The sequence below is a fragment of the Sparus aurata genome, chromosome 13 (assembly GCF_900880675.1).
Source record: "Sparus aurata chromosome 13, fSpaAur1.1, whole genome shotgun sequence".
Lineage (NCBI taxonomy): Eukaryota > Metazoa > Chordata > Actinopteri > Spariformes > Sparidae > Sparus > Sparus aurata.
Window position 1 is genome coordinate 25,434,952 of NC_044199.1, and position 121,051 is coordinate 25,556,002.

Consider the following 121,051-nt stretch of genomic DNA (forward strand, 5'->3'; position numbering starts at 1 on the left):
GCAGCCATGTGGAAACTCTCAGGTCAGTCTGATCCTGATCCGCAGAGATATTTGAGGCACACATATACACACAGACAGACACAGACAGACAGAGATTCCTTGCTTTTCTAGAGAGATTCTCATGTACTATGTGAAGCTTATTTTAACCTGTACTTAATGTGAAGCACTTCGTAACCTTGTTTAGATAAGTGCTGTATACATAAAGTTGCATTATTATTATTATTATTATTATTATTAATAATAATATTTTATATATATATATTTCTTTTATATATAATATCTTTTTTAAATATATTTTATAGCACCTTTAGGCCACCATACTGAAAGAATTACTGACTGGCTTAACGCTTCTCCGATTTCAGATTTTTTTGTACAACAAAACTATAATATGATAGCAAACGACCAGAATAGATCCCAAGCACGAGCCAGAGGAAATACATTAGGAAATGATCATCACAGAAAGTCACACAATCTTTTATTTTTTTCCAGACCTTTGTGTATTCCTGTTATTTTTTTAGGAATTATGTTATTAGAAATAGTTGTTACAGTTGAAAAATTGTTATTTTTGCACCTTGGGGCCACCATATGTTGTACAACCTGCTTTCACAACACTGAGCAATAAAGTAAATTTCCATGTGAAATTCAGAGAGAGCTAGAGAGAGAGAGCGAGAGAGAGTGTGTGTGAGAGAGAGAGAGAGAGAGAGAATCAGTGTCTCTCTACCACCATGACAGGAGGATGCAGCAGTTTGTGTCTCTGTTTCTTTTTTTTCTCTCTCTCTCTTCAGTAGAAACTTTCCCACATTAAACACTTGCTCCATAAAAGGACACAGGGATCTGTGACCTGCTACTGAATCAGCAGCCGAGCCCGAGGAGGAGCTCCATCGGTCGGCAGGAGGTCGTCTGACCGCCCGGAGAGACCGAGCTGACCCCAGACCTCCACCTGCTGCCTCCCGCGTAAACCGAACCCGGCACCAGCGCTCCTGTCAGCCATGGGATTTAATCAGAGACACGGTCGCTTTTTAAGGATTTACACTGAAAAATACTCGGTTCTTTAAACATGAAGGAGCCGTGAAGCACGCTAAACTTACACTGAAGGAGACAGAAGAGAAACATTTAGAGAAAACGCCAAGTAGTGGCTGTTTTTGCGTCAGAATTCTGTAGAAAAGTAACGATTAAAGTCCTGTTGGAGGAAAAAACGTTTTTTTCTGTGCACTGGAGCTAGAACAGCCCTCCTCACCATGAGTCTGTGGACTAACGGCTCCTCCACGGATCTTTTCGCCGGGACGCAGCCTCCCCTGCTGGGCTCCAACTCCTCCAACAACGGCACCAACGGCTCGAAGCACCACGACGCCGCCGCCCCGCTGGACCTGAGCCGGGCGGTGCCGGTGGGCATGGTGCTCGCCTTCTTCATCATGTTCGCCATCGTGGGGAACATCATGGTCATCCTGTCGGTGGTTTGTAACCGACACCTGCGGATCCCGACCAACTACTTCATCATCAACCTGGCCATAGCAGACCTGCTGCTGGGGACCACTGTGCTGCCAGTGTCCGCCACGCTGGAGGTCAGTAATCGATCTTTATTTAAGTTTATTCACCAAAGGTCAACAATGAAACTCAAATTTGACATTGTAAATTTGGCACATAAGGAATGATTATTGAGGCCAAAGATATCACAGTTAAATTAAGGAAACTGGTATTAACTGGATCCATCTCTCCAACGTGGTGATTTTATGTTTAGTTATTTTCACTATAAATTTGATTTATTTGGGTTTTGGACTCTTGATAACACAAAACAAAACATTTGTCAATTTGAAAGACTGACATTTTGCAGCTTTGGGACACATTCTAGACTTAATCATTAATAATTAACCTGATAATTTATAATGTAAATAATTGGAAGTTGAGACCATAGAAAAAAACCCAGGAGTGGAAAAGTAAAATGAGTGAGAAGTGAGGAAATGCATGCAGGCATGCAAGAAATGTGTCACTTTGGATGATGGACATTTTCTTGACAAAATGATTAATAACTACCCTGGTAAGGTAATTTATAATGTAAGTAATTAAAAGAGACCAGAGAAACAGTCTAGGCATGGGAAAGTAAAAAATAAAAAAAAGGTGGGTGAGGTGTGAGGAAATTAGCTAGGACAGTGATTGGGTGTTTGTCAAGAACAAGTAATTACTGACAAGTAAGTAAAAAAGATAACCATTAAATCTTGATTTAATCCTTTAAAAGTATATAACAGTTCTTGCAGTGTTAATCTATATTACAGTTTTCAAAATATTTTTTTAATGATTGTCTAATCATCTGTTGATTATCAATCAATTACCTCAAAGTTTATTCACCAGAAGTGCGACAATAAAAAAAATCACGATATAATCACATGTAATATGTATAGTTGAAGGAGCACAGCTTGCTTATTCAGTTATTGAAAATTAAGTTTGTTTGTGTAATATCATTATAATATGCATTAGTAGCAGTGTGCTGTTTTCGATTAACATATTGGTGCATAGAGTCATGATCAACCCGAGGTAAAAAGAGAGACATCAGTGTTAGCTTGCTGTATGGCCAGGGTCACACAACAGGAGTTTCGTGCGGATTCAAGGCCAACTTCACAATCAAAAACCACACAATCATGTAGCATAAAAGTAGTTTTATTTATATTGATAAATGATAAACTTAAACTTAATAAACTTGGGTCGCACCAGGTGGTGGAGTTGCTGAACCATCTATGAGGGTGCAGGTTCATTATCGCCCAGGGCTCTTGTTATTATAGGATAGAGTTACTGAGATGGGAGTATTAAGCCTGATGTATATTGATAGTGTGAATAAATTAGGAGCACCAGGCAGCCTTGGTTGATTTAATGAGACTCGGGTGGTAAATTAGTGAGGCAGCGTGGCGTGGTCTTGTTCCTGAACTTAAGTTACAGTAACTTCATAATTATAGGGTAAGTCTGAAAGATCTCAGTCGGTTCTGATGTTCTGCCCAGATTATCTGGTAATGTGACGGTTATCGAAATGTTCACAGACTCATTAGGGCCGGCTGAGAAATATAAAGAATGTTTGATATGTAGGATTAAAAATATGTCAGACTGTGATTTTAATTATGTCTGCCCTTTTACAAAAAACGAGAGAGGTGTCCCAGATCCGCTGATGGTGCTGCCAAGCAATGGTATATGTTCTAGGCCTTGAGGCTAACATTAGCTAGCTTACTATTGCTGACACATTAAAACGTACCTCACCACCAGTTCTTGCTGAAGAATAGCCTGCCCATACTGACCACATCTCCCCTACTATTTTCTCACCCAGACTCGTTTCCTCTGTTTTTTTTTCTCACTGCAAAGCATTAATGTTCCTACAGCAAGTTTAAAAAAATAGTTAAAAAAAAGGTAGGATTTTAAAACTACTAAGTTTTCCAACTGGACAGAAAATAAAGAAAAGTAAAGGTTAAAAAGAAAGGTGATTAGTCATTCTTATGTTGGTGACTCACTTTGTGTTAGACCAGAGTTTGAAATGTTTCCTGTATAACTGAAGTCTGTAGAGTTGGCAAAGTTATGATGATCAGTGGTCAGAGTGAGCACAGGCTGATGCTTACTTACCTGAAAACAGCCTCATTTGTCTCCTGTCGAATGTAAAAATTAAATCCATCCTTCCCAAAATCTAAAAATAAAGGTAATGCAGTAGTGAAAGTTAAGATTTTCCTCTGAGATATATTAAAAGTAAAAGTAAAAAGTCTGACAATAAAGATCCTCAACTAAAGAGGACATTTGAACATTTGAACTGAAGATGAGGTGGACTCAGGTTCTTTCTGTGTCTGCAGGTTTTGGATTACTGGGTGTTTGGTCGGATCTTCTGTGACATCTGGGCAGCGGTAGACGTCCTATGCTGCACGGCATCCATCATGTCTCTGTGCGTCATCTCCATCGACCGCTACATAGGGGTGCGCTACCCGCTGCAGTACCCGATGATCGTCACAGAGAAGCGGGCACTGCTCGCCATGTTGGGTGTCTGGATCCTCGCCATCGTCATCTCCATTGGCCCGCTGCTAGGCTGGAAGCAGCCACCTTCACAGGTTCTAAAACTAAGCATCATTATACACCACTGAACCAGAAACAATTACAATAGATTTTGTGAGTTATTAATGTGAGGATATTACATAACCCCTGACTAGTGCCTTCAGGAAATAACGATTCAATCAGCTGATAAAGTAGATTTAGTTAATTAAACTTCCTCTTTTCTTCTTATTAAACCTTCAAAAGAGGAAGTCAGGGCTTCCGAACTCAATTTAGTTTCAGAGGATAGTTTGTTTAAATGAAATGTTCAAATTTCTAAATTAAATTAATTAAATTCAAATCCAGAAATAATCCCAGAGGCATATTTTTATGTTCAACAGACGGTAAACTTTTATGTTTGTTAAGCGTTTGTTCAGGATAGATTTAAAGAGATTCAGCTGTTTGTAATCAAACATTAGAAACATCAGCACAATGTGACTGATGACCAAAAGACATCCCAAGTTTCCAAAAATCAACAAAAGTTTTCAGCAAAAGATTTGGCAACTATTAAGGTAATCAAATTGTTTCATTGTCATTTTTGATTTAAAGAAAAAATGCTATCTATGCTAATCAATCCCATGTTTCAGCCTCTCAGTTTCACTTTCAGGATTTGGTGTTAGGTCGGAAAAAACAGATATTTCTAGAAAAACTGAATGACCATTTTCATTATTTGTCGGAAATCCTGTAGGCCAAACAATTAGCAGAGATAATATTTGGCTTAGGGTTGGTTGATGTCTGCCGAATTAGCATATGACGATGTCTACAGTGACACATCGTGATGAACGATGACATTGTTTACAAATCTCAGGCAGTGTGTCCCCTCATTGTTGTAGGGCAGCAGTTGTGTTTCCCACCATTGTTCTGATATGAATCCCCAACTGTCTCAACATGCAGAGGAAACTATATCCCGTTACCACTGACATACTTCCCTATGTCAGGTTTAAAAGTGCCCTCGTCTCTGCACCACGGCCCTCATTTATCAATCTTGCGTGAAAACTGGTGCAGATATGAGCGCAGAATTGGTCTTACGACAGGACACACGTGTGATTTATGAAACATTCATATCTGACCAATCCCAGCGTATGAATGATCGGGTCTTGATAAATGCAGCGGCTAAATTTCGATCGTCATTAACATGTTACGCCCTTAAATATTCCTGGTTCGGAGGCCTCGCCCACTGAGGTCAAACATGGAGAGAAGAAACACTGGCAAGAAGATAAACTTTTCCAAGATGGAGATCGGCATCCTGGCAGCGCCGGCACATCAAAAGCACTCCGTTCACTAATGCAATGTTGTGCAAAACTGGACAGGCCAAAATAATATTGCACGCTTTCTCTGGGGTATACAGCAGCGTTCCCCCTGCTGGTCCGAGACGGAACCACCTGCCCTTCAGCAACCTGAAGCAGCTCCACTGTGACCCGTGTGCGTGTGTGCGCACTATTGAATCTGCGTTCCTGCTCTGTAGCAGGGTTTGCCAGCAGGGTTATTAGGTATTCCGTTAATTAGTTGTCATGTTAGGCTATTTAGCCTATCATATGTTATTTTACAAAAAATTGGTATCAGTAAAAATGTGGGCTTTTTTTAAAATTAAAATGTTTTTATTTTGTTTTATTCGTTTTAAGAATCCGTTTTCATCTGTTCTAAATATGTGACTGCTTATGCTTAATGACAGCTGAGGTTTGTTTAATAATTTTTTTCAGACTCAGCCAGATTTTGCTGTGCTGCACCGCAAATCCACAGACTCAGATTTGCGTACACGAGCTCAGACGTGACGTGAGATCTGATCGTAGCTTCCGCTCACGTCCAAATTGATAAATGCCGAAGCTTACGTGGAAATGGTCATATGCACGGTTTTCTGCCATACGTTCGTTTGATAAATGAGGGCCCACATGTTCAGAACTTAGCTTTGTTCAGCCTAATTTGCATAAAACAATGCTGGCTGACGGGCCACGTTGAAGCTAAAAAAATCTGTGTACAAAACAGCATGACTGAGAGAAACAGCGGCCTGCGGGAAAAGAAACACTGCTGCCACAAATGTGACTGAGTGTCGTTTCTTCTCCCACGTATCAGAAACAACAACAACAACAACTGTTATCCTACGGCAACTCTCAGCGGACACGCCTCTTCATCATAAGGTCCAATTTGGCCAGTAAATCAGAGAATTTGGAATTTATTTTCTTAAAGAATGACTCAAGCCTATTAATCGATTACCAAAATAGTTGGTGAATGATTTAATAGCTGACAGTAAAAGCTCCAGAGCAACCATTACTATTTTTTCTGTTTGATGAAACTAAAGATAATCTTGTCTTTAACTTCCTGTCCATCCTGCAGGATGACACAGTTTGTCTCATCACAGAGGAACCATTCTACGCCCTCTTCTCTTCACTCGGCTCCTTCTACATCCCTCTGGCCGTCATCCTCGCCATGTACTGTCGCGTCTACATCGTGGCCAAACGAACCACCAAGAACCTGGAGGCTGGCGTGATGAAGGAGCGTCAGGAGGACTCCAACGAGCTCACTCTGAGGATCCACTGCAGGAACCAGCAGGTGCAGGACATATGCCCCGCCTCCAAGAACGGAGGGGGCGGGGCCTCTGCGGCACGCAGCACGCTCACCGTCAAACTACTCAAGTTCTCCAGAGAGAAGAAAGCTGCCAAGACGCTGGGTGTGGTGGTGGGCATGTTCATCCTCTGCTGGCTGCCGTTCTTCCTCGCTCTGCCAATCGGTACGTTAACAACCTAAAATCTTTAAATCTCCAATACCAATCATTATTTTAGATATTGACCAATTTTGATTTAGGGCTCTGTTAATGAACTTTCATCATCATTCTGCTAAGTATTCGATCAGTTTAATAACTCCAAACATGGTCTGAAGTCAGAATCAGATCGTGTCAGTTGGAGTACCTGAATTTTATCTCCCACAGATCATTAAAGCTTCACTTTAGGTTCAAGTGTTCATTACATTATATAAGTTGGGTTATATAACACGATGTTCCTCTCTATTTCTAGTTACTCATTTCACTCTAAGATGGTATATGTGAGTGGGAGCAGTGATCCACACATCTGGTTTTGATACAGTACCTAATGCAGCACTTTTACCTTCAGATAAGAGTCCTCTCTCAACCACTGAAGAGCCTCTTCAGACATCTGATAATATTACAAACCCGTCTGACTGCCAGATGCTTCATTATATCAGAAACACAGTCAATAAACTGAAAGAGAAATCTGATGAAAAGTCACACAGTGGAGAATAATCCAACAAAAACATAATTTTGTTAAGAAAAACTTCGTTAGCTCAGCCCATGTTTGCACTTCTGACCAGAAGCCCAGTGATAAGCTCAAGATTAATTGTGATTCCAAGAAAAAAGAAAACATTTGAGCTTAAATCTGATTTCGTTATTTTAGGATCAGTGAATGAAAAGAGCACTTATTGTCAGACATCTAGATGGTGGTATTCAGTGGTATTTTAATGACTTCAATGAGCAGAGTCACAATCACATTCATTCAAAAGGAAATACACCTTATATGTTTATAGGCATGGGTGGCTGTAGCTCCGCGGGCTGAGCAGGTCGGCTAGTGATTGGAAGGTCGCTGGTTCAAATCCCAGATCTGGGCTGAGCTGAGCTGATACTGAACCCCAAATTGTGCCTGATGTGTGGTTGACACCTTGCATGGCTGCCTCTGCCATCAGTGAGGGCCCTGCGGTGAGCTGGAGACTTGACGAGGGTGTACCCTGCCCTCGCCAAGAGACAGCTGGGATTGGCTTCAGCAAAACCGCCGCGACCCCATAAAAGGGATAAAAGAGTTACAGACAATGGATGTTAATATGTGCCACTCAGTTTCACCACTGACTGGTGTCACAAAATTGTCTGAATGGTAAGCCTCACTGGAAGGTGATTAAATAACCAGAGAAGTGGGTTAGATGTGGAAAACCCTTTTTTTTTCACCTTGAACTGCAACTCAGTATCAGCTGACTTTGTCGTCAACATCACACGAATGCTCCTTCTGCTCTGTAATCCTCGCCAGGATTTTTTGAATAACTTTGTACAAATTAATCACAAACGTCTAAAAATCAGAATAGTCCATTTCATTTACAAGATGGACCATCCATGAAAGAAGCATTCCAGTGCGGTTGATGCTGAGAAACCATTTCCAGAAAACCTTCAGAAACAAAACATTATTTTTGTTTTCTTCATATTTTAAATATTTGGGCTGTGATCTTTCAGGTCCTCCGCCACTGAGTTTCAAAGAGTTAAGGAAGTCAAACACACTTGTCATTTCTTTATTTTCTGTGATGGGTTTCCCACAACATGAATGGTGGAGCGACGCCAGACATTCCCCCCGGTTGATAACACAGATTAGAGCTGAGCCTGCTCGGATTAGTCGAGTTGGACGGGAAGCTGTTTATGTTCGTAAATACTGACTGTGTCAAAGCCAATGAATCCCAGCAAAGATGGATCTGAGACCTAACTTGACCTAATGTCTGACTACCATGAGGTCTGACTGCTCTGAGATGTGAGCAGATCACCAAAGTTATTATAGTTCATCCTGAGGGAAACAAGAACGCCTGAGCATTTCATCACAATCCATTCAATAGTTGTTGAGATTTATGAGTGTGCACCACAGTGGATGATAAACTGACAGGAAAAGCTGAGGCCACAAGTACATGAAAATTAAAAAAAACCCCAACTACCCAAAAACTCAAATATATGTCTTGAAATGGAAATTCAGGATGCTCTAAAACGGTGGTACTGGACCTCCAGCAGGAGACTGGGCCCTGCCAAGCTAGAAAAACTAATCAGGAACGACCTGAGGAAGTTGCATGTTGCAACTTTATGTGTCAATTTAGGGTTAGATACAAAATCCACTTGATTAGGGTGAGGAAAATGTCATAGTTTATCTTGAAATACCTGTTTCGGATGCCAAGATCATGGATGGAGATGGTCTGACTTCCTATGACACAAAGCCAGTTTTGATCGGCACAAAATCCGCTGGAAATGTCCACTGGTCTCCTTCAAAAAACACAATAGAACAACAATGCAATGGAATTCACCAGAAATATCCCCAGGTGTCTTTACAAATATCCAGTGTGACTGAAACTGCTATAGGCCATTTGGCAGCCTTGTTGGCACATGAACATATTATGCCACGTTTGGTACAAATGTCACCTTGCACGTATCTGTTATTTGCATAAATGTTAACTGTGAACATTTTATCCTGGTGACTGAACTGCGAGCATTCACAGGGTGGCCGCTAGTCCTCAAAAAGTATTAAATTGGGCGTGCAGGTGGTTGAGTGGTTGGGGCGCATGCCATAAACGCAGCCGACCCCGGTTCGATTCCGGCCGGAGGTCCTTTGCTGCATGTCACATCCCCCTCTCTTTCCCGTATTTCCTCTCTGTCTACTGCTTAATAAAGGAGTCTATGCCAAAAATCTTTTAAAAAAAAAGTATTAAATTGTCTTACATTCAGATTTTACACATTTTGGTGATATTACCACAATAATTTCTCTAGTCTGACAGACTGAAGACGAAGAATGTTTTTCCTGTATACGCCGCGTCATCAGAGAGGATTGAGACAAATTATAAGTCAAACTATAGGTAGCTGGCCAGCCTACTACAGGGCTCCAGACTGTGACCAAATGGTCTATTATATCTATTATAGCCAATATAATTGATTTACAGTGTGCGCCTCTAAATTTTGGGTTTGTGTTTTTCAGTAAGGGGCCATTATGCTCCTAGTAAAAAAAGTTAGTCTGGAGCCCTGCTACTAGCAAAATGTTACTGAAGATGTTCAGTAACTGCTCTATGCCAACACATAATTAAGAGTCTGCAGCTTTTGTTGATTGTCCGGCTGAGGCCAGACAATCAAGTTACATTGCAATGTTGCTCCCATGCTTTGAATTGGGGCGGACATTAGGCTAACCTTATTTCTGTACGAGCTATGTCGGAGGCAGGCAGTGAGTCAACAGAGAGACATCTAGTATTTTATGAACTTGCTGAGAAGCACAAACTGGACGAGACTTCTGCCTCACAACAATTACAAATCAGATTATTCATTTTCACCCTGAAGTTAACATCTGCATCCATAAATATTAACTGTTACAGCAGGTGTAGTTAATCAGCCAAGATCTGAGGAGGCACTGTCAACTTTGCTGTCCAACTCTGAGAAAGGTGTGTCCGGCAGAGTCAATAAATGCCGTATCTTAAAGCTGCTATGTGAAAATAATATTACAACAAACATGTAAGGCACTGCATATGGATAACTGTTTTGTTTTTGTAATGTTTATTTATTGAAAAGATACAGCTTTTACTCTGTAGAATGCAGTATTCTGAGTATTGGAATAACTTTCATAATAAAATTGGAATTTAAATGATGGTCACATGAAGTAATATAGATCACTGAGGATGCCATCCACTGATGCCAAACGAGAATCATTTTGCATTTGATTTGTTGACAGCTGAATCTTATTTGAAACGAATCATGAGGCCAGTGAAGAGTCCAACCTCTAGTAATATCCAGTCAACCATTTTTTGTTCTCTTCCTTACCTTCCATATGCGCTCCCTGGATCTGACTTGTTCTGATGCATCCCATGGGTACATGATCAGATTGGGATTTGGAGATTTGTCGACCCCTTGAACTATTTGTCAAGTTCCTTGCGCCATCCCAGAAGTGTTGAATAGAACATTGTCCTGCTGGGGGGCCACCGCCATCAGGCAGTGCCGTTGCATTTAGGGCATTTAGCAGACTCTTTTGTCCAAGGTGACTTACAATAAGTACATTGGTCACAAGAGAGAAACCCTGACATATCGCACATCATCGATAAGAGTAGGAGTCATGCTATGCAAGGTCGAGGTGAAGTCTGAACAAATGAGTCTTGAGTCTTTTGCAGAATATGGAGAGTAATTCCGCTGTCCTGACATTGGTCGGGAGGTCATTCCACCACTGAGGTGCCAAAATGGAGAAGAACGGGGTGTTACTTGGTCTACAACAGTGTTTGGGTGGATGGTGTATTTCAGGTGGCATCTACATGAATACCAGAACCTAAGGCAATTGTAATGAGATAATCAATGTTTATCACTTCACCTGTAAGTGAGACCAAAATTGTTGTTCTTTATCGTTTACAACAGTGCGACTGTGCTCAGGAATTCGACTTCACAGTCTGTCTAAGTTTGTGTTTGAGTGATTGTTCAGCAGGCATTCTGCTAATCAAAAAATCCAACCTAAGGAACTGAGGTAGTTCCTGATTTCCTAAAAAGGTTTCTAGAAAGGCTCCTGCGTCTCGAACCTTCAAACAGGAACCATTTTAACACTTGTTGAAATTTGCAGAGTCTGAATGAAAAGCTACCCACAATCCTTCTGGCCACAGTCTACCTCTGGACCACAGCAGATTTCATAAGAGAGAGAATAAACTGGGTTATTATTAGCTGTGAGCAGACCGATCCTTTGATGCTTAGAGAAACAGTCCTGTGATCAGAGGATTCATCGGGTTGATTGTGAAGAGAAATTTCTCCACAAACATTCAACAAGTTCAAACGCACCGAGCCTAAACATGGTTATGCTGAAGGCTTTGGTCCGGAAACAAAAATCTTGGCCTGAGTTCATCAAACGCCTATGAGATCCGGACTGGCCACAGTGAGGCATTTTTTGTCCTTCAAGGATGTAAAAGGGGAGCAAGAATGCTTGATCACCGTTTTAACATAGAAAATGACTCATATCTATGTTTATGTTGATTTGATCTGTTTCAAATTAAAAGCCCTCTAGCGTTTCAGTGGACAAAAATCCTTAAATTTCTTAACAAGACTTTTATTTTAAAACATTTGCAAGATTCAGGTGTGTGGGTTATTTAAAATGTTGCTTCGGTCATCTTTTCTCCAGTTTCACTCAGCTGAAGTCTCTGATGTTTAACCTCAGAGTTGCATTATTGTTGTGAGAAATACACAACTTTTAACAGCTCATTTGATGGATTGTAGTGCTGCTACACTCTCATTCATAGACTTTCATGTTCCTTTTGGGAGTGACTGAGTCACGTACAACAGCTAACTGTGAAATTCGGTATTACCAGTCCGATCAGGTATCATATCAAACCGGCTTGAAAATGTTTACATCCGCCAAACCCCAGACATGAAGCTCTGGTGGAAATACTTTAGACATGAAGTCTAAAGCTTTTGGCTTTTTTTTAATGCCAGTTTTTGGAATGATGCTTAATCAGCTATTAGTTTCTGTTTGTAGTTTATCCACTGAAATACTTTCTGCTGAAGAAAACTTTAAATTATTCATGAATGTTCCCTTTCTCTGATTTCTTAACGAACATTTGTGGTCGATTGACATGAGATAATGATATCGTCAGAAAGTCAAGCTGAGTAATGTCAATGTGTTTTATTCCTCTGTGTTTATATTTCACCCAGTTATTAGTCTGAGAAGGATTGAGATTTTTGACTCAAATTGCATCTATTCATCCCCTTAAGTTGCTGAATAAGCTCTTTGAGCTTTGTCAGATCTTGAAAACCTCTACTCTGAGCTTATTACTTCTGCCAAGGAGGTTATGTTTTCACTTGTGTCCATTGGTTTGTCAGCAGGATGACACTAAAATGACTGAATAAATTTCTACGAAACTTAGAAGTGTCACGCCAAGGTTAAAGGTAGAAAAACTAAAAGGATAGGAGTTGGACCCAAATGCAGTTATTCACGGGACAAGGATATGTGGGAAACAAAAAGCGAGCTTTATTCTCAAGCTGAACCAGGTACCAAAAACAGACAAAAAGGGGACGAAAGACAAAGTAGCAACAAAAAAGCAATTCAACAAAGTGCTAAGAAAAAGGGCAAAATACAAATCAAAACCAAAGTTCAAATCAAAACGCAAAAATCCAAAACATACCAAACAGGAGACGAGGCACAGGGAGAACATCAGTTAGGACCATGAGCAGACGTAGAAAGTGGCATGCGCAGACGCAACATAAGCAATGAACAGACAAGGAGTGCAGGGAAGACAGACTAAATAAACAGACACTAATGACAAGACGAGGAACAGGTGAGAAGAGAGAGGAAGGAGGAGGCCAGGTGAGGTAACGAGGGGGAGGAGCACAGAGGAGAAAACATGGAGGAGACAATACTACAAACAGAGGGAGACCAAGGGAAGAACATAAGAGACATTTAAAGGACACAGTGGGACATGGAAAATTAAAACATAAGACACAACAAGACATGATACAAAGACATGGAAATCAAATACAAGAAACCATAAGAGAAAAGCAAACACAAGAACATGACACAAAGAACAAGAATCAAGAGTCATGACAAGAAGGAGGAAGGGTCCCAGCCCAGAATAGACCCCATTAACTTTTGGCACGGATCCAAGATTCTTGGATCAGGCTTTTTTTCTTTTTACATTTTGGTTAATTTCCCAGGAAAAAAAACATGGATCTTGTTGAAAATAATCAAAACTGGCTTTAGTTTTAATTTGACATTCTTGTAAAAAAAAAAAAAACTTCCTTCCTGCTTTTCAAATGATGAATCTTTTATATTTTAGTGACTCTTATTGTTTCTCACCAACGTCAGACAAACTGTAGTCTTTAACTCCTCTACGAGTCAAAGAAGAGACGTTAATGTGGTGGCTTTGATGAGCTCTGATTGTGAGTTCACTTTATAGTTTTATGAAGTGCTGAGTGTCCCGGTGATGCAGTGTTTGCTTTTTGCTGAGTCATGATCTGCACTGCGTCCTCAGTAGATCAGCAGTGAGGACAGACTGAAGCTCCTCCACCTGTTAAAGAAGGACTTGTTTTCATTTAAAGCTGTGTGTCTGCATGACTGCTTTTATCTCTTAAGCTCGATTAAAGCTGCAGACGCTCAGTCAGACAGTTAATGATGCAGAAAATCTAGATGATAAGAAAAGGACTGGGCTTGTGGTGAATTTGTTACGGGAAGGAAAGAAAAAAATATTTTAGCTTTGCACACTTACCTCCAGATCTTTTCCATTTGTTAGGGTGCTGAGATTGAGAAGACCACCAGAGCGAGATGTCTTTTTCTATTTACTGTCCCCTAACCTGATATATTCTTGATGTCAGAATATGTCATGACAAGAATACATTTCAGTTAGATACAGTTAATTTAGGGAAAACTCTGGTCCGCATTTCATGAGAGCTAGCTCAAAGCTCACTTCTCAAAAATTAAAAGGAACTAGTTCATGTTAATTTCTTCTATATTCTTCTATATTTATTAAATATTAGCCTCAGCAGTAACAAATAGATAACTTGTCAGGGCTGGATCCCGACAAAAAATGATTCCTGGCATTCGTGGCTCAGAACACCACCCACCAGCGCATCCTTGAATCCCCCTTTAATGTGTGCACTTTACTCTCAAACCTCTGCATGCACCATCCACCTCAAACTGTGCAGCTCATGCACCGATCACGTGAACCTGCATGCTTACTGGACAGCAGCATCAAACACTTTCACTCAGGTCGATTTCATTTATTTAGCTCCAGTTACAAAAGTTATCTCATGACTCTTTCAGTCTGGGCAGGTCTACTCCAAACTGTTTAATCAAGAGTGACATGTTGGCCTACATCACGTCACAGATACGTGGCATGGTAACGCATCAATACTATTGATTCATTGATTCATTGATTGATTGATTGACAGGACTGGGCTGCTAGTATTTGCAGCTAATATCCGGGAGCTCTTGGGAGGATCCACCATCTGCCATTGCTTTAAGGAAAATGGAGTAAACAGAGATGACAGGCATCTCTCTACTTGAGTCCTCGCAATATGCAGCCTGATTTGGGCTGGGTATCATTTTTCAAAGATTTCAACACCGGTATCGATAGCTTGACTTTAAAAGAGGTTCCCTGAACAGAACTTCTTTCAATATCAATTTTATGAAATCTGTTTTAATAGAAGATTACATCACAAATACAGATGAGCCCCGTCTCTGGGAATAACCCAGTGTTTTTCCTGCATGACTCAGGACAGCCGCGTCAGCAGCACTATTAGATCTTGGCACAAGACATTTTTCCATACTGGCCATTTTTCCCTGGCTCAGCTGGCGCCATAAAAGTATCCAAGTTTGGTAGCCAGCTAACTAAGTTGATTAAAATGGTAAAGATTATACCTGCTAAACCTTAGCATGTTAGCATTGTCATTTAAAGCCGTTAGCATGCTGATTTTAGTAATAAAATTTATAAAAGAAACAATTATTTATTTTTTTTTTTTAAACTTTAACATCAGTGCTGTTGTGACTGAAACAACCCTGAAGTTAAATTAGATAAAACAACCACAGAAGAAGAGTGAAGATTTGGACCAAGACGTCCTAAAGCTGCTGTGAGTTTTGGACTCTGTGGACAGAAACAACTCCTGGGAACTGCGATTATATTTACATGAAGAACGTGGCAGAAACCCAAAACACTATTAAACTTGAAACCAAAATAGCGTCTTCCTGTGTTTAGAAGGAGAATCACCAAACTTGGAGATACGTGTTTTTCACAGGACAGTGATTCATTGTGGTCAGGTGTCACATGTTTTTCTCATGGTGGAGGTCAGGTTAACAGTCAGATTCTTCATATATAGTCAGAGAGCGAAGCCTGAGGCACAGGATGGCCTTACAAGTCCATGTTCAGGGAGAAATAATCCATGGCCTCAGGAGTCTATGTTATCATCAAAAACCTGATCCACCAAAATCCTTTGAAATCCTTTAAAATCCTCTAAAAGACCTCTGACATGCTGCAGATCACCTGCCTCGAATACAAGTCAGCATCTCTGTGATCCGGAGGAGAGAGGAGACGAGGGCACAAGGAGAGGAGAGGAGAGAAGGGGAGGAGGCAAGGAGAGGAAGACAGAAAACAAAAAGAGAAGCAGAGGACACAATGAGATTAGAAGAAAAAAGAAAACAAGGGTAGGAGGAAAGATGAACCAAGGAAATAAGGAGAGGAGGGAAGGAAGAGGCAAGAAGAGGATGAGGGAAGACAAACTAAGAAGGAAAAGGGGCAAGGACACAACAAATTGAGGATATAATGAGACAAAAGGAGAAACAATGAGAGGAAGCAAGGGTGGAAAGAAAGAAATCAAGGAAACAAGGAGATGAAACGAGAGGAGGTGAGATGAGTCAAGGAAAATAATGAAAGGAAACGAGTATAGAGGGAGAGATTAATGAAGGAAACAAGGATAGGATGAGAGATGAATCAAGGAAACACAAAGAGGAGACAAGGATAGGAAGAGCAATGAATCATGAAAACAAGGAGAGATGAATCAAGGAAACCAGATGCGTGTGATGACAGGGGTTGTCGGTGTGACGGTAGTCACGGGTAATGTCAGTGTTACAGGTGCCACATGTGTAACAGGTGCCACACGTGTTACAGGTGCTACATGTGTTACAGGTGCTACATGTGTTACAGGTGCTACATGTATTACAGGTGCTACATGTGTTACAGGTGCTACATGTGTTACAGGTGCTACATGTGTTACAGGTGCTACATGTATTACAGGTGCTACATGTGTTACAGGTGCCACACGTGTTACAGGTGCTTCAGGTGTTACAGGTGCTACATGTATTACAGGTGCTACATGTGTTACAGGTGCTTCAGGTGTTATATGTGTTACGGGGTTACGGGGGTTACGGGTGCTACAGGTGCTGCAGGTGTTTTTTCAGTATCTTTCCTGTTTGTATTTAATTCTGGTTACATGCCGTTGTCTTTATTTTGCTTCACTGCTCGTCAAAATTTTTTTTCTTCACACTTCAGAACAGAGAAATTATGTTTTATCACTTCAGTTGTTGAGAAAGTATTTATAAACCGACTGCTCTCTTATTTTCTCCTTATACGCTCTTGCAAAATATGACCTTGTTATTATTCTCGCAGCAGTGAAATCAGAGACAGATGGAGCGTTTCTAACTGCTCCTTCTGTGGATTTCACAAGTGAGGAGAGGAGGATGAGGACAGAAAATGTTCAGTTTGTAGTTAAAACATAAATAAATCATCTTGAATTAAAAGGGAATACATGTAACTGATATTCATCACATGTTTTACAAATAGTCAAGATTACATAATGATTTAAGGGCCAGCAGGCAAAATCTGATGAGATACAGGGAGTCTGGGGGTTTTTTTGCCGTCCATCCCATTCTTGTGAACCTGATATCTCAAGACGCCTCGAGGGAATTTTCATCAAATTTGGCGCAAACATCGATTTGGACTAGGAATTAAATTATTAGAATTTGGTTGACACCTGTAAGGTCATTATTTAACGATTCATATGATAATTACAGTCAATAACATTTTATCCCCAAAATGTCAATGTTCATTTTTATTGTGAGGCTGTGATGTCAGAGCTCAGGAAGTGAAGCTTGACAGGTGCTCAGAGGCAAACAACTGCAAGGTGGTTTTGTTGAATTTGTACTATCATTTTTACCACAAAAAAAAAAATACTGATGTCCGCCTGATGAAAAACTGCTGCCCCCACAACTCTACACAACTACTGAGATCAGTTTAGTTTCTTTATATTTTGAGTCTGAAGCTCTTTAAATATATAAATGGCTGGTTCTGTTCAGTGTGTGTTGCAATTATTTGTGGTTTTCAGTTTGACAGTTCATAAGATTTCTGCACTGATGAGATCACTGATTCAGTCAGCCAATCAGAATAAAGTGTTATATGTGTAAACAAACTTTAAAGCTGCAGCAGAAGCTCCTGATGATGATGATTATGATGATGATGATGATGATGATGATGGTAAGGCCTCCTCAGCTGTTTGGCAGCTCTACACATTAATATGTAACTGCACTTAGCTCCCGTATTGTTGTAGTAAATGCTGTCACCTGGTGGTGAAACATGCTCTGTATCTGCACATGTAAACCAACCAAACGTGTGTTTGTACATTCAATCAAAAAATCGTATATTGCTGCTTCTGCAACAGTAACACTGCTGTTAAAATGTTCTCTGTTGTTTCAGCTGCTAAACTGAATATTTAATTCACTATCCAACTCACAATTTTGATTATTTCATTGGTTCGTGTTCTGGCTCATATATGAACCTAAAAGACCAGAGTTCCCCTCTAAATTTCAGTGTGAAGGACTGACACCACCTTTTTATTTGAGTGTTTAGTGTTGCTGTAATGAGGCGTTTAAAAAATACTATAATTAATAACTATTTTGATAATAGTTTCCAGCTTCCAGCTTCTTAAATGTGAGGATGTCCTGCTTTTCTTTGGATGCTGGATTGTTCGTTGAACAAAGGACGCAATTTTGTAGACATCATTTTGGGCCCTTTTAATTTCTTGACATTTTATAGACTAATCGATTCATCCTTAAAAATAGTCCATAATGTAAAATTCCATGATGGAACAAAATCATCTGTTTGTGTGTCTGTAGGCTCGTTCAACAGCAGCCTGCGTCCTCCTGAAACTTTCTTCAAAGTCATTTTCTGGTTGGGATACTTCAACAGCTGTCTGAACCCCATCATCTACCCCTGCTACAGCCGAGAGTTCAAACAGGTAACACACATAATGCAGGCGATACTAATACTGGCGTTACTGCCTGACAGCTCCAACAGGTCATACAAGTGATTAATGCTTGTTAATAATACACGTCAATCAATGTTAAAGTAAAAGTTCACCTCTTGCTGGTGGAAAGCATGGTGAAATTTTGTAGTCCACAAAAAAGAACTTGAACAAGTAAATTATTTTGTGTTTTTGTGTCGTTGTGTCTTCAGGCGTTCATCCGGATCCTTCGCTGTCAGTGGAAGAAAAAGCGTCAGGGTTGGCAGGCGTATTACAACTACCGCTCCAATCAGGGCTCCAACACCTCCTCCTTCTTGAACGGCAGCCAGCAGACGCTGTCCTCCATCAGCCCCAGCCCGCGATGTGTTGCCTCCAGACTCCACCCTCCACCATGGTCCTCCACCTCGGACAAAGAGCTCCTCCCAGGGTCATTGGGAAAAGGACAGCCAGGCCCGGTGTCCCCGCTCGCTAAGAACGCTGGGAAGGTGTTGAACGGGCGGAGCATTAATGAGAAGAAGTAGCATGGAGCCTCAGAGAGAACGTTATGGAGGAAAGTGGAGCACTAACTGGCACACTGCTGCCTCAAGTGGCCACGCCCCTACCCTGCCACTGACAGGAAGTGACTTTAAAAACACACGCAGGTCTCACTGCTGACGTCACAAGACACTGCTCACTCACTGAAGTGTTGTTCAGGTGTGACGATAGCACCTGTCAGGTGGTTGTGACTATTCCCGCCTCCTCTTCAGCCTTAATAACTCACCTGTAGAACAAGACGGAGATCCTCACGTGGGCCAAATGTCCGCTGTAGAGAACCTGACATCTTAATGGGTCATTTTTCCCCACCAGATAGTTCCTACCTGATCAGGAGCATCCACTGCACTTAATGATTGTTTTACCTCGACAGCACATGTGCAATAGATCACACAGCATTTACTCGAATTAAATTATAACACAAAACTACAAACTTTTTAAAGCAGCAACACATCGGCCATCTTTCTTTTCTGAATTTGCAAAATAAATCTATCCAAATTCCCTGAAATGAAAAACTGTCAAAATAAAAAGTTTGAATAAAAACAAACAAACAATAAAAATCTAACTAAATTTAACTTTAAAGACAGTATGTACAATTAAATTGATCTGAAATCTAGTATAAGCATATTTTATATATTTACTTATTGCTGTGTTATTTGTCGTTTTTATTGTATTTAAACTATCCTGAAATAAGTTCCTAAAATAAATGTTAATTCAAGTCAGGTAGAACATAGAACAGTAAATCCAATGAAAATTTTAAATGATCACTTTTATACACTTAAATGCTCAAAAAGTCCAGTAAAGTAAAAGAGCAGAAAATTCACTTAGTTACCCTCATGAACCCTAAACTAATGTATATACATCAGGAATAAGACAAAAAAAAGTTTTCAACACTAGACTATATCCAATGTACCAATAAATGTAATTCAAAATGAAATGCAAAATGATCCCCAAAGTGAATAACATATTTTATGACATTATTTATTGTAATTTTGGTTGGTTTTAAAAATTGTGTAAACCTAATACAGTCAAGAGGAAACTTACGTAAAATAAAGGATTGAGGTAAACCTCGTTTTGAAACAAGTACAGTTTATCTGTGGGCATGATTTTGTTAAACACTGAATTATTGTTGTGCTATTTTTAATTGTTTTTTTTTGTTGCTAAAGTTCCTTAGAAAATTGAGCAGATCTTTCCTTAAACAATATTTTTTTATTATACTAAAGTCTGTAAAATCCTGGCTGAAAGTTCACATAAATGTTTTTAAAATAAGTTGGAAATCCAACTTAAACTATTTAAACTGAACAGAAAAATTACCTGAAATTTTATGTTTACTTCAATTTTAAACATTATTCTATTTGTTTATTTATTGTCATGTAAAAATTGTATTTTGGTGTTTTTGCTGTTTCAAAATTAATTTCTTGTTAGCGGGTAACTTATCTTACTTCAAACAGCAGCATCAGCTAATGTATATTAGCATGCTGGCTAAAATTAGCTGAACAGCATTGAATGCCTGGATACGATTTGAACATGATGAGTGGACTGGCTTAAATTAGCTTGCTGGCTCATGTTGCATCTGTAATTTAGACTTGGCTGTTTGAAGCCAAGTGCACCCGTAAAGACCTCTACCTTGTTAAAGCCTTAGTATCTTCTAGACAGAAGATTTATTGTGAAAATCCTCTCTCAGACTCTTCAAAAACGAACAAATACTTCGTATTCATTGAGAGAAGTTGGAGGTTTCCTATTCACTTCAATTCAGAGTTTGATCCCTGCAGCATCTAGCGGACGTTAGAGGTCCTGCAGCCACAGGTTGGCGTGAACAGTGTTTTTATACTCTGTATTTATTGTGGAAATGCATCAATCTTCACAGAGAATGATAATGTTTCACTTGTGTCATCCTGCAGTTGTTGTAACATCTGGTGTGTTTGTGTGTGTGATACTTATTTAATGGATATATTGTACTGTGTTTTATTGATGACTCTGTCAACAGGTTAGATCAATACTTAAAAACATGTAAATCACACAGACTTGGAGTTAATGGAGTTAATGAAGTTTTTCTCCTTTGATTGACGCTAACAGTTTCAATCTTCTTCCAGTCTTAATGCTAAGCCATGCTTAACATGCTTTGGAATGATCACTGCACTAGAGATGAACTGAATCATTTGAGTGTGGAGAAGACAGAGTTTCCACTTAATGTTAGAGTCCCTTCAACAGGTGACCAAATGGTGTCAAATGTAAATTACATATGATAATTTAAGTTAATTAATTAAATTAAATAAAACTTTGTTTCATCAGTGCTTTTGAATATGGCTGTAACACTGAGGAAAAATCTGATCTTTTTACGGACAAGGTCATTTTTTAAAGATTTATTATGTTCAGTCCATTTCACCAGCTTCCTTTCTCACTCTCTGATGACCAAATGAAACCCATCGTTACTTTGAATTAAATTACAGATTTCTCTGTGTTTGAACATTATGGGAAACATTGAGGATACTGTCAGTACACAATTCACCAAAAGTCTTGTTTTTGACACTTTAAAGGTGCATTTCTTATTCCTCTTATGAAATTCCTGCTAACTGTAGCTGCCGTTAGCCAGTTAGCTCAGTAAGTCATGTAGCTAGCAGTCCAGACTAGGAGCTCTATGGCTGGGGGAGCATATTACCAGCAGTGGTGTGGCGTGGGGAAAATTTCCAAGGAAGCCAAGTGAGACATAATCTCTAAGCTGTTTATGTTTTACGGGGGTGGGGACAGAAAATCGTATGTGCATTATTATGTGTTTGCAGAACCTGAAAAAGTGGCTCTGTGAGGCTGAAAATAGACCGAAAGACCCCGAGCAGGAAGGAGAAATCAAAATCCTCCAGTATTTATTTCAAGGCCGCACTTTGTGCAATAGTGTCCTTGTCCCATCCCGGTTCTGTCATGATCCTGTCAAAAGCCACACAGAGCGATGCATGTCCCTCATGGATGGCATGTACCGCACGGCTTTTAAAGTTCCACCTGCAGCCCGGTCCGCCTCACACAACAATGCTGATCTTTTACATAATCATGAGACAAAATTGTGAACGGCATCAAGACCAGCAACTTGGGAGAAGTAACTAGTAACTATAACTAATTACTTTTTAAAAGTAACATGCCCAACACTGCCTAGCAGTCCGGACTAAGAGCTCAGAGCACCGGGGGATTGTTGGCATTTATACCACTTGCACAAGAGCTTTGGAGCAGGACAGGACAGGTCAGCTGGTTAGCAGAATAGCTTTTGTAGATGTCTAACAACAGATAGATGTCTTAACATAAAAATAACTTATTTCTTCACATTCTGTTGATAATTTGGGGAAATTTCAGAATGTTTTCCTCTGAAGTTCTTACATATTGCATATTTAGTGCAGAAAAAACATTTAATAGGAAAAATACAATGTTATTTACCAGGTGGGATGTGGTCCACTCAAACAGTACAACTGCATTATCAATCTGTAAGGGCCTCTTTTGTGTTTCATGCAGCAGCAACACCTGCTGGACAACAAGTTGTACCACAATTAACACAACATAAGAATGAAGTTTTATTACTGCTGTGTCTGACTAAATCACCGCAAATATCAGCTTACAATGGCGATGCCATTTCAGTGTTTTATTAATGGCTAACTTTATCAAGCAAGACATAACCAAGAACAAGAAGATCCATACAGAATTCATGAAATCTGCATGGCACAAAAAAGGACATGTGAGATATTTACGATATAAAAACTATACATTCCCTGTTTTTAAATGGTAAGATGCAATTTCCTTATATTAAGGCATATTTTTGAATTCAGGTTTACTTCTCCATTATAAAAGTATTTTATCTTTTACATGGTACACACTACGTACCAGTTTATAGTAAGCTGTATATCATTTTATTGTAAATTTTGAACATCACAAAAAAAAAATCGCAACAATGTAGAAAAACGGGTGTGTTTGGCTCCGCCCAGCATGATGAGCGAGGCACTTTTCAATTACGTCCGCATGTCTGGTTTAAGTCAGGAGGACTGGAAGTGCTCAGTAGCTTTTGAGCAACACTCTGATCAACAACAGCTGAACAATGAGCGGAAGAGGCAAAGGAGGCAAGGGGCTTGGTAAAGGAGGCGCCAAGCGTCATCGCAAAGTTCTTCGTGATAACATCCAGGGAATCACCAAACCCGCCATCCGCCGTCTGGCTCGCCGTGGCGGTGTGAAGCGTATCTCTGGTCTAATCTATGAGGAGACTCGCGGTGTGCTGAAGGTGTTCTTGGAGAACGTGATCCGCGATGCCGTTACTTACACCGAGCACGCCAAGAGGAAGACGGTCACCGCCATGGACGTGGTGTACGCTCTGAAGAGGCAGGGCCGCACCCTGTACGGCTTCGGCGGTTAAACCTAATCTTTACCCTTCTGATGATGAACACAAAGGCTCTTTTAAGAGCCACCCACTGCAACTAAAGAAAGTTGTTCCGTATTTGCTTCAGAATCATGTGTTAGGTCGTCCTGCCTTCTACAGTGCGATGTAACGTAACCCGGAAATCTGACAGCTTTGTTGCACAGCTTGATACTTCGTCTCTTGGCCGATGAGCATCGTAACTTAATGTTGGTCTGGTTATAACAGATGAGGTACTCTTTTATGCTACGACAACGTTATGTCCCCGAAGGTTTTATTAAATATCGTGTCTTGCGAACACAAGGATAAAGGTTGCCGCAGAACTCAAACGTCACTTGGAAATTCACTAAAGAGGTGTTAATTTGAAGATTACTTCCAGCAAAACGGCAAGTATCAAGCTTGTTTGCCACAGTTGGTTTCTGTGATGGTCCATATATTATGTGTTTCAGTGACACTACAAGTGACCACAATACACACCAAGAAAACACATCCCAACAGTGATATGATGGGGAAATAAGTGATACGCCTTTTTCACATTAGGTGGTTTAATCCTGGAATGGTTTCTTATTTTTTATATATATATATATATATATATATATATATATATATATATATATATATATATATATATATTAAAAAAATAAGACAAACCAAACCTGTGCATATATATATATATATATATATATATACGCACAGGCATGTAAGTACGTTGAACTCTAAATGTTATAAACTAAATAGGAAATATTCAAATGATGCATTACTGTAATCATTCCTACTGAAGTGTTCATAACATTTTTCAAAGTATGCTATTCGGTTTCATAGGTAACACAATCAGCAAACGTATGTACTAAAAATAACGACTGCAGGTTTCTTTTTATAACGTTTATCTCCGATAAACCTTTTACTCTAGTCCTATTTCCAACAATCTGTCTCTGTTATTATAGAATAACACAGAATATTAATACAGTTTTTCTCAATTGCTGTGGTCTGTTGTCAATACCTTAAACCATTTCACATGATAAAACACAATTTGCAGATCTCACTTAGACTTTTCAGCAGAACTCTGAACACATTCTCATTCTCAAAACACATTCTGCACTCTAATGCACATGTCATCCATACTGGTAAACACAAGTGGCAACAATCAAATACAAATAGAGAACACATATCATTGATTAAACACAACCACTCAAAATTGATTTCATTTATTTCAAATCATGTGACACAACCACTATAAGCCAGTTCAGAGCCCCGTTGCCTCAGGGGGGAAAATATTGCTTGTGATATCAACAAAGTGCTATGGCCTGACCCAGCCCAAAGACAAGAAGAAGCACGTTGATCACATGTTTACTCCTTTGATGTTTGTATTGTATACTGTAATGCAGTGCGTTGTAGGCTGTATACTGTACAATAAAGAAACTGCCTGGCCCTGAACATTGTGCTTTCCATTTGTTTACAGTACTGACTGCTCAATAGATTTTGACTGGTTAAAGGTTCATATCAACAAAGAACAAGAATTACAGTATCACAGAAACAAAGGACAAGTGAGATTCAGGGTACAGTACTGTAAAAATAGGGGTACAAGGAGGAGGAGGAACAAAAGAAATTGCAAAGAGCAAAGCATAATTTCTGATCAATTTTGAGCTACTATGATACAACATGTTTGCATTTATCAAAAGACAATGACAGAAAAATATGAAATTTGTTTTGAGATTAAAAATGTACTTCTCCCTGAGAACTATTTGTTTTGAACAACATGTTTTCTATTTTCTGGTCTATTGTTTACTGACTGCTTGATAGTGTTTATCATTTTGATCGCTTTGTTTATGATTTGAGAGCAGTGTTTGGTTTAGAGCACTGGTAAATCTGTTTTGAGGTGAAAGTTTCATTTTGCACGAGGAGTCAGAGGTTTTGTATATAGTGCTTGAAGCTGAGGTTTGTTGTTTAATGTTTTCAGAAAATGGAGCAAGGTTTCAGAAATTGTGTTTTAGCGACTGAGAAAAACTGTAAATGACCAACATCTTATTTTTTTTTAGTGGCTGTGGGTTGACGCATGCTCAGTCGACATTACAACAACAGCCAGTCATGTGCGAGCAGCAGCACACTTACATTTGCATGAGGAAAATATAAAGCCGCGTCAGGGTTACTCGTGCCATTTCTGATTTTGGACGTTAAGTTCGGTTGGAACATGCCTGGAGAACCTGGAAAGGCGCCCAAAAAGGGCTCTAAGAAGGCCGTGACGAAAGCCACCAAGTCCGGCAAGAAGAGGAGGAGAACCAGAAAGGAGAGCTATGCGATCTACGTGTATAAGGTGCTGAAGCAGGTCCATCCTGATACCGGCATTTCATCTAAGGCAATGGGCATCATGAACTCCTTTGTGAGCGACATCTTCGAGCGTATTGCCGGTGAGTCCTCTCGTCTGGCTCATTACAACAAGCGCTCCACCATCACCTCCAGGGAGATCCAGACCGCTGTCCGCCTGCTGTTGCCCGGTGAGCTGGCCAAGCACGCTGTGTCTGAGGGCACCAAGGCTGTGACCAAGTACACCAGCTCCAAGTAAAGCCGCTGATAAACGGCACAAAGGTCCTTCTCAGGGCCACCCACCTCTTCTAAAACGGCAACTATTCATAATTTGTAGTAATTTATTCATTGTAGTGTTTATGAGCTGAAAGCGATCAATTAACTGATTGTGTTGTTCCAAAAATGAGCTTATGTAATAAAAAAAAAAAAAAATGCTTGAAACACATGTCATTATTCATTATGTGAGTTTGCTTGACAGTCAATTAAGTGTCAATTTAACTCTTGCCAAAATGCAACCTAGGTAGATGTTTTGCAGCCACAACATGTCTTTAATAAACAGCTCGTTTTATACACAAATGATACCAGTACACTTCTTAGAACAGTTTTTTATTGTCATTGTTTTAGGAAAAAAACCATCAAAACAGATAGCAGCTCTTGTTTGTCAAATACAGGATGGACACGTGTGGATATAGATAAAAAAATAATATTTACAACAATAATATATATACGACAAATAGACAGACACAGGATTCATGTAAGTATGTGAACAAGGTTTGTGAGGGATGGTAGTGGGGGGGTTTTATTGCACTGGTGTGAAAGCATTTATAATCAAAGTTTTTATTAATTTTAGTTTTTCACAGGAAACACAACATGCACATCATATAACACTTTGTGCTATACACGCACTTAACATCCATTCGGGCAATACAAACAGAAAACCAGTAATACACTTACATCACCTTAAGAAAATAACAATGGGTAACATAATACAACCTCAATAAAGTAAAATAAAATGCAAAAAAAAAAAAAAGTGTGGGTGGAAGTTCGCATGATAATACTTTACTTATGGGGCACTAGTTAGTTGAAATTGGATAAAATGTAAGAAGTGGGACCAGACTTGGTCAAATTTACCCCTACCATCATTCAATCTTGCAAGTGTGAAAGTATTTAGAGGGTGAGGGGGGGGGGGTTGTGCTTTTCACTGCCTGTGGGAAGAAACTGTTCTTCAGTCTGTTTGTTTCAGATCTAATAGATCTATAAGTCTCTTCGATCTATGTCTCTTCCCAGAGGGCAGGGGGGAGAGCAGGTAATGTCCGGGGTGAGTGCGGTCCGTGATGATACAGCTGGCCTTCTTTTGAAGTCGGCCAGTGTAAATGTCCTTGAGAGGGGGAAGTGTCGTCCCGGTGACATGCTTTGTTGCCCTCACCACCTGCTGCAGGTCCTTCCTGTCCTGTGCTGTGCAGCTGGAGAACCACACCGTGCAGCAGTAGGTCAGGAGGCTTTCCGTCATTGACAGATAGAAGTTGGTCAGCAGGTGTTGAGAGAGGTGAGCGTGTTTTGGCTTCCTGAGGAAGTATAGTCTCTGTTGGGCCTTCCCTACCTGATGAGAGATGTGAGTGCTCCCGGTGAACCCCAAGGAACTTAAAGCTCTTTACCCTCTCCACCTCCTCTGCATGTAGAGGGCAGAGAGCTCTGTGCAAGGGCGGACTGGCGTACGGGGACACTGGGGACCGGGCTATGTGATTGGCTCAGCCGCTCAGTCAGTCATTAAAAGAAAGAGGAGCGGGATAAATTCAAATTAGTAAACATGCTAAAAAGAAAGAAGCCGGAGAAAGAGATGTGTGGAGCAGAAACATTAAAGGTAGCCTATCAGCAATGTTACACCATACCTGCGTAAATCCTTAATCTGCTTTATTAATTAAAAATCAAATCCATACTGGCTGACCAGAAAAATGCACAAATTTCCATGTTGCAAAGAAAACATATTTCAGAAGATAGTCTGTGTTCAAAGTTAAAAAGATATTATTTGAATATATAGGCTATACATCATGTTTTTCTGTTCTGTTTCTACATTAATATATAGCAATTTTTACCAGCTCAAGAAAAATACATTAAAGTGAGTAATTCATTTACAGTTTGTGTGTGTGTGTGTGTGTGTGTGTGTGTGGCACTTTTGTTGATTTTTATATTGTGTTTGTGAATTCTTTGCAAAAGTGCCATAACGTTTATCTTTGTTGATGTTATTATTATTATAAGCTGACAAGGCCAGTGTCAGTCATGGAGTTGATGCAGAGGGACAGGATGATGCCAGTCATAAGAGTGAGGAGGAGGAAGAGACAGATGAGGAGGGACAGGAGAAGGAGGAGCAAGAGGAGCAGGAGGAGAAGGAGGAGCAAGAGGAGGAGGAGGAAAGTAGAGCAGGAACCACCAAAAAAAACAGTGCCAGGTACAGGTGCAGTGTGCAGGACTGGGTTGGCAATAGGTGTTTGCATAGAATTATATTAAGATGTCATATGTTGATGTTCCACTTCCCGTCACACAGAAACAATAAGCCCATCCACTCCTGCAGTTATTATATTGCAAATAAAGTATTCATGTTAAAATTACGGTTCCACTTGCATCTGTCATGCAATCGGATAAAAGGCCTCTCCAAACCAAGCTCCCGGGCTGAATTTCAACCCCAGTCCGCCCCTGGCTCTGTGCGTTTGGATTTCCTGAAATCCACAATCAGTTCCTTGGTTTTCGAGGTGTTTAAGTCAAGGTTATTATTTTAACACCACTCTGTCAGATGCTGAATCTCACCCCTGTAAGCTGACTCGTTATTATTTGTTATCAGTCCCACGATGGTCGTGTCATCAGCAAATTTGACGATAGTGTTGGTGGGGTGGATGGAGGAGCAGTCATGGGTGAAGAGGGAGTAGAGGAGGGGGCTGAGGACACACCCCTGTTGTGTGCATGTGTTCAGGATGAGGGTGGATGATGTGCGGCCTCCCATCCTGACGCATGGTCGATCCAGTATCCAGGTTCACAGTGAACTGCCTAAGCCCAGGTTGCTCAGTTTGTGGATTAGTTTATGGGGGGGTGACCATGTTGAATGCTGAGCTGAAGTCCACAAACAGCACTCTTACCTACGTGTTGTGCTGATCCAGGTGTGTAAGGGCTGTGTGGAGTGCTGTGTTGACAGCATCCTCTGTCGACCTGTTCGTTCGATAGACAAATTGGTGTTGGTCCAGGCCAGCAGGGATGGCAGACATAATGTCAGAGAGGATGAGTCTCTCAAAACATTTGGTGGTTATGGGGGTGAAAGCAACTGGGCGTTAATAATCAAGACAGTTAACTGTACCTTTATTTACTTACTTATTTTCCTTACTTGTTTTCTATTTTCTTTGTTGGAAACCACAACTGTTTTAAGACCTGTATGTAGTGTATATGTTTGATAAAAGACATCTGACTCTGGGGTTCTGACCTGACACTGATTTTGAGCAGCCTTAGTTCAGAGGCATTTCTTTCTTACCAACTGTGAAACATCAAATGCTGTTACCAAGTCATTACAAATGATTCTTAAAGGAAAAGTTCACCTGAAAATGAAATGAAGAAAATCAACTGAATTTTGGCATTCCACAAAACATTCCGGAGCTTAACGGTAGAACAGTGCAAGAACATTCTCCAGAGCAACTTAAGAAGCTGCTACAAAATATGATTTGGGACATCAAAGAAAAAAAAAAAGTGAGTTATGATTTTATTTCTCAGGCTTTAAGAATACTGAGGGAAAAGTCAGAACTTTATTATTATTATTATTATTATTATTATTATTATTATTATTATGTTTATTAACATTCAGTACATCAAGCCGACCAAAGCCTCAGCACACAGCACAAAGATCCCATATTGATAAGAAAATGTTATTTAGGCTCTGCCCCTTTTAAAGCCAAAATACTCACTACAGTGTTTAAAGCGTTAGCGTGCACTAGACCTTCATTGCGGGTTTGAGTTATGTGTTGTACATCAGTGTGATCTGGGATCGTAGAGATTCAAATTATGCTAGACAAGTTGGATGGAGACTTTTATTTCATTTTTAAAATGGTTATTTATTTTATTTTACATAATCATGTTTGCATCAGATTTGTAGCAACTGTTTCATGAAGTCACAAACTCAGGAAAGGCTGCAAGCATGATTTTGAAATTAAAATCATAATCAATTTCGAACCAAAAAATAACTATAATCTTATATTGGGCGATGTTATCTTTGTCTGGTTGCATATATCATTAGTAAATTCCATAATCCAGTTGAATATATTTTGTAATGTTGGAATATTTTCTGTATATGAGAGGAATTTCAAGTCAAGCATGATGATCACATCAGCTGATGCACTGCTATTGTCAGTGGGAATAAAAGTTCAATAACAAGGATGATTTCAATCATTTCTGGTTGTGTGACAAATCATTATTTCTCGAATACTACTGCTGTGACGCTACAGTGCTGTCCATGCCTTATCATCACTATGGGACGCTAATCACAGGATGCAGGCTGATTTCATCCAGGGTCATCCATAAATCCCAATACCTCACTCACTCACTCAACACGACATAATATTTATTATTGGTCTGTGGCAGTGTTTATCCAAAAGTCTCCAAAAGTCATTCATAAAGATTGTGTTAAAAAATCACTTAAAGTTACCCATTTGCAGAGCTTTTAGAGTCTTTAAGCATCTGATAATGCGTTCCAAAAATACAAAATGAGGTAAATTATGTTTTTTGATATGCTCTATAGATTGACTATGTAAGGTTACGAATAAAATAGCATACAGTGGTACAACCACATCAAAATTGTACTATTGTACTGTGCCTGAGTATATGTACTCATTAACATCCGATCATTGGTCTATCTATGGGAATGTGAGATAATTGTTTTGTTCTAAATAATTGCTTACAAGTCTTCATATGTGTTTATGACTTTAAAATGTAAATGATAATTAATCTTAAACCAAAAATTAACTAATCTTATTCCTTACGTTATTTGTCCCCATTTAGCCTCATTACCAGATCTCTTTAGCAGAAGACAAAACATATTGCTTTAATGGATTATCACAGATTTAACCTTGAAAGTGCTGTTGTCAATCCCCTCGTGTTAAATCTAAAGTTTGGCGGAAAGGGGAAGTCTCTTTTCCAGCGGATCAGTCGGTGACAGCTCGTCTGACCGCCTGAGGCATCGGCATCATTCGTGTGTTTACAAGCACAGAAAACTTCTCTTACTGCAGCGAAATAAATCACACCACTGCGGTCATTTCAGTTTTACGATATCCTCAGATGTTTCATCTCACTAGTACAGCACTGTCATGTCTAATACAAAACTCTTTAAGCCATTTTTAGAGACGAAATGTGAAGAAAAGTCGCTGCGAGCTGCACAAAACGACTGTGTATTAGAGAGGTTCGAAGCCTGCTGCAGATACATAAACGAGTCCTCGTCTCCAAACTCCAAGTCGATATGAAGTAATGAACGTTTCCTTACTGGAACAGGAACGATTGCGATCTGAAACGTTTGTATTGTGTGAATTTTAGCCCCAAAATGTGGGAGAGAAAACACAAGTGTGTCCGGATGTGAGAATCACGGCGGAGCGGCTGGGTGTGTTGACTCTCCACGGTTCTCATGTGCTTTATAAGTTCCGCCTCCTGCCGTTAGTTGAGACAAACTCAGCAAACGACAGCAGAGGCAAACATGGCAGAAGAAGCTCCAGCTCCAGCAGCGGCCCCGGCCCCGGCTAAAGCCCCGAAAAAGAAGGCACCGGCTGCCCGCAAGCCGAAGGATGGACCCTCCCTTCCGAAAGAGATCAGCGCAGTCCTGGCTGAGTCCAATGAGCGCAAGGGAATGTCGTCGTCGGCCATCAAGAAGGTACTCGCTGGTAAAGGCGTTGATGTTGTGAAATGCAACAAACGCATCAACAGCTGTTTGGCCAGAATGGTGACTCAAGGATCCGTGATTCAGGTCAAAGGCACCGGTGCGTCTGGCTCCTTCAAAGCAAAGGCAAAGAAGACTGAGGAGAAGAAGAAGCCTAAAGCGAAGCCAGCGGTCAAGAAATCTCCCGCTAAAGCCAAACCCGCCGCCAAAAAAGCTGCACCGAAGAAGGCAGCGGCCAAGAAGCCCGCAGCCAAGAAACCAGCGGCTAAGAAACCAGCGGCTAAAAAAGCAGCAGTAAAGAAGGCTTCCCCTAAAAAGGCTGTTAAGAAAGCTGCACCGAAGAAGGTTACACCCAAAAAGACCGCCCCTAAAAAGGCAAAGCCTGCGAAGAAGACCCCTGTGAAGAAGACTGTAACCAAGAAGGCCAAAAAGTAAAGTCCTGAACCTCCCCTGCACCCAGTGCTCCAAAGGCTCTTTTAAGAGCCACCACAACTTCTACTGAAGAGTGTTCTGTTCCAACACAGCAGTGCAGATACATGATTTACAGATTCACATAGTCACATATTTAGCAATAAGTTAACCAGGTAAGTTCTTAGTAAACTCTCTCACTTACAATCCAGCTGCTGAAAGTGAGAACAGACGACAATCATTTAGGCTATTAATATAATATTTTTGAATGTCAAACAATTACCGACATTACATTTCATTTGACTTGATCATGTAATGCACCCATATCCCTCTCTACTTTCTGAGTGGCGTATATTTGAGTATGTACAACTGCGTTCCTTCTAGCCATTTCCAGTTGCAGATATACGAAGCTTTGCTTTTACTGGTCATTATCCCAACACAGTGAGTGGTGACATTTTGACCACGCTAACTGTATTTTGGACATGCAAAGGTATGATAAATTATGGGAATTCCTTTTCATTTACAATATTTGATTACGATCAAATCACAATCACATTGCCTCAGTGGGCTTTACAGTGTGTACAGTAAACAACATCCTGCCCTAAAACCCTTGATTCAAGTGAGGGAAAACCTCCCAAAACAAAACGAAAACCTTGTAACAGGCGTAAAAAATGAAAGGAACCCCAGAGAGAGGAATGAAAACTTGTGATACCGATACTTGTGAATCTGACTGAACTATGATCCAGTTGTCCATACTCATATGTGAAAGAATAGAGTGTACGAAGCCTTTATTATTATTTCTACTTTACTGTTCTATTTTCTTCTATTGTTTTGTTTCAGTGTTTCATTTATGACTCTTAAGCTGCTGCAACAAGTGAATATCTCCAGCGAGGGATCATTAGATTTTTACCTCTTCTTATCTTATGTAACATAATCTCATTTATTTTCATCTTTTGATACATTTTTATGTACTTTATGTAATTTTATTTACTGTATTTATTCTGACGTTTCTTTTTGTGCTGGTTAATCCTATAAGCGTCACCAGGAAATGACTGACTACATAAATGAGAATTATGTGTCGGATTATGTGAGTAACAGAATAAATAATGTATTTAGATAGTTTGTTTCTCTCCGATGAGACCAAATCGGCCACAGAACTTTTTATTTACTGTCTTCAGACGGTTAGACAGCCGATGTGGATGAGCGGTTTATTGGTTAGTTTGAATTTATTTTCTCCAATAGTCGATGAGCTAGAGCGCGCGCCCAGCTCGGGCTCGACCAATCAGCACCGACATCGCTCCAGCGGGTTCTTTATAAAGTCGCTGTTCGCGTCGTGCCAGTATTCATTCTTTAACTGCTCTCACAGAGAAGACTGAGAAACTACAATGGCCAGGACCAAGCAGACTGCCCGTAAATCCACCGGAGGAAAGGCTCCCAGGAAGCAGCTGGCCACAAAAGCTGCCCGTAAGAGCGCCCCGGCTACCGGCGGAGTGAAGAAGCCCCATCGTTACAGGCCCGGTACCGTGGCTCTCAGAGAGATCCGTCGCTACCAGAAATCCACCGAGTTGCTCATCCGCAAGCTGCCTTTCCAGCGCCTGGTCAGGGAGATCGCTCAGGACTTCAAGACCGACCTGCGATTCCAGAGCTCCGCCGTCATGGCCCTGCAGGAGTCCAGCGAGGCTTACCTGGTTGGTCTCTTTGAGGACACCAACCTGTGCGCCATCCACGCGAAGAGGGTCACCATCATGCCCAAAGACATCCAGCTGGCCCGCCGCATCCGTGGAGAGAGAGCTTAAACTGCCCTGAGACTCGAATAACACAACGGCTCTTTTAAGAGCCACATACTTACTCTTTGAGAGCAATTTCCATTTACACTGGTGAATAAGTGCTGCGCACTAGTTACAAAGCTTTGTCATTTTGTTGCACCAATAAAGTAATACAAAAATGAGATTACATTTCTTCAGTATCAACAAATGCGCAATAAAAATATCCTGCAAGTATGATTTAAAACTAAGGGCTCGTATTATCCAGATCAGAAGCTTGTCAGTCTTCCTGAATGGCATGTAAGATGTCACTTGTGATATTACATCATGTGCACCTCATTTCAAAGGCGCACATCATGAAACCGTCGCGTGCAGCCGCAAGTGATGCAGTTGGCGTCACGTTCTAAACATGTGTAACTTGTGATATGACTTAGTTTGCATTACAGCGACAGATTAAGAGTCTGTTCCAGAATCTCCCTAAATTAAGTAGGAACAGAGATTTTAATGCACCTTATGTGCGGTGAACAGATCAGAGGAACGTCTCCTTTAGGTGGTTGTGGTTGGCTCTTAAAAGAGCCGTTGTAGGAGTAGGTTCTTTACTTCTTGGCTTTCTCGACCTTCTTGGGCAGCAGGACGGCCTGGATGTTAGGCAGAACACCACCCTGAGCGATGGTCACTCCGCCCAGCAGTTTGTTGAGCTCTTCGTCATTACGGACAGCCAGCTGCAGATGACGAGGAATGATCCTGGTCTTCTTGTTGTCGCGGGCAGCGTTTCCAGCCAGCTCCAGGATCTCAGCGGTCAGATATTCCAGCACAGCCGCCAGATAGACCGGAGCGCCGGCACCGACACGCTGGGCGTAGTTACCCTTCCTAAGCAGCCTGTGCACACGACCGACCGGGAACTGGAGTCCAGCTCGGGAAGAACGAGTCTTCGCCTTAGCTCTAGTCTTGCTGCCTTTTCCACGTCCAGACATTCTGAGTCTATGTTAATCTGAAATAGCCAAAATACAACTGAGGAGCTGGAGAAACCCGGCTATATATACATAACCCGGCTGCTCATTCATTGGCTGGACTGAACGTAACTGCAATCGTCCAATCAGTGAAGAGCTCGCTCTGAGTTCCTGTGTGCTCCTGCTTCGTGAGAATTTTACAATTCAACCTTTCCCAACCATCACAAATTGAATGTAAGATAGAGTATGTATGTATTCCTTATGGATGACACTTTACACAAGTTAAAACGATAGTTGTAACTCTAGATTCTATGCGTATAGGCTTCGCCCTTTAAGGCTATCGCTAGTGGGTTAAAGGCGAAGCAGGATATAGTCCATGCCTCACTGGGTCCGTTCGGTACCACAAGCACGAACACACCTGCTCCAATAACGAATCCATAACGCTCCACACCCAGCCATGCGTCATGCGTAAAGACGCATCACAAAAACCCCATATGTGCCTGAGTGGCACAGCATAGTAGAATATCATGTAACATTCTCTATGATGGGATCGAGGCTGGGGACAATAAAGGTCACTGCTGTGAGGAAGTGGAGACGAAGGTTACGCACTGTAACAGTCGAACGAGGAACAGAGTGGGAGAAACAGGCAGCTCTCCATGCGCCGACAGGCAGGAGGGAGAGCGCACACAATATCATCCATCACTCTCAAATCATCATCCATCACTCTGACAAAACACTCAGAACAGAGTGAGTCATAGAGAAAGTGGAGACATCTCGTAGATAAAAACGGATGAAAGAACAGGGGGAAGACCAGGAAGCTGCAGTGCAAATGTCTTCCACCGTCATTCCTCCATGCAAAGCCGTGGAGGACGCGATTCCTCTGATAGAGTGTGCTCTGATGCTCTCCACCCCAGAGGAGAGATATGCCTGTGACACAGCCTCACACAGCCAGTGTGACAGGCGCTGAGCAGACAGGGGGAGTCCCAGAGACTGTTCCCTGTAGTGCACAAACAGACGCTGGGTGCGTCGCGAGGCAGCGGTGCGCGCCACGTAGCAGGACAGCGCACGCACGGGGCAGAGCAGATGAGACGTGGCTTCCTCCTCAGAGTTGTGAGGGGGAGGAAAAAACCCATCCAGAGTTATCACCCTGGATCTGAAGGAGCTCGTGATGCTTTTAGGCGTAAAGGCTGGATTAGGCCGTAATACAGCCGAGCTGCCGTCTCCTTGGATCCTGAGACACAAGGGAGCCACAGAGAGAGCAGATATATCACTGACTCTCTTCGCAGATGTCAGAGCCAACAGCAGAGCAGTTTTGGCTGACAAAAACTTAAGTGGCACCTTATCCAAAGGTTCAAAAGGTGCTTTAACCAGCGCGCGTAAAACCAGCGCCAAATCCCACTGAGGGGCTAAGGAGCGTGACACCGGTCTGTGTCTTCGTACGCCTCTCAGAAAACGTTTCATCAGAGGGTGGCTGAACACCGATCTGTCACCGAAACCTTCATGACAGGACGAAATAGCAGCAGCATAAGTCTTAACTGTGCTGAAAGCCAAATCCCTGTCCACCAACAGTTGGAGGAATGAAAGCACGTGAGGCAGGGGACACGCAGTGGGATCCAGGCTCTTTTCTACACACCAACGCTGAAAAGCTGTCCATTTGGCTGTGTAAGAAGCTCTGGTAGAAGCGGCTCTCGCGCTCTGGATAGTGCGCACCACATCCTGAGAGAGACCCAGCCTCTCTAAGCGTTCCCGTTCAGCGGCCAGGCCCACAGACGCTGACCTATCACCGGGTAACTCCTGATCGCTCCCTCTGCCTGAGAGAGAGCGTCCCCCCGCCACGGGAGTTCCCACTGGCGGCCTGATATCAGCCGCTGCAGGCATGGAAACCATGACGCGCCCGTGCGCTCCGGAGCTATCAGAATCGCTGACAGCTGCTCTTTCTGCACTTGGTCCAGGAACCGAGGGATTAACGGAACAGGAGGGAATGCGTAAAGGAGCATCCTGGGCCATGGCCGATGCGCAAACGCGTCCACTCCCAGCGGAGGATTGTCTCGTGTGCTCAGTGAGAACCAGAGAGCGCACTGCGCGTTTTCGCGTGCGGCAAACAGATCCACCTCTGCTTTGCCGAACCTGTTCCAGATCTGGGTGACCAGGTCGGGATGGAGGCTCCAATCCTCCTGTCGAGGGCCTCCTCTCGACATAATTTCCGCCCCTCTGTTCAATACACCGGGAATATACACTGCTCTGATGGAGAGTAAGTGTGTGTGCGCCCAGCGCAGCAGCCGTCTGGCTGTGTTCAGCAGCTGAGCGGAGCGGACTCCGCCCTGCCGGTTTATGTAGGCTGCCGTCGCTTTGTTGTCTGTGCGAATCAGAACATGTTGATTCTGCAGCAGCGGAGCGAAATGTTGGATCACCTTCCACGCAGTGAGAAGCTCCAGCACGTTTATGTGGAGAGACATGTGAGTCTCTGACCACTGTCCTCCCACCACCTGTGACAGACACGTTCCTCCCCACTCTGAGAGAGATGCGTCTGTGAACACTGAGATGTGTGACGCGGCTCTGCCCAGCGGCACCCCCGCTGACAGGGTGTGAGGGTTTCTCCAGTGGGCTAAATCTGGGCCCACTGAGGGAGGAATCGACATTTTTCATCAGGAGTTCCTGCAGCTCTGACTGGAGAGCGAGACGGAGTTCTTGGGATGACAGGAGTGTTTCCAGAATCCCGTTGAACTGCGGGGGAGGAGAGGCGAACTGCAGTGCACCTCTGCTGATCAGCCTGTCCATCCAGCTGTCCATCAAACAGACGCGCCGGCACTCTGAGTAATGCTCTGAAAGCGGGCGTACATTTAGCTGATGCGCTGTGGTTGTCAAGGAGACGAGCCAAGCCAAAGCCCTCGCCGCTGTGGCTCGTGCCGGAGCGTTTCCGGGAGCAACCCATGGGGGCCTCGGACCGAAAGGGCTGAGAGGAAGTCTCTCTGGAGAGCGCATTACGCACGGGCTCGCGGCCGGACGCTGCAGGGGAGACGGTGCGTAATGAGCGGACACATCAGCATCAAGAAGTCGCCGTTTAGGAGGAGAAGGCTCGTAAACGTGACACTGAGGAGCGTTCAAACTCCCACACACCGGAGGATGAGGAGAGGAGGCACTGCACACAGACAGAGGTGTGTGCGCGCTGTCCACACGAGGCGCAGTGACGGCGCTCGTGGGCTCATAATCACACACATGTGTTACAACATGTGTGGAGGAAACCTCTGAGTGTGACACAGAGGAGATATGCTGCTTTAATGACGTGAGTCCGTGCTGCCTGTTAACCGAGAGGTTACAGGCCGCCGGCTCACACAGTGTGGGGAGTGTGTGATCTGCAGCTGCAGCTGAGTCAGCAGACTCGAGGGCAGACTGAGTTTCAACAGGAAGATTGCTCTTAATAAGATGTTTACGTTTTATTCCAAAACGGTTTGACAAACTCTCAAACATTTCCCCAACACACACACAGGCACATTAGAACTGTACATCCATCAGTGCAGTTGGAAGAAAAAGACAACCAAGTGAACCTGCTGCTAATGAAAGTGTCAGTTTGTCTGCTGCAACTCTACAGTACACCACCACAACCACCTCCAACTAATCCAGAGCTCTATGACACAGTTTGTGCAAAAGGCTATGTACTTTAAATTTATTTTTTGTAGCGCTCTGTTCTATGTTGACTATACTATGCCATATAAATAAACATTTGATATAATATATGTTTTGTACAATAGTAATTCATTTTACACACCATGTTTCATTATTTTTGGCAATAAATTAATTAAAGCACCAAATATTCTGAGGAGCCAGTTGGGAGCCGAAAGAGCCGGCTCTCTTTAGTGAGCCGAGCCATAAGAACCGGCTCTCTTAAAAGAGCCCATCACTAGAGACAGGTGCAGCCAGATATTATGATGAATTAGCTGCTGCCACGCTGCGGTCCGGGCGGTGGACACCACTATAGAAGCGGAGAGATGCAGAGCGGCGCTGGCGGCCTTGCCGAGCTCCGGCTCGACAGCCATCTTGTTAATGGAATACGCCACAATGTTGTTGGCAGCTGCGGAGGTTTGGAAGGCGCACTGGTGCGACCTGTCAGCGAACCTCGCCGTCACCTGGTCCGTGGTGGAGGGCGGCGTCGGCCGTAAGTGCCACGCCGGCGTGCTCCGGGCCAAGGCACGACGCGTAGCGGGCGTGCAAGTCGAAGCTCATAATGTACCCGGTCTAGCAGACCGGGCACACTCTGATGCCGCTGGACGAGGTCGTTCCTTTCTTCGCTGGATGCTCTTCGTGCTGCATGCTGGCTAAAGAAAAATGGAGGCCGATTGCTCGGTCTCACCTCAATTTATACACAAGGTGAGACCGGAGGTGAGGCCCACACAGTAGGTGGGCGTGGACTAAAATGCTTTCAGTTCTGCGTATGCGCGCGAGGGATAAACCCCACTAGCGATAGCCTTAAAGGGCTGCGCCTATACGATATAGAACAACATCTTCACCTAAAACGAATATAGAGATTGTTGTGTGCCTATGTAGGAAGAGGATATAAGGGCCACTGTGATTTGCGTTCCGACTTGTTTCTTAATATACAGTACTTGTGTGTATGAATGCAAACATGATTGTGCTTATATTACGTATATGATATTCATTCATGAGAGACCACCTGCCTCCATCACAGCTTGTAGAAGTTCCTTTGGATGCACAAGGATGCAGATGGTCGTATGACTTATAGGGACCATAAATAAATTACCCTGTTGGTTGTTTGATTTACACAAGAACAATGTGTCTTCATGCTGACTTGATAATATTAGTGAAACAACTTGGTAATTTAAAAAATGATACTCAACGGATTGTTTAGTGTAGCACAGTTATTTTGATTGCTAATGTGTTATGTATTTATTTTGCAAAAATATTTTTATACGGCAAAGGTTTTTTTTTATTCTACAGCTTCCAGGTCATTTGACCCATTTTCTCAAGCTCACTGCAGAAAGCTCTTCCTATACTAGTTGAATAAGACACACCTCTTTTCATTGGATTTATGAGTGTCTATTTTTCATGAATATTTTAAAGATGATGAAAAAGATGTAAAAACGCTTTGTCATCTAAATGAAGATTTTTATTTTATTTTATTGACATCATCAAATCAATGAAGAAATCAAGGACACATTTCCATAAGAAAAATATGAACCAGGCAAGATTTCCATGTTTATACTTCATCTGCACATGCTCCAACCAGAAAGCTGAGCCATTAAAGACTCTCCACAAGGATTATAAAGCATTTTAAAACATTAATGATTAATTATTGTTGTCTAAATCCAGTAATTCATTTCACCAGCAGAGGTTGGTGACATAATTACTGCCCCATTGCATGATGGGAACAAAGAGAGTCTTGGTGAAGGTCAGAGGTCAGCAGAAGTTGTGGGTCAGCAGGTCCCAGAGGCAGCAGCAGCACAGAGCAGCCGAACACGCTGCCAGGCACGATTTTTCAGCGCCACCGCCACCACTGTCGCTGCCTCGATTCTGATCGACCAAGAACACTGACAGAGAGAGAGATGGAGCCAACATCTTACATCAACGTTTGATTATTAACTCTGGACAGAATTAACATCTATTTGTTAGTATTTTCAAATGCAGACTTGTATGAATAAGGGCGTTTTCACACCTATAGTTCGTTTGCTCTGGTCCGAATCAGGGACCAACTTGTTACGATGTTGCATATTGCCTCGAGTTTGGTTTGTGTTCACACAGCAGCATTTACAGGTGGACCAAAATGTGTGATGCGTGAGGAAACTGCTCTCTAATTGGTCTAAATTTCGAAAACGAGGCAGTAATTCAGCTGAATTTAGCACCGAGCAGACAGGAAGTCAAGCACTGAAACAACAACAATTTGACATCCGGTTACTTTTCAAAATAAAACACTCCGTGTTTACACCAGCACACAAATCTCAAAAAAGAGACAAACACAAGCTCTTCTTCTGATCCTTCGGTCAGGAACACTTTGTGTTGTTGTTTTTATGACAAAGACCTATAACTGCGGTCGCGAGTGATCTTGTGATTATCGCGGGAACTCCTTGGCCTCGCGACGCCAGCTGCCTACCATACTGCACCGTGTCCGACTCAAAACGCAACCGGGGGTTACCGGACGGCGGAGCAAAACACCTGATCGGGCCGTAACGCAGCGGACACGTATCCAGTGGAAATACGGGGTTAAGCACTGATGCTTCCTGCAGTTGGGTCGGATCGAGTTTGGATCATGTTCTCACCACAAACGAACTGTACCAGAGTTTGTTTGGAACCGGACCGAGACCACCTCTTCAACAAGGTCTCGGTCCGGTTGTTTTGGTCCGCACCTGAATGCGATTGATGTGTTCACACCTTCCCAAACGAAGTGCACCAAGGGGGTAAACGCTCCAGGGTTCGATTCAACCGAACTAAACAAGGCAGGTGTGAAAACGCCTCTAGTATCAGCAAAAAAGTTACAGTCTGATTGACCTCTTGTAACGTCACCATAACTCTGTTTACTCCATGTCATATTTGCTCTGCAATAGCAAATACCAGCAGAATGTCTCAGCCCTGATTTAAAACAGTCTGCTGTGCATTTTATTAAACTTGTGAACACATGTCCACATTTATAGGCATATACATGTGACTTTATATCCATCCATCAGAGTTACTTCCAGACTTAAGAAGAACACAACTATTATACAACTCTAAACTAGCTTTCAACTAGCTCAGCTTGCTTTCAACTAGTTTACAACTGGCTCAACTAGCTTACAATAAGCTTTCAACAATCTGAACTAGCTTTCAACTACCTTACAATACCTTTCAACTAGATCAACTAGCTTACAACTAGCTCAACTAGCTTACAAATGGCTCAACTAGCTTACAACTGGTTCAACTAGCTTACACCAAGGTCGGCTAGCTTAAAATCGCTTTCAACTGACTCAACTAAATTACAGCTAGCTCAAATGGCTTTCAACTGGCTCATCTAGCTAACATCTTGCTCAACGAGATTAAGACTTCCATACAACCAGCTGAGCTAGCTTCCTGTGTGTGTGAAGTGAATACCAAACAAACAGACATCGATGTTGTGTCTTGACAATTCACCCACTTGTGTTTTTTGCCGGCTCTCGATACGCCTTGGGGGTGTCCCAGGTGTGGCAGGGCCCAGGAGGCCCGCACTGGTACCCTTGGAACCCTGGCTGAACCATGTAGGGCCCTGGGGTCGCCATCTGCCCCGGCCCCATCTGCCCCATTGGTCCCTGATAGTAGGAAGGATCTCCTCCAGATGTCTGAGGGAAGGTCTATAGAGGACACAGATATCATATGTGTCATAGTGACATAGTGTGCAGACATTCAATACCAACTTTCTGTTTATTTGGTTATTATTTATTCATTTATTGGAGGTTTGCTCTGGCTGTAGCAATGCATGTGGGGTACCTGGTAAGGCGAAACAGGGAAGGCTGAAGGCTGAGGGTTGAAGGCTGCAGTCAGAGAGAGAGAGAACAACAGGTCATGTGGTCAGATCAACACAATGGTTCAACAGAGTAAAACTGACTGTTTCCATGGTAACAGCCCTTCACTGACTTCTAATTTCTGAACATTTGGGCAAATAAAAGCCCCATTCACGCTGCCCCTTCAAGGCGGGTATGATGTGCTGATACTACGTGAAAGTTAGAGGCCGAATGAAGGGACGGTTTCATGCCACCTCTGATCCGCTACCGAGGTAGAAACAAAGCCGCGGCAGAGGCGAGATTCAGCTGTGTGAATGGAACAGCCTGCAGTGGGGAACAGGACTGTGTCCGTCCGATGGTGTTCATAGTCTGACAACTAAATGGATCCTTCACTCATCAAATGAAAGAGAAACGTCTAACCCAGGACGCAAGGTTACAGGTCCTGACAACAATAATGTGATAGCGGGCCTTGTCTTCAGCATCTTATATGAAGGAAAAAATACTGCATTTATCTGTGGAAAAGCCTCTGTCATCCTGTCTGTCCTGCCAACTCCTCGTCACATTTCTGCCTGAAAAACAGGGTCTGTCCTCGCCGCAGAGCCAAGCAGCTCCCACAGCTGAATGGTGGTGACTGTGTGTCATGATTCAGAGCAAAAACCTTTAACTCACTATGGCTTTGTCTCCTTCCACTATTGTATTGTTGTAGTCTCTGGCAACTTGTATCTAAAAAGTAACCGCGACAGTCAGCCCTCCTGACCAAGACCTCAGTGAACTTTCCTCCAGAAAACCACATTGCATTGCACGAGTGAGAGCCAGACAGTTTTTACTGATGCCTATTATATGATGTCATTTAGAGCGAAAAATTGAACTTGAAATTCCAAACAGTCCAAACAGTCAGCAGATACATATTTAGATTAACAGTTGGAAACCGGGAAACAGCTTACAAAAAAACCTTGTGATGTGTACCCCACACCTCTTTTGGTTCTGCAATGATGGCATGCTGTATCATATGACACAATGGTTTTATGCCGCCGCTGCTTGGTTCAGTGTGAACAAACAAAATTCAAATTCACACAAATTCAAATTAAAAATACTTTATTTGTCCCCAAGGGGCATTTAAAGGTTGCGTAAAGGTGAGCCTTCATTGCGGCGATAATGCGGAGTCTCTGCATTAAAAGGACTCAAGTCGCCAAGACGCTTTACTTAATTATCGCGATGGAAATTAAACCTTCTAAAAAGATGATAGTGAAAATATAGACATCCAACATCAGGCAATTTTTAAGGTAAAACAATGTGGTCTATAACCTATTAACTAACGTTAGCATTCCACCACTTCCTAGCTAACATTCCAGTTTATAACATCTAGTCTAGTTTGACTTCCAGTTTGAAAAAAAACTGTCCAAGACGTGTGTTGATATTTTAGAATTAATGTACGTCTTTCCTATCGTATTATGTAAGGTGTATCAAATGTTAATGTTAGCTAGGAAGTGGTTGAATGCTAATGTTTGCTGTTGTCTAAAACAGGTTTTCAGATATGTTGTTTTACATTGAAACACAGCCCCATGTCCCTCTGAATTGTCAATATCCATTATCTTTTAAGCTGCTGATCATTCAGGAGTTGGTTCAATGACAATTTGTCAGATTCCTACATTTATACAACTTGCAGTATGACATTTGAGTGTCCCACCCTGAGCTTGATGCCTGAGGAAAATGGTCATCATGTGAATATGGTCCGTCTGACATCTCAAGAACAAGTGGAGAAATTATGAGAGGAAAGTTATTCTAAGAATTCAGTATTTTAGTCTATTAGAATAAAGTCAGGATATTTTAAGAATAAAGTCATAACATTAAAAGTCTAAAGATGTTACAATTGAGAAGGAGAGTCATAATTTAGCAAGTATTATCATAATATTTGCATTATTTCAGTAAGTTGAAGCATTTTAATGTAAACTTAATATATTTTCGAGAATAAAGTAATATTGTGAGGAGGAGAAAAATACTCAGAAATATAAAAATATTTTGAGAGTTAAGTTCTAATATTAATACATTTTTTAACTGAATTGTCGTGAAGAGATGAGTCCGTCAGCCTAAATACGCCACCCAAAGGATGTGAAGAACCTAAAGTTTCGTGTTTCACACAGAAACATGTTATTATTTAATTTTTATCACTACTAACGATTGAAGGAACAAACCTGAAGGGAAGCCGGGAGCTGAGGGGCCAATGGGGGGGTGAGGAATGTATGGAGGAGGCTGGTCACTCATCTGGATGGATGGAGAGATGGATCTGAGAGAGGGTAGGAGAAAAATATTTTTTAAATTATATCTAGCTGTCTAAATCATACAAGTAGAGGTAAAGTCAGTAAGGTGTGTGTCATATCTGAGTGTAGCTCAGGTGCAGCAGCTATCAGCCAATCAGGTGAAGCCACACAGTAATAAGTAGGCTGAAGGACAGCAGGTGTAGAGGCTGCACTTTTGGCTCTAGTAAACCAAACCTCTGTTTTTTTTCCACAGTGCTTTATATTAATATATTTTGTAACTGTTGGGTATGTTAGAGGTGCAAGCACCCTGAGGTGTTGTATATTTTCATCATTAATAAGCTGATCTGCTATGTTTGTTATTGTAGGTAGAAAAGACGAGATGAAAAGAGATTACTGTCATATTATGTAGAGGATTTAATCCAACATTGTAAATTACTTTTTGTTTTCCAGGAAAGCAACGACTGCTGTTTTAGCGTTATTCTAATTTTAGGTATTTTTAGTCCTAGAAATCATTTAGTTTTTCTTGTTTAGTCAAGATTGGTTGTCCATCTCTTTGAGTTTCTGGACCAGTCATCGATGTGGTCGGGGTGATGAGACTTCACTCACTTCTGATGGTGAAATTGTTTGTGGCTGCACATTTTTATCAGTGTGGTGTTTCATGGTTTTTAATTCATGTTATATTTTTCACGGGTAGATTACTCCCAGCACTCCATCCATGGGTGGTTTGCTTTCTAGCCGTGGTACGACCGTCTGTCTCCTTACCCTTCCTTTCTACTTGTTTTTAGAATCGTATTATATTATTTAATGAATAGTCAGTTATGGAAAGCACCCGCACTGACTGCTATGGCTTCTTTACTGAAGCCCCTGTGTCTCTATCCACCTACAGTATGTGTCATCAGTAAACTGAAGATCTTGAAGAAAACAAACATAATTTGTCAATAATCGGTCACCATTTTCTGCTATTTTATAAAATAAACACTAGATTGATTGATTGACTGATTGATTGATTAGCCTGATAAAGAGAACCATCTGCAGGTTAATCATAACTAAAATTATGTTTGGGTCAGTTCTGTTTAAGTGACAGAAATGTCCAGTCAGGTGACTATTTAAAGTCACGTTGAGGGTTTCCATATGACAAATCCTCACTCAGGGATCCCTCTAAACTGCCAACATACCAACTGTAATCTAATCCACTGGTTTCCATGACAGCCAGTATAGACACAGACAGCTCACTCTCTGTTTTTTTCTGTTTAACACACATTTGGCTTGTTCTGAGCAAATAACCCAACATGTTTCCAGTTAAACCAGTATGCTGCTTTAACTGTCTGCACTCCCAGCTGTTAACTGCAAGTTAGCACGAAAAAAAAAAAAGAAGAAAAAAAGTGTTTATATTTTTATAATGTTAGTCATGTTAATTTTAGGACTGAAGCTCCAACGCACCTTACAGCAGAATTAGGCTACAGTTTGGATTCGAGAAATGAGGCTGTATGTTCCTGATGAACTGTTCAGTAGGTAAATGATAATCAAACATAAAAATGGACTCATATATCCATAAACTAGCTTCAAATTGTTTTTCCATTAGAGTTTGGTATATGTGACCTCTTGAACACACACACACACATAGAATATTCTCAAAATCATCTCATCATCTAAACACACACAAACCCATTTATAAACTCATATTTAACATTGTATTTATATTACCAGATTGAAGCTGAAATCTCTCCGTAATCTGCATGATTAAAGGAACAGTTTACTTAAATACACCTAGGACTGAGACATTCAAACGTGTGACACTAGAAGCATTATTTAAGCCTTTATTTTAACCAGTTAAAGCTCAAATTCAGCTTTTTAAAGTTAGGCTGACCATTATTAGTTATTACGAAAGGAACTTGATTTCTACAATGCTGAAATGTGCAGTGAGTGGGTGTTTCGTCGCCAGCATAACGCCAGACTCCGTTCATAACTCGTACAGTTTAATGTTGTCAGGCACACCAGTAAACAGTTTCATACGGAATATTAATATTCATGACGTTTTACGAATCCAAAGTTTCTATTCTTTAATTCGGCTAACATCAGATGCTTCAAGTCGTGGTAATTTCAAAGATTTGAACACTTTTACAAGTTTCTTCCAGAAATCATCAACGTGAGAATTCAGCGCATAGACACGACATCACGGAGTTTTTAGAGGGTTGCTAAGTAAAATGTCGTTTTGTTCTGTGGAGTCTGGAATGTGTGAAATAATCTTATCTTACCTTCCAGTTCAAGACGAAATTCAAAACTGTCACGATGTAAATTCGTCTCCGCTCGGTCCTCTCTCTCTCTGGTTAATTCACTTGTTGACCGATTGACTGATGCATCAATTGAGCGCGAGGACAAAGCTGTCAACAGCACGAGGACAGGGTGAGGTCAGAGGGACACATCCCAACACTTTTGCTGAACCTCCTCACTCCTTTTCACCTCCTCCTTCCTTCTTTTCTTTGTCATCCTCACCTCCCTCTCCCTTTCTTTTTGGTTCTTTTGACAACTTGTCTAACAATGAAACGTGTTTTCTATCAACTGTTGTTGTTGCATTATTTAGAAGAGAATGTATTTACACTAGTCACTTTAATAATTGTATTTTTATAATCAATTATTTGGTTATTAATAACCTAGCCAGCCTCCATGGTGAATTCCCCCCCTGCTCCTGACCTCCCATCTGAGCCCTGCAGGTGCTTTCCTGTTAACTTAAAAAGAAAATCAAGCAGCCTCCAGAGTTCAGACTGAAACCAGACAACAACAACAACAACAACAACAACTACAACAACAACAACACAATGTAAACGCATCTGTTGACAAAAAGCAAAATTTTGTGTAACCAGTGACTTGATTAATTTGAAGAATATCAATTTAGTTACAACTAATGATTATTTTCATTTTGGATTAACTCAATACATTTTTTTATTATTATTTTGTGTTTATCGATTCATTTGTACGGTCAATGTGCTCACAATCACCTTCAACCAACAGTCCAAACCTCAACGCTAATACAATTATATTAACATTTTTAAAAGAAAAGCAGCAAATCTTTGTGAAACATTTGTGAAGCTGAAACCATGAAATGTTTTTACATGAAAATAAAAGCTTATCAAAATATTTTCCAGTAAATTGTCCATCGATCGACTGCTTAAATTATCAAGTATTATTCGATCAATACTTGTATAAACTTTGGTAGAGTGATTTCTGACAAGACATTCTATTTGTAAACTTTTCATATATTTTGTGTGTAAAAATCTTAATTTGTGACATAACTAAAGCTGTACGTAAAAGCTGCAACTGCTTTTTATTCTCTTTAATTGTATTGCTTTTATGTGATTTCACTTGTATTTATTCAAATATACATTTTCTGTTTCGCTTTCTTGCTCTAACTTCTCTTGTCTGGGTTTCTGTCTGTTTGCCTTAACTGTAGCGTTTATTCCTGAGTTTCCTGCTTTTGCTTTATCTGTCAAAATGCCTTGTAAACAGGAGCATGCAGTTAACTAAAGCCTCCTCAGGTGGGCGCTGGAGAGTTAAAGGGAGGCAAAGATAATGCAGAATAGGACATCCACTTCCTGAGGTTATCATTATGTGTGATATCCAACCAGAATAATTGTCCATAAATGCACTTAGACATCATAGAAAAAGGACAGTTCAGAACTTACCTTAGAATTTTCATGTTCCTAAGTTTTCTTCAATGTCAAAGTAATCCAGTGACAGTTATCTGTGCATCCATGAGTAGACTGCAAACTTGAAACTGTAGATGGTTCGGCATACTCTGAAGGACAATTTGATTAAATATAAACAAACAGCGGCCAAAAAACAGGGCTGTAAAGTAAAGGTAGCTGGGGCCTTTAATTTCTTTCCATCTTCATATTTGTTCCTAAATAGGCCTGTAAGTTGGTGTTAGCATGTATCAGATTAGTTTTTGTCTTCGTCAATTTTCACAATTGTATTTAGCAGATGCTTTTGTCCAAAACGACTAACAGTAATTCATCAATATACTGATGGCTGTGGCTGCCATGGAAGGTGCCAACCAGAACATCAGGAGCAGTTTGGGGTTGTCTGGGGTTGACATGCAGACCAGGGGAGCTGAACGAGCGACCTACCGATAACAAGAAGCTGGCTCTACCCCTGAGCCACAGCCACCACACTTAAGTCAAACTTCACACTAAACTGATAAAATGCAGCAGAAGGGAAAAAAACTCTTGAGGTGTTAAAATCCCCTCAGCTCCTCTACAGACAACCGCAGAGTCAATGAAACTTTAGCTTAACAGAGATAAGAAAAGACACAACGCTGATGTGGCATTCACTAAACTCCCAACACATTCCATCAGGACGTTATGTTCTTCACATGAAACTGCACCAGCAGCAGACCAAGAATATTTCATTTGTTTATTACATTTTTTGGTTAATTTATACATGACATCATTGGTTTCTCTTGTGCCAAAGTTTTTACTGAAGATAACCAGACATGTTTTCATCACACGGAGCGGCAAACTGACTGTTTCTCTACGACGTCTGGGACAGTTTGGACTCTGAAATATATTTCTGTTGTTGTATTAACACATTCAAACCTCTCACTGATTTTTCCTACTGACATGAAACATACTAAAGCTTCTATCTACAGGTGCTTCAGCCGATCAGGAGGCAGCTGGACCGTCACTGTCTGTTTATATTATATATGTTTATAGTAAGTTATATATATTTGTGAACATCTCCACCGTCTGTACATTCAATAACATAAAGCTATCAGACAATGATGAGAACTTTAAAGTTCCTCAAGAAATCATTCCAGGATATTTTCAATGACCTTCCATGCTGTCATTTGTGCCTGACATGCAAAATGCAAGTCAAAGTGTCAAACTGTTGTTGACTTTTTTAATTAAAATTAAATGTAAATAAATGTTTATTTCTTTGCAGTGTGTTTACCCACCAGTTCAGGAGGCGTTTAAGAGCTCTCACTGTTTGCAGGTCAGATACTGTTGGACTGTTCCTTTAATGCTGCTTGGATCATGAACGCTTTTATCCTTCAAATTTTTCCTGCTTACTTGTCTGTCTATCTTTTTACAGTGTCTAATTTTTGTATTCCTCTGCGTTCATATCTCTTATTTTATGATTTTTGATCTAGAACACTTTGAATTGCTTCATGTATGATGCAGTATCAGGCCACTTTTAAACGACCAGCTCATCCAAAAATCCAAATTCAGTTTTGTAGTTTCGTAGTCCACAAAACATTTCTGGGGTCTCACAGCAAAACACTGTTGCAGCATTCTCCTACACAACTGAAGTAGCTGGAGAGTTATTTCAAAATATAAAAAAAGACCTTAAAGGAGTTATTGATAATATTCAGCAACTAACTGGGTCATTCCATCGCCCCCTTTTATCGCATTTACTTGTTCATATCATCTGCCCGCTCATGTGGTTGCAGTTAGTGTTGCACTAGCTAATGTTGCTGATGCTAGCTTGCGAACGCTAACATTGCTAATGCTGACAAGCAAATGTGAACTTTGTGTTACCATTGCTAACATTACTCATGCTAACGTTACCATTGCTAACACTTGCTAGCTAACATTAACATTTCTTACACTAGGAAAAGCTAATGTTCCGAAAGCTAGCTAATGTTAACATTCCTGATGTTAGTTTGCTAAAATTAGGGGAGTATAGTATGCAGGGTGCTTCCTGTAGAAATCAACCATTTTTACGTGTTTTTTCCCCACAAACTCACAAAACTACCAAGACCACGTGATACCAACAATGTTTTGCTATTGACTGACAAACCTTGTGAAAGCTGGAACCAAGTGTTAGAATTCTTACACAGACATAAACAAAACAATCATTTGGTCAAACATTTCTATATTATTGATGACATTTTAACGTAGACATGTGGTTTTTTTTTTATCTACGGAGCTTGTAGAAAGGTGCAGAGGAAATCGAATAAATCTCTATTCCTTAATAACATTATTATGATTGTGTATTTACATGATCTGCAAAATGGCTCCATACGACATTATCCAAGTCTCTGAGAGGCCTGAGATCCCAAATTGTTTCGAAAAAATGCAATTTACACCCTTTCCAAGCCGAAATTGTCAAAACCTCAGATGGAGTGCGAGCTAACGCTTTAAGCTTAGCAGCAAAAGTGAAGATTCTGACTTTAAAAAAGGGTATAAATTATGTATTTTCAAGACAATACGGCTTCAGGATATTTGGATTATGCTGGATGAGCTGTATGGAGCCATTTCATGTTTTTTTGGTTGTTTTAAAACAAATCCCCGTCTACTTATTCCTTTGAGAATGCCTCAACACTGTTTTGCTGTGAAACTTTGGAAACATTTTGTGGACTACAAAACTTCCCCTGACTTCATCTAGGGTGAGTAGATAATGACTGAATTTTCATTTTTTGAGTGGACTGTTCCTTTAAGAAATTATTTATAATTTTCAGGGGAAAAAGATGAGAATATCCACAAGTTTTCCAATAGTGAAATTTCAACAAAAAAATGTGATTCCATTTAAGCTGGAAACCTTATTTGTGGTTCATACCATACCTCACTTTCTTGTTACCTGCCTGCTTCTGTTGCCTATTAAAGGTTAGAAATGCCAAATATAAAATTCTTATCAAAAGAAATTGTTTTAATCCAAATCTCAGATATATTTTCCAGTGGCCCTCACACACTCGTCTGTGAATGAAATGTTCTCTTTGAATAAACATGCTAACTGTTAAAGATTCTGTCTCTCTGGCAGGCGCCATCTTGACTTGTTAAGGAGATGAGAACAGCAGTAACCATGGTAACCTGCCGACATGACATGAACATGGTAGAAGAAACAAGTAGGTTGATAAACATTACATCAGTTTTTTCAGACTCACTTCTGTGTGTTTGTGTCTCTCCCCTCTGCTGGACAGAAACTCTTACTGCAGCTTGAAAAATCTCACACTGTAATATTTCTCTAAACATGAAGCTTGAAGCGAATACATACAGGATACATATCTGACACTGACATCCAGTGTGGAAAGATGCTTTTCTTCTCTATCTTATCTCTAAGTTTCAGTCATTGTAAGGAGAAATTTAAGGAGAAATCGGACACAAATTCAACTGAGTTTGTGTTTTATGACAGTGAAGGGTTGGGAAAGTATAATGACACAAGGTTGATTAATTATTTATAAGCTATTTGCTGATAAGAGGGATAGTTCACCCTAAAATCATTTTTTGTCTGCCTTCTCTCAATTATAATGGAACATGATGGCACTCGGCTTGTGGTGCTCTAAGCGGCAAAAAAACAACAACAAAAAAAACGTCTGAATAAAAAATAGCAGTGATGTATCTCTTTCCAGAAATTATGACCGGGTTACTCTAGATGCCCACAGATCATGTTGTGAGCAGTTTCACGTGGGATTCCTTTTTTCCCATAAACCTGCACAGGAGGAAACGGTCATCTTCTGACGGAGAGGGGCTCATGCTCATGAAGGTGCCTCAGGAACATTACCGCTCAGCTGGTGTCCCCCTCAGCCGAGCGGTAAACTTGGCTAGTTTAGTAGCTTCCTTCTGCGTAGTGAAACAGAACTAGACCATCCGCTCATATGCTTTTCAGTACATTTTGCAGGTTTTCACAACTCGAAGATCTCTTTAACTGGAAAAATAATTGGATTTCAAGTGGATGCTCAACAAAGTAATGAATTAATTGTAATATATGTTATGGTTTTTTAAATGGATTAGCTAAATATCGGTGTGCAGTATCTCCTGTTAGAAGACCTGCTTTTAACATCAAATTAGAATTTATCCTTGGTGTTTTATGGTTTTAATCATCCATTGTTATGTTAAGTTTTAAGTTTCATACTCCTTTACTCCTAATTAAATTAACTTTCCTAACCCAAACCAGGCAGCTTTGGTACCAAACTGCGACTCTTTGACAACATGTTCCATTCCAGAAGTCTAACTGGATGTTGCTAATTAGGTATTATTGCTAACTTGCCCATGGAGCCATTTAAGTGCTGACCTGGCACTAACTAACGTGGAGTGACATAGTTTTGTCTTGGATTATCATGAAAAACCAGGTCATGATTTCTTGAAAGACACATAGCTGTTAATTTATTCAAATTCTTTTTTGTTAGTTTGTCTGCTTTGTGGCACCACAAGCTAAGTGATATCTAGTTCAATATCAATAGCTCAACAACTCACATCAAAACACTCTAGACTGATAAATATCCCTACAGGTGAGAGGACAGATGTAGATTTTTGATTTGTAGGTTAACTGTCCCTTTAAAGTGGATTCTTATGTCCTCAAAGGAGTCAAGACGTTTTTCTTTTTATCATTTCCCCAAAATTATTTTTGTCCTTCAATATTCTATTTCTTCTTTTAATATTTAACTCTGACCCAATCACCTGAGTAATATTATCTAATTATTGTCCTCACACCAGCCAGTTTGTCTTTTATGATTCAGTTTTCTCTTTTAGTCTTGAGCACAGCTCTGTTGATCTGAACAGGTAGCTAAGGAGGTGTTGGAGGACGAGTGACTGATCAGCGTCTTCACTCTGCTCTAGTGCGACTCGTTTGTAGGTCCAGTTCATTGATACTGGTCTGGTCCTTCACAGCCACTTCTCTTCATTCATGTCGTTCAGCCTGCAGTGAGGTAGCTAGCAACACCATTGCAAAGCTAAGCTAACCAATGGTGTCGCAGCAACAGGTGATACGAACATCACGACAATATGTTCAAACGGGTATATTTCTGGTCTGATAAACAGAAGGCCAGGCGTCGCTGGTGATGTGAAGACGGCAGAATTAGCCGGTCGGACCACCAGAACCACGTGCACGCAGAGTTCAGCCGATCACATGATGGTCTGGAGACACCGTCACGGCCTTGGTGAAAACATTTTTTTGTCCTGGAGGATCGGTGGTCTCTGCTGTCTCTGATGGTCCCGCCCCCGTCATTAGGAGGTTGCGGCCTGTTTGTTCCGGAAAGTTTCGAAGAACGCCAACATCCCCTTCCTCACGTTGCTGCTGCTGCCATTGCCCTTGGTTATCCTCGGCATCATTATGGAGCTACTGCTGCCGCCGTGGTGACGGGATGAAAGAGGAGGGAAGGTGGCGCCGTCCATGGAGTTGGCCCGTTTGACCTTTGATGGGTTAACACGCCATGACTTAGACCTCGGTGGAGGAGTCTGAGCCACGAGACACTTCTGATACTGGACCTGACGGAGAGGAACGGACTGTCAGAGGAAGTTAATTCATCGGTGTGAGGTGCTTGCCGTGTTTGGACCACTAAGGGCCAGAAGAACAACAATCCCTTCATTTTCTACTTTAAACCACCTGAGATTCATATCAACGTAATCAATGTAATGTCAATAGAATTATTAATGGGATTTTTTATGGGTAATGGAGGAGAGCTTTGTAATGGGTAAAAAACACACAGAATGCAATTTCCACCACTAGGGGTCTCTCAATCAATTTATCCAGAAATTGTCTTCAGGATCTAGATGATGTTCAGGTGTTGTCACTCACCATACATGCAGCCTGGACGGCCTCAGACAGGTTCCCTGCGTCCGGTTCACACCAGAACACGTGACACTCGAATTGCTGCGTGCCACCGTCCACGATCACAGCAAAGGTGTGGCTGTCGTGTCCGACGCCCAGGAAGGTGAGGAAACGTACCTGACAATCCCAGAAAGGCTCCTCCCCTTCCTGTCAGGATCCAATCAGAAGGAAGAAACCGAGTGAAGACCTCTAACTTTATTCACAAAGTTTAATACAGATTAAGAATGATGTTACCTGTCCCTTCCACAGAGACAGGATGTTATCAGTGACGTGGACGACGATCGGCTCCCACTCGTCTCTGTCTGTTGAGTTCATGATGCACTCTATCGCACGGTTCAGCACCTCCATACCTGCACAAACACAGTAGACTGGAAAAATGATTTTTTTTCTGTCTTTGTCATTCGTATTTATAGAAGCAATTATGATAGTTGGAGCATTACCCAACATAAAGTGTAATGTATTGTTGTGTGGTATTACAGAGAGCTGTGGATAAGACAGACAGTCGTTTCGTCGATGCTCAGACATTAATGGTAAGTGGATTTCTATAGCATTTTTTCCAGCCTACTGACCGCTCATTGATCAATAACAAACCACAAGAAGCCTAATTACATCTATAGTGTGCCTGACATAATGTTAGCTTGTTTTCTGTTAGCATGCTAAAGTATTAGTTTGTTGAAAGGAAAGACTTTTCTTTCCTGATTGACTTAATGCAGGACAACCAACCATTTCATTACATGAGTTAATTTACTACAGCACTTCAACAATCTATAAGTTAATAACAATTTACAAAGAGTTTAGTAATATCTGAATTAATCAGAATGATAAAATAAAGAATATTTCATGTCAAAATCAAAATCTAAGCTAGTTGAAGCTAAAACTCTAAATCAGTAGAAATCATATCCTTACGGTCTAAATTTGTTTAACCACATCCTAGTGGGCTAGTCTGAGATCAGCAATAACTATCGAAGTCTAAACATGAATTAGGCAGGATTTTAACTGATTTCGAGTTTTGACTTAAACTGGTTTGGACTGCCAGGACCGGGTTTAAATTGGTTAAGAGACTGTGAGAATTAATGTTAAAACTGTTAAAAATGGTTTAAACTGGTTTGGAGAACCATCAGGATCTGGTTTTAGACTTCAAACCAGTTTTAACCAGACCCTGATGGTTTCAGCTGAATATATTAATTATGAGGAAAATGTAAGGTTTTTGTAAAAGCCTCCTGCTTTAAACCTTTAATGGTTTTATGTTTACCTGTAGTCAAATTTCATGTTTTTTGCAAGTAACCCTTTTGCATCTCTATACTGACTAAAATACGATCAAATTAACTTGAACTTATGCATTAAAGCCTAACAACTAATCAATGGGCCTTCTTATCACTAACTCGTTCCATCACTCTCTACAGAAGGTTTTTATTGGGAAACTTTCACAAATTAGACTACAGACCCATAAAATAAAGGGTAACCAGCTGAACAACTAAAGAATCAACCATTCAGTTTATGCAGAGCGAGGTAACCAATCACAGTGCTGAATGTTGATGTGTTCAGGTCTAACACGTGTGACTCTGTCCTACCCATCGCTCTGGACACCGGTAGGTTACCGATGTACTGGACCTGGAACTTCTGGACCTGCTGCCGGACCGCCTCCAGAAACTCGACTGAAACACAACGAAAAGGAGACGGAATCAGCAAAGAAACCAATCAGAGAGCAGCGAGGTGATGTCAGAGAGCAGGTGAGTCACCTTGTCTGGGCAGATCTTCAGGTGAGATGCTCTCCATCGTCAGAGAGCGAGATGGCCTCATCAGCGACTTCTCCGACATCATCTATGGACACGGAAAAATGTAATGTTTTTGTTTTCAGCGGAATATATATTTTCTGCCACAAGGGGTCGCTCAATCAAAACAATTTAACAAAAGATGTCATCGTATGATATTTTGAAGTAGCGTGGGATTATGGGAGTACTACTACTACTACTAAGGTGTATACTGCTAATTAGCTCATGTTACCATGCTAACGCACTAAATGAACATGTGAGTGTATTTGAGGACTGAGCAGGAGACCCACTGACCTTGGAGCACATCTCATGCAGCGCCGTGGCGATGGTTTTGGCCGGAGCGTTGCAGCGAAACACGTGACACTTCAACACACAGCTATCTTTATCACCCGCCACAAAAGCAAAATCCCTGAAAGGATGACACACACACAGTGGATTGGCTGATGGGCAAATGATCATGTGACCAGCAGGTAAAACAAAAATGACCCTGACATATAAAAGGAGGGTGTGAGGATGAGTCTAACTGTGTCTGTGGCTCTGGATGTGAACACGTAAAAGGGAGAGAGTTTTACCTGTCCCTGCCCAGGTGAAGGGGTAAAAGGGGGCGTGTTAAAGAAAAAGAGAGAGACAGTGTTAGTGCAAACAGACAGAGAGACGAAATGAAAGGTGAGGTTGAGTTTAACATGCTAAAAGGTTAGAGGTTAGCCTAGCTTAGTGCAAAGACTGGAAGCATGGGGGAGTTTTAGCATAGCCAACAAGAGAGAAAAAAGAGAACACCCATCCTCTTTCCAACAATTCCATATGCTATCATACTATGATTTTGAAATCTAAGTTATTCTATGTGACGTTGTGTTTTTTATCTGGACGTGAGTCTGGAGAAGTTTGAATTTCTAAATTATATTGTTGTGTTTGCTGGGGTCATCTAAGAACATATTCTACTCCTAAACGTTTTGTCCATCCTCTGTAATTGCACAGAAATTGTGTAAATGTATTGTTTAATTCTTATGAATGAATAAGTGGCTGCACCAATTTTGTTGTGATAAATGTCCTAATATGTTTTCTGATGATTAATGACATTTGAATAAATCCTGCTACTATCCAGATGCTCTTTGATTGGCTCACCTGCCATTGTTGCAGCCCACCCCCCAGACACGGATGTTGATGATTGGCTGACAGTGCAGAGGGGTGTGGTCTAAAGGGTCCAACAGGGTCAGGGTGTCTTTCTTCAGAACCAGCATCATCTCCCGACCCTGCAGACAGAAATGCAGGCAGTGAAATGGACAGATTAGTATAGAAAATGCAGTAGACAACAAACAAATGAGTCTAAACCAGATCCAGACAGTCAAGCAATTCAAACCAGATTCTGATCATCTGAACCAGTTTAAATTCATTGCTGATTTTCTAAAGAAGTTCATACCACAACCTGATAGTCTCAACAAGGTTAAACCAGATTCTGACAGCCTGAACCTGTCACCAGTCTGAATCACAGTCTGACAGTTTAAACCAATTTAAACCAAATCCTGATCGTCTAAATCAATCAAAATCAGACCCCAATACTCTTAATCAGTTCAAACCACACTGTGATAATCTAAACCAGTTTAAACTAGATTTTGACTATCTGAACCTGTCTAAACCAGATCCTGATAGTCTAAAAAAGCTTAAGCCACATTGTAATAACCTAAACCAGTTTAACCTGATTCTGATAGACCAAACTAGTTTAAACCTATAATGATAGTCTAAACACACTAAAACCTGCTCCTGACAGTCCAAACAGGCTGAAGTGAACGTTTTAAACTTTGTTAAAAACATTCGACAGTTTAACTCATTTGAGATTTATTCAGATCACGGACAGACAGACAGACAGGTACAGACTCAGTAGGTGTCTCACCTCTCCCCAGGCCCCTGGCCTCTCTCTGTGCTCGGGACTGTTGCACTGAGACAGCTGCTGGATGACATTACTGACAGCAAGACTGCTGCGACCGGGAGACAGGTCCTCCTCCTCCACCTCCAACCAGCCCAGAGACCGCACAGCAAAACACTGACAGACAGACAGTTGGAAAGAGAGAAACAGCATTACAGACCGACAGAGAGTTAGGTAGACCGACAGACAGACAGACAGACAGACAGACAGACAGACAGACAGACAGATGATGGGATTAAGTGGTCAGTGAGTTGTTTGGTGACAAATAGAAAACCAGGACACAGGCAGAGAGACAGGCAGAGAGAGAGAGAGACAGATTAAATCAGATTAATGCCGCATAAAACTGTGGTAGAGAGAGGTAGACACAAACAAGAAGAGAGAGAGATTAGAGTAGATTAGACCACTAGAGACGAGAGAACTAACCTCGGCCTTCGTTTCATATTAAAACCCAAACACTTAGATTGTAAATATGCTTTCTGTTTATTCAACTGCCCATTTTGAATTTTGCTCAAATACTTTGGAGAACTTTCCATGGCTGAGATGAGCATCCATGGTCTTCATCGTGTGGAGACCAGTGTGACATCAGCAGCTGTTTGGCTGTGATCTCTCTGTACAGTTTTTATATTTCACATAATTCCTCTCGGAAGATTAAGTTTAGTGTCAGAGTGTGAACAGTTTAACAGCAGCTGCTCAGTGGAGATTTGAGCTGCATAAGTGGATATTAATAAATGAACATAGCCGATGTTAATACTTTTACACACAAATCTACAAATATATATACATGACAACTAACAGAGGTAGATCTAGTTTAACCTTTAATAGACATCACATATCAGATGACAGATTTTTCATTCGAAAGCATATCATTTAATAGGTTTATTCTTCAGAATTAGTCAAAGGATGTCACAATGTTTTTTTTAAAAATGTAACAATAGTTAACAATACAACAGAGTATTGTTAAAGTAAAAGCCATGAGATGTGGAAGAAATCACGAGACAAATCTAGTAAGTGGACCATGATTATACATATTTTGTCGGTGAAGAACAAATGGGTTTATCATTATATTTATTATTACCTTGGAGTTGGGGTCATGGTTGGTGAGATAATCTTCATGCCACGAAGACCTGAAAAGAAAAACATAATTTATATGACCATTATAGACACTGTGTGTGTGTGTGTGTGTGTGTGTGTGTGTGTGTGTGTTACCTGGCCTCAGGAGGTCCATCTGTCTCACTGTTGGAGTTCTGCTGTCCTGCCTCCTCCTGCTGTAATGCAACACCACAGAAGAAGAAAATACATCAAATGAGCCGGAGCTAACAGCGTTAGCTTGGCTATTTAAAGACGGTCTAACCTGAGTGTCGAGCAGTTGTGGCGGCCCATTGAGGCTGGGGTGTTGCCACTGGGTGGCGCCAGTGGGAACATGCCAGTAGTAGGTTCCTGTTGAATCTTTGATGGTTCTCCAGCCGGAGGGAAGGTCAGGGTCCAGCAAGAGGTTCTGGTCTGTCCAGATGTTGTCTGCACACACATGGAAAAAAAACATGATATGATAATATTACTTTGGAGCCCCCTGCAGGACAGAGTGTTCATGACTGGTAAAATGTAGAAGAACAATGTCCCAATTAAATAAAAAATAGATGTTTGCTAATTATGACCTGGACATTTTCACAGTTGACCAATTCATAGTTTTCCTGTGACGCTGCCCACCAGCATAGGAAACAAGTGATACATTTTGATTGGATCCAGTTTTGTTTTGCCAAATTGTCGGATAGTTGTTGTGCTATCAGATCCACTAAGGAGACAAGCCCGGGCTCTGCTGCTACCGAATTCCGTCAGAAGGAGATAACCCAAAGAGGAGGAGATTGTGTCCAAATTAGTCCAAATACACACGTACTTGCAGCAAACACTTAATCAAAGTTAAGCTGAAGTAATCACAAGTATATACTTTTATTTATTAACATATTTTAAGCTGTAAGTCACATCTGTTTGTAGTGGTTTTGACGTGGTTTGTTGTCGTGTATGGAGGCGACCAACTGCAATGGGCTCAATGAATTAAAGTTAGCTAGTTAGCTGAGGAGCAGGGATGCTACGTTAGCCACAAATAAACTCAAAATGAAATAGAAATAAGATCAGAAAGATGTTCAAACTGAGTAGCACTAGCTTGTTTCGTGATGGCTAGAATGTCTGTGGTTAGCTCAACAGCTGCAGTAAAACACCACCTAGTTTTGAGGTACACAAACAAAAAAAACAAGTAGAGGCACAGAATAATTTCTCTGTGACACTTTTTGGTGTGACTGTGACAAAAAAAAACATTTAATTTGTTTTCAACACTAACACTTAAACCGACAACATCTGACAATCATCAGACTCGTACTCTTCAACTCAAAGCTCGAATAGTGCAACCGATACTTCCACTTCCTCTAGCACTCCAGCTGCAACTTAAACGTACAAGATGTCATTTTTTGCCACTAGGGGTCGCTATGAAAACAGCTAAAGCCAATTGCTGGGCAGAGCTGCTGATCACTCCTGTTTATCAGCCTGACTACAGCAGCAATCAAAGGTTGTTGTTTGTTTATGCACTACTTTGTTGACTGCGGACTGGAGCTGGAGGGGAAATGTACATTACTTCATGAACATAACCTTACAGCAAGGAGAGGGGGAAAGACGAGAGAGACATGGAGTTTCTGGTGAGTGCTGAGCTTAGTGAGAGCTGACTTGAATTCAAACACACAGACACTTGCTTGCGGCTGATTTAAATTAAAGTAATACGGCTGTTTGGTGCAAATTTGGTGTTTTGTTAACACACCTTTAAACAACCACCATTGTTGATGAAAATCTATCTGTATGATTAAAAAATGTTTACAGACCAGGTTTTATTAATGTGATGTAAGTCTTAGTTACTGTCTTTCCTATCTCGGGAGTAGCAAGAGGGGATCAAACAAAACACCATAACGAGACATCAGTCATTCAGCTAAATTTAGCACAACAGACACTGACTTTTGATATGACTGAAAGTCAGATGTCAGCACTGTCAGATAATCAATCCTCCTGCTCTACTCTCTTTGATGCCTGTGTTTGTTTACATTTAGTCATATCGCCAATAGCAGCTCCTGTTTGCAGTGTGCTCATGGATGTACAGATAACTGTCAGTGGATTACTTTGAAACAGATGAAAACTTAAAAACACACTGATTCTAAGGCAAGTTCTTGACTTTTAGAAGCATCCTTTCTTCTATGGTTTAAAGCAGCGGTCCTCAATAGGCGGCCCCCAGGTTATTCCTTCACCATGTGTTTTGTTTGGGTCAGCACGTGTACACCGGGACTTGTCTCCGTGCCAACGTTACAAAGACAGCTGGGTCACTCACCGCTGCGATCGCAACTTTTAATGTTCACTTTCGTTTTCGGAGCAGTTCGCGTATTCACATTTTGCCGGTGGCAAGAGATTGAAATGGCGTGTTCCAAGTGAACTGCTATAATAAAGTGGACAGTGAGAATCGGCAACTCATAGAAGTAGGAACTTAAAATTTCTATTCATTCTCCCTCCGACCAGGACAGAACCCACGGATCTGACAGTGCAGCAGTGACACACACTTATGTTGTTTAACATTTTTTAGCAAGTCTCATCATACAGCTGTCAATGCTAACTCTCCGTTCAAGGAGCCCTGTAAGGCTTGGACCAAAAATGTTCGTGTCTTCGGTACTGGCAAGTCAAGGGTAGCTTGAGCAATATAGCTGCATGTTGAAATCGACCGAAGTTATCCTTTAAGTGGACCTACGGACGTTTATTCTGAGTGGACATCGGAGATAAAAATATCCTCAGGAAGTGTAAGTCACAATGCATAATTTCAATCTGTTTCGTGTGTGTGATCAAATTTCAGTTTTGAAGAAGTTAGGAGAATGCAAACCGAAGTTAGGATAGCATCTGCTGCATAAAGACACCTGAACATATCAGCTTCCAGCCTCACTATCTCTAAAGCAAAACTGAGCAGAAGTATTTGATTGGTGTTGCTGAAAAACAGCCAAACAGACGGTAAATCTATGTATAACCTTGTACCGAGGAAGGAGCAAATCTCTTTACAGTTTTAACATCAGTCTTGCATCATGTTGTCTGTGTTCCTGATATCGTCCACCTGGTACAAGATGTGCAAGAGAGGGTGGATGACAAAGTGATCAGAGGTCATGCTGCTGTAAAGGAAGAAGATTTGAATAATTAATAAAGCTTCAGAGACACAAAAGGCTGAATCGGCTGATCAAGAGACAACGATATGACCGGAAGAGGGGTGGGGGAGGGGAGCGCTGGTCAATACAACAGAATAAAGTACAGTCAGCAGTTAAAATAAAACCAATGCACAGTTTGTTCTGGTATTCAAATGATTTCACACATTTACCTAAATGGAAAAAGGGTTCAAGAGGTTAGAAAGTAACAAGACAGTCAATTGAGACATTTTCTCTTAAGTCTATAAGACATTTAAATGATGAAACAGTTTTTATTTGGTCAGTAAGAACACGTAGACAGACATGATTACATGACACATGCAGTTCTGTGGACTGTGTTGACCAAAACCTGTAACTTAAACTTTGTGGAGCTTTTTTAATACTTTTTACACCAGCTGATTGCCATGGTGCCGCTGGTGGCGTATAATGAGCAAGGCGATGTAGTTTGTTTACAACACACTGCAACTTTCTTAACTTGAAAGCTTATCTTTTAAATTGACAAACGTCATATGTGTGATTCATGGTGGAGTTCAAACAGTATCAGAGCATGATTTTGTCTCTCTACATTCACTACTGTACAACTTTTCCAAAACACAGTCGCATGGAACACACTGGGGGGAGCGTGACTCTGCCTGATGTTTCCCTCCAAAAATATTAAAGGTCACTGTTAGTTCAACACAATCAGGGGTCGTACTGAGGTATTCTTTTCATTTTTATCCTTTGCTTTGACGGTTGGCTGCTGGTTGGTTGGAGCTATCTGACCAGTACATGACATGTATGGACTGTGGCTTGATGATACATGGTACAACTACAAACATTTCAATGCCAACTACAGAGTCGGAGTAAGATTCAAGAAACCAGCCGGTGAGCAAAGTTCAAGACTGCATTTCAACACTTGTAAGTGAGAAACAACTGGATATTTTTTTTTTTAGGAAACCTTGGGAAAATGTCCAACTGTTTTTGTTGGGGCCAAAGCTGATATTTTAAGCAAAAACACAATCTCTTTTTTTTTTTTTTTTACTCTTTTACCCAAGAGCTTTTATGCCTAAACATAACCAAAGCATATGCACAGTATTGTGAAACATAAAATTCCAAACTGAACAAAAATAAATGTAAAGGTTCAACATATCTGATGTGAGCAGAAAAACACATTGCCATCATTTATTTTTGTGATCACACTAATGGAGATCTTGGGCGAGTTTTGAGTTTCTCAGAAGTTGCACTCAGAAGTTATAGTAGAAAGACACTACTTACAAGTGCAGAACTTGCCTGAAAATCATCCTGTTTTTTTAAAAAAAAAATTCTTGGCATAGACACCTTTATTAGCAGTAGACAGAGAGAAAACACGGGAGAGAGAGGGGGATGTGACATGCAGCAAAGGACCTCTGGCCGCAATCAAACCGGGGTCGGTTGCGTTTATGGCATGGGCTTTAACCACTCGACCACCTTTCGCGCCGAAGAATCATCATGTTTTTAAGTTTTCATGAGTTTCAAAGTAATCAAGTGATAGTTGTCTGTACATCCATGGGTAGACTGCAAACAGGAACAGCTAATGGCTAATTCAGCATACTTTCAATGCCAATTCATGTGCTATTTTTAACACTAGCACAGTATCAGTCGAAAGATGTGAATAAAAACGTGTATTCTCAACAAAGGATGTCAAAACAAATCAACATCATTACATTGCCTGAAGATTAAACAAAATATCAACAACACAGAAGCAGGATCGTGTGTGACAGAAGTATTTTTGTGAGATTGTGACGAGACTGGGGTGAAAATCTGCTCTCGTTTCACCCTCTAATTCTAACAAGCAGCTGATTCTGCTGTTATTCATGGGAGGACAGTTTCCATCTGTTTACGCTCCACCAGCCTCCCATAAACATGAGTAGTGTATGAACACACTGACACACTATTGGTGTATGGTGTCATTATGACCTCACACACACAATTTGTCCCAGAATTCCTCATGACACAGCACTGCCATGTTCAAGTGTGTGACCGTGTGTGTCTCTATTTTTCTATCTCAGTGAGGTCCTGTCTGACCTTTTTTTTACAGAGTGAGGTCATGTGACTGATGGAGGATATACAGCGACCTATCATAAGGTCAGACAACTGGAACTGATAATTCTCTAAGCCACGCCCTACTTAGTTACTATTGCTAACCTGTCACTTATTCTCTTATCACACGGCACACAGTTTACAGTGTAAGTGTAAATCATAGTGATTTGTGAAACAATTAATCCTTGATGTCCTTAACGACTCTGTAAGGGCACACCCACACAAAGTTTATATGTCTTCAAAAAACTGAAGTCCAGTTGCCTGCGATAGAGCATTTACTGATGCACCTATGACACTTTAAGGCTTTGAGATGGTAAATTGAATTCCAGTCTACTGACCACTCAAAGCGCTGCATAACACTGGTCACATTTACCCATTACCACCCACACACACATATTCATATACTGATGGCAGAGGTACCGACCTGCTCTTTAGGAGCAATTTTTTAGGTTCAGTATCAACCAGGAGATCCGGGAAATCAACCAGCAACCTTCCCATGAATGTATAACCCGCTCTGCCTCCTGAGCTACAGCTGCCTTCGTGCCAGCTAAGTGGGCTAAGCAATTTAGTCTTCGTAGTATTCAAATGATAAAGTCCCTAACCTAGATCTAGATACACTGTACAAAGAGGATTAGCGACCTGTTACCAAGGAAAACTCTGGTTCTGGTTTTCTTACCGATTGCACGGGGATTGTTTAGGGTTAGGGTTGTCACCTATAATGTCGCTGAGGGTTAGGGTTAACCCTAACCCTATGAAAATGGGCAATTATCATAATGTCTACATTTGGTTGTCTAAGGTATTGAATTCAACTGTTTCAGTGATTTTGAGTGAGTCTGAAAAAATATATTTTCATGCCTATCACAACATAATATTTTGTGGAAATAATAACCATTTGTTCAACCAAAAAAACCCTCTGTTTTTATCCTGTTAAAGTTCACTGCAATTTTCAATAATAATAAAAAAAAGGAATTGTGTAATACGGACTCATTTCATAGCATTGCGACCCTACCAGCCAGACACAACAATGATGTTGCCAGGCGACTGCGGCTTTGGCAACCACTAAGAATCTGTCCGCACCTTTTCTAGTTTCCATTGTAGGTAATAAGCTAGTTAGCCCGGCATGCTAACATCAGTTTAAATTAGAGCATGTGAACACATTGTTTAATCCATTCTGTATACTTTTAGACATGTGAAGAAATACAAACAATGACCAACTGGACACGCACTGCTTGGGGTCTGCCCAGAGAGGTGAGAGGTGACAGGTGGGGAAGATCACGATCACAGCAGGTAAATCTGCTCCAGCCACATTGTTCCAACTTAACATGTTTGTGTCTGCAGCTGTTTATTAAACCAGACATGTAAACAACACAGTGATGCAGAAGAGTCCTCGTAAACAGGAGAGATTACACAGACATGTGTGTGTGTGTGTGTGTGTGTGTGTGTGTGTGTGTCTCACCATCATAGTTGACTATGAGGATGGCCAGCATGTAATCCTTGCCCATCATGGCTCCACCCTCCAACGTGTGTGGTCCAATCAGCTGATCACCCTCCAACACACACACATACACACACACACACACACACACACACACACACACACACACACACACACACACACACACACACAGGCCCAGATAGCAGATGTTAAAGCCTCCTCCTGCCTGTCTCTCTCTCTCTTACTGTCTGTTTGTCTGTCTTTGTGTCTTTCGTCCCTCCGTCTGTCCTTTTCTCAGACAACACTATTAGTCCTCTTCTTCTTCTTCTTTATTTTATTTCCGTCCCGGCGTTTTCTTTCCCTCTCTCTCTCTCTCTCTCTCTCTCTCCCTCTCTCTCTCCTCTCGTGTCCCTCCTCTCTCGCTCGTCTCTCTCTCTCCTCTCTGTCTGATGAAGGATGCTGTTTTCCTCATCCTCTCCCTCTCTCTCTCCTCTCTCTCCTCCCTCTTGCTGATGTCATCACTCCCCTCCCCTCGCTGACTCTGCCTCACTCGACCTTCACTGTAAAAAAAATGACATCAAAATACATTTCCAGATCACAAACACACATTAAAAAACAGTCAACATTTTTTTAAAAAGGAATGTAAATATAAGTAGGCTGCCATATTGAACTATACCGAAGATCACTGTTTGTGTTTTCTCTGCCCTGTTTCACCTCTGACCAGAGATGACATCACTGATGACTGTGGTTGGTGATGTCACAGTGTACCAGAGTACCTCTGTTTATCTCTGCAGCAAGGTGAGACAGTAAAGGGGAGAAAGACTGTTTATTGTTCAGTCTCATTCCAAGGTCATCTGTATTTGACGACCTCTAAAAACAGTGGAGGGTAATGGGTCAGTAATGGGTACCACAGTAAGCCCTAAAACCCAAACTTTGGTTCCCTCGTCTAGAAGTCAAAGGGTTTTCGGTTGGATGCTTCAAATCAGGCATGTGAAGGAAGCTTAAGAGATTTTCACATGTTGGTGTAAGACATGGCAAAATGACACTACAGAAGCTTAATGTCATCGTCCCTGAGACTCATTTACTCGCAAGTCCGCTCATGTCCTGTCGAATTATCTGAAGAAAAATGTTTTTCCTACTTGGAAAATTAACGTGAGAGCAACAATTCGGAAAGTCTGAGAAAATTTGGATGCACGAGTTGCAGAGTTGACATCATATGATGGTGAGAGAGGGCTCACAAAATCATACATCAGGTTGATGATAAGAAACATTTACCAAAGTCATGTATTGTGTAGTCATTGCATTGTTTCCTTTGCACTTCTCTGTCATTGAAAAAGCTCTGAGCGATAAAATGCAGAACAACTTCTTTTTGACATTTATGTTGCTCCCACATTTAGACACATTCTGTCAGAGGAATAACTTCCAAACTCGGGAAATGGGACCATCTGAGTAGCGTGTGAATGTAGAATGAGTTGCAGACTATTCTTACTCTAACTGTGCGTTCATATGGTGTCAGAATAATCAGAGGAAACTTTATTCTGACTGAAAATTCACATGAAGGCCCCCTCAAAACAGAGCAGCTCGGAAAGTTGAAGGAAATTATGGCACAGGAGCTGCCAGGTTGACATCATATGACGTCGAATCGCCAACTCGTGCACCGAAGTTTTCTCCGACTTTCCGAGTTGTTACACCAACTTGAGAAGGCATTCATGTAAATCTTCCTGATCAGTAAAATGTTTTTTTTTCAGTAATTCTGACAGCACATGAACACACAGAAATTTTAGTACAGGAGTAAATGTCGCTGAAACATGGCGCACAAAACTAAACATTAGGTTGATGATAAGAAACTCAAAGGCACGTATTGCATATCTAGATTTTGCACGCATGCAATCTGTAATATGATATTTAAGTGTAAATAACTTATTTTTGACATCCATGTTGATCCCACATTCAGACTTGACGCACATTAACACACCAAAGTTGGAAGAACAATTTTCCCGAGGAGCTGGACATAGTTGGACATTTTATGTTTATTTCATGTGACTGTGATGTAGTCTGTTTATAACCAAACATTAGCTAACTACTTCTAGTGATTTAATTTACACTTCAGAAATCACAGTGGTGTTCATCAGTGAGGATTATCTTGCTGAACAAAACATGTAAGTATCCTAAACTTGTGTTTGCCACAGAGCTTATTTTCAGCAATAATCCAAACTCCAATTCAAAATTCTCATAAACATTTGGCCAAGGGAACAAGAGCGGTGCTAACTTCTGGGTTTGCCTACAAAAAGTAGATCATCCCTGCAGTGCTCAAAATGTTAAATTTGATGTTGTGCATGTGTGTGTTCTGCAAACACACCTTTCCCTCCTGCTCCTGCAACCTGATTGGCTGCAGTCATATTGATTCAAAGTATAGTTGTTAACAGGGAAATAAAAAGATGACTCTCTGCTGCTCTTTGTTAAAAATACTTCTTTAGTTCCTCAAAATCAAACAAAGGATTTCATCATCCCATCATGTTTTACCTGATGCTCTCCAGAGGTCGAATTACTGCTGGATGACGTCAGAGTCGGTGTGACAGAGTGGCCACGTGTCCCGGAAAAGTTTTGCAAGCAGGAAGCTGTGAAGTTGAAGAACATTACAAGAAGTCATGCCAGTTCCCCTGCAAATTAAAAGCCTCATGTTTACTGTAACTGTAAAGAATTACATTTAACTGATTACAATACAAAATACCTGCATCCAAACGTTAAATATCATTATCATTATTATTATTATTATTTTTTATTTATTTTTTTATTATCATTATCATTATTATTATTATTATTATTATTATTATTATTATTAACAGAATACTCTATGCTCCCACCTCACATGTATATATGGTGTTGCTGCTTTTACTTACATACTTGTTTATACTTGATAATATATACATACAGTATACAGTATAACCTTGTAATCGCTCTGTAATAATGTCATAAACTAGTCATGAGCTTTAACAGTAGACCTATATTTATTTGGGCCCACTTGAAATTGGACCCTTAATTTCCTGAGAATCAGATCCCATGTCTTGTGGATAGGTACCAGGATATCCACCACCCTCGATCTTAAAACCAGCCCCCCTCAGGACTGCATGTTCAGCCTTCTACTGTTCTCCCTGATCACCTGCCACTTTGAGCCGGAACAATAACCTCCATCTAAACCTCAACAAAACTTAAAACTACGACTGAAATGATACGTGAAAATTATGAAAGTACAGAAACTTCAGTTGTACTTTATTTAACAAAATTAACATGTCTAAATTGAATTCTTAAAAACAATGTTATATTGTTAGGTTCAATCAAATATTCTAAAGTGTTCTCAGATGTCTAGATTTTATTAGAAAAAAACAGTAATGGTTCATTACTATTGAGCCATAAGCAAAATGTTCACAGAGAATGGAGAATGTTTAGGAATAATCACAGGGAGAAATAAACGCCAGAAAGGAGAGATATATTGCACTTGAAACATTTTCGACATGTATAATATGTACAAAAACAAGGTTGACGTGCATTAGGCCATAGTCTTATTTTGAAATTCAAAGCGGAAGTTGAAGTATTTGGTGCTGCGTGCTTCACACAGACACCGCTCATTTAAACGAAACATAGCACGTAATATCCACCGAAGGAGTTTTGTGCCTGTATAATTACATACAAGTTCAAACCCAGAGTTAGTTTACATCTTAAATGTTATTTTAACTTTTCAAGTTCACCGTTAGCTTAGCTTCCTAAAGAAGAGTCTCTTGTTGTTTAACACAGTGGAGTCCAATATGGAGGACATGTACATCAAACCAGGTAAGAGTCAGCATAACTGACCAGCTCCTGACAGTGATACTTAAAGTTGATATTGCTACTAACGTCTTGAATTAGCTTGTGTCATGTAGGGCTAACAGTATTTTGTTACCGGGAATATGAAGAGTTACGTTTTGTTCACAGAGTTGGTCAACGAACCTCATGCAAAAAATCTGGCGAATTCATATTCCCTTCAAACTCTAGGCCACATTTACTCGCTTAATAAAGCAAACATGGCACTTAAGAATTCAATTAGATGTTGTAATCAGTTCGGTGTACAGATAATCTTCCTTTCGGTAATTTTGGGTGTGAAAACTGAAGGTTTGTTCATGGTTGTCCTGTCCGTTTACAATCTCGATGTACTCAACGAGAAATAGCCTTTTAGCAGATCACTGAGTGTTCAGGGGCAGTATAACTAAATTCTAACGTTGGATCAGAAGATGTTGCTGATCTGAAGTAATGTCAACTCCTAAATGTGTCAAGTCATGTTGTTCCGTCTGCAAAGACAGCCAAATGTTCTATAGAGATTGGTGGAAATCACTTTATTTTTAAAAGGCTGACGATGGAGCTCATAACACTATTACTGACCCACTTATTGATAATAGGTATGGATGAGGCCATGTAAGTGCAATTCAAAGGGCTGGAATGTGACTTATCCATTTACTCATTTACTGTACCCAAGACCAAATATGAGGTACTTGTATTTTCCTTGAATATGGTTTTGTCATGCTGCTTCATACTTCTACTCCTCTCCATCTTTTAGCCAAATGTGCTTTTTACTTAACTACTTTTGTCTGTTACTGTCTGTATTTTACATGATCAATATGAGATAAGTGAGGTCTGTCAACAAACTGATGTAATGGCTTCAGGCTGAAGCACTTCACAATATGTCATGTCTCATTAAAAAGCTTTAAGATGTGTTTAATGAGATGCTAATAAAGACTGTCAGTCACTAGACCAGATTAGAGGTGAAATGATAGTTGATCTGCTAATGAAACTATTTTATGACTCTCACCAAACCTACAAAAATGGCAGCAAATCATCCTGGGGCTGCCAGATCCAGTGGACTAGTGGCTAAGATGATCTTTTGTGTTGCCAGGTAACCAGGAGCGAGGTTGGAACGATCCCCCTCAGTTCTCGTACGGCCTCCAGATGGCCCGCGGACCACAGAAGAACCTCCTGAACAAGAGAGCAGCTCCACCTTCAGGTCAGAAAACACTGCTGATTAATACAACCATCTGACATCAATACCACAGTCATGTACTGCTGACCACTAATTTTGATTATGAATAATCAATCATCTTGTCTCTGATTGGTCCTCAGGTGCAGGAGCCCCACCCTTGACCCCTCCTTCCTCCAATCCCCTGGCTCCACCTCCAAGTGGTGTAGGCCCACCCCCTCGACACCCAGGTAAGAAGCAGAAGAAGAAGAAGAAGAAGGGTTTTGCAGGAAAGCCATGCGGAACCAAACTTCATGTTGTGTTTTATTTGGACTCCTTGTCTCTTTCTTACAGCTCGTCCTCCTCCTGGCTCTATGGTCATGCCCCCTCCTCCTCTAGGACCAGGTAGTCAAAAAGAGGCCGACAGCAGCCAGTCAGAGAGTGAGCCAGATGTGGACGGTGTGATGTTGGTGTTGAGCCAAGCACTCGCTGCCTGCAGACAAGCTGTTAAGGTGAGTTTTTACCCTTTCACACAGACCTCCCCAGCAGCAGGGGTGCCACACAGATTAGTGACGCCTCAGAAAGTTGTAGCGTTACACATTTTCTTCTTCCATTACAACATCTACCACACATGATAATGATTTTATGATTTTTGATTAAGAGCCTGTCAGATTTTTCTGATGTACAAAACATTTATGTGTTCACCTTTGACCTCTGTATGCAGGATCAGGTGTGTAATGATGTAGCCAAAAGGCTCCACCTCCTGGAGGACAGCTGGAGGTCAGGTAGACTGAGCCTGTCTGTCAGGAGACGCATGACCGCGCTCTCTCTGGGTAACCAATCTCACTACACACCCACCTGTCTTTTTACCTCAACACCTGTCTGTCTGAATACTCACCTGTCTGTCTGTCCCCCTTTCTGTTTCTCAGATTTACAGGCAGGTCACTGGGACTCAGCTGATGAGATCCACCGCTCCCTGATGGTTGATCATGTGACTGAAGTCAGCCAATGGATGGTCGGCGTTAAACGACTCATCGCTGAAACACGAAAACTTAGTCCAGAACTCTTAGAACCACTTCTGAAACCTGCAGAACCAGAGCAGGATTCAGTAGAACCAGACCAGGAAGCTGTAAAACCAGATCAGGAAGCTGCAGAACCAGTCAAAGACTCAACAAAACGAGTCCAGGACCCAACAGAACCAGTCCTGGATCCAGTCTCTGAGTCCTGACTCTATTCATCCTGCAGGCATCGGCTGATTTCTTTCTGCTCTTGTCAAACTTTGACTCTTTTAACTTAAACCTGGATGCGATCCTGCAAATTCTCACATTTATATTCAGACTACAGCAAGGGGTCAAAGGTCAGAGCACCAGGAGCAGGTAGGGGGTCATATCACAAGTTTTCAAACTGTCAGGTTACCCTTCAGTGAGGTGGTGGAGAGTTGAAAGTGAGGTGAAGTGAGATACAAGCCCTTTTCTACACAGAGATACTGCAGCACTGCTGAAAAGAAGCCCCCTCATTAAGAAAGCATTTCTTTTTACACTCAACCAAACAATGGCGGTATTGGCGCTGACCCAGAGATTCCACCATTGCTATGGTTATTAACATCTGAATTAGTATTCAAAATAAGACAATGTTGTATTGTTTGCACTGAAAAAGAGGCACAGGACTGATAAAGAGAGCAACAAATGGAGCTCCTTTTCAAAAATGTAGTAGCCTCAAAACCTGTGCAAATAAATTGCATAAATGCAGTCCTCTGTACATATAGATGTGACGAATGGGAGCTTTACCCCACACTCTCAAAACTGCTCAAGACCCGCTTGCACGCCAAGGTGATTTTAGAGACTTTGAAGGCGGGGACAGTCTCTTGTGTCTCATTAGACTTGTGATAACAATAATATCATTGTGCTCAAGAACACATCAGTTTTCTTATACTGTCCAGTTTAGCAGCACTGCATTCCCCTTCTGCCTGAAACACTGTTTTAGCTCCCACATGCCTGAGCCAGCACCACTCACTGTGTCTCGGGTAAGCTCTGTTCTGTTTTCAGCTTCACTTCTACCACAAATATAGATTTAAACCATGCAAATATGTGTCGTGGTGATGTAATGATCTCAAGAAGTCAAGGAATTAAAGCTAGGATTATTGACAAAGCGTTTCAGGAGCAGTGTTTTTTCTGTGGGAGAAAGGAGCTTCTTTTGACGTGGACTTTGACCTTTTTGACTTTCAAGATCTTTTACATGTACGAGAACCCATAACACACGTTGAAGGGAGGTAAAGAAACAAAGCATAATAGGTCTACTTTAATGCTGTCTCAGTGTGTGATTTATTATTTTATTTTAGATGGCATGTTGGTGTGATATGAAACACAACAGCACTTGATTTTTCTGACAGGGGCCCACAGTATCAGTCTATGAAATTCTCCACTTTAGTTTCTTGAATCTTCACAGTGCAGTAGTAACCATCCTGAGCCATGACCCCTGCATGTGGCCTGTTTCTGGACATTTTCACCAGTCACAGCAGAGCTCTATGCATTAATGGTTAACCTCAGTTTAAGATGGTGACAGTGTGATTCATGAATTTGTTTAATAATCTTATATGGGAATAAATCTCTTCTTTCTATGATGGAACCTATGTGATCGCCTAAGTGTTTTTATTGTTGCTGTTGTGGGTGGAGAAAAAAAAGACCCTGTAAACCACCTGCTCATCCTGCCTTCAGTTCACTGGTTGAATGTAACTTTGTATATTTAATCAGTTACAAAGCTGAAGCACTTGTATGCTTTTTTCCACTTTGTGAAACTTAATACTTCTGAATGCAGGCCTCACTTGTAGTGGCGTCTTTACACAGTGAGGTGTTAGTACATTTATTGAAGTAAAGGATTTGAATACTTCTTTCATTACTCTCAGCAACATGTGTCATAGTCAAAGCTGCCAAAAGAAACCACATGACAGAAACCTTAATGCCAACAATTATATATTTCTATGGCATCAATTTAAATAGTGTAACATTGTCGGAGCTGGACTAACGTACCAGAAGAGTGTACGAAAAAAGTCCCTGAGTAACAATTTTCAACCATGAGTGAATTATAAGTGATTTATTTTGTGATTTCCAAACAGTCTTGTAGAAATTATTTCGTTTTTAAGTTAAACTTTATTTGACGTTGAACATTACATGAGTTATGTTCTAATTTGTCATCATATAACTATCAGTGCAGACACTGTCAAAATATCCAGATTGGTTGGTTTGGTTGGTTCAGTTAGTTAACTAGTTAGATAATACAAGGTGGCTGTGGCCCAAAGGTAGAGCATCTTGTTTTCGAAAGGTCGCTGGTTTGATTCCCGTGATCTACAAGTGTCCTTGGGCAAGATACTGAAACCCAAAACTGCTTCTGATGAGCTGGTTGGCGCCTGGCATGGCAGCCACCGCCGTCACTTTATGAATGTATGAGTTTCTGGCGCTTTGGACAAAAGTGTCTGCTAAATGCCCTACAACAAACTGAAGTTGTTGAACATGCTCAGTGTCGACCAAGAGGAACTGTCAAAAAGTCAAATTCACATCCTAAATAGTTTGGTAGTTTCAAGGACATTCTAATTATGCATGCAAATCGACTTCCCACATTTTTACCAATAATAATTGAGGTAGGAATGAGAAAAGAAATTTCTAAAATATTAGCAATCAAAAATTACATTATCTGAGCAAACTACCTGCAAAATATTAGCAACTTGATAATAATACAATATAATATGATATAAAAAAAATTGGTTTTTGTAGCTTTGACACGTGACCAGTAGAGGGAAGCAGTTACCTACAATGATAAATGTGTGTGTGTGTGTGTGTGTGTGTGTGTGTGTGTGTGTGTGTGTATTCCTATTTTTGTTAAGACCAGTTTCAGTTTTAAACCATCATAGTGACGACAGGTCAGAACAGTGTTGTTTTTCTGCTGTCCCAGTCTTTCTTTATTTCTTTCTTCCTTCCTCCTTTCCTTCTATTGATGGTTTGGAATTAAGTTTCTTTCACTCACAGAACCAGAATTAGTGTTTTGATAAAAATTACTCTGGCTGACCTGATGAAAATAGCTTTAGCTGTTTCAGTCTCTGTAGAATCTGGTCCAAAGTGAGCTAACTTTCTCTATTCCACAACGGGGCAATTTACTTGTTACAACAGGTCAGGATGCACAAGCTAAATAGCAAAATAAACCACTGTTCATTTTTTATTAATTAGATATGTGAAAAGCAACTTGTAAAAAAAAATGATAATAATCCATTTTCCTTTGACAACACTGTTGGACACAATTTAGGCATTGATTGACTGATTTGGTGTTGGATGAAAAAAACATGGACAAATAAAAGTGTCACGTATTTTAAAGAGCTGCTTTCATCATAAGTTAGCAATGATCTCCCTGCAAATCATAAACCACCATATGCCATTACATATGTCAACTTACCAGCCCAGTGCTCCCAGTGCTGCTGGTTTGGACCCAATCAGGTGTTACAGGAAGCAGCTTTAACACACTTACAAACACATTAAACACCACTCATACATGTGATGCATTGAACTTCTACTCTGTGAGTTGTTACTATATAAAAGATCTGAAAGTGCTCAAATTGCTCGGTTTTGTTCCTGTCTTTCTTCTTACTTTGTTTCTGATGCTCCAGTTGGAAGTTATTATCAGGTTTCAGCAGCTCTCCAGCCACAGAGATTAGAGGGTTTTGATGGTTTTTCAGACGTTTGCAGCCTCCAGCAGAGCTCAGTCTGACCTCTTCTGACCAGTCGGCTCTTCTTCACTCCTCCTCCTCCTCCTCCTCCTCCTCCTCCTCCCTGGAGAGAAGAGGACGATGAGAGGAGGCTCGAAAAGAGGAAACCAAGCAGAAAAGATGAGCGACAGAAAGACAGCGAGAGAAACACAATAGTGTGTGTGTCCCCACGGAGACAAATAAACCTAAAAATAGACAAAAAGAAAGAAAGAAAAGAGAGAAACCTGTCCCTCTGGCCACAGGTCGCAAAGAAATATACAACCGAGAAACACAAAACCATAAATACCTGCAGCTGCGTTCTGACAATTTACAATCACAAGTCTTAAAATGTGGCTTAGTTAATAATTGATTATCAAAATAGGTGCAGACTATTTTCCTGTCAATCAAACGGAAAGCCACATTTTGGTTTTAGATAGAAAAGTGTCGAAACAGACAAGGAATGAAACTGAATGTGGTATGCACTTTAAATACTTGGCTAACAGAACATCCCACAACTAAACTAGTTGTTTAATCCCGCCGCTTTGGGTTAGAATTTTGGGCGGAATACCAATCGAAAGCATTGGTAACTGAAAAGACAGAAAGAAGAAAAGAAGCAACTGAAAAGAAGAAACCTGAGACTCTTCAGTGCCTTCCCTACCTTTAATAGCCAGTATTAAACCACCTGAACTACCACACTCTGATACAGTATCTGCTCTATTGCCGATTCTGAACCAGTCCAGGCTCCTCATGACCCTCATTGATGACCCTCAGATACTTAAACTCTTCCACTTCGGGTAGTGATTCACTCCAACATGAGGGGAACAATCAGAAATACTCCAGCAGCCAACCATGACCTCAGACTGTTATCCTCACCACTCTGTAGTCGCTGTCAGTGTCTGATAAAGGCAACAGAAAAAGCACGGATGTATTACCGAAGGCCACCACAGAGACACTCGATTCGACAGAGGCCTCGACAGCAACTTCAGATTGTCTCCATGAAAATCACAAAAATACAAAAATAATCTGTGGCAGGAGGCCAGTATCCAGTGAGAACATGTTTGACTTCTTGCTGATAATCCAGACACAGCTGGTTACTATACAGGGATTGAAGGACTTGCAGTATCAGCCTCACAGGATATTTCTGACCACAATTCAGCCACCGGGGGCAACAGTCAATTCTTTAGGACTTCTGGTGTAGCCAGCTGATATCAGGACAACGGCAAGAAAACCACCTTTGTACTGTATTCAGACGTCATATTGCCAGCCGTTGGTCTAGGTTGCTGCATCCACTCCCACACAGGCAGTGTGTGGCCAGGCATCATTTAATCAAGGACTTAACTAACATTCTGTGCTAACTTCTCTCTCATACCTGACAGGATTGTAAATATGCAGAGGCAAATAACACTCTGCCTTCCATTTCACATACGTGTTAAATTAAGAAAATCAGGGTACATTCCTCGTTACTACAAATGTTTTTTATAAATTGATATATCTACAAGTTGTGACGTTATAGTTAGAATAATTTGTAAATAAAGTAGGCCTGTAAAGACGGACTAGTGAGTAGATGAGTCTCCATGTTCGGTGTGATGATGTCTATAGCCTCATTTAGACACACAAGGGCTGTATTTTAAGTTGTTGAACAAAAAACGTGTAAATAACTTAAGCCTGTTGTAACCAAAGACTTTATTTCAGGCTTTTAACTGAAAACCAATTCCAAAAACTCATAGACTTTGATTTCTGGGTTGAGACCCTTCCTCCAACCAAGTTTTGTAGAAATGTGTGTAATCCTGCTGACAAACCAACCAACAAAGAACGGACGGACATGGAGGTAGCAACAATAAGAGCTGTCACTACTGGTGGAAGCAACACAATCAGTTTCAGCTGTAGTAGTAGTCACAGCCGTTTAAGCGTTTAAGCGGAGGCCCGTATGGTAGTGAAGTACTATTAGTAGGATCAGTAGTCAGTAGGCGACTTGTACATTTCCAACAGGGGGATTGACTGAGTTCATTTCATTCACCTACCAAACTGACTCTTTTGGTGCTTCTGGTTTCAGAGGATCAGTGAGTAAGGCTGATGGGACTGGACATAATTCAACTAAGCCTGGTCCTGCACTGTGTCTGAAAGGGGGACTGCAGGTGAACTCGGGGGTGGCATCCCCACTAAAATCGCCTTTTGTCAGCAGTAGTATTAGCTTTAGTAGTATTTAAATTACTAATTGCCAGCACCAGTACAAGTATTATCAGTACTAATATTTGTAGTTATTTTATCAAAAGTAATATTTATAGTATTGCAGTTTTAGTTCCTGAATAATCTCTGAGAGCTGGCAGTGTTTGCAGTCGTACTTTCCAGCACAGACAGAGAGGATGCAGTTACCATGGTGACCCTCTGTGTGTGTGTGTGTGTGTGTGTGTGTGTGTGTGTGTGTGTGTGTGTGTTTGTGTGTGTGTGTGTGTGTGTGTGTGTGTGTGTGTGTGTGTGTGTGTGCGTGCGTGCTTCCCAGTCTGTGATTGGCCGACGGGAGGGAGTGGGTGGGCAGGTGGAGCGCCTGAAAGCGTCACTCTCCCTCTCTCTCTCCCACAGATCAGGACAGAGAGACAGAGAGACGCAGCTCTCCTCACTGCTCTCTCCATCATCCCTCCATCTTCTTCTTCTTCCTCCTCCTCCTCCTCTTCCTCCTCCTCCACCTCCTCCTCCTCCTCCTCCTCCTCTTCCTCCTCTCCTCCAGTCCAGAACCTAAACTCTCTCTCTCTTTCTCCATCTCTCTGCTTCTTCTGCTTTTTCTTCTCTTTCTGTCTCTTCTCCTTCATCCTCCAGACAGACAGACAGACAGACAGACAGACAGACAGACAGAAAAACAGTCAGGTCTAACTCTTAGCCTTCTTCATCACCACCATCACCATCATCATCCTCAGAGGAAGACGGACAGGGAGCCCCCTGACCCTCGCCCCACCGGGTCACAATGGCAACGGTCATCTGCACTCGTTTCACCGAAGAGTATCAGCTGTATGAGGAGCTGGGCAAGTGAGTATCCTCCTCATCGTCATCATCATCATCATCATCTTTATCCAGTATCAAGTACAGTCGTCTATCACACTCAGTATCATTACTTGTGGTAATATCCCAAAAATGATTTAATGTGTTTTATTGAATGTACATTGTTTTAGTATTACATCTTAATGTGTAGAATGTTTTTTTATCTTGATTCTCATAAACATTTTGACTCTTGTTAAAAGAATACTTTAATTAAAATGTACAACTGTTTAATATTCTAATATTTTCTGTATCATTTTTCATCATAGTCTTTATATAGAAATGTTGGTATATTAACTGAAATATCTTTTATATTCCATTACTTGTTATATTATCTGTTATTAATATTATCATACTGATGAACTGGCAGTGTGAAGGTCTGATTTATTGCTATTTCAATTATATTATATTACTTTAAGAATATAAAAAGATTATTTGATATGATTTTAAGCAATTTAGTTTTTTTTAGTTTCTTTAATTACACTGACTTGATTTGCTTCCGTGAAACCATAAACAGAATATAACTTAACTTGTCGCAGAAATATTAAATGATATAGATCATTATGCATCAATTGTGTCCCTGATCAATCTAGATAGATAGATAGATAGATAGATAGATAGATAGATTCCTTGACTGAAGAAAGGATGGAGGTATGAAGGGATGAGTGTATCACCTTTTTGACCCTATCCCACTCACCACCCACACAGACACACTTTCTCTCTCTCTCTCTCTCTCTCACACACACACACACACACACACACACACACACACACTCTCTCTCTCTCTCTCTCTCTCTCTCTCTTAACCACACACACACACACACACACACACACACACACACACACACACACACACACATAATGCCAGGTCTCTTACATAATGTGATGGTGGGTGGCAGAATACAGCTTTCATAAGAAACACAGACACAGCTTTCTGTTTCTGTAAAAACTGTTTCACTTCCAAAGATGAATCTGAGAAAAGAAGAAATCCTTATTTTCTATACATGTATTATTATCAATATCAATATTTATTGATCACACTGTAGTGTTATTTAGACAGTAATCTATTCCACATTGTTGTTCTGAGAGACAGATTATATAAACGAATCTGCAGGGGTAGATATATGTTCACTTTTGATCCAAAAACTTTCACACAAAACTATATTCCCCATAACACAACTGGTAAGTGTATTTCACTAAAGCCTCTCTGTCCAGTAAACAGCAAACCCCACATGTCCAGTTGGTATAACGTTGACTCTATGTTAGATACTGTAACCTGATGACATCAGTATGACATCACCAAGGTCCATACCACTAGTGGCAGAATAATTAGTGTAAGTAGGTTAGTAGTACTATAAAACAAATGGCAGAACTCTTTGTTACAGAACTATTTGTTAACTAATGTCATCATGAGTCTCAGCCATGCCGGCAGGTCTATGAGGCTGTACTTTAATGTAAGTGATATGAACTAAATGATAACATCCTGCAACTCTGACAATGCTAGCATGCTGTGGTTTACCAGGTATAATCCTGACCTTGTTCAAAATTTAAGTTTAATTTGTTAGCATGCTAACGATGACTAATTAGCAGTAAAAACAAAGTTAAGCTAATTAGTTTGCATGTATTTAATCAAATTCTAAATCAGACTGATTGGCTCATCCTGTTGTGTTTCCAGGGGAGCGTTTTCAGTGGTGCGACGCTGTGTGAAGGTGCTGTCGGGCCAGGAGTATGCCGCCAAGATCATCAACACCAAGAAACTGTCTGCAAGAGGTGAGGACCGATTCTACACACACATATATTGTACTAACATATAATTCATATTAATGCACATTATCAGCGATGAAGGCAGACATGTTTTCTTTTTATTATTTGTTGGTGGGGCTGAAATGAGCCTTCCTTGCATCATCAAAGTGAGTTTAAGGGCTCATTTTAACCAGCACCTCTGATGATTCAAAAGTACCGTGGTGAGGTGAACTCTCTGGCCCTGCCCCTTCACTGTGATGTCATAGTAAGACAGCCGTGTTAGCAGAACTGTGGCGAACTGTAGCTCTAGTTTGTGCCTGTCACATGCAGAGCTTCTGGTAGCATTAGTATTAGCAAGCCTATCACATTAGCACTTGATAAAGTCATGTTCTGTTAGCTTTTTAAAATGCTGCGTGCATGTGTGTAGTTTGTCTCAGCGGTTTTGTTGCTGCTTCCTGTCAAAGTCTGAATGAATCATTGATGAATCTACAATGGTTTGTATATCATCAATGTGACTGAGTTAAAGATGCCTTTCATTAATGATTTAAAGGATGAAACTGTTGCATTGATGATATTAACAATTCCTTCACTTCATCTCTCTCTCTCTCTCTCTCTCTCTCTCCCTCTCTCTCTCTCTCTCACGCTCTCTCTCTATCTCTCTCTCTCACTCCCCATAGATTTTTTTAAATCACAATTCTGGTTTTCAGATTTCCTTCCGTTGCTTAGCAACACCTTGCAAAGTTGACAAAGAAGTCTGTATGTCTGTGTGTGTGTGTGTGTGCGTGTGTGTGTAACATCACTGCAGTAACCCCTGTTATCTACACTGTTGCATAATACTACTAATAATGTTGTTATTGTTATTATTATTATTATTATTATTATTATCATTATTACAGTGATCACATTGAACTATCTACTAATAAATTCTAAGTAATTAATCATTGAGTCCGGAATCGATTAGGGCTGAATAGTTAATTTGTTGATTATTTTCATCATTAAATTCTCTTCCAGAGGCTCTTAACACTGTTAAGATATGTGGATCGTATTTTTTAAAAATCCAAGGTGATGTCTTCAAATGTCTCTCTTTTTTTCAAACAGCCATCCACAACTCAAAGATATTAATGTTTTGATCCTGTAAGACAAAGAACAGGAGAAAATCCTCAAACTAAGTAGCACAAACCAGCAGATTTTTGGCATTTTTGCTTGAAAAATTAAAAATTATCAAAGTTACAACTGAACATCTGTTTAAACAGTTATTTGACGAAACACTATTACACATTAATAATAATATCAATGATGATGACATGACAGTGTGGAAGACAGTAGACATCTCTACTCATATTTGCTCAATGTTAAATGTTGTAGATTGGATAATAAACAGTAGAAAACAGGACTTTCTTCGTCTTCACACCCTCAGAAAGTCCATGTGTTCAGATGCCAAATCACCTCCTCCACATCTTCAGCTCTAACAACATATCATCCAGTAATTTCACATCCTGACCACTGCTGCCTGCAGCTTGGGTGATATTTGAACAGTAAAATGAACGAATGTGACAAACTCAAACCGATGATTTTACTTCCTGAGTCCAGTGGTGGAACAAGTACTCAGATCCTTTACTGATGTAAGAGTATTTTCATGATGTTGTGTTAGTACTGAACACTTCTTCCACCACTGATGAGTGACAAAATGATTCAACAAAAGGTGGGACACTGTGTAAAATGTAATCATTAACAAACGAAACATGTTAACAGACAACAGTTGTTAAAGTGTGCCTGAGCCCATGTAGTAAAATTCTTTATACAAGTGCTGAACCTCGCTCCATTCTTGCTTTTTGAACGACTGAGCCTTTCGTGGATGCCCCTTGCATAGCCAATGTCACCTGATACCAATTAACCTGTATAATGTTTCAGATAGGTGTTTTATGAGCATTCCAGAACTTTCCCAGTCTTTTGTGGCTCTTGTCCCAAACAAGTTGTTGTCATCAAATTCAGGATTGAAACCCTGTTCGCACAGGAGTATTACCAGTCGACTAATAATTATTTGCGATAATTGTGGAGGACGTCTGTGATCTTAATCCTGTGTGAATCTGCTATGTCCGATATTAGTAAAGTAAAAATGCAAATATTTGCAACCATATTCCACCAAACACAGAAATCATGTGATAATATAAGTTCACGTGCGAATCGACATGTTTGTAATTTGGGGTTTTCTGTTGTCAGACAGCTGAACAATTATGAACAATTAATGTAAATTCAAGATAGTAACACATGCAGAAAGTGGTCAAATCAATTCTACACTATATTCATAATGTGGATTCCGTAGACCAGATTATTCTACTCCTCAGTGTTGATGTTCATGGAGCCTCGACATCATTGACAAGAGATAATACAAGGAAAGTGCAACCTGTGCAAACAAATCACACAAAACACAAACGTGAGATGGTATTTCAGAAGTGACATTCAGTCCTTGGGTAATACTAGTCCTATGTGAATAGGGCTTTATATCAAAAATCAATGAAGTTGATGAGGTAAAATATTTAGTATAGTGACTTGTCAGAAAGGATTAGCAAATAATCACATTCTGTTTTGTTTTTGTTTTGTTTTCCACATTTTTTTAGGAATCAGAGTAGTAAATATGAAATATAACATCACGTTTTGTTAGACGGACTGTTTTACAGAGTATTAAGCATATCACAGAGTTTTACAGTATCAATAATTGTGTCGTGATCATCAGTGATCGTCTTTAATATCATCATCAGACTATGAATCACCATCTGAACAGAACGAGGAGCTGAAAGCATCCAATGTTCTTTAAACCAACAGTCTGTGTTTGCTTTGTATCAGTTAGTGTGTGTGTGTGTGTGTGTGTGTGTGCGCACCCGAGCAGGTCTTTGCTTCATTTCGGTCTCTTTGATTTGAAGGATTCCTGCACTTTGAACACTTTGATGTTTCTCTCCTTAGATCTGTTTTCAGCTCTGATGTCTGATTTTTGTTCTCAGACTTTGTGTCGCGCTTCAGAGCTGCTGCTCGGTTGGAAACATTCCCCAGCAGATTCTCTGTTGGCTGCTGGACATTCATCACCTCTCAGATTCTTCTGTTCATTCAGCTGAAAATGAGCAGCGGCTGGTCCTGGATCAGTCCTGGATCCGTCCCTGCAGCTCTGCAGGGGATGAGTGGAGAGGTTAAACTGAGCCGCGTCCAGAGGGAGGATGTGGTTTTAGTTAATTGTGATTCAGACTCAGAACATAATGAAGAACAACGGTAGCTGACCACAGATACAAACACACAGAATACAGCAGATTTTAAACTCTGTGGACATGTATGGAACAATTCATCAGATGCTGAGTTTACATCAGTGTGTCTTTATGAGCATTTTGAATTTGCTCTTAACAATCTAGATGTAAACACAAATTATAATGAGTTTTTCTTCTTGTTTGACCTAGAGCTGGGATGACTAGTTATTGGTTGGATTAGTCAATCAAAAGAAAAGTAGTTGCCAACAATTTAGATAAACAGTGAATTGTAAAATGTTTTACATTTACTGGTCCTTGCTTCTGAAATGTGAAGATGTGATGCTTGTATTTGTCATTTAAACTGTTGGTTGTACAACAGTAAAAAACAAAAATGACTTTGGGCTCTGGGAAATTGAATTTTTCTTTTTTTTTTCACCTTTTATAGACTTGATGATTTAACACAATCCAGTCAGCCTCAGCAATGTACGTTACTGCAAACCCAGGATATTTGATGACTTTACTTCTCTTCGAATTCAATGTTCAATCTTATGCTGTGCTTATGGTCTGGTTAAGTTTAGACAGAAAAAACAAACACAAGGTAGTACAAGGTAATTTATTTGTCATTATACAGCACAGGGTCTCTGTAACGATCATGGTTTGGCTTAAAATATCTGTTTTGGTCGCCATTGAACCATTGGGAAATGTCCCCACAGACTCAAACTGCAGTCGCACTTTGGCAGCCTTGTTGCTTGTAATAATGCCACCACCGTCTCTTCCACCTCCTGACGTGAAAAGACACACAAAACTATATAACGTGAACATGATATGCCACGTCTGGTACAAATGTCAGCCTTGGACGTATCTGTGGTTTGCACTGCTGACATTTTTTTCTGGCGACTGGACACCAACCCCATATGGTCTGTTTTTCGTTTGGTTGCCATGATTGTTCATGTCTCCCATTTGATTGCTAATTTGTGAGAACTGAGGCTGTACTTGGTAAGGATCTGCCTCTGCTTTCTATCTGAAGTATCCTGCTGGTTCATAATCTCTTTCTAGGAACAGATAACCTTCTAATCTACTTTAGTTTCTTATTTCCAGAGTTTTAAATAGGTTTCTGTACATTGCGGTATAATTTGGTTTGCTCTGATTGGTGTTTGGAATAGCAGAGTTGTTGTGAGACTCTTCAGAGTGTGTCTGGGCTCAGCTCTGGGGTTTGGAGCGGAGGGTGTTGAGGGTGCTACATTTAAGGTAATTAAAAAATGTGAGTGCCCTTATTCGAATGTTAATTATGAGAGGGTAGTTTCCTAATTTGCTCAACGTGAATTTATTGGTGTTTTTCCGGAATTCTGCATTTGAAGTTATATTGGATGCTGGAGTCCAGATTTGAATCAAATTAGGAGATTGTACTTTTTTTCTGAATGGAGCTTGGTCTTTTAGTGCATTCACTTGAAACCTTGAAACTCTAAGGTGTGTATAACTCATAATATGTGCAATGATGTGGTTATTTCAACTGGTAATTGTTCTCCTGACATTAGTTTTCCTTGATACCGACAGGGCCCAGATCTGACAGTACTTTCCTACTGTACACCTGTTGCTGTAGTCCTTGTTCAGTAGGAGACACTAGAACAAGATCATCAGTAAAAAAACAGACACTGTGCCTCTGTGTCTGAGGACGATGAGGCCAGTCGCAGCAGCACATTGATCTAAGTCAACAGCAAGTTTAAACACATTAATAGTCAGAGATAAACTAAAGCCATGACGACCAGCTGTTGTCTCCAGCTCCTCTATTTAATATCGTCATCTTTTCTGATGTCGTGATCTCCTGTGAAGTCACTTCAAAGATGTATTCTGCATCGTCTTCAGCTCCACACATAGACGACTTTAAAAATATCTTCGCAACGTGAGCCAGCTGAAGTTTTGCTTTGGTAAACAGTTGTACAGGTGTTCTTAACTAAGATTGATTCTCATCAGAAAACAGAACCCCAATTCAGCCACGAGAGGTGAGAAATGATTTTCATTTCATTGATCATTGTTTGATCTGCACTGTATTCCCCCTCTGCCTGGAACGCTCTTTTTTAGCTACTGTGTCTTTAAGGTCCCTTTCCCACATACCCAGTATCCCCTGATTGGCCGGCTCACACATGTCTGAGCCATCAACACTAACTGTGTCTCCAGTCAACTCTGCCGTGCTTTTAGCTTTCAGTTAGCTTCACCTCTAGAACAAATACAGGCATAATTTATCATAATGTCCCAGTTTTAAAGACAGAACTAATTACCAGGCGTTTCAGGTGCATGTTTTCTGTGGGAGAAAGGAGCTTCTGTGGCTTAGACTTTTACCTTTAACATTCAAGGTTTTTTACATAGACAAGAACATATCTAACACACTGAGGGAAAGCAAAAAAATGTAAAAAGCATAATATGTTTCAGTATATCTGCTGACATTAACATTCATTTATGTTGATTATAAAATACAGATTTTTAATGAGGTTGGAGGGGCTGAATGAAGCCTGAGGGGAAGATCTGTTGGCAAAACTCAAGGGTGAAAATGTACTCAACATCCTCTTCCTTTTTTTCACTTATTAAAGTACTTTTAGTTTCTGTTAGTTTTCTCTAAAAAAATACACTAAAACAGAACAAAGTCTGAAAATAGAATTGTTCTTTATACTACAAGTATTGCTAGAGTTTAGATCTCTTCAATATAACAACAAATAGACACGCTTTGTTAACCCCTAACCAATCTTAAAATTATGTTACGGCTAGGGTTAGTTTAGCAGATACTGTCCTATTATTGACTGGTCTTCACACTCAAGTTTGCTGATTAAGATAATAGATTTAATTCTTAAATTCTTTAATTAATTTTTCAACTTGCAGCAACTCTATTTGGCCTTGACTATTGTCTGTTCTTTGTAGCCTCCATACAGCCCCAACTACCTTGTAGTCTGTATGTAGCCTCAGAGGCAAGAACAAAGTAGTCGTTGCACAACTCACTGCTGCTCGTTACCTTTTTTTTCTCTGAGCTCACGATAATGATGATGACACAGACACAGTGAATCAACATTTTTCTTTAATCAGATCTTATCTCATCTGCAGACTCAGAGGACAAAATGTTCACAGAGATTTTATTTCAGCCTGGCCTCCCCTGCACTCAGGTTAGCATCTGTGCTAACATTAGTGTCTACTGTGCCAAGTGACTGTTGGTTGAGATGTCCAATCAGGCGACAGAGCTAATAGGTGTCATGGTTCTGATTGGTTGATATCGGGCAGTTTGAACTGTCACCCCCACCTTAATCAATAACTCTGATCACTGATTGATATGTTTGTGTGTGTTGACAGATCATCAGAAGTTGGATCGTGAAGCTCGAATCTGTCGTTTACTGAAGCACCCCAACATCGGTGAGTATTACTGAATGTACTACATGTACTGCAGGTACTATTACTTCTTCTGTATTACTACTACTCCTACTATTACTACTTCTTCTTCTTCTGCTTCTACTACTACTGATACTTATACAACAGTAGTACTACTATTTATAGTACTCTTACTATATTGATATTACTGCTATCTTACTGCACAATTTTACGATCAATTTTGAGACTTTGGGATATTTTTTTCTTTGGGGAAAAAACGTATCAGTTTGTTCCAGTGAAGTAAGTGTGTTTATGCGTATAAAAGTACAATATAGAAGTGGCAAATGTTCACAGGAGGTTTGTCTCTTGTGTCTTGAGTCAAGATGCATTTAATGCCAGATGTGAATTGATGGGCTTTAAGCTGTCCCCTTATGATCGAATCACTCAGGACGGATGGTAAAACCGAACGGGAACAGCCCCTTGGATCCAGTGATTTTTCACTTAAGACTTTAACGGCAGTCTTGGTGGTGCGATCGAAATTCTGATCACAAAACATGATAACAATTTTTTGGGTCCTATACAGGGTGTTCAGCTGTTGTTGAAAATCAGCCTCTTCAATGATTTTTCTCAATAATGGGAGGCTTGACATGAGCCTGCAGATATTCATTTGTGAGTCTGCATTGTTGTTTTTTAAGAGAGGCTTAATAAGTGCAATTTTCAGGCTCTGTGGGACAAAGAGGTGTTCGACTCATAGCAGAAGATCTGACGTTGTGCAGTTAAAAATGCTGTAAGCAGAATATGAAACAGGCAGCTGGACGACTTCAGACCTTGAAAAAATTTAAATTTATTCCAGTGTTGTATAGATGAAATTGTGTTGTGCTGATTTAATTTATTTCAAGTGGCACAATGCAGACTGTATAACTGGCAAGGAAGAACTAACAGCTTGTCTAATTTCCTGAATTTTATCAGGAGAAAACAAGAGGCAAATTCTTTGCGGGACAGGAGGGTTTGTCAGCCTGTCAGCAACAGCTAATAAGACACAAACTATTATTGTGCACTGAACTTTATTTCTCCGCAAAGTCTCTCTTTATAGAATTATAATGAATCTGCTGATTTGTTTCGAGACTCTCTTTAATTCTTTCTTTTATTTCTTCCAATAAAACACATCACTAATCAGTTTTCCATTAACATATTCATTAGGCCCAATTTGTTTTTCATTTTACAGATAGATAGATAGATAGATAGATAGATAGATAGATAGATAGATAGATAGATAGATAGATAGATAGTTTTTTGTGTGTTTTTCCTCCCCCATGAAATGGCAGTGCCCACTTGATAGTTAGGCGACTGAATCACAACCATACTGTGTTTTCATTTCTGGTGAGAATTAGTTGGTGCAACGTTTGCTGATACATTAAAGTCAGAGTCCTTCTCACCCACCTCATGCAATAATTATCATTGCTGGTTATTCTCAACTTTGACAACAAGATTTTTATTTTCATTTAAAAAATGTATATCGGTTTATATATCAGTTATCAGTCTCCTTGATTACTAATGATCTGTATATCGGCCCTGAACATAAGCCATTACCGGGAGCATTGGAATTAGTAGCTTTCCTTGTTCCGGCATTGCCAGTGTAGGTACCAGAACAGGAGGATCTTACTCTTTATCGAGTTCTCTCTCCGATTTGATAAAATGAGCAAGGTTACCAGAAAATGTATTTTCTCTTTCATTGCATGAGCATCGATGAGAGATGTGTTACTGACTAACCACTCTACAGCGTTGATTACTGTTGGAATATACAGCTATAAGAAAATAACACTAACAGCAGCTAAGTACAGTACTTAAGTAAATGTACTGTATTCCTTCACTGCTTCTATGCCAATGTTTGTTACTCTGCATGCTTTTTGCAATCATGGTTAGATGCTTAACTGCATTTCACTGACAATTTTATCAAGTGTTTTAAAATGGACAAGTAACCTGTCATTTAAAATTATAATCAGGTTTCACACAGATGGAATTTGTCTCTGTACTTTGATGCATAACAATAGAAATAGTCAGAGAGAAAAAGCACTGTAAAAGTCTTTAATATAATAAAATTATCTTAAAATGTATAGATGTTCTAAAAAGACGACAATTTTTTTCTGAGAGAGACAAAAACCAGGAGTGTTCGCTTCCTGTCTAATTCATAGTGAAAGCCTCCTTTGACTGACAGTTCTTCTCTGGATTGAAATCAGCAGAAAAACCTTCAGACTGAGAATCTGGTCATCACACTTGACAAAAAACAAACTTAAAGTGCAAACAAATTGAACCAGAGTCAGTCAGATGTTCAAATAGGACCTCACGTGGACCCAACCGACCAATCAGAAGGTTGCAGCTGAACCGAGCCTCCAATCAGAGCTCCGTGTAGGCAGATACTGAGGAGTGTTACGTAACTGTGTGTGTGTGTGTGTGTGTGCGTGTGTGTGTTTGTGTGCGTGCGTGCCTGCGTGCGTGCGTGCGTGTGCGCATGTGCGTGTGTGTGTGTGTTGCTAGGAAACAGTGTCCTTAGGTGAAGGCATCAAAACCCTCTCTCCTCCTACACACACACACACACACACACACACACACACACACACACACACACACACACACACACATACAAATCAAATCCCACTGCTGTACTGTGTGGGAGTGTTTCGAGAGAGAAAAACCTGATTATTTCTCTCCGAGTGCTTCATACAGGTATATGCGTGTGTGTGTGTGTGTGTGTGTGTGTGTGTGTGCGCGTGTGCGTTTGTGTGTGTGTAGGCAGCAGCAGCAGCAGCAGCAGCTTCTCTTTCTTCTTGTTATATCTCCTATTATACAATCTATACAGAGTTTATACATTCAGAGCAGAACAAACAATCCTCCTAATCATCACTCAGTGCTGCAGATGAAGCACTCATGTCTGTTACTGCAGTAAAAGCAGAAGTACCACACAACAGTATTCCATTACAGGTAAAAGTAGTAATTTAATTCAGTCTGAACATTTGATAGGAAACTTGTCCTGTGTAATCATTTATCATCTTAAATATGACCAATATGTGTTGATTTTACAAACCACATCAACACCGTGATTGTTGTATTTCATTTATCTATCCTTATTTTTATTCCTCAAGCACTGCTTGTGTTTCACCTCACTGTCTGAGTCTTGCTGTTGCGGTTTTAACAATCCTCATGTTTGCTGTTGTCTTGACAATCCTTATCGTGTTTCTGTTTTGTCATTTTGTCTTCTGTTTCATTTTTAAGCTCCTCTTCATGTTTCACAACATCTGGCTGAATGACAGCAGTTGATAATGAACCAGCTGGCTAACAGGCACATTTACAGACATGTTGGCTCATTAAATTAGACATTGTCCTTCAAAATGAATGAATTAAACTAAATGGATCAACTTGGCTAACTTCTCCAATTATTCCGTTGACTGTTGGGCATCTGGGAGGAGAACTTTTAAACACGTTGTAGTAGTCCATCCTTCCTGTGTTAGCTCAATCAATCTGTTTATCACATTTAACCTCTGTTCTGCACAAGCTCCTGTTCAAAGTCAATTAATGTTTAGAAATCATATTTTCGAGAGCGTTTCAAACAAGTCAATAGAAAAAGTAAAAAAAAATATTATCAGTGAAACTATAGGTCATAATATATAACATTTCTGCATTCAAATGTCTAAAACATATCTACCTTTGTTACATACTTTGTTGGATAGCGTAATCTGGATCTAGGCACATGCTTAGGGCCTCCTTGCCACGAGGGGTCCCATACCAAGGGGAAGAGGAGATCAACTGCTTGCATTAAAAATTGTTTAACATGTATTTGAAAATGTTTTAAATATTTCAAAACATCTCTCATGTAAAACTTAATATCACTGCTTATATATATATAATGATTCATTTGAATTATTAATTTAATAAAAAGGGAACATTAGCCTAAATGCGCAGGGAAAAGAAGCCATTCCAGTATTTTCACCTCAGCAAAACTCTGAATGTAAGTTTTCTATTTGAATATCTAAATCTAAATTAATAAATAAAGACACATATTATATGAAATATGTAATGTATGTAAATTAAATGAATAATAAGAGCTATGCTTTTCTTATACAAACACGACTAACCAATTACCTAATTAACTAAACTAAACATAATAAAAATCATGGGGCAGTTTTTTGGTTGTTTTACCCAATATCCAAAGGTACGTATGGAGGCCCCCCTAAAAAAATCTTGCCTTGTCTGCCTAGTGTAATCTTTCAATTTCCCAAATCTTTCCAACAATGTTCAAACCCAGATAAAACTGTAATTTTAGTCAAGGTAATGTTGCGTTTCATTTGGTTGGGAGAGAGTCAGAGACTGAGGAAGGAAGTGAGTGACCACCAGACCAAACATGGATAAAACTTTAAAACATTACCTCTTCTGTGAGCTTTGCTGCTTGAGTCACATCGGATAGATTTTCATCAGCAATGGCAGTTGTTTAACAGTGAAGAAAATCCCATGCTACTTATGTCTTTTGTTTTTTTTAAGATTAAGAGACCCCTAGCAGTGGAGAGAGTATCTAAAGTCAACAAATTAACAACTTAAGTTTGAATACAAAACTGACAACTCGAGTGATTTATTAAGTGAAATAACAAAACAATGACTCCTTTCTGCCTGTGTCTTTCCTCGCAGTTTAATGTAAATGTAACATCCTCAATGAACTTATACTTGTTTTTATGTAATTTTGTGATTAAAACAGATTAAACACAAGGACAATATCCACCTTATGTTGTTTCATCACAACAAATCATATCCAAATACACCAAAATGCCATGACAGTTATTTAGTTCTTTGCTCGTTGTCTCCTGTATTTTCTTGTTACTGGAAAATAAATCAGCCTTGAACTTTGATCATTCCAGCAGCTATGAATAAGAATACAAGACCACCTGTGGTCGACATATAATATCAGTATCCACAGAAAATAAATGTAGCTGTTGTCTTTTTGTTTATTTATTTGCTCATTGTTTCTGTCCATGTTTGTCAGTGTCCATGAATAAACATGACCAGTTAAACGGTTAATACAGTTACAGAGATGTGCACCATAAGCTTGATTATTACCATTCTAACTGAAACATGATGTACTTTGTGTGTTTAGTACGTGGTAGTTTAAATGTATTCGCAGCAACACTTCTTTGTCTCAGTTCTCTGAAGTACTGACCTCAATCCAGTTTGTTGCGTTGTGGTCTGTTAATATTATATTAACGTCATCTGACAATGAAAAATTAAACCAGTGGAACCAGCAGTGTTTAGTCTCATGTGAATCTGCTTAGTCATGTGGCTGCGGTAGGATTATAGACCTGGGATCAGCAGACCACAATGTGCATGAGATCATTAAATGATAAATACACTCATAAAAGTAGTCTGATTAATGTGTCCAACTGTACAAAATATATACTCTGGTTATACTCATGAAGCAATACTTATTATAGATAACTACATAATCTGCATTTTAATATTGAGTACTTTTCATATTGTATGTATTATCTCACTCTGGCTCATCTGAACATTTGATATAATTTACAATGTGTCATATTCTATAAGTGGGTCACATGTTCTGTATGTAAAATCGTAATCTGCAAAGTAACCAGTTACTACTGATGTCAAATAAATGTAGTCTACAATTAGTAATTCTGTTGTTGTGTCTTGTTAGCTAAATAGATAATCACCAATCTGTCCTGTAGATGTCCTAACATGTTCAATATTTCTTTCTTTCTTTCTTTCTTTCTTTCTTTCAGTTCGGCTACATGATAGCATTTCAGAGGAGGCGCACCATTACCTCATCTTTGACCTGTGAGTCCTGCTCTACTGTACTCTACTTTTTCCAATTGTAGTAGGCATGTGATGTCATAGCGTTATATCGTACTACGTTACATTTCCTTGTGTTTTGTTATGTAACATTAATTTCACTTTGTTATGTTATTTATGTTCTGTTGTGTTAAGTTGTAATACTTAACACAAATAACTTCAGGATCATAACGTCAAAGTTTGTTATAATACAGTTTGTGATGTTGTGTTGTGTTTTTATGTTATGTAATTGTATTATGTTGTTACATGATGTTATTCTGTACTTTGTTATGTTGTGTTTTGTTGTATTTACATACATACGTTAGGATAACATAAGTTTGTAATGTTACACTGAATTTTGTGTCATTTTTTTAGAACAATGATTACATAACATAGCATAATTTAACATAAGGTAACACGTGCTTTGTTGTATTGCGTTATGTCATATAAGGACACAACAAGTCATGTCAGTTTTGTTATGTTGTGTTTTATTATGGTATATATAAAACAAATGTTTTTTCCTCTATATTATGGTATATTTCATTGTATTAGGTCGTTACGTTGATGCATTACTCTATGCCTTTTTATGTCACACTTTCTATTTTGTATTATGCCATTTTATGTTGTTGTGACATTACCTTATGTTTTTATATTATACTATACTTGGTATTGTTACACTTTCTTTTGTATTTTATTCTTGTGTTTGCTGAATTATATTATGTTAAGTTGTTTCACTTACAATACATGACATTGTTCTAATATCATGTTATTTTAAGTATTGATAATAATGCAAGATTATGCTTGGACATGTTTTCTTATGCATAATTATGTTTTGTTATGACATTTTATGTTGTTATATGTTTAGTTTGTCATGAAGTGGCTCAATGTTCATTTACAATATGTTCCAATTGAAGGAAGGAGAACACAAAAGGCTGTAGGTCAAAAAGTTATTGCATTGAGATGTTTCATGCTAAAATAAGACAAAATTAAGCAAACAAACCAGGAGACCACGAGGGGGCTAAGGGAGCTGAGGGAGCTGAGGGAGCCATCTCCCTTTGGCAGCCAACCTCCTGCGGGGGAACAAGAGAACAAAAGCAAACCAAGCATATCAGAGACGCAGCAGGGGTTTAAGAGTACTGTCATTACATTACACTGTGCTTTATACAGTTGCACTTTATTATTATTTTGTGTTCTTCATGTTGCATCATATTACATGACATGTTTACAAAGCCATATTAATTGCACAGGTCTTCCCATAATGCTGTTTCTCTCTCTCAGGGTAACAGGTGGAGAGTTATTTGAAGATATTGTAGCCAGAGAATATTACAGTGAAGCTGACGCCAGGTAGGAAAAACATGAATCTGTCCATTCATCCTCCCATCACCACATTCCTCTTCTCATTTCTCATTGTAGCAGACTTTTCTTTGTCATTCTTTCCTCTGTCTTTTCCTTCCTCTTTCTTCCTCATCATCACAGATTAGTCAGACAATGATGCTGGAAGAGTTTTATGAGTTTTTATTAAATTCTGGCTCTGTCTCTCTGTGAACAGTCACTGTATCCAGCAGATTTTGGAGGCGGTGCTACACTGTCACCAGATGGGTGTGGTCCATCGAGACTTGAAGGTACCTGTCTGAGTGTGTTATGATGTGTTACTCAATTTGGTTCTTGAAGAATAACTTTGATATTATCCTGTATTTTTCTTATCATCAAGATTAGACGATTATTCTTAACAGGCTAGTTATCTTTTTAATTTCTTCTATTTAAGATAACATTTATTTGAATTTAGCTCTATTCCGGATGGTTTGGTTGGGAGTGGGTATTAATGTGTAAATCAGGTGTTATTAAAACCAAGAATGTGTTAGTGATGGTGCTCTTGTGAGTATTTGTTGCAGCAGGATGGTGCATGTGGGACTGATTCAAAATAAATTACAGCATGTGTGTTCATGGTGTTGAATGAACCCTTTCCAGAAATGTGTATTTTGAAAACTGTTTGGTTGCCAGCAGAGTCACTCAGATAGTTAGCAGATTAGCATGCAGTTCTTTCCACTTGCAAAACAAACCTTGTAAAATGGCTCAACAAAACTGTGAAATGTTTAGTCATAATGAAGATGGCTAAAAAAAACTGTAACAGTTGTTAAACTAGGATGTTTCATTTTGTTAACTTTTTTAAAAGAAGGAAATGTGGGATTTAAATACATTTCAATACCTTCTGACTTCCTGTCTATGACTCCAAACTCTTAACACCAACATTTAGTAGAGACATGAATCTTTAAAAGCACCTCACAAACAGTAGGCTAGTTGTTGTAGGGTGTTTTCCGTTTGTGTCTCTTTTATTCAATGACATTTTATAGAAATACAGTTATACTCCTGAAGGCTTGTCTCAACAAACCGCAAAATGTTTAGTCGTAATGTACCTGATTAAAAAACTGTTAACTGTGTCTTTAAAGTTTTAATTTAAATGTAGGAATTTAAACATTTTATTGTAGACAATTAAAGAAGAATCGAATGTGAAATAACTGATTGTGTCTGCAGCCAGAGAACCTGCTGCTGGCCTCGAAGTCGAAAGGAGCAGCGGTGAAGCTGGCTGACTTTGGCCTTGCCATCGAGGTGGAGGGAGACCAGCAGGCATGGTTTGGTAAGACCTTTATTTGATTTGATGATATATTATCATTTAATCATTTTAAATGTAATTTAATTTGATTTTATTAACTTTCTTTTGTTTGTTTATTTACAGGCTTTGCAGGGACTCCCGGTTATCTCTCTCCAGAGGTTTTGAGGAAGGATCCATATGGCAAAGCAGTAGACCTCTGGGCCTGTGGTCAGATTTCTCTCTGCTTAACTATCTTCTCTGACTTTCCTTGTTTCATTTCCTTGCTTCCTGGTTTCCTCCCCATTTTCAGGTGCATATCTCTCTCTTTGTCTGTCTCAGGTGTGATTCTCTACATCTTATTGGTCGGTTATCCTCCATTCTGGGATGAAGATCAACATCGTCTCTACCAGCAAATCAAAGCTGGAGCTTATGATGTAGGTCACATGACTCCTCAGCTCTGTCACATGACTCTTCCTTACATTAGATTTATTGATGTGGTGATTTTATGTGCATACGTACAATTGACCTCCTCTCCTCCTCCTCTCAGTTTCCCTCTCCTGAGTGGGACACAGTGACTCCTGAAGCCAAAGATCTCATTAATAAGATGTTGACCATCAATCCATCCAAACGGATCACGGCAGCTGAGGCGCTCAAACACCCCTGGATCTCTGTGAGATTCTGTTACATATACTTGTATATCTGTAAATACATTGTTTGCAATGTTTGTCATGATGATAATAACATGATAATAATCTTCCTCCCAGCATCGCTCAACAGTGGCATCCTGTATGCACAGACAAGAGACAGTCGAATGTCTCAAGAAGTTCAACGCCAGGAGGAAACTCAAGGTAAGCTGAGGACAGAGGGTTTCAGAGGTTAGTGTCAGTCCTGTAATTAAGTTTTCCTCCTCCCTCATGTCAGCTGCTGCTGTCAAAGCATCCCTCATGTGATTCTTTATGTTTACACAGTTTGTTGTCTGAGGTGCTCGGGCAGATCTCTCCAAACTCAAAAAATCCTAATTTCGCTTGATTGCTGCTGCTCACACTTCAAGGAGCCGATAATAAAGTCACTCACAGCTGTTGTGACAATCTATGAAGTTGTTTTTTAGTCAAACACCTCCTGCAGGATAGATGTGCGTCATATCTGTAGCTCTGCTACTGATTTTGAAGCTGTTGGAGGGACACACATCTGAAAGACAGATTGCTGCAGTTTGCTTGAGAAATGGCCTCCTCATCAGTCATCATTTAATTATATCCGATCACAAAGATATTAAACACATATTCATATCATTTAGTGTGACTTACTTTGCAGACATCATTACCACTAATGTCCATCCAGAATAAACACATTTAAATTTGCAGTTCAGAACTTGCCTGAGAATCTTCATGTTTTTAAGTTTTCTTTAGTATCAAAGTAATCCAGTGACAGTTATCTGTACATCCATGGACACACTGCAATCAGAACGACAAATTTTGCCTAATTCCTGCTATGACCAAGAGCTCAGAGCGTTTTAGTCGCCTTTTTAGCCTGCATACATGGATGCAGTACTTCACAACTGCCACTGGACTAGGCTTCATACACAACTTTGACTATTTCTGGACTGAACGGGACCTGTTTAAAACTGATGGGTTACATTTAAATAGGATGGGCACCAATAGATTGATTCACACTTTCCCCAGCTAGATCCCACCCAGTGTCCAAAGCTGGCATCCCATAACCATGTCCCTGACAGTGTGGGTCAAGCTTGTGCTGGATCTGTTTCCTCCACTGACTTTCTCACCCATGTTAAATCCTCTGTCAGCCCTATTTCTGTTGGTGCTGCTTCATCTATCTACAATGTTCCAGTCTTGGTTTCCCATTGAACTTAATGCTGATTCTGTTTGAACACCCGCATTAACTGTTAGTCCCATCACATTTGTTGGTTCCTCTTATCTTCGAAGTTGTGGTAAGGGTGTAAATAGTAACAATCTCATACCATTAACTGATCTCTGTTCTTCGAAAGCTTGCTGTAATCTAGAGCTAGGTTCAAATCGTAAGTTTGTCCCGGTACCTCTGGAATGTCAAGCGGACTTCATTAAACAAAAAGTTATTCAGATGAATGTGCGTAGTTTAGTATCAAAATTAGATTATGTTAAGTTTTGGGCTCAACAAACAAATGCTGATATCTTTGTTTTCTCTGAAACTTGTTGTCTAATATTATTGAGGATGAAGACATTGCAATTAATGGCTAGAATGTTTCAGGACTGACAGGGAGGCTTTCACAAAAGGAGGCGGATTTCAATTTTTGTGAAACAATGTCTCTCTGTCTCCCTTGTCAAGTCTATATCTAGGCCTAAATGTTTTGAATATTTAGCGCTTAAAATGTTATCTAATAGTTTTTTAGAGGAAAGTTTTTCTCACAAGTGGAGTTTAAATACAATTAGCTTCCTTTCCTCACTTCCTCACTCCTTTCCTTCCTTGTTTACTTTCCTTCAGGGAGCCATCCTGACCACCATGTTGGCTACCAGAAATTTCTCCGGTAAGTGCAGGAGCTGCTCTCGACTCCTCCTGGGAGGTAGGAGGTCAGAACCCTGAGATCTTTCCCTAACCCAATCCAAGTAGTTTTGGTTCCAAAACCTGATGGAGGGAGTATCATGTAGTGGGCGTGTCCTGTTATTACTGAGTGTCTGCAGATAGACCTACTTACAGGTGAACAGACTCCTCACTTCCTACTGGTCATCACTGGATTACATGACAGTGTGTAGTATGTGTGGATTTGGGGGGGGGGGGGTGACCTTTAAACTGCAGGTTTGTGTTACAGTAGCAGAGGGTTAACACTCAGAGCTCAACCAATCAGCTGCCGACGTACACATGATTAACAGGTTAACACTGAGAGTGTGTGTGGCAGAGAGAGAGAGAGCGAGAGTGTGTATGTGTGTGCAGCAGCTGTCATAGTGTTTCAAACACACTCGGGATACCACAGATCTATAGATAGCATGGAAAGCACCGTGTGAGAGAGAGACAGGTGGAGAAACAGACAGGTCTTTACACATACATAGTTTATAGTATGACCTATTATCTTAATCCATCTTCACTCACTTAGTATTAAAAACAATCAAATACATAATAAAAGAATGCAGAAGTGGTATGTATAAAAAATAATTTGATTGTTATTATAATGCATACAGAGTGTAATTCAATTCAACATACTTTATTCTTCTTTGATGGGAAATTTGAAAGAAATGAACAAAAACATAAAGAAAAATTGATCAATAATCTGACTGAAAGCTGTTTCCCACCAGTGGTGATGTAAAATGGGGTGCAGCAATATGGAAAATCTGCATGTGTGTTCCATTTTCATGACTGAAGTCCAATAAATTCCCTCTGGACCCCAAAATTTGATGCTGCTGCTGGCTCTTGTGGCTAGCCCCTTTCCTCGACCATCATATAACGTTAGCAAGTAAATGTCAGGTACATTACCATCTTCAGTGTATCTAGCTACTGGGCGATCTCAAGCCATATATTGTCCTTGATTTGGTTGTTGAGGTAGAGGTGGTGTTAGTCATGTAGAATTGGAGGTTGTGAGACAAAATTAAAAAGGTTTTCTTCCATTGCATCATCTAAAGGTTTTCAATGGCCAAATGTATACTTAAGTAAGCGTAAAAGTCGCTGACATTGCTTGTCCAAATATTATTTCCCCCACAAGAGTGTTCCACGGTGGTGTTCAAACATTAATAAAAACCAATACAATTTGCTTTCATAAATATCCATGCATGTTTTTTGGAATGAAAATCCGTGCTTGGTGTGAAAAGGTTTTTCATTTGACATTAACAATATCATATCCGGTCACAATGCCTTGCATAGACCTTCAAATGGTAGAGAGCTCGCTTAGCATGCGAGAGGTGGCGGGACTGCATTTACCAAGAGACTTTAGTTTCCTCTCTTCTGCTGAGGAGGTAATGACTGAAAAAATGTGAGATACAAGACATTAGCTGGATGCAGTGAATCAACCCAGATGGTGTTGTTAGTGGTTTGGGTCATGGCACGACCATCACAATCTCTCTTTGGCTGGACTGTATACCTGCCAATGCTGACGTCGGTAACTAAAAGTGTGCAGCTGGATGTGGCCTAGCTTCCTGCATCCGAACAAATCAACAGACAAAATTCACAGCTGTCAAATTGACTGCTTTCCAATAATCTACATAGACGCATATGAAAAGTACATCCTTCGAGCTAGATTTGAACCACCGACCTAAGGATGACTGCCTCTGTCCACCTAGTCTACCAACTGAGCTATCGAAGGAAGCAATCAGCTAGGAATTACAGAGAGTTACAGGGACTGTTACATGGCAACAAGCCACCTGTGTTATTTAATGCATCTGCTTGCTTAACACTGGGACATGTGTGACAAATTTGAGGTCAGCCAATTTGTTTACCGGCGGACGTGGAACAGCTTTGACTTTTTTTCCAAACAAATCAAGCAATAAAACACACAGCTCTGAAAATATTCTCTTCAAATCTTTCTGAACAAGACACAGCCCTCTAGCCGGACATGAATGACAAACATAGTGAGTATCTTCTTTAAGTCAGGTGAGAATCATAGTGTTAATATTAGTTACGATTTGGTAGTATACTGACAGTTTAAAGATACATCAAGTGCAAAAAGGGTGGGATTTCAATCAATGCACTTTGAGTACAATGGATTAGTATTCAATCGCCTTAACCACTCGTCTTTGGCAGGACAGGGTGTGATATTCACCTACTCCAGAAGAACCATTTCTGCCAACAGCATTGCTTCCTTATGAGGCCTGACAGAGGGTCCATTTACTAAAATCTACTTTTAAAATACATCATAAATGGATTAAGACATAATCTCTTAACTGAACAACGCATCAGGGATGTGAGCCAAAAAACATGAAAAAGTTCGATCCTTTTTTAATTCAAGCAAGTCTGACACGACTGAATCCAAATAAAAACAGCTCACTCCACACCATTAACAACAATGTAACACTGCTAAATTATTTGAATTGACCAAATTATCCAAATATTGTTTAATGAGACAGAATTCTGCTTCAACTCTGCACTTGTTTTGTTGATATGAATCAGTAATGAGACATCAATCTGATATCCGTCTGTTTGGCTGGTGAAGTGAATCATATAGGGGACAACAGCTGAGGTCTTATCTGGACGCCTCACGACGACAGAATGTTTTGTCCTGTCTTGCTGAGTTGACAAATTAGACGACAGGTTGTTGGTTAAGCAATATGAGCACAGAGAGCTCTTCACTGTAAAACTGATGAAGTGAATAAGGAAAGTTACGTTTTTACACAAAGCTGCTCATGCCATATTTGCTTAGATTCTGTTACATTTCTTACAAATCTCATCGAATCACAGCAACAATCTAGGAGTCTTTGATCATCTGACATAGAAATCGTCTGAACCCGTCAGCTCACGATAAAATGCTTCCTCCTGTATTTCCATCTGTGAGAGGGTCCAGCGTTCAGCCTCCTCAGTGTGTTTGAAGCTGATGTTTCAGTGTGAACATTCAGGAATGTGTTTCTGTGTTTCTGCTCTCCAACTATCTCAAGCTCAAACTAAATTTGGCCTCTACTCTCTGAGTGACCCACATGTGACGCTGGGACCTCCCTCCACCTGTCTGTCTGTCTGTCTGTCTGTCTGTTTAACTCTTGAATCTGTCTGTCCCTGCATACAGACAGACAGAAGACAAATCAGACATGCTGTTTTTGCTGTTTTTATTGATTGTCTTTTTGTTTTTATAATTTTAAACTCTTATTCGTTGGGATCAATTTTTCTTTCCTTTATTTTTAAGTATTTCTGTCAGTTGGCTTGAAGTCAGTGAGTTGTCGGTACAATGCCGTCTCTCCTCTTCTCTGCCTTTGTTCCTTTCTTTCTGACTCTGCTGCTTCTTTTTCTCTTCATTGTCATCCCTCGTTCAGGAGGAAAGAGTGGAAGCAACAAGAAGGCCGATGGAGTCAAGGTGAAGACTTTATCATTATCATTATTATTATTATTGTTATTATTCCACTCACAATAAAGTGTAATAACTTTGGTGACTTAATAACATCCCCACTTTGTGTTCTTTGTAGTAACACTTTATAATAAACATCATTAATGAATGGCAATGATGTTACAAATGCTAAATGCTAACACCAGCATGCTGAAATGTTAATGTTTTACAGACAAAAGATTTTACCCTTTACAAAATTGTGTTTTAGCCTGTTAGCAACCACATACCGTTAGCATAACACTTTAATCAACAATCATGATTAAAGGGTGAATTATATTTAATTTAACTTTTGTTAATACTGTACTTTTAACAAACAAAATAAAACTGTATTAACCATTTATCAAGCAATTGTAAAAATGTATCACTTAGAATTTTATTACAGCCCTCCCAATAATGTTTGTAGATGGACCACACAATATTTATTAACCATTTACAAAGTATTACTAACATCAATTGCAAATTTCAAATAAATACACACTTAAAGGTGAGAATTAACCACCTGTCAAATTCATAAAAAATAAAATAAGCTTGTTAGCTCAGTTAGCCATGCAGCTAGCTGTCCTATCAGTCAGTGCCCACCACCTGAGGCCTGAGCTTTATTATCAGACTATTGTATCTTGAAGTACAAAGTGGTAATCAGCAGAAAGTGCCAGTGTTACCTGGTAAGCAGGCTAACTTCAGTAGATATCTCTGCAACAAGCACAGGAAGTAGGTCTTTATCATCATGCTAAAACAGTTATTTCTTCACACAAAATATTTTTTGAATGTTTCAAAGTAAAAATTTAACATATTGCACCTTTAACACATGTTTACTAAAGAATGTCATCTTAGTCAACTGTAAGATAACTGTTAATCAACTTTCGCCATGGTTATCATGAAGTATTACCTTTTCTGCTAACTGGCTAATGTTAGAATGTTTGCATGCTAAAATACCACAGTGAACATGGTAAACCATTGTAGCTGCCTGCAAAACATCACAATGTTAGCATTTTCACTGTGAGGATGTTCATATTTAGCTCAGTAGCACAGCTGCTAGTTTGATTAAATGACACATAATTAACATATAAACATATTTTCCAGAAACAGACAAAAAACTCAACTAAAACCCTTGCAGGTCGAGGGTCGTCATCACATGTGTTGGTATCTTCCCTCTGATATTTGATAAGACCGGGCGTCCCTCTTGAGATTTGGCAGCCAGTCAGAGGGTGATTGTGACAGCTGAGAATGAGCAGCAGCCTTCCTGTTGTTTGTGTGGGTGATATCAGCATCACAGCAGTCTGAAGTCAAATCTGTGTGAAACATCATCACTGTGACTCATGTTGTTGTTGTAGGAATCATCTGAGAGCACAAACACCACTATAGAGGATGAAGACACCAGAGGTACACACACACAACCACACACACAGTGTTCACAGCTCTGTTCGTTAATGACTGACAGGTTTTTAAAAGCATAAAGAGGATTCGGCTAAGATGCAAAATTGATACAACTATGATACTAACCTGTTTGTCTGATCGTCTGATTGTCTGCCTGTCCGTCTGTCAGTGAGGAAGCAGGACATCATTAAAGTCACTGAGCAACTTATCGAGGCAATCAGCAATGGAGACTTTGAGAGCTACACGTATGTAACACACACACACACACACAAGCATGCACCACCTCTTTAATCCCCTGTCTCTTTACTTCCTGTGAACTCGACAGAGACATTGTATTCACATCCAACCTGAGTGATCGCGCTACTTTTTCAGCCTCCAGTCAGTAACTTCACTTTTCACAGCTAGCTTTGATCATATTGTTTATGCTGGGGTTGGTATGTCATTCTAAAAGCATGTTTTGTAATATTTGTAGAAAATCTCTCAATATCCCGAAAGCAATCAATGATTCAAATGCCCTGACAAATAAAGGAAAAATCCAGTAAATGTGGCCTCTAATAAGCCCATCCAGTCATCTTATTCAGCCTATATGAAACAACTGAACAGGCTACCTGTCTGTCTGTCTACATACCTTTTTTTTTTTTTTTTTTACTTTTTTTAATGTCAAAGTGAAGACAGATTTCTACAAAGTCAATGTCTTCAATGTCAACTTATAAAAATATATAATGTAATTGTTTGTATTTATTAGCATAAAAAGCTAATATAATGTGTTTAACATAGCGAACTAGCAACAAGACAGTCAGTAGTCAGGCAGTCTGTGTTCTTGTGTTTCAGAGGAGCGACTATGAAGGAAAGAGATGAGATTTTTTTGGGTCGGATGTTTCAAACATAAGCTTGCTTTTGCTGTTTTCCACTGCCTCAATGAACCCTAGCTTTCAGGAAGAAAAACTAATGTCAGCCAATGTCACATTATTGTAGCGTTGACAGAAAGTAACATTTGTAAAAACTGGTATATGTCACACGACATCTTGCAAGCAGAAATTAAGACTCTTATTCTGGAAGTTATGTTGTCTTCACAGTAAAATGTGTGACCCAGCTGTGACGGCATTCGAGCCCGAGGCACTGGGGAATCTGGTTGAAGGCCTAGACTTCCACCGCTTTTATTTTGAAAACTGTGAGTTGAACCGAACTTCCTGCATGACATCCCACTCAGGTTTGTAACCTATGATACCTTGTGTGGAGAAAATAACAGGGGCATCTAATTAAATAGGCAGTCATGTTTAGTACTACCTGTCCAGGTAACTGTATCCGTCTCTCCTCAGTGTGGTCTAAGAACAGTAAACCGGTCCACACCACCATCTTGAACCCTCATATCCACCTGGTCGGGGACGAGGCCGCCTGCATCGCCTACATCAGAGTGACGCAGTACATCGACGCCAACGGGACTCCTCGCACTGCCCAATCAGAGGAGACTAGGGTGTGGCACCGTCGCGATGGGAAGTGGCAGATTGTCCATTTCCACCGCTCAGGCTCCCCCTCCACGCTCAGCAAGTAAGAACAGGTCAGAGGTCAGTTTTAAACAGGTCGGACATGGTTTATATAGCAGAGAGGAAGACTTATTATCTTATTATCTGAGAATAATGATATCTGAATAACGATGAACTGCGGGTCAGGAGGAGTAAAGAGAACAGTAAGGAGGAAATAGAAAGAACTTAAGACAGTTGTTGAACTAATATAAGCATGTTCCCTGCTTGCCAGCAAGTTGGCACTTGCACTAGCTACTGATCATGTGAGTATTAACCAGATAACCAAGACTCAAGAAACAAATATATTTTACAAAGATCCTTCCTGGTGTGAACTGTCTAAAAATTCTTAAATATATTTGTATTATTATTATTACCAGAATGGCACTCAGCAGAAATATTACCTCCACTACGATGAGTGTCTTTAATTTAATTAAACCTAATTTAATATAGAATCAAACATACTTAAATCTGATAGATTAGGATTTTTATTAGGATCCTCACTTATAGATACCAGCCCCTAAATACACCTTTTTTTGACCAGGAAATGTGAAAATTATAAAAGAAAATTCTTGGATCTGCACCAAATGTTAATGGGGTCTATTCTGGGTCAAGATCCATCCTCCATCAAAGTTTTGTTGAAATCTTTTTGGTAGTTCTGTATAATCCTGATCACAAACCAACCAACTAACCAAAAAATCTGTTAGATTACCTTTGTAAACAAATAACAAATCATGTAAAGGAGAGTTTTTTTATTATTAAACATTTTAGGTTTTAGGTTTTATAACAGTTATAATATTATGGAGCCAGAAACGGTGACTTTAAAATACACGCATACAGAGACCGGACAATGTGGCTAATGCTCCGTGCTCGGCGCCCCGGTACTACTACCACACTCCATATGCATATAGAGACCGGATCTCGGGAGCTCCGGGACAGAACCAGATACATAGAGATTTGGGCACATCAGGAGAGAGCTTGAAGAAAAGTCCGCGAGGTAGTTGGACTCTGTGCTGCCCAGAGACGGCCGGCACACGGGCCCTAAAATGGTGTATTATGGCTGGACCGTCCAGCCCCGCCTTCCCGCAGGCTGCCTGCAGCCATTACCTTCTCAAATGATATGCAAACCACGCTCTACTTGCCCCTCCTCTCAGGCCCCTCCCTCTCGACGCCAAAACAGTGACAGAAAGTTGAAACTGAAAATCAGTGACACTGAAAAAAAAACTGACATTGTAAAAAAAATCTGTCACTGAAAAAAAAGTGACATGAAGAAAAGATCTGAAGATTGTCATTGAAAAATACAAAAAAATCCCAATAAAATAAAATGATAAGATTTTTGGATTTGAATTATTTGAATTACTTTCTTTTTTCAGTGCCAATACTTGTTTCAATGCCAATACAACTGTTTTCAATACAAATGTTTCAATGACAATGTTTCTTTTTTCAGTACTGCTTTTGTTTTCAATGCCAATTTTTTTTTTGGATGCCAAATTTTGAAGTCACCGTTCTGGCTCCATACAATATGTTCAAAATTTGTCATTGTATCGTAACTTCATTAATTGAGATTTCTTTTTTTTTTTTCTTTTTTTTTGTCCATCCAGTTAACTTCCAGAGTGGGTGGGTCTTTGATGGGGGCCAACGTCGCCTTGACAACTGATTGATTGACAGCAGGCCAGGCGTCTGACACCAACCAATCAGGATTTAGTTTGGGAAAACAAGATGAATGAGGAGGGGGGGCGGGGCCAGAGAGTAGTGAACTGCACAACCAATCGATCAATCGACCAATCAGCTCGTCTGGACTTTGCTTCAGCCACACCCCTTCCTGATAAGCCAAACAGCTATACAGCAGAGATTGTAATAATGGGTGAAAACCTCTTATCTCCAAATCCTCCTTCAAGATGATTGACAGGACCATCGCCTCAACAACTGACAACACAACTGACTCAATACCTTTAATTAGCTCTTAATTAGTTTTTAATTAGTTCTTAGTTTCTGCCTGAAAACACAGGACTTTATTTCAATAGCTTTCAGTTAACAAATAAAATAGACTTTAGAGTTCAATCAGGAGTTAAATAGACTGAAGGGACTTTGGTTTGCCCTGACATATTATCAGCTGCAAATTAAAATATTTTTTGGGAATATTAAAAAATATATGGCATATGTAATGACAGGACTGTACAGAGATTACAATAGGTTTCTGCATCAGTGAAGAGGTGTGGTTAATGGGTTTAACCCTTTTATAAAATCACAAAAGACTTTTATTTTACAATAAAGTTGTGAATTAATATATATGTTAAAATATGTTTTAGATGAAAATTATTCCGTGAAAATGAAGTATATTACAATCCCCTTATGTATCCAATTAAATTACAAAATTTCAGTTAAACCCCTTAAATTTACCATGAAAAGCACCTCTGACTTCAGATCATGAAATCACCTCAGTTACATCTAATTAATGAGCAAAATCATCATTTGCAGCATTACACTGTAAAAGTTAGTGTGGATCCCACATATGTGGTTAATTAACGACTATTTAATGGATTCTTAATGGTTTTGTACCACCTATTAGGATTTTATTCCTACATTAAATTGAAATGAAAAAATATATATAAATATCCAACAAGATGAGTTCTGTTTGCTGGAGATATGAGATTTCCACCTGACAGTGAAGATATCTGACAAGAGTAATATCTATAAAACCATTATTAGTTATTAATTATTATTTGCCAAATTATCTCCTGGTCAGAACCAGGGCTGTACCCCCAAAAAACACCCACAAATTCTCATTAATGATTCACAATACTTATACTAAATAACACAGAATAAACACAGTAAACACGCATTGACAACTACAATACAGTAGAAAGCAAAACACTAAATTGCACATTTTGTTGAAAGAATCCTTTATATTTATATATGTATTTATTTATAGTATGTTGGAATTTAACTCTATTCAATCTTAAACTAAAATAGTTGGTTGTAAACTTCACGACACGTTTACATCCTCAGTGATCATAACAATATTGTTCTAATACGATTTAACATTATGCTCATCATTTGTTTTTCAGACAGATTTTATTATTCAGGTTCTTCATAATGGTAAATGAATTATATATGTGTATATATATATATATATATATATATATATATATATACACATATATAAACAGAATTTTATCTCGCAATTATGACATGGTTACGTTGTGATGTTTGGGCCTAAAAAGCAATCAGCTGCTTTTGTTACTACATCATCAAACAGAGTAAATGTGATAGTAATGTAATATTTAATAATTAATATAAGCAGTTCAGGAAATGCTAAAAACACCCCGATGAGTTTTGGATGTTGGATGCTCATCTCTCTGCTTCCATTGGGCTCGCAGAGCTCCACAAGCTTCCACCATCTCCGGTCTGTGATCTTCCATGAACAGCCACACCTCCACCCCCCATGACCCCGTGACCCCCCTGCCAGGTGTCCTAAGGAGGAGGACCTTAACGAGGTACCTTAACGAGCTGTCTGCCTGCCGCCTGCTCTCCACTCCAGGCTTCATTAGAGGAAGGAACTGTAAAATGTTTTAGATTCAAAGAAGATGAAGAAGAAAAGAAGAAAGCATGTGACAAAAACAGAAAGAAGAAGAAAAGAAGGAAACAACTTATTCTCTCTGATTTTATTTAAGCACTTAACTCCAAAATAAAATGAAATCTAATTAGAGTTTATCAGCATTTAAAATGCTAAAATGAATTCAAACAATTAAAAATGAATGAATTGATAATTACATTCAAAATTATATTTAATGAACAGTTGGGTGCTTAAACAAAATCAAAGTGTGTCTCTTTGTGGTTTCCATTTGTCTGATTATTGATCTCCTTGGGCATGCCAAATGAATCCAAAAGGGACTCTTGATTGTTTTCAGAACTTTTAAGGTTTTGTAGTAAAAGAACTGCAAACTGCAAGCTGCAAAAAGATACACAGTGATGCTTGGAAAGCCAATCAGTATCACTGACACAGTAACTCACCATCTGTTGCCTGGGACAAAGTCCAAAAAACAACAAAAACTCATTGTATAGAGTCCTAGAAGTGACAAAAATATCAGACAAATTAAAAGTTCAAACGATAAACACATTTATAACAACGATTTTCGAAATTAAATCAAATTAGATCTTTTAAGGCTGTAATTGATATTGATTTTATTTATTTTGTTTTTGCAATCCTTCAAATTTTGATATTCAAGGGTCATTAACAGCTGAACAAATGCATTAGTAACAAAACCGTAAATATAGCAGTAGGCTTTGAAGTAATATTTACAGACTTTAGGCTAAAAATATATGTAGCCTCATTTACATGATGACATGAGATTAAAGCACTAAATTATTTAAATTGCATTTAAATTTAAATTATTTAAACGCAAGAACAAAAAAAATGTATCGTATTCTATTGATCTATTCTGACTTTCATAGGAGCAACAAGGAAATTGTTACAAGGGCAAAGTGTAAAATGTGAAGCTGGTGGAGGATTGAACGTACAAAAAGGGAGACAGAAAGTGAAGAGTTGATCGTATAACATTTTCATTTTTCAACTCATGTATTCGATTCGTGTTTGTGGGTTTTGTCTCTTCTGAGCCGCCGTCCAACTGGACAATCTGACTGGTGTTCCCGTTGTGTTGGTCTGTCGGTGGTGTGGACGCTGTTTGAAACCTCATATCTCTATTTACATTATTTTTTAGGACACCTAACAATTTTCTGATTCAAAGTGGCTGCATTCAACAGTTTTGTTGGTGAAATCTTTTTTTGGGAGATATGAGGTTTTGTGGTAATGACTGCGTTCTGAAAATGTTAGATTTTTGACTGGAGTTCTGTATGGAGAGCTTGTATTTCTTCCTCTTCATTGATGGTGTTTACTTTTTGTACAGAAAATGTGGTTTTCTGCATGCAAGACTTGACTTTGTGTTTTGTGTTTCGGCTTCGCCCTCTGCTGCGTTTTGGCATTCGCGGCTGCCATGTTGTTTTCCAGCTCTCCAGTGACTTGACTCGGATTTGTTAGCTTTGTTAGCATTCCTCACTGGGAGCAATGGTGTCTGCTAGCCACGACCTAACAAAACGCCAGCAGTGCCGTCTTTGATATTCTGCGACTTTTGACCCGTTGTGTTTGTCTCAGAGGCTTTAGCAGCTTTTTACCGTCGGGAGAATGTAGAACTTTGTACAATCAGATTCTTACTATGATGATGATATTATTATTCTCGGTATATCGCGTTTGTATATTTAAAAGCTTTTTAATGTTTGAATCAGACATCCAGTGCTACCGTTGTGTGAATCACCCTGTAGAGAACACATTGTGTATTATTAGCTTTATTATTTTTGTTAGTATGATATGCATTATAGCGTGTGACACAAGTTCCCTTAGCAACCGCTGAATGTGTTTGCCACAGCGCCGCTGCCTTTTTTTTTTTTTACTTGACATCTCTTTGCTATTGGGCGTCCCAGCTCTGGAAATACTCAACGAACCGAGGAGGCTAAACATCTGGTCCAAGGTCACAGTAGGGGCGGAGCCTGCTACTTGCGCTGAATTGTCTGGTGTCAGTCTTAAGCTCCATCCACTAACAAAACATTTTGAATAACTAATTATATAAATTCTAGTACTGTTCTAAAATACAGTTTTGAGGGACTTGTACTTTACATAATTATTACTTTCTGGTTTTTTTGCTACGTTATACTGCCCATGCTTCAGAGGCAAGGAGACTTCATTAGAAACACACAAGTGATACATTTATCAAAAATATGAGACATTGTTAAAGATTAAAGCACTTGTTATAACCCTTTAAGGCTTGAGATCCTTCTTAAATTGTAGTTCTCAACAAGGTGAGAATGAACAGAATAGACAGATAGCTGTGTTATGCTATTAATAGTCAGCATGCTAGCTGTTTTTTTCTGACTGGTTCTGAATCAGGTGGAAAATGTTTGAATTTAGATCCTCTCATAGCCTAATTCACATAAAGCCATTGCAACTAACCAAACTGAGTACTATTTTCTGAGTATTTAAGAAAAGCACAATGAAAGTCTTATGAACAGCTGAAGACACAGCCCCTCAGACATGTGGTTGTTCAACAGACAACAGTATCTGGGGATTTTGCCAGCTAGGAAGCTGAGTACACCAAACACACGTATTAAAAGTTACTGCTGGTATTTTTTTCTATTTTAGAAGATACTGTTATCTTGACTCCTTAAGTTTTGCCCAAAAGTGTGTTAATTCGCTGACAGCAGCAGAGATCAAGCAGGGACGTTTTCTATAACAACACAACAGATTTTTCTTTTTTGTGAGTTGAACTTGGGTAGGAAGTTTTCCTGAGGTCTGGCTCTATATGGTTCTCTGATCCACAGTTGGTTTTACTCACCTTGTCACAAATTTACCCCAAACTTGAGTGCGACCACAGTTGGGACGCCAAATGGCACCTGCAGAGTGAATGGCTGTTTTATACAGTAGACTAGTCTGTGTTTTCTAAACCTCCACTTTGACCTTTTAAGACACTTGAAAGTTTTATTTATTCGTGGTGGAAATCTTTGAGCTCTGGGGACGCTCAGATGCTCCCTGCAAATATCTGAGATGTCATTTTTTTAGAACTATTTTGGTGTTTATGCTTGAAACTGAAGAATTCATCGTAAAGCAGATTTCACATGTTACTCCGATGAACCGATGCTCTGATGTTTTTCCTGTTTTTACCAGATGTTAAGTAGGTGTGGCTGCTCCGTATTTATCCTCATGAATCCAAAGCAGCGACTTCCAACCATCAAGTGATTGATTCAGTCTGTGATCCAGAGATGACTGATTCAGGATTTATGACTTTTTGCTCTGATTTTCTCTCAGATGTGAATGTTTCGGTTCCTGGTTGGAAGTATTTGTTTTTAAGCTTCACCTGCAGCACTGAGAGCATGTTCACCACGGGAAGCTTTTCTTATCGACGTGATGGGAAACAGCAGGAGAAGGTCACTTCAGAGACAGCACAAACTCTTGGCTCTAGCCACAAGATAACAGGTTTTCAGCAAGCTAACATGCTAGTGTGTGGCTAAAATTGGTTACAGTAAGACATGCTAATAATGCTAATAGGCTAGCAAACCATTTACCCAGGAGGTTAGAGTTGTGGGTTTCTCAGCACTGATACCAAACCTTTTAATTGTTTTTTAATTGTTATTATTATTTATTAATATTTTGCACTTGATTAAATAACATGTCTGTTTATATTTATGTTCTATGAGATTTAAATTAGGTCCAAGACACATCAAACTGAAGCTTCTGTTGACTAAAAACATGATATTCATTTAATAGGTCAAGAATTAACAGAATAAAGAAATAGATAGCTGTGTCATGCTAACGCTAGCGTGTGTGCCGACTGATTTCAGCTGACTCATTACGTAAAAAATCTATATCGGTGGTTCTGGAGGTTTGGATTTGTGTCTTCATGTCCAATTGTACATAAATCCGGTACAAAGACCTGACAGTTTTAACAAGCCACCAACCAAATGCTGTACAAATTTTATAGTATTTAAGAAAACGCAAGAAGCCCAATTTGTATTTATTTAGTTTTGTTCATGCTGTTCAGTTATTTATAGTCTAAGTTGATCTCACTATAGTTTGGTCAATTTAAATGTGTGTAAACATGTACTTTTGGTGATAAATTCATTTTATTCTTATCCTTAGTCAAACCCCAGCAGTCAATAAATATGACAATGGTCATGAACTCAAGTACCAGAAAAACTGAAAAACTCGGAATCTTCAAAAACGTGTAATTATTTATTAATCAATTTAACTATTAAGTTTTATTAAGTGTGTACATAATCACACACAATATGTTCTGAATGTTGTTTCACATCCTTGCTACAATGTCAGATTTATCATGTAGGTTTACTATGACAAAATGAATACCTTTTATGGTATTTTTTTGTAGATTTTTTTTTTTTTTTTGCCTAACAACTGTACATTTTTATATATTTAGTCCAACAATGATCATAATCTGCCTTAAACACATGTCACATGTGTTGAATTATACAATGTAAACCCTGACTATATGACCATATGTCATTAAATCTCTACAATTCCCAGAAACCTGACCTGTGGACATGAAGGTTCAGGTGCCCAGCAAAATCTATGTAAATGTTGGGGTATTTTAAGAAACAGCCCTTCTAAGTTTGTTTATTTATTTAACTGGTTTCCACAGCGCAAATTTGATCTTTCTACAGTTGGCTTTAAACATTGTTCGTTCACACATCAGTAGTTACTTTCACAACTGAAACTTGAGACTGTAATAGAATTAAAGGTTTGTATCAGTGTGAAGTTTTGTCTGAAGCTCTTTTGCTCTTTGAGGTAATCAATTGTATGTTTTTGGGCTTTTCCTTCAGAAACAGAAATGAAAAAGAGATTATGAATAAAATATTGAACAATAAACAAACATTCATCTTAACATTTATGGATGTTTTTAAATCAAAATTAATTATTTTCTCTTTTCTGTCTGTAAAAGTAAAATCAAATAGACTGACTCCTCCCTGTTTCCTCTCCGTCATGTTCATGCTCTGCAAAATCAATAATCAATGATCAAATATCAGCTCCTTCATATCCACTCAGCTTTTTCTACTATGATGGATATTGTACTGTACTGTATTAACTCCAATGCTGCATGCTCAGTGTGTAACAGTGTGAACTGTGTGTGTGTGTGTGTGTGTGAGAGAGAGAGAGAGAGAGAGAGCAAAAGAGAGAGAGTGTGTGTTTGTATGTGTGTGTATGTGTACGTATGTGTTTTTAATCTTTTTTCTTTTGTAGTTTTTTTGGAGTATTTCTTCTTCTGCATCGTGTTCAAAGTGTTTCTGTAAATAAACTGAGGTGGTAAAATGCTGCTGTGTGATTTCCTTCGAAGATACAAACACATTTGATCATGTATATGATGACTTTTTGTGCTGAATCGTTCCTTGAATTTCTTGCCGAAAAGCAGATGAGTCAACAAGTGACATTTTAAGATAAAGTGCAGGTAAAAAAAAAGGCTGTTGCCGGTTGTTCAGATTGACTCACTGTTGTGGGATCAGAGTCTGAAACATGTCAATGTTCCTTAAAAGAGATTATTGTGTGATAATGCTTCCAACATCTGAGTCCTCACTGCGACTCCCTGAATCTTTTATCTTTGATTATATTGAATTGAATGACTTTTTTTGGCAGCGGTTTGATGAAAATTCTTAATACTGTGTTCAGTCTCCTAAAGAGACCAGTTACAAATATATTCTTTCATGATCAACCAGTTCAGATAATTGATTCATAAATCAAGTATCAATTATAATTGATTCATAAATCAATTATCTGGATTGGGATCGACAGCCCTGCTCTTTTGGAGCAGATGAGACAGCAGTTAGCTTTAATTAAGAAATATCACACTTCAAAGGGTTCAGGCACAGATAATCCTCCTCTATAGGCCACATGCTGTACATCTCCATTTTAATCTCCCCCAACTGACTTCTTTAAAGGAACAGTTCACCCAAATGTGATAGTGTTTATCTCACCCCCATGCTGATGAAAAGTGAAGTTCTGTAGTCCACTAAACATTTCTGGAGCTTCACAGCAAAACAGCATGGCAGCATTCTCCTGAACAACTAAGTAGTTAGTAGTTAGTAGTAGTACTTAAGTAGTTGAAGACTACTGGCTGAAAACATCAAATGGCTCCACACAGCTTGTTTGGATTAATCCAAGTCTCTGGAAACCATAAATGATTTGAGGATGTTGCTTACACACTTGATGTACAGTTGAGTTCACAAACTTGAGAGGGTGTGCGCCATCACTTTTAGCTTAGCAGCTACATTGACGGTTTCATCTTAATAAAAAGGTTATACACGGGTGAAAGCATGAACAATTTAAAGGCTCCTCTGAAGCCTTGAGTATTGATCTGCAGGATTACTTCATTATGGCCTCTTAGAAGCGACACTGTAAAGTTAAGGAGACTAATTTAGATTTGTTTTGCTTTCTTAATTCAGAATTGTATGAATTAAAATAGCCTAAATGGAAATAAAATAGGCAAAGTGTCTTTTCCTTCCATTGTAGATGACAGTTAGATGACATTTAAGTTATAAAAGCTTGAAACTGTTAATGAAGCCTGGTAATGTTGGTGTGCTTGTTTCTGGTCTGATTTCAGCTGTCAGCTGATCCTGGAAAAGTTTGGTCCTGAACTCAAGTTGTGTTTGTTGTAATAACTTGTTTATAAGTGTTTTCCTGTTGGATTCATATGAGTAGATCCTTCCAGATGGATGCTGCTCTGATGCTCTGCAGCTTCAGTCAGTAAATTTGGGAAAGTCTGACTGGTAGTTCATCAGTTCAAATTCATTATACGAGCTTCCCCCCCCTTTTTTTTTTTTAGTCAACAACATTTTATGACATTTAGTCTGAATCAGGCTCAACTCCATGTCTAACACGTGTGTGAATATATAATTTTAAACTCCTCTTTGTCGTTCAACCACCAAAATTACCATAAACATGACCATGGTCATATAATCGAGAACCAACAAAACTCAAAGCAATGTTTGGAATATTCAGAAACACACACAGTATTTATAATGTAATTTATCATTTAGGTTTAGAACAAAACAATAACTCACAGTAACATTTTTTTCATCTAGGTTTTTTTTTTCCTAAAAACTGGAGAGGTCATGTGTAAAATATGTTATTACTATAAAATGTAAACTGTCACTGTAAGACTGTACATCAATAAACCCCCAAACTCCCTATAAACCTGACTTGTGGACATGAACTCAGGTGCCCACCAGACTCTGTGTAAATGTTGGCATATTTACAGTAACATTTCAAAGTTTATTTTTTCATTAACTGTTTAACTTTGTTTAGAGAAATTTGATCTCCTTACAAAAAAAACCATTCAGACACTCATGTGCGAGGTGATTAAATCTGCAAAGCAACACACCCTTCTACAGTGTGTATTCTGGCAATTTCACAATCAGTCTACATAGGTGAGGTAAGTATATAACCACATTCAGCACAACAGGTACATCTCAACAGAGGGAGCAACATCTTGTGGCTTTTTCATACAGATACCGATTATTAGACATGAAGGAGACTGAAAACCAATATTTGGAACCAATACTGACTTGCAGTAAAAATGTAAATCTTTGTGTCAAAAATTCGAACAACCAGTGATGAAATAAATCTAAATACAATTTACTCAAGTGGTCTACAAGTCTTAAATACAATTTGGAGGTACTTATACTTCCTCTCTACTACCTTTAGTTGATATTTAGTTACTAGTCATGTTGCAGATTATGATTATTCTGTGTTTATAGGCAATTCATTGTGACTTGTTACCAATCAGATAGTGTTGAGGAGTCAGTGGGACATTGTGTGAGAAGATGTTGCATTGGAAACAAAGTAGCACATCTATCTTATCGGGTTATTGCCTTCTTTTTTATAAGATTAAATCAATATATATTTTAACAATTCAATTAATATTCAACATATAGAGTCGAGATAACACCTTTTGTGGTAAAAATGGGTCAAAATAAAAACATGCAGGGACATTTAAAAAATCTAAATACCGAAGGGAACCAGGAAAATATGTATACATAGAAATAAGTAGATGAAAAAGAAATAATATGATCATGAAAATAAATTTACCAAATGTTTTTTAGAACTGGCTCACAAACAGCAAGAGACAGCAACTAAAACAAATAAATTCACGTGCATTTTATTTGATTATTTGCTACTTTGACTTATGACATACATGGAATATTAAATAGATAATATAGGCTGTATTAGAAAAAACTGTATTTAAAAAGTTGTGCTGTTCTTGTAAACACCATGTGGCGGCAGCAGCAGCTCGTTCCCGCGCTGGATTGACTCAACTTTGGCCCCGGAAGCGGAAATTCTTTCCTTTCTTGTTTCTGCTTCGTATAGAGACACACAGAGGTGGGTTCTCCTCAGCAATTTATCCAACTTTAATCTGCTTTATTGGTGAACATCCGATAATTTAATATATCCCAATTTATACTGCGATAATGTTTGTTTCTGTTCGGGATTAAATTATTTGTCTGTGAGAAACTTCATGTATGTTTCTACAGGTTTTTCTGTGTCGGTTGCGAGTCGGCAAGCTGCCGAAGCATGTCGCCATTTTAGCTCGGAGTGTTGAGTTTAGTAGCGGGAAAACAGTATTCACGCTTAAATTAAACCTACTACAGCGTATTTAAGGAGGTACTTTGATGTGTGTTTATACCATCAGGAGCAAATCGGGTTAATATTGATCAGGTCAGACTACACTGGTTGCTAGAAGCTAGCAGGCTAACGTTAGCATCTTGTCAAACTGGTGGTGGTCACACGTTTGTTGCGCAAGTTTTCGCTTTACATTTAATTTAATGTAGGAGCAGAAAGCGGTTGACAAAGTTGGTGGGGTTCTGAGTGACGATACGGTTGAAGTGGCGCTATCAAATCCGTGTGATGGATGCAGGTGAAGCTAACATTAGCCGAGAGCCTGCTGATTGGATACTTTCAGTGTTATGGACGACAATGTGTAGAATTGGAGAGAGAATGAATGTGGTCAGTGGGAAACTCTGGAGTATTCATGACAGACGGCTGGTAACTTTTTGATAGGCTTTAATTTTGAAAGCTGCCCCACTTGATGTTGTGTTTAACCTGAGAGGCACATGGTTGTGCCAGTTTGATGGAAATTGACTGTTTCTCTATGGGAGCTTTGAATGCACTCCTATTCGGACCAAAACTCAGTGGTAGCTGATGTTGAAATGTAGATGTTTGTTACATTACTCATTTATTGTAAGGTGGTGCTATAAAACTGGATAAAATAATGAAGAGCACCCGAATATGAGAAGTTGGTCTGGGGATAGAGGGGTTTTCACTGCAGAGTGTCTGTAATTTTTTAGAAATGTATGAGCTTAATTCCTTATCAACAGACAAATGTCCATGTGGAAATACAATGAGCAAGGTGTCTTCTTAATGTAGATGACAGAGCTTGAAACTTGTGTTTGTGTCTGGTCTGTTCCCTGTCCGATAATCTCAAACTTGGTCCTGAACTCAATTGGTGTTTGTAACTTGTTTTTGTGTTTTCCTGTTGGAGTCATATTGGTAGATCCTTGCAGATGGATGCTGCTGTGATGCTCTGCAGCTTCAGTCAGTAAATGCATGGAAGTCCAGCTTGAAGTTCATTAGTTCAGATCCACGATACATACTGCTGTTTTTCCTAACTGAATATTTCTCCATGGTTTCGTCGCGACGTAACCATGCAGTAGATCAGTGAGTGTATTTTTAGGATAATATGTAGCTTTTTTTTTTTTTTCTTGGAGCCTTGGAACTAACATTTCTACAAACAAGTTTTCCCCTCTCCAGACCTTTAGTTCGTTGGAGCTGTAAAATTAATGAAATGTTTAAGCATGAGGGAAGACTTTATCTTTGGAACATGGAAAAATTTAAGGGAGAACTCGCTGACACGTCAGAAATGATGAAATTTTAGTGGTGCATCTCAACTGACTCTGAAGCGTTGGTTCATGAAGTGTCTGTGGATGGTGTGGCCTCTTTCTCATGTCTAACTCTTTCCTCCTCTTCATCAGACGATGGCTCCTCGTAAAGGGAAGGAAAAGAAGGAGGAGCAGGTCATCAGTCTGGGTCCTCAGGTGGCCGAAGGAGAAAATGTATTTGGAGTTTGCCACATCTTCGCCTCCTTCAATGACACCTTTGTCCACGTCACCGACCTCTCTGGGAAGTAAGTTCACATTCAACAGTTCTCTTGGCCAACACTTTCTCACAATTTCTGTTGCAGAGCTACAATACCTTACTCATGCTTGCCGTCGTAATTTACTTGACTGTTGAGCAGCTGCAAGCGCTGTTGCAGCCCTATGCTTACAGCACAACAATTCTACAGAAAGTGTAAATGCTTCCCCGCAAAGCGTTTTCCCGTGGCAGATACTGTTCTGTATCGCAGCACAACTTGAGAGCAGCTAGTCCAGCGTTGGGAAATGATTAAAGTAAATCTAGTCTGTTTTGTGGCTTATGGCCCAAACAATGTGCACATACTCTGATATCTTCATCATGTTAACAGTGAACTCAAACTTGCCTGGCCTTCTACTGAAACAGAAACAAGCACTCCTCCTCACTCGCAAAGCCCTCCACAACCAGGCACCCCCCTACCTTACCGATCTGCTCCACCGCCATAACCTGTCCCGCACCCTCCGTTCCTCCCTCTGGAACACCCTCCCCAAACACATCAGAGATTGTACAGAACTCAGTACTTTCAAAACACTCACCAAAATGCACCTTTTTAAAATCGCTTTTAATGTATAACCTGTTTCTTTTCTTTCTTAAAGTATACTTCTGTTTTATCCTGTAAAGCGTCTTTGACTCCCTGAAAAGCGCTATATAAAATGTATTATTATTATGTGTTTGTACCTATCTGATGTCTGGTCTGTGTGCCTTCAGGGAGACAATCTGCCGTGTCACCGGCGGGATGAAGGTGAAGGCCGACAGAGACGAGTCGTCTCCATACGCCGCCATGTTGGCAGCTCAGGACGTCGCTCAGCGCTGCAAGGAGCTCGGGATCACAGCTCTGCACATCAAGCTGAGAGCCACCGGAGGAAACAGGTACACACCATACCGATCAGTGGGACTCCAGTTTGTGTACCTTTTTGTAAGTTTTACAGTTTGACTGAACCTCTGTATGTTGGTTTCAGGACAAAGACTCCTGGACCTGGAGCTCAGTCTGCTCTCAGAGCTCTGGCCCGTTCAGGCATGAAAATCGGACGTATCGGTGAGTCGCCAACACATAGACGCACATCCTTCCTGTCTGCAGGTCACTTTAAATCCCCCTCAGTCTGGGTATCATCATGTAATCCATAATCACGTCTCCATGGTAACATGGTGAGCAGACATGTTAAACTGCAGCTGATCTGAAATCAGGTAGTCAAGGATTAAATCTGTGCATGGAGCTGCTGCTCTCTGATGGCTTATTACATATTTTACAAGTATTCACAACATTGACTTGAAAGTATTAAAACCATGCTAATACTTTTCCAAGTCAGTTTATGCACTTAAAATGTAATTATATGCTTTTACACCTAAATTAGTTTGGTTAGAGTGACGTCTGATCAGTTTGCCCAATTCACACAATTCATGTAAGCTGGTGTGAGAGCGAATGACCAGCCAGAGCGAGACCCCTAAACCCCTGGTGGGTTTTAAGTCCATTAAAACTATGTGACAGATCCATCAATAACTGCTGCAATGTTGGTGTACAAAATGCGTTTCATCTAGTCTATTGGTTTTTATGACACTTGCAGTCTTTCACACAAAGAGAACATGAATATACATGAGAATCATTTTAAGTGCTGCCTGAATAGTCCTTGAGCCAAATTTGAGTTTGTCACAAAGGCCTATAATGAGTTGTTGATAAAAAGTTAAAATATCATCACAATTACTTGCAGTTTTTATACTATTAGGATATTCTTGCTGTGAGATTGTCTTCCTGAATAAGAAAAGTAAGCAGTAAAATGTTGAGTGTTTCCCTCTAAGAGTAGAAATTGAAGAAAAAGGAAATACTTAACCACAGTTTTGTGATCCTTTCAGTACTGGAGTACATGAACTCTGTCCCAGTGTGAACTGAGCCTGTAGACAGTTTGCATTGTAATGTAAAAGACTTTTTCCAGCCTGCAATGTTTGACCGCCCTTGTCTTTTTCTTGTTTCTTTCTTCATTGCTTTGATCAGAGGACGTCACTCCGATCCCGTCAGACTCAACCAGGAGGAAGGGTGGCCGTCGTGGTCGCCGTCTGTAAACTGCACCAAGATTTTCTGACAATAAAAAGTTTGAACTCAAATCTGTTTCCACCAAGTCTGTTCACTACTGATCTTTGATCAGCCGTAAATAACAAGTTCAGTCATCTGTCAATTAGTAGAGAAACGGATGTCGGACTGTCTGGTTTGTCTTTCTGGTGAGACAAAACTGTTTCAACTAAATTGACGGTTCAGTAGAAACTATTTTATTGAAACAGTATTTGACACATTAAGTGAAGAATTAAAGTTGAACTGGATCGTAAAACTTAATATTGTGGGGAAATTATCTACACAGTTGACCACAACCCTTTCTGTTACTATAAATTCTAATGCAAATTACTTTAAGTGGACAGTTTAAAGGAAATCTACATGAACATAAAATGGTGTTTTCTATCAATACTATAGTTTGCGACCTGTGGGAATCTGGGCTTCAGATTTAATTACATTCATGTAATTCCTCAAACTTTTCTTGACACTTCTTATATTCAAAGTTTTTGTTTTTCTGTTTTCTCTTGTTCGAGAGCATGCGATACGGTTGAAGGCTCAAGAACAGTTGGCCTGACCTTGATTATTAAAAAATAAACTTAATTTTGAGTTTCACTATTAAAGGTATTTAAAGGAGTCATCACCCGGAAATCGCAATTTCTCTCGTTAAATCATGCATATTGGTGTTGGACCTCTGTTGAAACTTGCCTGAAAAGCTGGAGTTTGAAATTGGCTTATTTTTTTCGCTTTGGCTCTTTTTCCGAACAGGAATAGCGCACAGTAGTGCGCGTTCCTAAAGCACGAGATTTTGACTCTGCTCCTGTGGTGACGTTACCACAGGAGGCTACTTGCATATGCATCGGCTCACAGCCGTCCTCAGCCAGAGTGAGCGCGCCGAATCTTCTTATTTCTCTGTCATTTTCACGCCATACATCGTCACCGCCAGCATTAAAACTCAGGTCTTACATGTAAAACACGAGGATGAAAAGTAAGAAGGAAAAAAATGTCTACTGCTGTAAACGTGTCTCTTCCACCGTCTCTGCCTCTTCACTCTCCCGTTCGGTTTCCGACTCTGGCTCGTACATAAATGCCTGAATTCCGTAAGGTTCGTCATTTAGTGTGTGCGCCATGACAGGGGGCTGTTTATGTTTTGGAGTCTGTGTGTGCATGCAGGCTCGCCCCCCATTCCGGCTCTGTCCTTCCTGCGGCCAATCAACGCGCGCCTCATTACATATTAATACAATGCACATCCGGACAGGTCAAAACCTCGCGCATAATCTCGCGTGAGAAAGTCGCGGTATGAAAAAGTGTCAGAACAAGCTCTATGTTTGATTTTTTTTATTTATTTTTTTTCTAATAAGTTTTAAGAATTGATCCAAAGCGATCCAAGAGGGACTGGATATGTAAAAAACCAGGTGATGACTCCTTTAAACTAAAGAGTGTTAGTCTTGTGTATATTTAACTG

General features: G+C 39.9%; 9 protein-coding genes across 20 annotated transcripts; 6 read left to right on the forward strand and 3 right to left on the reverse strand.

The window, feature by feature from the left end:
• Positions 1-661: 661 nt before the first annotated feature.
• On the forward strand, positions 662-21,123 carry LOC115594146 (alpha-1A adrenergic receptor-like). Its single transcript, XM_030437973.1, has 5 exons — positions 662-1,562; positions 3,819-4,070; positions 6,382-6,775; positions 18,402-18,523; positions 18,742-21,123. The coding sequence occupies exons 1-5, from the start codon at positions 1,239-1,241 to the stop codon at positions 19,048-19,050; spliced, it is 1,401 nt and encodes a 466-aa protein (XP_030293833.1). The 5' UTR covers positions 662-1,238; the 3' UTR covers positions 19,051-21,123.
• A 4,406-nt stretch (positions 21,124-25,529) lies between these two features.
• On the forward strand, positions 25,530-26,190 carry LOC115594150 (histone H2B-like). Its single transcript, XM_030437976.1, has one exon. It carries the CDS (start codon positions 25,633-25,635, stop codon positions 26,002-26,004), a length of 372 nt encoding a protein of 123 aa, XP_030293836.1. The 5' UTR covers positions 25,530-25,632; the 3' UTR covers positions 26,005-26,190.
• A 5,220-nt stretch (positions 26,191-31,410) lies between these two features.
• LOC115594147 (histone H1-like) lies at positions 31,411-32,130 on the forward strand. The gene has a single exon (XM_030437974.1). The coding sequence runs from the start codon at positions 31,462-31,464 to the stop codon at positions 32,074-32,076; it is 615 nt and encodes a 204-aa protein (XP_030293834.1). The 5' UTR covers positions 31,411-31,461; the 3' UTR covers positions 32,077-32,130.
• Positions 32,131-34,301: 2,171 nt separating this feature from the next.
• On the reverse strand, positions 34,302-34,804 carry LOC115594148 (histone H2A-like). The gene has a single exon (XM_030437975.1). It carries the CDS (start codon positions 34,784-34,786, stop codon positions 34,409-34,411), a length of 378 nt encoding a protein of 125 aa, XP_030293835.1. The 5' UTR covers positions 34,787-34,804; the 3' UTR covers positions 34,302-34,408.
• Positions 34,805-39,866: 5,062 nt separating this feature from the next.
• On the reverse strand, positions 39,867-46,881 carry LOC115593717 (cysteine-rich and transmembrane domain-containing protein 1-like). Its single transcript, XM_030437315.1, has 5 exons — positions 46,736-46,881; positions 44,415-44,506; positions 42,209-42,252; positions 41,880-42,072; positions 39,867-40,305 (listed from the first exon to the last, which is right to left on the reverse strand). The coding sequence occupies exons 2-5, from the start codon at positions 44,482-44,484 to the stop codon at positions 40,175-40,177; spliced, it is 438 nt and encodes a 145-aa protein (XP_030293175.1). The 5' UTR covers positions 44,485-44,506; positions 46,736-46,881; the 3' UTR covers positions 39,867-40,174.
• Positions 46,882-48,876: 1,995 nt separating this feature from the next.
• apbb3 (amyloid beta (A4) precursor protein-binding, family B, member 3) lies at positions 48,877-65,853 on the reverse strand. 4 transcript variants are annotated; one of them, XM_030438444.1, is made up of 13 exons: positions 65,442-65,853; positions 59,068-59,231; positions 58,923-58,981; positions 58,792-58,840; positions 57,684-57,833; positions 56,918-57,045; positions 56,368-56,373; positions 56,090-56,204; positions 55,763-55,844; positions 55,595-55,678; positions 54,258-54,373; positions 53,991-54,170; positions 48,877-53,680 (listed from the first exon to the last, which is right to left on the reverse strand). In XM_030438444.1, the coding sequence occupies exons 1-13, from the start codon at positions 65,488-65,490 to the stop codon at positions 53,420-53,422; spliced, it is 1,443 nt and encodes a 480-aa protein (XP_030294304.1). In that variant the 5' UTR covers positions 65,491-65,853; the 3' UTR covers positions 48,877-53,419. The 4 variants fall into 4 exon arrangements, with proteins under 4 accessions (XP_030294304.1, XP_030294302.1, XP_030294305.1 ...); XM_030438442.1 differs by having other exon boundaries at positions 54,258-54,391; XM_030438445.1 differs by lacking the exon at positions 56,368-56,373.
• A 3,160-nt stretch (positions 65,854-69,013) lies between these two features.
• Positions 69,014-73,033, forward strand: sra1 (steroid receptor RNA activator 1). The gene is made up of 6 exons (XM_030439136.1): positions 69,014-69,248; positions 70,345-70,452; positions 70,569-70,655; positions 70,759-70,916; positions 71,129-71,237; positions 71,334-73,033. Exons 1-6 carry the CDS (start codon positions 69,224-69,226, stop codon positions 71,630-71,632), a joined length of 786 nt encoding a protein of 261 aa, XP_030294996.1. The 5' UTR covers positions 69,014-69,223; the 3' UTR covers positions 71,633-73,033.
• Positions 73,034-77,865: 4,832 nt separating this feature from the next.
• camk2a (calcium/calmodulin-dependent protein kinase II alpha) lies at positions 77,866-107,529 on the forward strand. Of its 8 annotated transcripts, none has more exons than XM_030436945.1 (18): positions 77,866-78,154; positions 79,839-79,933; positions 86,473-86,532; positions 92,268-92,322; positions 93,595-93,660; positions 93,866-93,938; positions 94,849-94,951; positions 95,051-95,134; positions 95,246-95,340; positions 95,454-95,576; positions 95,671-95,754; positions 97,382-97,424; positions 100,843-100,883; positions 102,245-102,293; positions 102,457-102,532; positions 103,364-103,458; positions 103,607-103,845; positions 105,409-107,529. In XM_030436945.1, the coding sequence occupies exons 1-17, from the start codon at positions 78,093-78,095 to the stop codon at positions 103,837-103,839; spliced, it is 1,437 nt and encodes a 478-aa protein (XP_030292805.1). In that variant the 5' UTR covers positions 77,866-78,092; the 3' UTR covers positions 103,840-103,845; positions 105,409-107,529. The 8 variants fall into 8 exon arrangements, with proteins under 8 accessions (XP_030292805.1, XP_030292804.1, XP_030292801.1 ...); XM_030436944.1 differs by having other exon boundaries at positions 103,607-103,835; positions 107,188-107,529; XM_030436941.1 differs by having other exon boundaries at positions 95,051-95,340; positions 103,607-103,852.
• A 106-nt stretch (positions 107,530-107,635) lies between these two features.
• Positions 107,636-119,645, forward strand: rps14 (ribosomal protein S14). 2 transcript variants are annotated; one of them, XM_030436947.1, is made up of 5 exons: positions 107,636-107,641; positions 117,392-117,543; positions 118,257-118,418; positions 118,508-118,584; positions 119,536-119,645. In XM_030436947.1, the coding sequence occupies exons 2-5, from the start codon at positions 117,395-117,397 to the stop codon at positions 119,601-119,603; spliced, it is 456 nt and encodes a 151-aa protein (XP_030292807.1). In that variant the 5' UTR covers positions 107,636-107,641; positions 117,392-117,394; the 3' UTR covers positions 119,604-119,645. The 2 variants fall into 2 exon arrangements, with proteins under 2 accessions (XP_030292807.1, XP_030292806.1); XM_030436946.1 differs by lacking the exon at positions 107,636-107,641 and adding an exon at positions 115,623-115,742.
• Positions 119,646-121,051: the final 1,406 nt, after the last annotated feature.

What these genes read in the sequence shown, in the direction of transcription:
- LOC115594146 (XM_030437973.1), top strand. Translation starts at nt 1,239, where the DNA reads ATGAGTCTGTGGACTAACGGCTCCTCCACGGATCTTTTCGCCGGGACG. An exon ending in GGAAGCAGCCACCTTCACAG is followed by an intron (nt 4,071 to 6,381) that starts GTTCTAAAACTA and finishes TCCATCCTGCAG; the next exon opens with GATGACACAGTTTGTCTCAT. An exon ending in CTTCCTCGCTCTGCCAATCG is followed by an intron (nt 6,776 to 18,401) that starts GTACGTTAACAA and finishes GTGTGTCTGTAG; the next exon opens with GCTCGTTCAACAGCAGCCTG.
- LOC115594150 (XM_030437976.1), top strand. Translation starts at nt 25,633, where the DNA reads ATGCCTGGAGAACCTGGAAAGGCGCCCAAAAAGGGCTCTAAGAAGGCC.
- LOC115594147 (XM_030437974.1), top strand. Translation starts at nt 31,462, where the DNA reads ATGGCAGAAGAAGCTCCAGCTCCAGCAGCGGCCCCGGCCCCGGCTAAA.
- LOC115594148 (XM_030437975.1), bottom strand. Translation starts at nt 34,786, where the DNA reads ATGTCTGGACGTGGAAAAGGCAGCAAGACTAGAGCTAAGGCGAAGACT.
- LOC115593717 (XM_030437315.1), bottom strand. Translation starts at nt 44,484, where the DNA reads ATGAGTGACCAGCCTCCTCCATACATTCCTCACCCCCCCATTGGCCCC. An exon ending in TCCCTGTTTCGCCTTACCAG is followed by an intron (nt 42,073 to 42,208) that starts GTACCCCACATG and finishes TGTCCTCTATAG; the next exon opens with ACCTTCCCTCAGACATCTGG. An exon ending in AGAGCCGGCAAAAAACACAA is followed by an intron (nt 40,306 to 41,879) that starts GTGGGTGAATTG and finishes TCTCTCTGTCAG; the next exon opens with TGTTCTTGGTCGATCAGAAT.
- apbb3 (XM_030438442.1), bottom strand. Translation starts at nt 65,490, where the DNA reads ATGATGGGCAAGGATTACATGCTGGCCATCCTCATAGTCAACTATGAT. An exon ending in GATGGACCTCCTGAGGCCAG is followed by an intron (nt 58,841 to 58,922) that starts GTAACACACACA and finishes TTTTCTTTTCAG; the next exon opens with GTCTTCGTGGCATGAAGATT. An exon ending in CCGTCCAGGCTGCATGTATG is followed by an intron (nt 53,681 to 53,990) that starts GTGAGTGACAAC and finishes CCTCTCCGTCAG; the next exon opens with GTCCAGTATCAGAAGTGTCT.
- sra1 (XM_030439136.1), top strand. Translation starts at nt 69,224, where the DNA reads ATGGAGGACATGTACATCAAACCAG. An exon ending in GAGAGCAGCTCCACCTTCAG is followed by an intron (nt 70,453 to 70,568) that starts GTCAGAAAACAC and finishes ATTGGTCCTCAG; the next exon opens with GTGCAGGAGCCCCACCCTTG. An exon ending in CATGACCGCGCTCTCTCTGG is followed by an intron (nt 71,238 to 71,333) that starts GTAACCAATCTC and finishes TCTGTTTCTCAG; the next exon opens with ATTTACAGGCAGGTCACTGG.
- camk2a (XM_030436938.1), top strand. Translation starts at nt 78,093, where the DNA reads ATGGCAACGGTCATCTGCACTCGTTTCACCGAAGAGTATCAGCTGTAT. An exon ending in TGGTCCATCGAGACTTGAAG is followed by an intron (nt 93,939 to 94,848) that starts GTACCTGTCTGA and finishes TTGTGTCTGCAG; the next exon opens with CCAGAGAACCTGCTGCTGGC. An exon ending in AGAGGATGAAGACACCAGAG is followed by an intron (nt 102,294 to 102,456) that starts GTACACACACAC and finishes TCCGTCTGTCAG; the next exon opens with TGAGGAAGCAGGACATCATT.
- rps14 (XM_030436947.1), top strand. Translation starts at nt 117,395, where the DNA reads ATGGCTCCTCGTAAAGGGAAGGAAAAGAAGGAGGAGCAGGTCATCAGT. An exon ending in GTCACCGACCTCTCTGGGAA is followed by an intron (nt 117,544 to 118,256) that starts GTAAGTTCACAT and finishes GTGTGCCTTCAG; the next exon opens with GGAGACAATCTGCCGTGTCA. An exon ending in AGAGCCACCGGAGGAAACAG is followed by an intron (nt 118,419 to 118,507) that starts GTACACACCATA and finishes TGTTGGTTTCAG; the next exon opens with GACAAAGACTCCTGGACCTG.